Raw genomic sequence first — 121,896 nt, 5'->3', positions numbered from 1 at the left:
AGAGGCAGGGAAGGAGGGGAGTTTCACTGGCTCTTTGCCAGGCACCGGGATGAAAACAGGTAGGATTGAAAAAGAAAATTAAATTAAGTCCTAGGCCTGAAAATCTGACAACTTCTTAAAACTATCTTTTCTTTTACATCTGGATACATTTAGTAAAAAAGAAAAAAGAGCAAGAAAAGGCAAAGAATACAGCAGAAAGGCCTTTAGTAGCATCACTTGTTTGGGATGTACCTTTTGAAAGGGAAAAAATGCCAAACAAAGCAAATAAGTTTCTGTTGTTTTACCTGGTGCACTTTGCATTTACATATGAATTTCACTTTTGGGAATTACATGTTTTATTTTTTGAGCCAACCCCCTCCTCCTTTATGGCCTCCTCAAACAATTGTGTGTGGGATGAAGCTCAGGGATGTTGAGGTGCTCCCAGTCCTGCCCAGTGCCAGCCAGGCCAGTGTGCCCATGGCACAGGTCTGCTTGGTCACACAGTTCCTCACAGAAAATACAAAAGCTGCCTAACAACACAAGAAGGTACAACAGGGTCAGTTTATTATTATTTCACACTGGGGTTTAATATAAAAACATGAGGATCCTGCTCCTGCTTCCCATATCAGGGAAGAGGCCTTTGTTTCCAACCTGGATCTGTTTGACACGATATCCAGCAGGAAGGCAAAGCTGTTATCTCCAACGCTGGGATGAAAATGAGGAACGAGGGCTCTTTATCGCCTAATGAGGGAGAGACGAGATTGTCCATATGTTTCCCACACTTCCTCTGATTCAGATAATCTTTTACAGATTAACCAGAGGCTCCTCATTCTTTGCAAACAAAACAAAATGCTCCTGCCCCTGAAAACTTTTACAAAACAAAGATGTGATCAAAATTTGGAAAACTAATAAGAAGGATGGTGTTGGGTGATTGGTCAGACATTGCCAGCTTTAATGAGAAAGAATTAAAACTACTGAAATGTTTGGAACAGAAACCCCTTCAGCAGCACCATGACATGGGCTGGCCTTGCTGCATTTGTGAAGGAACTCATTATTTTAATAATTGCAGCCTAAGAAAAACCTCAGGCTTTGGACTCTTCGGGAATAATAACAAAGAAAAGGAAAAGAGCTGGGCAGTGTTGTCATCTGTCCCACCACCACTGCTCACCCTGCGCAGCCTGGGGCTGAGGACACATTTTAGCTCAGTTCAGAACCAGTTACACAAAGCAAACCATGGCCTGAGTAATGATGTGCCAACAAGTGTGTCAGTGAGCAGTATTTGCTGAGCAGTTTCACTCATTCATCAGAGCATGCAGACTCCCCCTGCTGCATGTCTGACTCCACAGGGGAGGCAGATGGGCCTTGCTCTCTGTTTATAGCCCGGGTAATCGTGTCAGATTAAATGGGGGTGTTTGCTAGCACACTGTGCCCGGCAGTGCCAGAGCTGTATCAAGAGAAAGGAGAAAATCTGTCATTTCAGGCATGATTTGCAGACCAGACCAGGGCCCCTCTCCATGGAGGCCTCTTTTCTGATAGAGGCCTTGAAGATGTTTGGTTTCTGCTGATACCAAACAGATAGCTGACACCCATGGGAAATTTTATCTGTTGTATCTCTCTGGGTGAAGTTTCTGGGTACCTTTCATCCTCATTGGGGATTTTACTCTGACCAGGCTGCTGATCCTCTGGAAAGCCCAGAGAAGAAACCGGGTGCCTGTGCTCTGCTTAGAAAAAGGCTTCAGGGTGGAAAGAGAGCCCTAGTCCAGAGTATCCCTATCCCTGCCAAAACATACAAAATTCTGTAACAGCAATGGATATTTCTCGGGTGACTATTCCAAATCCTAGTAAAATCAAATCAGCATATAATTTACTCTCTGTAATTGATTTTACTATTTATGAGTGATTGAAATCAGGAGTCAGGGTTTGTCTTTCTCAGTTGTTGTGGCAGCCTCAGCGAGGAAGCCGTGCAGACACAGAGACCTGCTCCCCACTCTGCTGCCGGTGCTGCGGCCGAGCTGGGGCTGTGCCAGGCCAGGACTGGCTGCTCCATGCCATGAGCCAGGCACTCATGGGAAGCTGTTCCCTGAACTCCTGGAATACCCCCTAGGTGGGATGGTGAATCCAGCAGCGCTCTGAGGCAGGGTAGAGCAGAGCAGGACACCGGTGGAGGAGCGGAAAGAAAGGACAGGAAATCCTGTGCAGGGCCGTGCTGGCTGCAGCGCCCCTCGGCAGCGCTTCCAGGCTGCTCAGCTGCGTGCTGCACCTCCAGCTGCACCTGCAGCATGGCCCCAGCGCGGGCAGCGCAGGGCGCAGGTCCCGCAGAGGCAGCTCCGCTCCTGGCATGGGGGCTGTGGGCAGGAGCCCTCCTGCTCCAGCTGCTGCGGGCACAGCTGGCACAGCCGAGAGGAGCCACCCGGCCTTTCCCTGCAGCACTGCCTACGCTGGGCTCTCGGCTGCATCCTGCACACCCCTTGCCCTGGCCATGCCCACCACGGGCTCTGCCAGGTGGGAGCCACTGCACGAGTGGCCAGTGAAGATGGGGCACTGTGGCGTTTTCCCCCTGGGCTGAGTGAGGGACATTTCCAGCCAGCTCTGAGTGCAGCAGAGCTTTGGGCAGAAGGGCTTCTGGCTTTGGAAGCCTGGGGATGGTGGTGGAGCAGAAATATCAAGAATGGCCTGGAAGTCCCCGGCCCGTGGGGCCAGGCGTGCTGTGCCGGCGGAGCGCTGGCCGTTATCTGCGGCTTGCAGCAGGAAGGAGCCCTGGGCACCGCCCAGCCATTGCCCCATTTCCAGCACCGTGGGCCCATGTCAGCGGCCCAGGCCCGCTTCCCCAGCAGCTGCCAGCGGGCAGATTAATGGGGCACAGGGAGACGTCTGCAACCGGCGCGCTTCGAGCGGCGTGTCCGTGTCCCTGCCCCGAGCTCCCGGCAGCGAGCTGCGCTGCAGCCGCCATGCAAAGCACTTCCTCTGCCGTGTCCTTTTTTACTAGCAGAAAGTAAGTTTTGCTTCCTTAAGAAAATATATGCAAAGCCCAGCCCGTGGTTACTGCTGCACGTAGGGCTCACTTCACCCCCTTGGCCCCACAGGTTTGGTAAGTGTCATTCTCTGGCCTGTCACCGCTCCCCCTCCCAGGCCAGCGCGCTGCGGTCGCGGAGAGCAGCATGTTGTAATTGGCCCGGTGGCAGCGGGGAGGCGGTGGCTGTGCCAGCAGCGCTGCTGGGCCCCGAGCACCCGCAGGAGCCCGGGAGGGAGCGAGCGCTGGCCCTGGCGCGGGGCCTCGCCAGCCCGCGGAGTGCAGCAGGACGGGGCGGCCGGCGGGACGGACGGTGAGTGGTTGGCAAAGCTGGACGGGTTTATTGTTGTCTTTCCTTGTGCTGCTTTCATGTATACGTCTCGCTGTCTCGAGGTAGTGAAGACTTGAATGATTTATTAGAGAAATGAACACTAAATGCAAGATGTTTTTATGGAAGGCATGAGCAGCAAAACTCTGTGGTTCTGGAGAGCTTTAAAAGTCACAGTCAGACCCACCATGGACACTCTGTGGCGCGTGCTGGGGGTCCACCGGGACCCCTGTGGTGTGGAGCTGCACCCTGAGTGAGCAGCAGCCTGCTTCCAGGGACACGCGGGACAAACGTGGCTCGGAGCCACTGCCATGGCGCCGGCGCGTGCATCTTCTCTTTCCTGCTGCTTCTACTAGTTTTATCTGTTCATCACCTGTGGTGCTTACTGTGCTGGAAAAGCTGAGAGAGGGGTTTTCACATGCTTGCAGGAGCCCTGTGAGCTGGTTTAACATCTGTTGTGTTCTGGCAGTAGAGGGGATACAGGGCTGGCGCGGCACTCCCGCCATGGCTGTGCTGCACTTTGGGTGCACTTCCAATGGGGCCGAGTGCTGCTCCTCCGCAGGGTCCTGCCAGCCCTGGGCGAGGCAGGCACGTGTCCATCCCTGGGCATCGCTCCTCAGCCCCGCTCTGGCACTGTTGGTTAAGTGCACGGGAGACTAATATGACATTAATCCTCTGAGAACAACCCTCAGGTTCCTGCCGTGAAATCCGCTGCTGCTGGTGAATGTCCCACCAGTTTTCCATGACTAAACATCCTGCTGGGTCACACAGCCAGGATCACACACTGAACACCCCGCTGGGTCACACAGCCAGGATCACACCCTGAACACCCCCTTCTGTCACACAGCCAGGATCACACACACTGAACACCCCGCTGGGTCACACAGCCAGGATCACACACTGAACCCCTGTTGGGTCACACAGCCAGGATCACACACTGAACACCCCGCTGGGTCACACAGCCAGGATCACACACACTGAACCCCTGTTGGGTCACACAGCCAGGATCACACACACTGAACACCCCGCTGGGTCACACAGCCAGGATCACACACTGAACCCCTGTTGGGTCACACAGCCAGGATCACACCCTGAACACCCCGCTGGGTCACACAGCCAGGATCACACACTGAACACCCCGCTGGGTCACACAGCCAGGATCACACACTGAACACCCCGCTGGGTCACACAGCCAGGATCACACACTGAACACCCCGCTGGGTCACACAGCCAGGATCACACACTGAACACCCCGCTGGGTCACACAGCCAGGATCACACACTGAACCCCTGTTGGGTCACACAGCCAGGATCACACACACTGGACACCCCGCTGGGTCACACAGCCAGGATCACACACTGAACACCCCGCTGGGTCACACAGCCAGGATCACACACTGAACCCCTGTTGGGTCACACAGCCAGGATCACACCCTGAACACCCCCTTCTGTCACACAGCCAGGATCACACACTGAACACCCTGCTGGGTCACACAGCCAGGATCACACCCTGAACACCCCGCTGGGTCACGCAGCAGCTGCTGGGCTGGGCACCCACACTGCTCCCGTGGGGCTGGGGGAGCAGCAGGCACTGCTGGAGGGGCTCCAGCATGAGCCACAGAGAGGGAAAGAAATCAACTTTGCACAAAGTGCAAAAGCTGTAATGTGTATCACAATTATTTGCTGGGAATTGCATTGTGAATTTTGCTCATTTATGTGCTTGTAGACTAGGAGAAATTATAAGTATTTTCTTGCTTTCAACAAAAACACTATCACATAGTAGTCGCAGGATGCTTTAGAATAAAAGGACAAACGATGTAAGGAACAAGTCCTAACTTTGTGTGCTATATTTACAGAAATGCACATGCAGATGAGATCATTGAAATGTTTTAATGTTTCTGGCCTGGCGGGAAGCGGTGGCTGCGTGTGCCGTGCAGCAGCCACGGGAGCGGGCTCCGGAAGAGCAGGGAGGCAGCAGGGCCTTCTGTGGCAGCAGCACTGGAGCTTGTGTCAGACCTTTTTGGGGAACTTGAGCTTCACCAGTGTTGCACAAATAAGGGCATCAGGAAGCAAACGGCTTCTCCCGGGTTGCAGTCGAGTTCAGTTCAGGTTTGAAGCACCTCTGGTGTCTGCCTTTAATAAAGGCTGGAGGAGGGATGGAAAATCAGACTATAGGTTGATTCAGTGACTGCTGTATTGCACCTATTTGGTGAGATAAAACAAAGACACAGGACATACTTGGCGCCCTGGTGGAGTTGCACTGTGGTTTCTGTCTGTGTGTGAGGCCAGGTATGGAGACCCTGTGGCACTCATGGGTGGGAGCCCTGCAGTGAGGAGGTGTTTTTGTCCTGCTCGAGGTGCAGCTCTGAAGAGGATGCCCACAGCCACCCCCATGTCAGGCTCTGGGACACACTGGTCCCAGTGCTGTGTCTGCTGCCTGCCGTGCTCAGAGGAAAGGGCAGACACCCTGGCACCATTTTCATAGGTCAGCCTCTCACCTCCACAGCACCAGGGCTGTACTGACTCAGCCAGCAGAGCTCCTCTTTCTTGCTCCAGTTGCAACACCACATAGGGACTATAAAACACAAAATATCTCTCAAAAACTTTCTCAGCACACAAGGTTTCTCTTTGTCCTTGAGTACTGATCTATGTCTTCTGGGCTGAGTGGTGCACAATGCTGTGTGCAATGACATATTCCTTTATTCTTGCTGTGAGACAATGAGTCTGTTGGAATCCCAGGTGGTGATGGTTATTGGCATTGCATGATGACCTGGGAGACCCCTGGGTCTGAGATTTCTTTATGATTTTCTCTTTACCCTGCCCTGCCTGGACATTTTGTTGTGACAGAGCTTGTGCCCGATATCCGTGCCCTAGGGTTTGATCCCCTGTAACCTGCATAAACTGCATGAATGCAGCGTGTTCACTTTATGGGATACAGAGAGAAATGCCATCACTGTGCCCAGGACACGGCTGCAGTCTTCCAGTGCCAAGACACTGTCCTACACCACTGTTTAAGCATTTGGGCAGGGAGGAGTTTGTATGGAATCTTTGTGACCAGAACAAGTGCTTTGAAAATGCCCAGGGCGGTGATGTCGGTTCTCAGGGAGGAAATGGCCCACGGGGCTCTTTGTGCTTGAACAGGAACAGGAAGAGCACAAAGGGCCCAGCACAATGTTCACAGCCCTTCGGGGCCGGGGCTGCCTGTCTGAGGGGACTCTGCACTGCACCACAGCGAGGCAGGTAAATACAAAACATGATGGGATACCAGCTGTCATGGATTTTGTTCGGATCCGGATCAAACGTCATTGAAACACAAGTGTAAGAACATGACATTTTTCTGGAAGAAAATGGAATGCTTCTTTGTCCTTTCAGTCTCCAGTTTCTAGGAAAAAGCCATCAGAGGTAATCAGCAGGTATCAGAAAGCTCTCCCAGCCAGTGAGGGGCCTGCACTCCCTCGGGCACGCGGCTCACCCGGATGCTCCCGAGCCTGGGCGGCTCTGAGCAGGGATGCTCACTAAACCCTTTCTGTTCCCAAAGTGCTGCCTGCCCTGTTGCAGGGCTGATTAGAGCACAAGAAAAGCAAAGTTAATTATATCCCCTTCAGGCTGTGTCATAGAACAAAAAGCCTCATGTAGGAAGGAGCTGGAGTTAGATCTCAAGACCAGGTAACAAAATCTGTCTCCCAAAGTCAAGTGAGGAATTATTCGTTATTACTTCATCTCACAAAACATAACCCTCTGCCTAGGTGTCTGTGTAAAAAGATGTTTACCTGACACGAGATAAACTCTGTCTCTTTCCTTGTCTCTTTTCAGTTTATGTCTTTCCTAAACCGTGGTTAGCACCACAGCGGTTTGAGGAGCCCCTTGCACATGGCTCTGGTGCGTGTCCTGGGACACACTGACACAGCCCCGGCTGATCGGGAGTGTCGTGTCTCCTTTTCTGCGCTCTGCTGTCAGTGTCACCCCCGACACCCGCCCCGTGGCACGGGCAGAGCCCGCCTGTTGCCTGTGCTGGGGCTGGCGGGGCAGCTGCTCTGGGGGTGCCGGGGAGCCCGCGGGCCTCTGAACCAGCCGCGCTGCCGAGGCTGCTCCGGCCGAGATGAGGGAAGAGCGGCAGCCGGGAGGGCAGCGGGGTCCTTCTAGCTGCTTTGGGAAGCAAATGTCTAGAGGATCGTGTCCCCAGGAGCGGCCTTAGGGGGTCTGCAGCCATCGCGTGGGGCGTTCCGCGGACACCGCCCCGGGCCGCGCTGCCGTCCCTCCCCCGGCCGCAGGCGGCGGGGCCGGGCACGTGTGCGGGCCCGGGCTCGGTGACTCATGAGGCGCCGGCCGCTCCGCCGCGGGGAGGATGAGGGAGGGCGGCCCCGGGGGAGGGCAGCCCGCCGCGCCGCCGCCCCGCTCCGCGCCTTCCCCTCGCTCCCGCCGTGCCCGGAGCGCGGAGGCCGCGCCGGGATTAGGTGAGCGCGGCCGGGCCGGGCCGGGCCGGGCCGGGCTCCCCGCGGGCCCGGGGCTGCCGGCGGGGCTGGGGCCGGGTGGCGCTTCCGGGCGGGGCGGGGGCGGCGGCGGAAGCGGGGCCGGGGCTGGCGCGGGGAGCCCGGGCCGCCGCTGCCTCCGCCCGCCGCGCCGGCGGCACCGTCAGCATGAGCCGCTGAGCCGGGCGGGCCGCGCCGGCAGGGCCCCGCCGGCAGGCCCGGGGTGAGTGCGGCGAGAGGCCCGCCCGGCGGCGGGGGGAGGCGGGCGGCGGCCCTGCCCGGCGGCTCCGGGGGAAGGGTGGGAGCTCGGCGGGCCGGGGACCGGGGCGCGGCCCTGGGGCAGCGCCCGGCGCGGGGCTCCCCGTGCGTGTCCCCGCCGGGAGCCCGGATCCCCGGCCGCGGGCGAGCGGCGGCTCCGCCGGGCCGGGCCGGGCCGTGGGCCGGGCTCGGCCGCGGGCCGGGGCTGCCGGGCCGGCTCGGCGCTGCCCGGGCGGGCGGCGGTGCCCGTGCGGGCCGGCTCCGCGGTGCGGTGCCCGAGGCGGGCGGCGCGGGCGGCAGCGCCCTGTGCGCGCTCTCCGCACGGCCTGGCCACCGGAGCTGCCGCGGTGCCGTGACGGAAAGAGAGCTTTTTCTTCTCTTTTTAGGGAAAGTTCTTGAATTCAGAACTTTGTTTTGCAGGTGCGAATAAGTCAGTTTGTTAAGACGGTATAGTGGAGGGGAAAAATGCAGGAATGTTTGTGTAAAGTGATTGTCATGGAAAAATATGCGATTGTTTCTTCTAGAAAGAAATTACTTCTTTTGGTGATTTTTTTTTGAGGTGGGGAATATATGCCGCAGAGCAAGGGAGAAGCAGGACACGGGTGACAGATATAGTAAAGTACAGGAGAGCAGGTTCAGGGAAGGGACGTAACGGGAAAGAGGGACAGGAGTAATGAATTGTTCTGGTGAATAACTTAACTGGGTTATGCCTTTTTTTGGCACTATGGAGAAAGGGTTCTAATGAAATGACAACGCGTTCCGAAGTGACAAGGAAATGATTTGCATAATGCATAATTAACCTGTGGCACTTGTTGCTGCAGGGGAAGTTTGGGGGCAGAGCTGAGGAGAGGTTGCAGGGTCCCCTCAGGCTGGCTGTGTGTGGCTGTGACCCTGAGCAGGCCCACTGGCACAGAACAGTATAATGGTAATGTAGAGTAGATAAAAGAGGAAGAATGAAAGGCTTGGCAGCCCCGTGCTCGCTGCAGTGGTGACAGGACTGCTGCATGTGGAAGGCTGGGCTGTGCCACTGCAGGAACCAGAGGTGTCGCGAGTCTCTCTGCTCTGGGCTGGAGGCAGGCACGGGGAATGGGCGGTTCAGGTGTACCCACAGCTGCCTCCAGCCTGGTCCCCCGGGCAGGTCTGACACCCCGAGGGGGATCGGTAATGCCCTCCTGCAGTCTGCCCTCCAGGGCTGCCTGGGGGCAGGTGAATGCCCCATTCCGTGGCCTTGGTGCCGTGTCCCAGCCGTGTCCCGCTGTATCCCTGCGTCAGGCGCTGCTCTCACACCCCTTGGAGCTGCCTGTGCTGGAGGCCTGGAGTATAACAGTGAAGTCCAGGAGATGGTGAAGGGTGCCAGCAAACAGCTGGAGCACACACTGGCCATTGGAAGGCTGCTGCCCCCAGGGCTGGGGTTTGGCTGCCCAGAGCAGATGGGCTGTAAAGGCCCTGTGGTTTCAGCCTCTCTGTCCAGGAGGGTTTCTGTGGCCACAGGAAGGTTTTTACATGTGTGGTGTAGATGAAGATCTGATGGCTGGCTCTGATTAAATTGTAGGCTTCCCTCTCTATTTTTATTTCCTTCAAGTACTTGTTTTGTTCTGCTGCTTCAGCATCAGTGGGGAGGTAGTAGTGACACAGGGATGCCTGTAATTAGAGGGATGAGCCTCAGCACCTCTCTATTCCTAAATAGGATGATTTCTGCTCAAGTTGATTCCTGCTCAGGAACTGGTGGATAATCTGCAGACATCATTTTCTGACACTGAGGAAGTCATGCGTGTTGGGTTGTAAAAGGCCTTGCGGTAACTCCCATTACTTTCAAAGGCTTAATAGGTGTTTTCCTTAGGCATATTTTCGATGGGAATGCTGTAAACAGCATGTTAGCTAAGGCCAGCTTGTTAAGGTGAAACTGCAGGAAAAGTTCAGATCCCATTCGTTATGATTTATGTTCATGCCAGGGATGATTTTTGCAACTCTGAGTTTATCAGCAAATTCCTGCTACTACTCCTGTCTGGAGGGAAGGGAGAGGGAGGATCTGGCAGAGTTCAATTGTTTCCCTGGGAATTGCTAACCTTCAGTGTGTCCTGCTGTGCCCAGCCCGACACAGGGGCTCTCCTTTCCCTTGCATGACTCGTGGTCTCCACTGTTTGTGTGCCTTAAGGATTAGAGCAGTTGCCTACGATTATTATTTTGTAATTTAATCTTATTAACAATTATATACCGTAAACTTAGTTTTCCAAGTTACGCAGCAAAGTAAACACATTTCTTTCCTCCTACCCATAGTTATTTACCAAAAGGATTAACATGTAAATATGTTTGAACGCTGTCCTCGGTGACATTTGGAGCCTGCTCTGCCGAGAATATGTGCAATTGCAATTCCGTTAGTGTCAAAGGGAGTTCCCAGCAATTAACAAGGAAAGAGAAGGGACTATTAAAACCATGTTGTAGTTGTGATGAAACTTCAGTACATCCTAAGATAAGAAAATACCGTAATAAGAAAATACAGCGAGCTGAAGGCTGTGTGTGGTTCCTGTGAGGATGCTGGAGCCCACTCTCCCTTCAGCAGTCTGCAGGGGCAATGTCCTAGTCAGTACTTTGCTCAGAGGAAAAAAACAGTGACAAATGTTGATTTACCCTGATCTGTGCATTCCAAACCAGCAGTAAGTTCTGCTATTCTGAAGATGCTCTGAAGTCTCTTCAACAGCTTCAGAGGCAGTGACAGGAGAGCGACAGCAGCACGCTGAGCTGGGGCAGGCTGACAGATACCAGGTTTCCTGTGCTATTGGGCAGTTTGGGGGCTGGGTTTGATGTGTGCTCAGGGTGAAATCCCACTATCTGTCAGAAGAATTGCTTTTCCTAAAGGATCCTAAAGGATTGATTAATTTTTTAAATGTCTACTTTCTGTCAACTCCTACCCTGTGAAATAGTCCATGCTTCAGATTATGTGAGTTTAATTGTTACAGAAGAATACTTTTATCCAAAATATCTTTATTTTAAGTAGCTGGGAAGAAAAAATGTTATAATCTATCCTCAGTAAAATCTAACTCACGTTCTCACAATTCAGCTTGATTAACCTTGAGTTTTTGAAGGTAAATTTGCTATTGGTACAAATTAGTAAGAGCAGCAGTGGTGTGTAAGGTGACAGTACTTCTGTCACAAGGGTGCAAAATCCTGCAGTTTGAGTTAATTTTAGCTTGAATATACAGGTTGTACAGGAAAACTGAGGCAGGCAGGCCTGAGGAAAATGCAGCTGGGCCTGAGTTTTGTGTAGCCAGATTATAACTCCCATAAGGCAAGTGCATGGCCAGCATTAGCCCAGCCTGAGGCATGGCCAGCTCAGCTTGTGTCTCTCTGTCCTTCCACAGCCCCACTGCCTCCTGGAGCTGCCCTGAGCTGAGCACTGTGATAAAATGTATGAATCCTGTGTGCTCATGGGACCTTTGCTGTGGGCAAATAGGCCAAATATTGTTTTCTCAGAAAAATATTTTGGTTCATAAATATGCAAAGTGTATATGAGTAGCTGAATGGAGTGAATTTCCTCAGAATAAAAAGCAGTGAGTGCTAGATAGATTGAGATATGTCCAGTCATTTGGTGCTTTGAGCAGAGCTGCACAGCCCTCCGTGGTTACCCTGGCTGGGCTCTGTTTATCAGCCCTTCTTGTGAATGTACAGGTGACATTTCCAGCGTGTGCAGGGTGTCCAGGTTTTCCTGTGGGAAGTGTACCTCGCTGTCCGCCCTGGGGCACGCTGCTCTTGTCAAAGGAATTTCTTTTCCCTTATGTAACTTGTTGGTGTTACATCCAGAGTCGGCTCTTGCAAAAGTGCGTCAGTCTTGCTTGCAGTGGCACAGAAAAAACTCAGCAGAGCGTGCACTGAATTCCCCCCTTATCTCTCTATAGCACATTTTATGTATCTTGTAGTGAGATGTTTTGTTTCTACAGTTTCAGACTTGGTGTTTCAGAAGATTAATAGACTTAGCAGCCCTGTTTGCTCAGCTTAGCAGCGATAACAATGTAATAAGTCATGAGACGGTCGCAGATCATCTGGCAAGGCGAAATATGCCTTGGACTTGAACTTGGAGCAGGTATTATTTGCAGAGAAAAGTGAAATGTTGAAAGCATTATAAATAGCGTGTCCTGACTTGGGTGGCTGTGGGTTCAGGTCTGCCTGCAGAGCCTGCCCAGGAGGCAGCCGATGGCATCTGCATTCCCCTGGGATGGGCCGGGGAGGGTGAGGGCAGCGTTTGTACCGTACATGGCTGGTATTTACTGCAGCACGTAGGGAGCCCTGGCTGGAGGAGCGGGGCTGGGCCCCGGGCTCCCAGATCCTCCTGCAGCAGCTCCGTGCATTCCTGCTGCGCCGCTGTCTCCCGCGCCCGCGAGCCCAACGCGGGCAGTGAGTAAGGACTTGGGAACCCGGAGCATTTTTGGGCTCTGGGCCCAATCCTGCTTCCAGAGAATTTAATTGGATTTTTTTCCTTCTAAAAAAGGGAGAGCAGTCAGGACTGCCCGGCTCAGTCCTGCGAGGCCCTCGGCGCTGCTGTGTGCGGTGTGTGAGGCCAGGCTGGCCGGGCAGGGATGGGCTGCGGGCAGCCGGAGCCCCCGTGGGATGCGCTCCCGAGGCTGCTGGAGCCGTGGCACTGCAGTGGCGTTATCTGCACTGCAGTGACAGGACCCAGCGCTCCAGGAGATCAGCTTTGCCTCTAAATGTGAGTGAACCGCTGTGGGAGCACGTGGAGTTCGCTGTGTCAGTGGGGTCTGCTCTGGGCCTTTGAAGCCCGCGGTGCCCGGGCTGCGGGCGCGCCGCACCAGGGACGTGTGTCAGGAGTTCCGAGCGGGTTGCCAGGCTGGAGGCGCAGCAGCAGGCCCGGGCTGAGGTGCGGGCTGTGCGCAGGCAGGGGCCGGGAGCTGCTGGCAGGGCTGCTGTGCAGGGCCACCCGCCCTTCTCTTCCTCGCCGCGCCCAGGGCCGCCCGCCCGTGCTGCCCGTGCCTCTGGCTGCCATGGAAGGAGGGTCCCGTCCATGCGGCAGCGCTTTCTGGGGAGAGAGAAACTCTCCGTTTTTTATTCTGTGACTGTCCGAAGCTTGGAATAAGATCCAAGCGAAAATGTTGATTCCAGTGAGGGGAGGAGTTTATTAGTGCTTGGGCAGCATTCTTGACTTTGTGTGGCCACCTCTGGTTTTCAGTGAAGTCCGGTGCTCTACCTGTAATTTTATAGGGCAGTCCTTCCACGCTCCAAACGTGTAGGCACAGCTTCAGTGGACTTTGAGTCTTCTTTCAAGCAGTGAAAAATCAAAGGTAGTCAGTCTGTGATCCTGATAATGTAATTATGTATTTTTCAGCTTTTTGATGTGTAGCAGTTAAAAATGTTGATTTGGGAGTGTGGGCGTTTGCTGGAGCTTTGCAGGCTGCTGGGAAGGAAGTCCCTGGGCAGATACCTTGTTTGCTGCTTATCAACATTTTATTGAGCTCCCGTATTTATGTGCAAATATATTCAATAAATAAATAAATCTTTAATGATGTGATTGTTGTTGTGAAAAGTAGACACAGCCCTGTTTACTACTTCTAATTAAATACAGCTAATGGTGGAACAGAAATACAAGCACTTGAACTTCTTTCACTCATTTTTCTGCATGACTAACAAAATTATTGCTTTGGATTTGGTTTGTTTTGTACAAATTTTGAGCATTCTGTCTTCAATCACCATTTTCATAAAAAGCTAGGTTTTCTTAAGTAATTTCAGAAGCTCTTTTCCAAATATCCCATGATTTTTGTGCAAGAGTAGAAATTTAAACTTTCATTATTGATATTTTAAAATGGCTTTTTTGGGCTAGGAGGGAAAATAAAGGAAAACAGTAATCTTTTGAGGTTTTTCCAAAATTCCTTCATTGCATTTCGTTTGGGTAGCTTGCCATGTTAATGAAAAGGGGGCACATTGAGGAGAACCCAGGCAGAGGATAGAGGGTTCTGTGTGATAAATACCGTGGGGCAGTGTCAGTGGCACCGCTGCTGTCACACACAGGGAGCAGCCCAGCTCAGGAGCCCCTTTGTGACTTTTGTGACTTGTCCCCTGCGTGGTGCAAGCTCTGCTGGCTGAGGCCGTGTGCAGCAGAGGCTTTTCTGAACAGGGGTGATAGAGGCTTATTTCCCATGGTTATTGTTGGCTGTGGACATGCCATGATTCAAAATGAACAAGCGTAACAATACACTAAAGCAAATTCTGATTAAAAACTTGTCTCAGAGATATTTTCCACTTCTTTCCTAAAATAAAAGTCATGCAGTTTTTATTACTTCTTTTTAATGCTAGTGACTAAATTGGAGCTTTTGCTTGGTATCTGAAGACACGTGTATTTGTTTAGTTTGCGTGAGATTGGTCACGATCCAAAATTAATCACATCAGTAAGTGTTTCTGTGCTGCTGAGCACTTTATATGTAGGGATAAAGTAACGGAAAACGTCTCCTAAACTGGTTTAGTTTTGCTGTGTATGGAAAAATAATTTTGTATTTAGTGTATAAGTCATCTCTGATACCTCAGATGGTGACGGAGCAGAGAGAATTAAAAATCCGATTCTCTGTGGTTTAGATTCTTGTGTAACTAATGAAATAGATTATATAGATTTGTTGTATTTTCTGAGATGTTGTACAAGTTTTTATTATCCTGGAAGGATGTGATTATAAACATAAATTAAATGTGAGGCCAGAATGAATCAAAGCATCAAAAGTGGTCTATTTTGGATCTGAGATTCCCTGAGAAACAGGCAGCTGTGAATGCAAATGCAGTCGGCTGTGTCTCCTGTCTCACAGCAGATGCTGGAGTGTTTTCCAGGGCTGTCCTTGCTGTGTGATTCATGTTGCAGACTGGAGTCAGGCAGTGTTGTCACTGCACTGGGCTGGCAGTGTGTCCCTGCTCCAGGTGTCCCCAGCGTGGCGGTGGTGGCAGAGGTGTGGGGCTGTGCTCCTTCCTCGGAGTGCTGTGCCTGGCTGCTTGGCCGTGCTGCAGAGCAGGGCGCTGGTTTGCTGCCTCAGCAGCAGTCCTCCAGTCCAAACTGGACTGCACCGAGGACTCTGCTGTCCCTCATTCCCATAAAATTTTCTGGTCCCTGGGGAGGAGCATGGGCTTGTCCTGCATTGCCATAGCTGGCCATGGCTGAGCTGAAGTGACCAGTTCTGTGAGCTGCTGCAAGCAGAACTGGGTGTAGGGAGTTCCTCATGAGCTGGACTCATGTCCCCTTTTGGTTGCCCTCAGGTCAGATGCGAGATGAAGCAATCCACGATTCCCATAACTGTGATGGGCCTGGCGGGGGCTGTGCCTGGAGTGCAGCAGGGTGTCCCCATGGGCTCGTGCCCCACTGTGCTCCATGTGTCCTCAAGGCCAGGAGAGCTGCTGGCACTGTCACCAGGAGCGGGATGGCACACCAGCGGGGAGCAGGTGACATGAATGGCCTGCTGTATTCCTGGTAGTTAGGTTCAGATTTAATTTTGCTGGTTAATTTGATGTGTGCAGGATATGGGGGCTGCATCCAGACTCCTGACTTGAAATTCTTGTCCTAACAAAGGGCTTGTCGGGCAAGACCAGTGTGTTCACAACAAATGTGAACAGGCAGGAGCTTTGAAATCTGGAGTTTTTGCTGTGGCTGAAGGTGGGAGGGGTGGCCCAGCCAGGGATGAGTTAGTGAGGCCAAGGGGAGGAGCTTCTTGTCTGGAGGAAGTGCTACTATTAATAAATTAATAAGTTAGTAGTGACCGTGTGTATGTCCTGATCCATCAGGTGCAGACTGCAGTGGTCTGTCAGGACTCCTTTTTCCCCCTGCTTTGTCCAGCTGTCTCTGGGGAAGGAAAAGCCAACCTGTGCACCAGGGCCACATGGTGGCTGCTTTAGGGAGGGAAGTGGAAAGCACTCTGTGAGTGGAAAGCTGAGCAGTACCGAGGTGCTGCTCTGTTTTCCCTTGCAGTACAGAACATGCTCAGGCACCAGACCCGTGGGAAGCCGGGGTTGGAGTCTGCTGCACCTCTCACCTGAGAGCTCCTCTGGGTCGCTTCTCCCTGAACCATCTGCACCAGCTGAATTTGGTGTCACAGGGAATCGGTTCCTTCCCTTGCTGAGTCATGGACATGGCTTTTTCTGTGGGGATTCTCATTATGGGTGATGCTAATCATCATGTTTTACATAAATTCATGCACTCATGTGCAGTTAGAAATCAGCTGTCACTGTGGACGGTTTCTGCCTTTTTGCTAGTGCTGCAGGTGCCTCCCGGCTTTGAATCTGGGCTGTGGGACTCATCCTGGGCTCTGCCGTGTGGCTGTTCCTGAGGACAGCACCCGGCACCGGCCCTGCTGAGGCAGGCGTGGCAGTGAGCTGGGAGTCACACCTGCATGTGGCAGGGCAGGCGTGGCAGTGAGCTGGGAGTCACACCTGCATGGGGCGGGGCAGGGCAGGGCAGGTGTGGCAGTGAGCTGGGAGTCACACCTGCATGGGGCAGGGCAGGGCAGGCGTGGCAGTGAGCTGGGAGTCACACCTGCATGGAGCAGGGCAGGCGTGGCAGTGAGCTGGGAGTCACACCTGCATGGAGCAGGGCAGGCGTGGCAGTGAGCTGGGAGTCACACCTGCATGGAGCAGAGCACGGCAGGCGTGGCAGTGAGCTGGGAGTCACACCTGCATGGAGCAGGGCAGGTTTGGCAGTGAGCTGGGAGTCACACCTGCATGGGGCAGGGCAGGGCAGGTGTGGCAGTGAGCTGGGAGTCACAACTGCAGAGCAGGGCAGGTGTGGCAGTGAGCTGGGAGTCACACCTGCATGGGGCAGGGCAGGGCAGGTGTGGCAGTGAGCTGGGAGTCACAACTGCAGAGCAGGGCAGGGCAGGCGTGGCAGTGAGCTGGGAGTCACACCTGCATTGAGCAGAGCAGGTGTGGCAGTGAGCTGGGAGTCACACCTGCATGGAGCAGGGCAGGGGTGGCAGTGAGCTGGGAGTCACACCTGCATGGAGCAGGGCAGGGGTGGCAGTGAGCTGGGAGTCACACCTGCAGAGCAGGGCAGGTGTGGCAGTGAGCTGGGAGTCACACCTGCATGGAGCAGGGCAGGTTTGGCAGTGAGCTGGGAGTCACACCTGCATGGGGCAGGGCAGGTTTGGCAGTGAGCTGGGAGTCACACCTGCATGGGGCAGGGCAGGGCAGGTGTGGCAGTGAGCTGGGAGTCACACCTGCAGAGCAGGGCAGGCGTGGCAGTGAGCTGGGAGTCACACCTGCATGGAGCAGGGCAGGGCAGGGGTGGCAGTGAGCTGGGAGTCACACCTGCATGGGGCAGGGCAGGGCAGGTGTGGCAGTGAGCTGGGAGTCACACCTGCAGAGCAGGGCAGGCGTGGCAGTGAGCTGGGAGTCACACCTGCATGGAGCAGGGCAGGCGTGGCAGTGAGCTGGGAGTCACACCTGCATGGAGCAGAGCAGGGCAGGGGTGGCAGTGAGCTGGGAGTCACACCTGCATGGAGCAGGGCAGGTGTGGCAGTGAGCTGGGAGTCACACCTGCATGGAGCAGGGCAGGCGTGGCAGTGAGCTGGGAGTCACACCTGCATGGGGCAGGGCAGGGCAGGGGTGGCAGTGAGCTGGGAGTCACACCTGCATGGAGCAGAGCAGGGCAGGGGTGGCAGTGAGCTGGGAGTCACACCTGCATGGAGCAGGGCAGGGCAGGTGTGGCAGTGAGCTGGGAGTCACACCTGCATGGAGCAGGGCAGGCGTGGCAGTGAGCTGGGAGTCACCTGCATGGAGCAGGGCAGGTTTGGCAGTGCTGTCCTGCACCCTGTGCTCCCTGGGGAGGGGCCGGGGCTGGGGGCCGGCTCCTGGGCTGGCCCCGCTGCCGGGGGTCATCTTGCTGCTCTCCTGCCTTGCTTGGCTTGTGTACATTTGTGATTAATCAAACAAAATGTGCAAGAGCTGGATTAATAAATAGCTTGTAGTTTTGGGAAGGGTGCATAGTTGATTTTTTATGACCTCTCAAATATCTTTGTATAGAAACAACATGTTTAAAATTACTATTAGAACAAAAAACCCCTGATTTTAATAAAGCAGGTTTTATTTTTCAGTTCAGTTTGTTACTTCTTGGAATTTTAATTTAAATTACTAGATTACTGTTATTTTTAAAGATAAACAACTTCTTTTTAGACTTGCTTGTCCAATGTCACTTCTTAATTGGTGGAATCCCCTATGCCAGGATAATAGAGAACTTCCCATTTCTAAAATACATTATGTGAATGTTATGCCAAAGGAATTACAGTGTATCTTTCTATTACCAGAAACAGTATTTGCAACTTCAGTGGTGGGTGGGGATGGATATGTAAATACTTTGTAATACATAAATTGATGAAAAGTGGATTAAAGGCAGAGTAATCCTTACCATTTTGTGTCCCTGGTGTAAAGTTGCAAGAACAGAATAACAGCTTGTGTGTGCTACCTCCTCCTCCAGAGCCAGGGACTGGCCTGTTCCTGTTCTTGCTCTTAAATACACATCCAGCTAATGCTGTCAAACTGTGGATGCTGTGTGTCCCTGAAGTCTCAAATTTTGTAACAGAGATTGATGTATACCCCAGGCTATTAAAGAAGAAATCAACAGGCATGTTTCTTGACTTTCATATTTTTAAAATTACAGCAAGAGCGGTTAATCCATAACCGTCTGCTCCTTAAAGGAAAGCGGGTTTATGGAATTTGCAGTGTAACTTTCTGACTTGAAAATAGCATTACTGTAATCTAAAGTAAGAGAGGATTGGGCTGTGGGATTTGTACGTCAGTGCCTGTGCGCTGCTGGTGGGAATCGTTCACAGTTTGGTTAGGGAAATCCTGGAGCAATACCTGATCTCTGCACGTGCTGGGGGCACATAGTGTACATCAGGTTCCCTCTCTCTTCATTATTTATCAAGTTCTCATGAACCCAGTACACTTGGGTGTCTTAAATTCAGATGGAATGTCACAGTTAGGTGGTTCTGCTAAAACAGTTTCAGAAACTGTGAAACAGGCTCAAGATAAAACCTTGTCTGATGGGGATGTGCCGGAGGAGCCACTGAAGTCAGTGGGAGGTTGCACCAGGCAAGTCTGTCAGAGCTAAAACAGTACAGAAAAAACCTTTAAAATACTAGTAGTGGTAGTAGTAGTACTAAAACTATGTATATCATGCAAAATATCTGGGTCAAGAAGGAGTGTTGGCAGATTTTTTATGAATCTGCTGTGGCGCTTAGTAGTTCAAAGCTAACATGTTGTAGTTTCACCAGGCTCCAAGCCCCAGGCTGCTGGGCTGGGGAGCTGTGAAATCAGCCCAGGGTACAGCACCCTGGCAGTCCTGCTCTAGAGCTGGCTGCTCTCTGCTCCTGTCTTTGCACTCCCATTTTTTCCTGAAATATACACAAGTACAAAATGGGAAGAGGAGTCACCTCACTTTTCCGTGCTGTCCTGTGGGAGCAGCGGGTGCAGCCCAGTGTGAGACAATTGGGTTCTTTAGCTGTAGTTTACTAAAGAGTATTTTCCTTTAACTAGTCCTATACTGTTATGTGACAATATGTTAATTAGCTCATTGTTTCAGCCTAATTTTGTGACAGTGCTATAATTATATCCCTCAATTGTGCCATGGAGTAATTGCTGTATCTCATCCAAATTTTATATTGGGATATGATATTAGTAAACTTTGAGTTTGGCAGAGGTGTTTTGAAAATACTGTAAGGAGTCAGTAATCTTGTGTTCCTTGATTTAAAAGACAGACACTTGGCAATTTCAGGCTTTGAGACTGCCCTGTCAGTGTAAATAGAATATTGATTTTATTCCATTTCCTATCTCATTAGAGTCATTGTCATGAGGATGAATTCACGTTGTGTAATTATCTGTTCTTGCTGACAGTTCTCATGTCATTGAGACATGTGTTTTCAGCTTCCACTTTCTCTAAGCACAAAAATAGCATTCTTCCCTGCCATCTTCTCCTTTAGTGTTGAGCTTTTTGCCTGCCCAGCTTTCTGTATCTTTCTTTGAGAGACGTGTGTGAACTAAGGTAGAGAAACCAGGGATGTCCAGCAAAACCAGTTACAGGAGAGTGAAAACAGTGCCTCTTAAGGTGCAATTCTCAGTGCAGGAGATGCCTTATTTCTGTGTCAAAGACTGTAATGAGGAGGAAAAATGCATCATTAATCTGTCTGTACATTTCTTTATAGCAATGAGGGTAAGAAGAAACAGGAGTCTCTTCTGTGTCAGATTCACTTTCTTGGACATTTCCAGATAACCTTTCCATTGATTTGTGAGGCTGTTTCTTAATCATTTTCATTGACCCAGCTCAGGAGACAACTAACCCTCCTAAGGAATGACTTCTCAGTGTTATTTCTCTCTTCTTTTCTTCTGAGAATCACTTTTTAATTTGCTTTCAATCCTCGTATCCTGATACTCAGTGAAGGCAAGATTCTGCTTTGGCCAAACCAATGTTGCAATATTCCCAAGACAAGAAGCAAATGCTTCCAAATTTCAAAAGGTGAACTTTAAAACCCACCTGTGGATCACAAGAATCTTTAGTACTGTTCTGATAGGTGGGGTGTAGAGACCCTCAACCCCTAAATCAGTTTTAATTAAATGAAAAAGTTCAGTCCTTTTCCTGTCCTGTCCCTAGGATCCCTAAACTCTGGATTTATTGCAGTCGTTCCCATCTTATCAGGGACAGCCCAAAGGAGAACCACGTGTATCAGCTGGGCTTTGCAGACAGTGTATCTTCTAGCACACAAAACCAACTGAGGACTCCTTAGTGACTGAGTATCACAAGAGAATTCCGAAGTGACGGGAAAACAGTTTATGCAGATAAAAAAGGATAATTCTGTGCTAACATCTTCCTTTATTTAGTGGAGATATTGAAGATAAACCTCTGGTCTGATGTTGGGCTTTATTTCTGTTCAAAGGCAATTTTTAAAGCTGACATTTCTGACTGTTTTCAGGTAGACAACAAACTATGACAAAACACTTTTTCTTCAAGTAACTGTTCATACAAAATACCCATCTAGTATTTCTTCATGTTCTGAATATTTACCTTTGAGGCATCAGCTCCTCAGAGTAATACTTGTCTTTTTGTGGCTGGCAGCCTGAAGAAGGAAGGGTGGAATTCAGGCTCAGTTGGTGCAGTCACAAGTGTGTCACTGACCTCAGCAGGAGCAGGATTTCCCTCCGAGTGGGTGATTGTCCAAACCCTAACAGAAAACTTACTACAAACCTGGGAGTAAAACATAGTCTGGGGAGACTTACCAGGAATCTTTCTCCTGTCAGTACATGTGAGCACAAAAGCTAGTTTTCATCTGCTTTCATTTTGGGTGCTGCCTTCATGCTCTCTTTCATTTCTTGTTAGGGGTGACTACTTGTGTAATGAAAGTGAAATACCATGTTTGGAAATGGTGGCCTTTAACTTGCATTGGCTTTAGTGTATAAAGTGCATCAATTTGCTGCTCTAACTCTTCTTGGTGTTTGGAAAAATCAATGCTTGGTATGGATTGGTTACCAAGCTGATGAACAGGAGAAAACCCTGCTTAGAGCTGTTCCACAGCTTTGTGACAGAGCCCTTCTTGCTGGCATTGGCAGCACCCTGTCCTGAGGACCTCAGAGGGAACAAATGCTCCTAACAGAGGAATACGAGTCATTTTGAGCAGTGCAGGAGTGATGGTGGGAGGATGCAGATCCAGCTCTTGTCTGCGGAGGACAAGTTTCAATGCACCTTGACTGCAGGCTGGGAGGTGTGTTTAGGCTTCCAGAGGTGCTCTGATGTGCTGGAATTCCTGCACGAGGCTACAGGGATGCCTGGTGGATCTGGTGGACCTGTTGGCACGTTCTCTGCTTGCAGATCTCTTGGTGCTGATCTGTCATGGCTGGGAATCACGGCACAAGTGCAAGTACCCAACTGGTTTGCCTGGACACTTGTTACAGAGCAAGTTTTCAAGACCTAAGAATTCAATATCCCAAGCACTGAGTAGTAGTGACTGCTGGTGCAGGATGACCCCAAACTTCAGAGTTTTAGGCACTTGAAGCAAATGAGTGTCTGTGTTTACCACACAGACTTAGTTGTTAACTTAGTTAACTTGTGCTTGCAAGTAATTATGTAGTTGTTTGTCTCTTGCTAGCAGGGATTAAAAGTGTGGCATGATTTCAAGTGTCCTGGCAAAGAACCCACGGTGCCTGTTGTAATCTCATTAGCTCCGTTAGGTGTGTTTTCCTTCCCCTGGAGTTGGTTGTTCTGATCACTGTGTCCCTAGAAAAAGACTGTGGCTTTTTCTCATCTGTTGGTTTGGATCCACACTGACAGCATCGCTTCCCAGGGTGTGACTCTGAGGCTGTCAGTGACCTGCAGTGGAGGTGGTGGGGAATAGGAAGATGGTGAACAGCATCTTCAGAAAGACGGGGATGGGAATAGCCTTCCCCTCAGCGCAGGCAGAGGATGATGCTCTTGGGGCTGCAGTGCTGGCAGAATCCCCGTCGTTGTTGGTGTCAGTGTGTCCCAGGCAGTGCCACGAGGGTCCCTCTGCTCCTCTGGGCTGAGATCCTCAGGTGGGGACAGGGCTGTAGTTCATTATGCTAGATTCGTATTTGCGGGTGGCACCAGGCTCCTGTGGCAGAGCCGGGCATCTGATCCGCGGTGTGAAGGGAACCGCTCCAGCCCAGCTCGGCGTCCGAGGGGGAAGGTTTGCCCTCCCTCCCGGGCGGTGCGCGGTGCGCTCCCGCAGCGCGGTGCCGGCGCAGGGCGCTCCTGCGGCCGCGCGGGCCCGGCTCGCTGTCCCCAGGGCTCTCGGTGTGCCCCGGTGCCGGTGGCCGTGTCCGAGGGGGCGGTCGGGCGCCGCCGGGGCCGAGCCGCTCCGCGGTCAGGGTGTCTCGGGTCTGTCCTCAGGCCGACGGCCGGTGCCGGTCCCGTTCGGGCCCCGCGTTCCGCACGCCGGTACCGCCGGGCCGCACCCGGGGAGCCGCGGCGGGCGGCCAGGCGGCGCCGGGCCCGGGCCGCTCGGAGGGCCGGCGGGCGCTGCCGGTGCGGTTCCCGGTGCGGTTCCCGGTGCCGTTCCCGGTGCCGTTCCCGGTGCGGTTCCCGGTGCCGGTCCGGGCCCGGTCCGCACGCCGGTACCGCCGGGCCGCGCGCGTCCCCCGCGGGCGCGCTCGGGGCAGCGCGGCGCGGCCGGCGTCTGACAGGCGCGACCTTTCATAAGACGGCCCCCGCCATTGGCTCCCTGCCCGGAGTGTCGCTGCAACGCTCGCCGCGATTGGCCCGCGGCGGTGCTGCCGCCCGGCCCCGCGCGGGGACGCGGCCCCGCCGCCCGCAGCCGTGAGTGCCCTGCGCGGGGCGGCGGCTCGCGGGGCGCCCGCGCCGCCCGCTCGTAACGTGTCTCTTCTCTCCACAGGTTGGTACTAAGAAGTGCCTTTCCTGACGTCGCTGCTGCTTGGGACCGCTTCTAGAGCAGCCGCTGCTTTTGCCTTGCTTGCTGCCAGCTAGACTGCGACGACAGCGCTCCGCCGCTGCCAGCCCCGCGCCCGCCGGGAGGAGGGTCCGGCGCTGCTCCCCCGCCGCCGCTGCACTGTGCACTAAAGGGTGCCCCGAAGGTCAGAGCTCTGCTGCCCGAAAGCCGAGGAGAGGAGGAGAAAAACCCCAGCCCAAACCCGGTGTCGGTCGTTGCTCTAAACTGCTGCATCTGTCTATGCCAAACTAATCGATCCCGATTGCACCGCAGAGCCCGCTGCGAGCCCGCTGCCTGGAGGCACCTGCCCGCCGCCGTCCCCGGGAGCAGCTCGGACCTGCTGCCGGAGCCGCCACGTTCCCATGCTTGCAGACGGGATGCTGAGCGCGCAGGGCTAGCCCCGGCCACGCTCCGCAGGTCCGGCCTGCCCCGACCGCTAACCGTGCCACGCTCTCAACTCTGTGACACAGCTCTTCCTGGGGATTGCAGCCACCCAGTTTTACTCGTACTTATTTTAAAATAGGGAGCGGGGGAAAAAAGTGTTCTGGAGGTGGCACTTCCATCGTTTCCAGTTTATCAGTTCAGCTACTCGTTTGCCCATTTTTATTGGAAATTTTAACTACCTGTAAAATCTAAAGATGGCTGTTAGTGTCACACCGATCCGGGACACAAAATGGCTAACGCTGGAAGTGTGTAGGGAGTTCCAAAGGGGGACTTGCTCACGACCAGACACGGAATGTAAATTTGCACACCCGTCGAAAAGCTGCCAAGTTGAAAACGGACGCGTAATCGCCTGCTTTGACTCATTGAAAGTGAGTAAATATTACATTATTTTCAAGGATATGTGGATAATGAAAGAAGCGGTTCTAGCCAGAGAAATCCTGCAGCCGAACAGGAGCAAGTGCTGGCTGCCAGCAGTGGGGTGTTTTGCTGCTTTTATTTTATTGATGCTTGTTGATTTATGTTGGTGCTTTCCTCAGGGGAAGGGGAAAGTTATAGGGAACGAAGGGAAAATACATCTGGCAGGGCTCAAATCCTCCGGTATGGTTACAGGGGCTCATTCTTCCCCTCCAAATTATTCCCTGCCTGTAGCTGGAATAAAGGGCACTTCACGTAGAAACAGCAAAGTCACTGTGAGGATTCTTTGTTTTTAATAGCACAAACCACGTAAGCAGTATGAGGATTTGTTTCCGTCTCGTAACTACCAGCGGGTTGTTGGTGTCTCTGGACAGCTGATGGTGAACCTTAGAAGAGTGTTTTCCTCCCTGGGTTACTCAGGTGTCTGTGAGCACCCTGCTTGCTTTCTGTGGTTGGCACTGGTGAGGTTATCCCATCTTTTTCCCAAGTGCACTTGCTCAAGGGAAGGACAGCACTTAGCAGAAGGCAAGGTGCCTCTGGACATGCAAGCACGGCAGGAGCAGAGAGGGTTTTCAGGAGGCACATTCCAGCTAGGCACCATAAATATAGGGCTGTTGTTTCACTATAGCTGTTGTGGCAGTGATAGGTGTTAAATGTGCAGGTCCCAGCTCCTTCCCTGGTGTTTCACGATTTAAATAACCTGACATGTAAAATACTCATGCCACACACACACAGTACAGAACCAATCCAGTGGAGTCATGAAAAAATCAAAACTTGGGGAGCAGAAATTTGTCTGTAAGTTTTTTCTACAGTGTGATTTTCTCTTCCTGGGCCCCGATCCCGGGAAGTGGAGCTGGCTGCTGGCACAGCCGTGCTCAGGAGGGAGCAGGAGCAGGAGCAGGAGCTGGAGCTGGAGCTGGAGCAGGAGCAGGAGCAGGAGCAGTTCCTCAGGCCGCGGCGCAGCGTGAATGGGGCAGGAAGTGCCTTACAGCAGGCGTGTAAATCCTCAGCATCCCAAGCTGCAAAATGTGTCCTGTCTGTGGTCAGGGCGCAGGGTGAAGCTTCACCGTGCTCTCAGGCCTGAAATGCCTGTCCCATCACCCCCAGTCATGGCTTAACTTTGCAGATACTGAAAGGATTTTTTTTTTGGTGTTGTTCAGTTTATTTTTTAATACAGCAATTACAATGCATGCAGGGTATTAATTTTAAAATGTGGAAATAAGGAGTTTTTATGCATTACCAATGTGCTGGAGGCAGGAGCAGAGCCAGGGCCACCAGTGCCAGCGGGGAGTCCCAGCCCTGCGGTGTCATCACGGGGACGCAGTGCCAGTGTGTGTCGGTGTGGCCATCAGTGGTGGCACAGTGTCACTGTGGGGATGGCGCTGCTGCCAGAGCACAGGCCTGGCCCCAGAGCCTCTGACCTGCTCCTGAGTGAGGGGCTGTGGCAGCCACGATGGGATTGCTGGTGCAGCAGCACCCGCAGTGTCCCCGGCTTGGTTTCCCAGCAACGTACGTCTGGCCCCGCGGCCTGACCCCGCTGGCCTTGTGCTTCTCAGCGCCAGGATCTGCCTGAAAGGCTGGAAACCAGCCACAGAGTGGACCGGACATGATGTCAGTGCTCACTGCAAGTGCCTTAAAGTCCCGGTTCTGGACGGGGATGCTGGTGGTGCTGGAGCCGGGTGGCAGCGTCAGCTGGTGTCTGTAAGAGGGGATGGAGCAGGACCTGGCCTGGTTTCCCGGCCCCGGCAGCGTGACTGGCCATTCTGCTGCCATCAGCAGGGCTCTTCGCTTCTTTTTTAATGCAGGAGCTGAGGCTGACCTTTGCCAAGCACTGCAAGGTCCGTGGGTAACGTTACGGCATTGCTGCGGCTCCTCGGAGGAGAGGAGCGTGCTGCTGCCCTGTGGAGTCAGCGCAGGGGCCGAGCTGGGAGCTGGGAAAGAATCTGCTGTTTAAAAATACACTGCTGACCAGAGCTGTTTACTTGTGCTCGTGCTGGAAGGTTTGCCAGTGGCTGGGCTGCTGTGTGCTGGAGAGGCTCCCGGGGATGGGGCCATCCCCCCGTGCAGCCGGGGCAGGATCCCGGCGTGGGCCCGGCGCCTGTGGCTGCCGGCGGCTCCCCAGCCCCCGGGCAGGGACGGGCAGTCAAGCGGCTGTACCATCTGAGAGAATGCCTTGGGTTAACAGCAAATATGCCCCCTTCGGGAATTCCCACTCCAGTCCCCATTGCTGAAGCCTTTGCTCAGTTTTGGTTTTGTTTCAGCTCTGTGTCAGTTTTGGTGTGTGCTGAGCTCAACCAGCACTAGTCAAAGAGGTACCTTGTCAGCAATATCCCAAACTTCGGATGTTCTGCAAAAGCAATTTAGGGAAGAGCTGCTACAGCTCTGTCTGGACCTTATAAGGTCAGTCGATACTTTAGTGCAGATTAAAAAAGATTTTTGGTTAGGACAATCAAAAGTAATTTTTAATTTTTCAGTAATTCAATATGGATGTAGTGTCCTTGTTCTTTACTAAAATAGCACTACACTGAAAATTTGACCTTAATGTTAAAATATTTGATTTCTTATTAATGTATATAATATTAGTATTAATTAGACAGCTATTCTTGCATTATCTCTTGAACATAAGACAGATACGTAGTCACTGAATTTTTCTCTACAAACTCCTGTATCTTGGCAGGAGCTGGGATGAGGTGACCTTTAAGGTCCCCCTGGCCCAGCCCGCTGTGTGCTGCTGTGATCTGTCACTCGTGTGCCTGAGGAGTGACTGCTTGTGGAGCTGACGTCAGGCAGGTGTGAGTGCTGCAGAGCTGCAGCCCTGGGCAGCACTTCTCGGAGCTGGAGATGGCCGGTGTGCTCTGCTATATTTAGAAGATAAACAGGCAGAGCAGATGCTCGCGGGGACCCTGTGCAGTGGCAGTGCCCTTCGCCTCTGGCCCGGGCCCAGGCGTCCTCTGCGGGCGCAGGACGGAGCACGGCGAGTGCGCAGCCGCCGCGCCCAGGCCCTGCCCGGCCGGGGGGAGGCACAAATGGATGCCAGAAGTGAAACTTGCAGCTTGGGGAAAGCACTTTTTTTTTTTTTTTTAAATTATTATTTCCCCTTCCTGTGAAACGAAGGCACAAACTCTGTGTAGGGCTAGAGCAGGTTCTCTGCTGTGCTGTGTGGGAGCAGTGGCGCTGTGCTCTGGGCACCGTCTCTGCTTGGGAAACGCAGAGCGAGCCCCGCTGGCCCTGCGAGCTGAGCGTGGGGAGCAGAGCGCAGCCAGGCCCGTGGCTGTGACCTCCGAGGTGCTGCAGGAGGTCGGGGACAGTCCCAGCGAGATGTTATCGTCCTGCTGCCTAATTAGTGCTAATGAAACCTGCAAGGCTGGCCTAGGGGAGCGCATGAATCAAGATGAACGTGTGTGGGATAATCTGGCCCTTAGATATTAGGAGGATAATTTTAAACCAAGAATGATTATGTAGTGTATTCAAATTATGCACTGGAGCGGCTGAGTCAGCTCCAGCTCTGGCTCTGCCTTGTTTAAATGCCGTAGGATTTTTTTCCTAAATTTGGATGCCTAAAAGCCTGTTAGACTGTCTACATCAAAAATAAGCTTGAGTTCCTAAATCAGGAAACTGGTTTGCAACAGAAATTTGATTTTTACCATAATTTTGAAATATTTTTCTTCTTTTTTTTTTTTTTTCTTGGAAAAATAAGCCTAAGTAGAATTCGTTTTTGAAATTACGTTAGCTTTGTCAGATGTTCCGATAGATGAGTCATCCGCGTTTCCTGAAAGCCGAGATAAAGATGTCTGAACAATGGGGAGATGGATGTCAAATGCAAATCCTGTGGGAGCTGCAGATGCGCTGAGGACGCCCCGTCACTGCTGCCAGGCCTGCCCTGGCTGGGGACAGTGACACCGTGGGAGGGGCAGGGCTGGGCACAGCCCACCCCGGCTCTCTGCGGGCAGGGGCTGCCGAGTGCCCAGAGCTGCTGCTGGCAGCTGCTCTGAGCTCCCCGTGCCAGGTGGGCACGGCTCACACCCCATGGTTTAGGGGGTGACACGAGTCACACCCCATGGTTTAGGGGGTGACACGGGTCACACCCCATGGTTTAGGGGGTGACACGAGTCACATCCCATGGTTTAGGGGGTGACACGAGTCACATCCCATGGTTTAGGGGATAAGGTGCTCTGCAGGCACTGCAGCTCCCAGGGCAGCTTTTGGTCTCTTGAGTTCTGCTCCCTCTGAGGCGGCTCCCTCGTGTTCAAGCTGGGTGTCCCAGTGAAGTGTAAAAGCTTTTTCCACTCTTTCTTCAACAGCTGGAAAGTCTTAAACTTCCACATTTCTCTGCTTTCTTTTAAATTCTAAGAAAAAGCCAGGAACCAGAAGTGTAAGTCACTTCAGTGATGATGTCTGAGGTTGAAGCTCTGATGTCTTGTGTCTGAGACCCACTAGCACTTGGTATGATAATATTTTATTTTCTGATGTAGAAGGGTTAATTTTTTTTAATAGAGCATCTGAACTCTGTAAAAGTGACTGCCACTTTTTACCAAGAAGGCTTAAAAATGTCCAGCAGTATTATTATTTTTATTGCTGAAATTGGTGAGCATCTTATTTCTTCTACCTCAGAGAGGTAATCGTTAGTTGTTCAAGTCTCTCTACTTTGTCACTGCTTAAAAAAATACTGATTTTTTGCCTTGTTGCTCCCCTTTGTGTGACACTTATCTAAGGGTGTAGAGTAAGAACCTTATTTCATTTAATACAAGGAAAGAAAATCCTGTAAGCCTATTGCACTAATCTTGTTGAGAATGGCAGATCACGGGTCCGATTCTTCTTTAATGAAGGCAAAAGAAGAAACCCAGAACACTAAGCAGGTAATTTTACCTGTGTGGTATCTGGCATCCCTGGAGCTGGGGGCAGTGACAGGACCCCGGGTGCAGAGGCGAGGTGGGGCTCAGGGCTGGGAGGCAGATGGACACATGGCTGATTCCAAGGAAGCTCGTAAAGCAGTAACCCTTGGCAAAAAATGAAAACATAAACAATGTTCAAATTCCTAAGGTCTGATTTGCCATTTCTCTCCTCTCCAGCCTGTGCGTCTGCCAGCAGGCTGAGCTCCAGAAGAGGAAGCAAAGGGAAAAGTGGCAAACATATCGGGAAAATGGGGCAATTGTTAGGCGGAGTGGCAAATAGTCCATTAGCAAACCAAACAATTGAAAGCACGTGTGTTCTCTGTGGGAAGATAGATGGTGTTTTGAAATCTTATCAGCTCTTTGGACAGAAGAGTTACAACTAACTACAGCCTTCGCAGCTCATTTTACAGCTTCAGCTCTGCCTCGGCAGAAAGAAATTAAGTAGAAATTAAAACATTGCACTGCAGCATTTGCGCTATCATTTTTTAAATCTGTGCATAATAGAAACCAGCGTGGGCTTCTATTACAGTCAGGAACTCTGCTGGGCATAGTCAAAATCAGTAAAATTCTGAGCTGGTTTGCAGGGAAGATGTAAAGAGGTGTAAAATCAGAAAACCTCATGTCAAGAGCATTCAGACATTTGTCCCAAGTCTTAACTGAGTGATCAGCAGCAGCATGTGAGGCCTGTCTCCTTCCCAGGATGACCCCAAGTGTCTGTTTTTCCAAATACAGATGCCTTGTTGCCAAGGCTTACTGAAATTTGTTGGAAGCAACAAATTACGTTCAAGACCAAATGATCACATCTGGTTTTTGACTTTGGAGAAATGCTGGTGTTTCTTTGTTGGGTCTGCAGAGCCTTGTTAGCCCAGCTGGATGTTATTTAGGAACTACTGCCCCGGGTGCTGCCTCGGGGTCTGTGCGTCCTGTCAGGAGCTGCTGCCCGTCCCATTCCTGGGAACGAGCCTCCTCTCCAGGTGAGCAGGGCCAGGCCACAGCCCTCCGAGGTGCTCAGGCCCAGAGCAGAGAGGGCCAGCACGGTCTGGTGTCAGTGCAGGGCTCCTCGCTGGAGCTCTGTGCTGGGCTGAGCTCCCAGGGGGGCTACGCTGCCCCTGCCCCATTCCTTGCCCCATTCCCTGCCCCATTCCTTGCCCCATTCCTTGCCCCATTCCCTGCCCCATTCCCTGCCCCATTCCCTGCCCCTGCCCCATTCCCTGCCCCATTCCCTGCCCCATTCCCTGCCCCATTCCCTGCCCCATTCCCTGCCCCATTCCCTGCCCCATTCCCTGCCCCATTCCCTGCCCCATTCCCTGCCCCATTCCTGCCCCATTCCTGCCCCATCCCTGCCCCATTCCCTGCCCCATTCCCTGCCCCATTCCCTGCCCCATTCCCTGCCCCATTCCCTGCCCCATTCCCTGCCCCATTCCCTGCCCATCCCTGCCCATCCCTGCCCCATTCCCTGCCCCATTCCCTGCCCCATTCCTGCCCCATTCCTGCCCCATCCCTGCCCCATCCCTGCCCCATCCCTGCCCCATCCCTGCCCCATTCCCTGCCCCATCCCTGCCCGCCTCAGCCTCGGGCGCTGGGGCTGCTCCTCCCCCAGGGCTGCACGGCACTCAGACCAGCCCCTGCAGGAAATAACAAGAGCTGCTTTACCCTGATCCAGAGGTCTGTCTTGTCCCCCATTTCACGGTGCTGCTAGGAGGATTACTGCTGTTGAAATGAGATTTAAGTTGACACTGAATTGTCGGGTCCTGAAACACGGGATTATGCAAGTAAGAAAACCTTCAGGTTCATGGTTGAATTTATTGAAATACTTATGACTTATCCTCTTCATTAGGAAACATCTCAGGATTTAACTGATATAGAACACATGCTGAGGTAGTTGAAAGCAAGTGCAATGTTTGATCAAATAAAGGAAAATACATGTGATGAAGTGGATTTTTAAAGAAGAAAAAGAAATCCAGTGTAGTGCTGCTGGAGGGCTTCACCCTGGCACTAGCAAGCTGCTTCCTCAGATTGCCCTTTTGTTATACTCCACTCACTGGATAAAATTATCAGCTCTCAGCCCTGGAGGTCCCAGAAGTTCTCTGTCTTTTCAGGGAGGGGGTGGTGGGCACGGTAGTGACGCTCCGATGGGAGGATGCTGATGCTTCTGAGGTTTGCTGGCAGGAGTGGCAGTGCGGGGGCAGGAGGGGGAAGGGGCCTGCTGGGGGAACAGGTTTGGATCCAGCTTCATCTCACAGCACTTCAAGTCCCGTCAAGTTCCTGGAAAGACTCTCTCCAGCTCCAGATTTCTCTGGACCATTCCTAACTTGGCAAAACAGTACAGAGAGTTAGCAAAAAGAGAGAGTGCTGTTTGAAAAGAGGAGCAGTTCTGGGAGGAAGCAAAGCTAGTTACTTTTTCTTGGTATGATTTCACTGGATTCACATGGGTTAATTCCAGGCTTAGATAGACACATAAATGGTTGTTCGATTGAGATTTAAATCTGAAAAGAGAGGAATTGCAAAGTATGAGAATTGTCCTTCATCGCTGCCCACCCTGCTGTGCTGGCTGCAAGGGGAGCCCAAGGGACCAGGAGGCAGCTGGCACAGAGGGGGAGCTGTGAGGATGTGGGAGGTGGGTGGCTCCAGGGCCACCTCTCTTGAGGGGACATACCTGTGGGGCCAGGAGGAGCAAACATTCCGTGAATCTGAGATGGAATGGGGCAGTTTGTGACTGGGGCGGGTCATGGGCAGGAGTCTGGGGTGACCCTGGGGACAGGGTCACTTGTGTGTGGGCATGCTGGAAAACCCTGCAGTCCAGGAGCAGCCAGCAAAGCCAGGGTAGCTGCAGGTGTAGTAGGTAACTACAGCTTTGCAGGCATAGAACTCCTTGTTTTCTGCCCTTTCTTTATCCTGGTGGGATTCAGTCTAAAAACCTGTACAGGTTCAGTGCTGGTATTCAATACTGGGTGAGGAGGATGTTGTGTTTTGTTAATTTGAGAGCATCTTTCCAGTCGTGTCTGGCTCAGGGAGAGGTTCTCACTCCCCAGGAGCCTGGCAGGTTTTTAGGTGTGCAGTAGGCACCACAAGAATGTCAGGAACAGCACAGTTTTTCTTAGTTTTTCTTTGTTCTGTTATGTAGGAACAAGAGTATGCACATTTAACTGAAGTCTTTGAGAAGAATAGGCAGAATGAAATGTTTTCTAGGTCCTTGGGGCTTGCTGTAAACTGACATTGGTGGAGCAGATACTGAGTGGAAAAGAAGGAGTACACTTGGCTGGGCTCTTTGTGCAGATTTCGGCTGTCAGCAGGCAGCAGCTCAGAGCGCATTGTGCCACCGGAGATGGCAAGCTGCAGCTGGACTGCTGCTGGTTCTGCTGTCCCTTCCCATTTTTTACAGTGCAGTCAGTGTTTAGAGCCAGCTGTAGATGGGAAATTGTGTCTGGAGTTCAGCTTGCTAGTTGTAGGGTGTGCTCAGAAAATCCTCTGCACTGACATACCATTGCTTCTCTGGTGCCCTGGTAAAGTCTTCCCTGCAGTGAGCTGAGTCAGGAGACAGCCTGGATGTCTGCAGTAACCAAATAAAAGTGCAGGTGAGCTGGGAAAGCCCCTGACTGGGCAAACTGAGGGGTTAAAGAGTTCATGCTCACTAAACATTCCTGAGAGGACAGGGAAGAGTCAGTTCTTTGTATCTACTAGTAGTTACTTACTCCTGTTGTTGGTTGAACGCTGGCTGCACCTCATGGAGCAGAGTGAGGTGCTTCCCTTGCTCAAGGCATGCAAGGGATGGAGGGAGGGATGATGTATGGTAGCTTTAATTCCAAGTATCTTAAAATGCAAAGCTCTTGTTGACAGTGGAGCACAAGGAATTGTTTCATAGGAAAAAAAAATGATTTAAATATTTCCAGGTGATAGTGGAGGGGTGTGGTGGGGTTGGTCAGTCCAGGGGAAGCTCATCAGGCTGGGCATTTGCTTCAGAGAAGTTGCAGTGTGTGGAGCTGCAGCTGGCAGAACAGACGTGCAGCACAGTGAGCTCACTGCCACCAGGAGCAGGGGTTGGGTTTTTTCTGTGGCTGCCCTGAAGAGGAGCAAACGGGGTTTTTTATGACAGTGATAACGTCTCTAACTAGATGAGAAGACAAGGCAGAAGAGAGAAAGAAATTAAAGGGAGGGACAGAAGAGAGACAGAAAGTTGAAGGGGTCAGATGCTGTTATACCTCCTGGCAGATAGCACAGGAGAGAGGGCTCTGTCAGAACTGTGTGAGCAGAAGGGAGGGGAGGGGGAAGCAAGAGTAAAGAACAAGACAGGGAGATCAGGCGATATCGGAGGATGTAGCGTGCAGACAGACTCCAAGATTACTTGACAAAATGTGTTTGTTTCCAGCTTCTGCCAGCTTTTTGCAACAGATCTTTTGCACCTAGTTCCAAACATGGTTACTGGTGTGATTAAATATATCAGAAGAGAAAAATTACATTTGCTTATGGATTTTTTTTTTTTTTTACTGTGGAGGAAAGCACACCTAGTTTTGCCTTGTTGGAATCCTTTAGCATTTGGCTTCATCAAGTACATCACTGAAAATCAGAAGGGAAGTGAGGTTTCCTGTTCATGTTTAGTCCATTGGCTGAAGACACTGCTAATGTTTGTAACAATGTAAAATATTTCTACACAGCATTTGTCACATGTTTATGATTTAGATGTTTCTGGTGATCTTAGATACCTAAGGGATTAGACACTAAAAAAGTAGCAACAGTGGAAGGTTGAAGTTACTTGTTATATTTGTCAACTGTTTTGCTCTGGGCCATGCACACAGTGTAGACTGTTTGTGTATGTATGTGGGCTCATTGTATATTACATATAATATATGTCTGTATGTATATGGCTCCTCCAGGTTTTTTTCAGGCTGTGTGTTTTGTGTGTTGTCTTGGGTTTGTATGCAAAAAGGAGCCTTCAGAAGCTGCAATACCTTTTGAGAATTAAGAAGCTACTTTATACTTAAAAAAATTAAAAATAGTAGTAGCTAAAAATACACTCGTATTTAATATTTAAAATTTGGAAAGCATTGCTGGATTTTATCATTGTCTAGAGTACAGCTATGGGTCAGTTGTCCAGCACCATCTGTAGTTGTCCCATTCTTTCCTCTCTGTTCTGTTTAAATGACAAATAATTAAGTGTTACTGAGTGACTGCTCAAGTTCTGTTTTGATCACCTGACAAATTACTTGGTTCAGCTTCTGCTCCTTCATGTTGTGTAGAAGCTGTCTGAGCCCTGGGAGCTGCAGCAGGCAGGGATTCCCAGTGGTGCTGGTGCTGCAGCAGCAGGCAGGGATTCCCGAGGCTGTGGGGCTGAGGCAGGCAGGGATTCAGGGATTCCCGAGGCTGTGGGGCTGAGGCAGGCAGGGATTCAGGGATTCCCGAGGCTGTGGGGCTGAGGCAGGCAGGGATTCCCGAGGCTGTGGGGCTGAGGCAGGCAGGGATTCCTGAGGCTGTGGGGCTGAGGCAGGCAGGGATTCCTGAGGCTGTGGGGCTGAGGCAGGCAGGGATTCCCACTGGCAGTGGTGCCATGGAAGAGCAGGATCAGCTGCTGGGAACAGCACGTCTCCAGGTCCCCTGGAATGCTGGGGTTCTGAGCTCTTAGGTGTAAAGGAGAGCAAAGCTGTCACCATGAGCTTGTTTCTTTGTAGGGACATTGCGGCATAGAAAGTTCTCATTTTCTATTTCACTACTTTGCTGTTTTACTACTTTTAGAGTGAGTTAGGTCTCGCATTAAAAAAAAGATCATGGAAAAGAGAGGAATTCAATATTTGTTTTATTTCCTTTTCATATGCAGAAATAAGTTGTTTCCTCTCATAGATCTAAGTGAAATATATTAAAAGAGAATTTAGGTTTTTGAAGAGTGAGCACCTGTAAGGCAACCCTGCAACTCAGCCCCGAGGCTGATGCTCTCATCTCTGGAGCTTTGATTCTGCCTCACACATGCTGAACTTGGGGAAAAAGTGCTTCTGCAATGAGATCATGGTAGGCCAGTCCTCCCTCTGAATGTTCCTGTTTGTTTCATCAGCTCTGTTGGCTCCCACACATGGAAAGTTTTTCATTTCCCACCAGCTATGTGGCTGCACGCTTGAAGTGAGAGCGTTTGAGTCTTCAGGTCGTGGACATGTGTTTGAGCTGACACACGCTCAGATAGTATCTGCAGAGGAGGCATTTCCTGCAGCTCAGCGTGTGCGCCCAGGGTGGTGACACTGCCAAAATGTCCTGCAATGACATCAAACTGCTGGGAGCAGAAACCACAGAGTGTGAGGGTGGAAAACACCTCCAAGATCACTGAGTCCAGGCTGTGCCCGATCCCCACCTTGTCACACAGCCCGGAGCACTGAGTGCCACGTGCAGTCATGCCTTGGACACCTCCAGGGCTGGGGGCTCCCTCCCCTCCCTGGGCAGCCCCTTCCAATGCCTGACCCCCCTTTCTGTAGAGAAATTCTTCCTGAAAATGCTGCTTCCTACAGAAAATCTGCATCTGTAAAACAAGGACTGCTCCTCTTTCCTTTTTATCCTTTTTGCCATTGGGTTGGGGTTTGGTGTCTCCCTCCTGGGTCCCCTCCTGCTGGGATGGGTCTGGGAGCCCAGCTTCCCTCTGCAGGAGCGGAGCGCTGCCGCCTGCACAGCTCTGCTTTGGGACAGGCCATGGCGCTTGTCAGTGCCCATGTGAGAATAAACCAAAGGGAGTTCTGACCGCAGAGCAGTGTTTGGCATGTTTTGTGATCATTTAACTTCAGAAAAATAAATCTGCCACCTGTGTTTCCCACCAGTGCGTGTGCACTGCCTGCTCTGCTCACGGCGGAGGCAGCGCAGCAGGGCAGGTGGAACTGCACCTCTGTGTTCCCGCATGCCCACGTGCTCTGCGAGGCCTTACAGACACTGAAAAACAGCTCCTGCTGTTCACGTGTTCCTTCTGCTCCTCTGCTCTCATTGTCACGTATTTCATAAGCTTTTCTGAGCGTTTTTCCTCTCAGTGTGTGACTGACAGAGTTGAGCTTTTCAAGACTTTTGCATCAAATATTCACTGTGCAGCCGCATTTCTCAGCACACAGAGGCTCTCACCTGGTCCCACTCTGTGTCAGTATTTGTTCTAACAAGGAGTTGCATTTTTAAAAGTAAAGCCTGTGCAGGGGCCTTAACAGAGAGAGGCTGGAGAGCTCCTGAGAGCAAGCAACGTTTCCTGGTAGCTGTAATTATATTTGCACTGCACTGGTGCGGACAGAGCAGATAGATACTGTCTTTATTTGCACACTGCCTTACAGTGGGTCTTTTGTTCTCTCATTTTACTGTCGTTTTGTTTCATGTGGAAAGTGAGCAAGGCCAAACCTCTGGGGTAGAAGGTAGCAGGGGTGCAGAGTGTGTGATTACAGCAGCGCTGCCTGTTAGAGATGCTTAAATGAGTGCACACATCCATCAGGCAGCTTTGTCTTTGCGAAATATTGATCTGCAATATCAATGTTAAGAGGTCTGGAAAGCACTTAGTGAGGGAAGTTATTCCTGACCTGTATGAGAAAAATCCTGTGACTGATACAGGGCCTGTTGAGCCCTCTGTCCTGCCTTCTCCCCTTAGTGCAGCGCAGAGCTGAGCAAGGAATTCAGCGTTGGTATGGGCTGAAACTTCCAGTTTGGATTGATGCTTCCACGTCCAGCGTTAACAATTATTGGATCATGTCATGGGTGTGTCAGTGGTGGAGCCGGACAGTGCCCCAAGGGCATGGGGGCTGGACACTGCCCGGTGCTGGTGGGGATGTGTCCATGGAATCTGGACACTGCCCGGTACTGGTGGGGATGTGTCCATGGAATCTGGACACTGCACTGCCCGGTGCTGGTGGGGATGTGTCCATGGGGGCTGGACACTGCCCAGTACTGGTGGGGATGTGTCCATGGGGGCTGGACACTGCCCGGTGCTGGTGGGGATGTGTCCATGGGGGCTGGACACTGCCCGGTGCTGGTGGGGATGTGTCCATGGAATCTGGACACTGCCCAGTACTGGTGGGGATGTGTCCATGGAATCTGGACACTGCCCAGTACTGGTGGGGATGTGTCCATGGGGGCTGGACACTGCCCGGTACTGGTGGGGATGTGTCCATGGAATCTGGACACTGCCCGGTACTGGTGGGGATGTGTCCATGGAATCTGGACACTGCACTGCCTGGTACTGGTGGGGATGGCAAGGCCCAGCCAACTCCCCAGATGAGAAATTCAGTAGAGTGCTCTGCGTGCTCCCTCTGTGCCTGTGCTGTGCTGGGCTTCCCTGCCCCCGGCTGGGGTGTCCTCTGCTCCTTGGTTTTCCATGGAGCTGTTAAGTGCTTCAGGGCTGGGCTTGGTTTGGTTTTTTTTAAAGGAACGTGACAAGTGTGTCCCAAAGGCGCAGTGGAAGCGGTGCTGCATGTGAGGCCGCAGTGCTGCTCCAGCAGGGCCTCCAGCCCTTCCTGCGCTCCCGCAGGAACTGCAAGGGTGTTTATTTGGTTAGGAAGCTTTTGCTGTGCCTCATCGCACACTTGCAAGGTAAAACAAACCTGGTGTGTCACCCTTTGTTTACCCACTACACTTTCCCTTTCCCACCCTTGCTAGCTTCAATTTGTTCTTTGTTAAGGACCTTTAACTCTCTGTTTGCCTTCTGATGCCAAATACATGAACATTTTGTGGTAGCATTTTTTTCACCCTGAAGTCTGGTTAACTTAGATTGATTCTCCCTGTAAGAATTTTTAAAATATAAACTTACTTTATACTTACCTCTGCTGCTGTACCCTTTCTTATTTATATCCTTTTCTTCCCTCATTTGCCTAAGAAGTAAGAAAACTGTTACTCAAGCTTGTCATCAGTTGGCCATGGTTTGGTGGCTTTCGTTATCTAGCTTCGAATTACTCCAGATTTATTTGTCTTTTCTCTTGCCTCTCTGGAGGATGTAAAATCTTGGGTTTGTGTTTTTCTAGTCCCTTTACTAACACCCAGTGCTGTTATCCCCTCATCAGTGATGGGGCAGACCATATTTCAGCAGTAATGGGTACTTTCTTGCCAGCCTCCTGAGGCTTTGCAGAGTGCCTCTATGATGGGAATACCAGCTGGCTTGAGAGCCCCCAGACCCACAGTAATTCCACACCAGCAGGTTCACCCGGGGCTCTTGTGGTGTTTGTCCACCCCAAGGTGAGCAGTCGGGGTGTTCCCAGTGCTGAGGAAGGCGGAGGAGGAGCTGGGTGTGAGGGTTAGCAGGTCACAGCTCCACGGGGCAGCCTGTGCAGGACCCTGCTGTGCTTGTGCAGGTTTAGTGCAGCAGGCACCCAGGACAGTCTCCTCTGGGCAGTGCAGTGCCCACGGCAGCGTGCCAGTGCCTGTGCCTGTCCTGTGCCAGTGCCTGTGCCAGTGCCTGTGCCTGTGCCTGTGCCTGTGCCAGTACCAATGCCTGTGCCAGTGCCTGTGCCTGTCCTGTGCCAGTGCCTGTGCCTGTCCTGTGCCAGTGCCTGTGCCAGTGCCAGTGCCAGTGCCTGTCCTGTGCCCGTGCCTGTGCCCGTGCCTGTGCCCGTGCCTGTCCCTGTGCCCGTGCCTGTGCCAGTGCCAGTGCCAGTGCCTGTGCCTGTCCCTGTGCCTGTCCCTGTGCCAGTGCCAGTGCCTGTGCCTGTCCCTGTGCCTGTCCCTGTGCCAGTGCCTGTGCCAGTGCCTGTGCCAGTGCCTGTGCCTGTCCCTGTGCCTGTCCCAGTGCCAGTGCCTGTTGCCTGTCCCTGTGCCTGTGCCAGTGCCTATGCCTGTCCCTGTGCCTGTCCCTGTGCCAGTGCCAGTGCCTGTTGCCTGTCCCTGTGCCAGTGCCTGTGCCAGTGCCAGTGCCTGTTGCCTGTCCCTGTGCCAGTGCCAGTGCCTGTGCCAGTGCCAGTGCCTGTTGCCTGGCCTGTGCCCTGTGCCCGTGCCCGTGCCTGTCCTGTGTCTGTCCTGTGCCCGTGCCCGTGCCCGTGCCTGTGCCCGTGCCTGTGCCCGTGCCTGTGCCCGTGCCTGTGCCCGTGCCTGTCCTGTGCCTGTCCTGTGCCTGTCCTGTGCCTGTGCTGTGCCTGTGCTGTGCCTGTGCTGGTGCCTGTCCTGTGCCAGTGCCCTGCCCTCCCGTCCGTGCCGGTGTTCGGCCGCCCCGCTCCCCTCTGCCGTGCTCGCACGCGCGTTTTTTAGTCCAGAAGTGACTAAGCTTCCTGTTATTCCACTCTGTCAGTTTTTCCCCAATCCTCCTGTCGTGTTGGGCAATATTTACTTGCCAGCAGCTTCCTCTGCCGCTGTCCCACTCCGCTCCGTCCTGTTCCCCCAGTCCTCTCACTTTGTTACTTGTGGCCCTCAGGGATGGTCACATTCACTCCGTTGCATTTACTTGTGCTAAAGCCAGGATTTCTGAAGAGCTGTGAACCCCAGGAGAGTGTTAACTGATGCTGCAGGAGTGCCCTGTGGACCGTGTTTGGTCTGTGGAGGGAGAGCTGTGCCTTGGTTCGCCGTGTGAAGCCCCCTGGCATGGGCGCAGCCAGGGCGGCATCGCGGCGTTGTCCTGAGCTATCCCTGCTGCTGGGTGTGTTCCTGTGTACAGAGGAGTTGTTCTGCCTCCTTGGAAACCACAGGCACACTTTGATTTAGCAGGGCTTTCCTTCAGATGATGGGAAATCGAAGGAGCTGCTCAGGAGAGGGTTTTCCCTCTGGAGCTCCAAAGGGCAGCCTGGAGGCATTGGCAAATGCCGTGCGGAGGTGGAGGGTGACTCTCCCTGGGTGCTGGGCACGGCTGGCAGGGTGGGGAGTGGCTGAAGGTGTCTCTCATGGACCCCCTGAGCCCAGGGACCTCTCCCAGCCCGCACTGAGCCCTCTGCACGTGGCGGGGTGGGCAGGTGGGGCAGGGACGTCCCCGGTGCAGCAGCCTGTAGGGCTCCTGCACCTGGTTCCACCACAGGCCTTCACTGGGACCAGTAGCAGCAAACAGCCACGGTGACCCAGTACTGCTGGTGTAAAAATAATACCTCAGGAGGAATAAACAAGCTATTTTTGTGTGTTAGGGGTGGCCATGCAGAGCTGACTCAGGGCCTTGCCTTGTGCTGCCACTGAGAGCTTATTCAGACATCCTGAGCATTTAGAGCAGCTTGAGGCACTTCCCTCGGTGCTGGGAGGGTGGGATGGTGCCAGGGGGGCCTGGAGGTGTCTGTGCCCCGGAGGGGCTGCTGGCTGCCAGGCACTGCTGCTGTGTCACACAGCAGGGGACATCCAAGCGCCAGGTCCTGAGCTCCCCAGCAACACGGGCGGGTCCTGCTGGAGCTGCTGCCAGCTCGGGTGGTGCTTGTGCCCAGGTACAATTAATTACATGGAATTTCAAGAAGAGGGGAGCGAAACCTTATCTGGAAGCAAGTAGGGACAGAGCTTGTAGGAAATGAATAGTGCCTGGCAGAGATTGGGTGTGAAAAGTGACACGTAAATGTCACAGCATGAAAAATAGTTTCTCATACGTAGAATTAAACCACTTGTGACCCCCAGGCTACAGCAGGGATGCGTATGCCAGGGAAAGAGCATATTTCTTTTATTTTTTAATGGCACTTTATCACTTTTTATTTTCTAATGGCAAGTATTAATTTTAATTGTTTTACTTTGCACGTGCTGAATTCTATCAATTACCAAATTCCAGGGCACTGTACCCATTAGGCTCCATTTTTAGTTTTTATGGTGGTGACACATGCAGAAACAAAGGCCAAGGCTAACAATTCTACCTACCTGATAATTATGGTAGGGAGTAAAAGGAGAAGAGCTGTGTTCAGTCTGTCTTGCGCATTTAAGGAAAGATGCAAGGCTAGTTTTCTGTCAGCCTAGTCTTATTTTTTAATGGTTGTTCTTTGATTTTCACTTCAAACCAGACAGTATGAACTTTAAAAAAAAATTCAAAATAACCAGGGCTACGTAATTGCTAGCCACCAGAAGGAAAGAGGAAAGGTGTGGGATAGGAGGGTCCCTGGGATGGGATGTGGTGGTCCCTGGCAGGGGCACACAGCAGTGCCCTTTGAGGGGGAGCTTGGCAGTGTCTCAGGGGGATGTGGTGGTGCCCTGGGAGGGCAGAGCGGTGCCTGGGCTGTTGCTGATCTGGGGGTGTCTTTGGGCACGAGGCTCCTGTGCTGCCCTCGTAGGGGAATGTGGCTGCTATAAATATTCAATAACTCCTCCTGAACTGCTGATTAAGGGGCTCCTTTCTGCCACTGGTCCTGGGAAGCTGCACTGACTGGTTTTAAAGGGGTGTTTTGTAGGAAATCACTGTCTTGTCAAAAGTTCCCTCTTGTGGAAAACAGGTGGAATTTTTTCTTAGAAGTTGTTAGAGATTCACTGGAGTTGGTTGGTTGGTTTTTTCTTTCAAAAGAAAAATTCTTCAACTTTATTTAGTTCCAAAAATTCTTGTTGGAAGGTGGCAGTGCTTTCTGCCTTACTCAAGTGCATTTGTGGGTTTGTCCTTTCAGTCACAGTGGGATTCTGGCTGAAAGAGGCATCCACTGGCATGGTGTGTCCTGTTACTGGAAGCTCTGAGTGGTTTTTGTCCCATTCCTGTGTGAACTTCTCTTGTTCTTTGGGTTTGCACAGCACTGGCTGGTTCCCCACACAGCTCCAGTCAGTGGCACCGTGGTGGTGACAGCCAGGAACTGTCACTGTCAAACCCATGTCATGCCATGCTACTCTAAGGGGCTCCATGTCCACTTTTAGCTGCTGGATGGACCTTAGTGTTCATATCAAGGTTCAGCCCTGTGTGCAAATTGATCTCTGGGCTAAGTGTTCTGTGGTGCAGCGACCTCAGACTGAGCTGCTGCAGAGCTCCAGTGCCGTGAGGGTGATGTGCACCCTGCCTCCTGCAGCAGCCTGGCCTGGGTGCCGAGTGTGCTGTATGGGACTCTCTTTTGTTTGATTACTGAGTGCACTGAATGGCCTTAATTTGGTTATCATGTAAGCAAACTGTACAGAAAGCCAGAAGTGTCACATTTTTGGTTGCCAGAGGCAGAATTTGGTGTCAGCTGCCAAAGGCAGCCTGTCTGTGGGTATGGCACCCACGCAAGTCTCCCTGCTGCTCTGAAAGGCTGTGGGTTCTGTAATACCCAGGAACCTGTGTCCCAGTCTGACAGCTCTTCCCATCGCCTCCGTAGCCACTGCTCTGGGTTATTTTGGCAGTGGTGGAGGTGTGTGGTAATTAAGTAGAAGGTTTGGATGTGGTCAAGCAGTACGTTTCCATCTTAGGCAGTTTATTGTGCTGTAAAATGTCTCTTGCACGTGTGCGGTCAGGGACCTGGAGCTGTTTGCATTCCTGAAAATCAGGTCACTTCTCCATACTCCTTTCAGGGATTTCACAGGATGCCCTGCAGCCCCTGGGTTTTCCAGCAGTGGGACACGCCAGGTTTGTTTTGCCAGGTGCCAGCCAGCCCTTACAGAACCACACGTGGCACGGAGCACACAGCTCCATGGAAGTTTTGGTGTGGCATTACTGAAAAACAGTCAAGATCATTTCTCGTGCTGCTTATTCAAACTTGTGATCCTTTGTACGCTCTGGGGGAAAGTTCCTCGTGCTGAGAAAGCAGCTGTTGGATTTCCAGATGCAAACAGCCCCTGCATCCCACAGTGCCATGAACATGCTCCGTACCTTGCACAGGTTCCTGTTGCTGTCCACCTGGGGAGGGTTCACTGTCTGCTTTCCACAGGCTAAGAAAAGGGGCATCTCGGAGCAGAGCCCAGGGGATTAATTTGAAATCATATCTCCAGGCTTTGGTATTGATCCCCAGAACAGTTCCCATTTGAGTGGCTGGCCTTGGTTTCAGGGAAATGTTTTATTTATCTGTAAGCATAGGTCTGGGCAAATGTCTTCTTTCAGGAGACATTCTTCTCTGTGAGGCTGGTGAGTCTGGTGAGGCCCTGGCACAGGTGCCCAGAGCAGCTGTGGCTGCCCCTGGATCCCTGGCAGTGCCCGAGGCTGGGTAGGACAAGGCTTAGAGCAGCCTGGGACAGTGGGAGGTGTCCCTGCATGGCAGAGATTGGAACTGGGTGATCTTTAAGGTCATGTTTGTGTGATGCTATGTAATTTCCCACTTAGAGCTTTTCCTCTCAGAGTGCTTTGTTTCACCTGTGCTCTGTTGTTAACTCAAATCCTCTTTTGAAATGAAGTTTAATAAACTTCCCAAATTTCAGTCAGAATTTATCATTTAACTTCATTTGAATAAAATAATATTTTAATAATTATTTTCCCCACTAATACTGGGGAATTAATTATTTTTCAGTCAGTAATATATTGGCCTGACAAACGTATTCTAATCATATTTAAATAGTGTTTAAAACAGCATGTCAAGATGCTGTACTTGCTAAAAACAAGGGAATAATACAACTAAAAGGAAAGCAAGAAAATAGGGAAAGGTATAATTCTTGTATAAACTCTGCCAATAAAAACCCCAAACACGTGGATGTGTTGGCATTTCAGGATGGGATTCCAGCAGTGATTTCCAGTGTCTGGGGTGTGGGGCTGCAGTTCTGAGCAATGCTTTTAGATCAGCCTCTCCCATAAAAATCCAGCCATAAAAACCGACAGCCATTGACCTTCAGCCTGTCGGAGGAGGCCGCTGGTGTGGCTGGGCAGCAGAGAACAATCCATGGACGTGACGTTGATTTCTGGTATTCAGCACTGCCCTCCACCGTGCCCGCGTGGCTGGCAGCGCCCGTGCTGCATGGGAGAACTGCAGCCCTGTCCTCAGCGCTGCACGGGAGCGCTGCAGCCCCGTCCTCAGCGCTGCACGGGAGCGCTGCAGCCCCGTCCTCAGCGCCGCAGCCCCGTCCTCAGCTCTGCACGGGAGCGCTGCAGCCCCGTCCTCAGCGCTGCACGGGAGCGCTGCAGCCCCGTCCTCAGCACCGCAGCCCCGTCCTCAGCTCTGCACGGGAGCGCTGCAGCCCCGTCCTCAGCGCCGCAGCCCCGTCCTCAGCGCTGCACGGGAGCGCTGCAGCCCTGTCCTCAGCGCTGCACGGGAGCACTGCAGCCCTGTCCTCAGCGCTGCACGGGAGCGCCGCAGCCCCGTCCTCAGCTCTGCACGGGAGCGCTGCAGCCCCGTCCTCAGCGCTGCACGGGAGCACCTCAGCCCCGTCCTCAGGGCTGCACGGGAGCGCTGCAGCCCCGTCCTCAGCTCTGCACGGGAGCGCTGCAGCCCCGTCCTCACGTCGCCTGCAGCCTCAGCCCTTGCAGCCAAGGCGTGGGGCAGGACCTCCTGAGACTGCTCTGTGCCATCGAGGTGAAGGGATTGCTGCTCTTGCCCCCTCTTCCTCCTGGTCCTTGTTTTGGAGCTCGTGTGCCCCATGTCCTTGTACACATCTGGAAGGGGTTGCTCTGTCTCTGCTGACATCCAGCTGCAGCTGGGGGATGTGAGCGCTTTCAGAAGAGCCATCCATGTGTCTTGTCTGATGGGGCGGGGGGATGCCAGGCTGGGGGCATCTCTGGGAGCTCTAGGCAGCCGTCAGGGGTGCCCAGGCTGGGGTCCCTGTGCAGTGGTGCCTGTGATGGGCTCAGTCCGAGCTCTGTGCAGAAGGACCAGCACAGTGGTGCTGCCTCACCCCTCTCCTGCTGCTTGCTTGCTTTGTCTGTTCCAGGCACATCTCTTGTGAAGGTTCTGTGTAGTGCTGTGTCGTGGCTGTGGAGTCACTGTGGGGATCACAGCTGTGAGCAGGAGTGGGGTCACAGGAACCCCGGTACCTGCTCAGCATCCGCTGAGCCTCTTGGTGCTGGGCACCACGGGAATCTGCACCAACAAATGTCCCGTGTGTTTTACTTGATCTGGTCGTGAAGTCGTTCATTCTCCTCCTCAATTGTGAGTTTTTATGCGCCTGAGTGAGGATCGTACGGATTACCAGAGATTGCTCTAAAAGGATTTGGCAGCGTTGGAAGTTGAAGGAGCAGCTGGAGCTCTCGCTGCGAGGAGCTCTTGGTTCCCAGTGCTGCTGTGACCCACGGGCCCCCTCGGGCTGGGGGGCTGCTCTTTCTGTACCCACCTGGACAATGGTAATTCCCTGGGGTACAGCACTGCCTGGGGGCACGTGGAGGGGTGAGGAAATGAAGTGTTGCTCAGTCTCAGGCTGCAGAGTCTGTGTGTCCTGGAAGTGTCAATATAAATACTGATGGACTGATACATATGTGTCTATTCAGACATATGTGTCTATACAGATACATATGTGTCTATACGTATGTCTTGTGTCTATACAGACATGGGGATATACTGACATTTGTAGTAATAGCAAGATCAGCCACAAATTGAATTGAATATTTATATAAATTTAAAAAAAACATGTAAATTTTTAAATACATAAATGTAAATAAAATTTATAAAAGTTAAAGAGTTTATATGAGTAGTTGTGTGTCTATATGTGGTTGATGCATTTGCTGATACTGTTACAAAATGAGAATTGGGGTCATTTGGGGGTATCCCAGCAGCCACCTTACCCAGGGTCAGAGGGGCTAGGACTGGACAGGTGCTCAGCTGACTTCACTATGGCTGTGAAGTGGCACAGGTGTAAATGTCCCCTTCTGCATCCCTGTCCCCATCCCCATCCTCATGCCACTGAGGCATTTGTGGCACTGGGGATCATTCTGTGCTTCCTGGGGCTGAGGAGGAGGAGGGACCCACAGACAGCACGAGCAGCAAGGAGGATTTTGCTGCTGAGCTGGTGTCTTTTCTTCTGTTTTGTGCTGGCAGTCTGCTTGCTCTGTTTGCTTTTTTCTTTCTGTTTTTAAATCCTGTTGTATTTCATGGCAGTAGGACAGCTCCCATAGGAGTGCTATTAGCTGTGCAAGCCAAATGATCCATTAGAGGGGTTGAGGCTTTTATGTACGAGAATCACACACAAAGACGTCATTAAGTGGTCACTTTGGTGTGTTTTCACATGAAAGGATTCACTTTAAAAAGTGTCTACAGAGTGCTGCCATCAGTATCCCTGTGCCACAGCAGCAGCCCTGGAGGGAGCTGAGGGGGCTTCACAGGGGGGATGCCCTCACACCCTTGCCCTGGAGATGTGTGTGTTCCCCCCGCCGGTGTTCTGCTTGCTCTGGGAGCTCTTTAGGGGTGTCCAGACCCAGAGCCCTGCGTGGCAGGCTGTGGGCTGTGAGCAGGGGGGCTGCAGGGTGGGTACTGCCCCCAGCTCGGGCTTCGGCCCTGGGCAGCATCTGGTTACTGGGAGCAGCCCCGGGGAGAGGCACCCACGGCAGCGGGCAGCGGCAGGGCCGGGCACGGTGTCCCCTCCTGCAGGGGTGTCCCCAAACAGGCACTGCAGCAGCCTGGGGTAGAGGCTGGGGACTCAGCCCTGCTGTGGCTGCCCTCAGAGGTGGCAGTCACTGACTTGGGGGCTGCAGCCTGCCTGCTGCAAGGCAGGCCCTGTAGTACATTAGGGAGGTTCCTCTGAATGTGGTAGGCAGTCTCAGCACAAAGTGCCTGCAAACAGTTTATTTTTAAAAAGGAAGCCATAGCTTACATGGAGTTAAATGTTTTCCTGTAAAACACATGGGCATCAGGATAAATAGTTTTACCATTTACAGGCAATAGTTGATGGTATGTAGCAGCCATCCTCCTGCTTGGTTTCAAGCGCGCCGGGTCAGGAGGAATTTGTGCTCCCTGACAGAGGGAGGTGTTTGTGTGTTTGTTTTGGATCAGAAGTGCTCGGTGTGTTCCAGCTGCTCTGTTGAGCTGTGGCTGCTGGTTCTGCAGCTTTGGCACCCTCAGCATGGGGAGCCAGCCCCAGGCAGAGCCCCCGGCTGGGGGAATGCTGGCAGAGCAGCAGCAGCTCCAGCAGCAGCTCTCAGTACCACAGCACCGCCAAAACAGCCGGAGGGGTCCGAGGCACTGGAGACTGTGTCAGTCATTCATCGCTGTTCAGTAGTGGTGGGGCAGGTGGCATGTGCAGCACCCACTGGAGTCTCTGTTGGCCACAAGATTTTTCTTTTATCTTTAGGAGGTAGCCTGCTAAATGTTAGAGGGTTGTAGGTCTGACCATGAATAGCTACTTAAAATTACAGAGTCACAGACTCGGTGAGTAAAGGAGCTGGCAGTCTCAGAAGGGAATCCCAAGAAAGCTTTTCTGTTATTAAATATGCAATCAGGTTGTTTTCTGGAAGATTATTATCAGAGAGCAAAAATTGCAGTTGTATTTAGTGTGGGATGTTAAAAGCAGGGTGTGCTGTGCTTCCCAGAAAACTGCTGTTGTGGGGAAGAGCCTGGTGGTGAAATGGGCACGCTCCTGTTCACCTGTGTGCAGGTCTGAAAAACCCAGGTGAGCTGTCAAGATCCAACACACCTGTCAGAGGATCCAAGTCTTCTAGAAATACCCTGTATTTTCAGAATGTAGAATTTTGGGAGGGATTTTTTCCAAGGCATGATTGGTCGTTTTCTTTTGTCTGAGTTTGCCGTGTGTTCTACAATTCTGTAAGTGTTCACACAAAGTGCTTTGTGGGGAGTAAAGCCATGGTGTGTAGCTGTGGATGCTTCTGCCCTGTGGGAAGGTGCCTGGGGACAGGTACATGATCCTGCTCCCCTGAAGGCAAGGTGAAAAATCCTCCCAGTCCAACTCCTGATCACCAGACCGTGCTGAGCCCTGTGCTGCTGTGATGAGGTGTCACAGGAGGCTGAACACAGCAAGGTCAGGCACATCCTGCTCCCGTCCAGAGTGGATGGCATTTCCTCATTTGTGACAATGAAAGTGAACTATACAGAGTAGGAAATAAATCTATGTATTAAACACCAAAAAAAGAAATGGAGAGGCAGCATGAGATTAAAAGATTTACTGCTGCAAGGAGAGCAAAGCAAATGTGTGCTTGCTGCCATGCTGGAAATAGTGAAAAGTTTGTGTGGCAGCTGCTGCAGACATGGTGCTGCCCGAGGGTCGGAGGGGCTGGCACTGAGCTGGGCATTGCCCATCTGAGCCCAGGGCTGGGGCAAAGCACCACGGAGAGGGACCCAGCTGACCCTGTGCCCTCACCCCGCTGGCCTGGAGGGGCCGGGGAGCCTCGGGAGCGTTTGTGCTGAGTTTTAGTCCAGCAGGATTGGGTTAATGCCCCTTTGTGCTGGAGCGGCCCATCAGGACATTGCAGCATCCACTGCCACCTCTGAATTTACTCACTTACAATGTTCCTTTTGTAATGATTGGAAGAGAGTTCAGAAGAGGTTCAGAGAGATGAAAATCTGCCTTGAACTGTGTTGACTGCAGTTAGCAGGCTGCAGTGACAGGGTACCTAGGAGCTGCTTGCTGCAGGGTCAAGGCATGAATGCTGCCCGTGTTCCAGAGAGGTCTGTGGCAGTGGCTTGCAGCCTGTGGTTTCCAGCTCCTGAGCGCTCTGTGGACCGTTTGTAAAGGTCCATGGAATAAAAGTGAGACAAGAAACCCTGTTCCCACACAGACAAGACTGCATGTCTTTAGGGAAATTCGCTAACATCTGTAAATTTAAAAACATTGAAGGTTAAAGGTGCCCTGGGCTCCAGAGCTACATGCAAACAAGGAGGATATAAGTGGTTTGATAGTAGCTGGTGGTAGCTGAGCATAAGCACAATTTACCTGGGGCTAAATAGTCTTTAACTCTGAGTAAATAGCTTTCCTTAAAGACCATTTCCTAGGTGGATAGAAATGCTGGTCTCAGTGGGGAAGCAGTGAGGCTCCTTGTTTCCTGGGAGCCAGAGGACATTGCATTAGATTACAGGAATGATTTTTTATGGCTTTAAAGCATTTGAGTGTACGAAGTACATTAAGTGGTTGGGGTGTACAACACGTACTGCCAGGCTTTGGATCTCATCCAGAGAGTTGTGGAGCAGCCTAAACCCCAGCACTGAAATGAGGACATTGGGTTTAATCTGGATTTCAGAATCAGGTTGATTAACTGCTCCTCTGATTCCAGCAAGGCATGTTGTAGTTCCATGTTACCCATTTAGCAGTAATTGTTACACTGTACTCATGCAAGATCTAATTTTCCAGGTATCTGGTAAATGTGTCTGCGGTCTGTTGTGTTTGCTTCAGCCCATGGCATAAGGAACAAAGATGCAACTTCTAATCCTGCTGTGCCCATTCTCTTCTCCAGGGTCGATGTTCAAGGGAAAACTGCAAATACCTTCACCCACCACCGCACTTGAAAACGCAGCTGGAGATCAATGGGCGCAATAACCTGATCCAGCAGAAGAACATGGCCATGCTGGCCCAGCAGATGCAGCTGGCCAATGCCATGATGCCCGGAGCCCCGCTGCAGCCCGTGGTACGTCACAGGGCTCCCCAGGAGCTGGGCTGCCTGCAGGGAGATCCCACAGAGGTCGGGAGTGGCAGAGGAATCAACTGTGCTGAAATGGCCCTCTGTGTCTTTGTGTTGCTGAGCTCTGCCTTGCCTGGACTAATATTTTTAATTAATTCCAGTAATCTTGGGTTAATTTAATTTATCTTCTGCAACATAATTCTCAAAGTTTGGAAAGCAAGTGATCTGCGTGAGATTCTCGTTTCCTTTGCAATATCATGTGCTCTAGGAAACTCCTGGCTTTGAGAAGATGCCCACGGGGTGTTTTCCTTTCACTCAAGGGAGCTTTCCCAGAGAACTGCATGCTGGAATTGAGCTTTGGTTTAGGGGGAGTTAGGCTCAGTGTGAGCCCATGGGGCAGCAGAGAGCTGGGGTGGCTGTGTGCCCTGCTGGGGCTGTGGGACAGGGGTGTCCCCTCTCAGACCTGTGCAGCACATCACAATGTACCTGTGAGCTTCAGAGCAATGCCAGCTGGCTCTGATAACATGCTGTTAGTCTGCAGGATATTTATATTGCTATAAAATAAGCACAGTAGAAAATAAATGGGGTAGTCTTATTTGCTGTACAGCGGACACACAGGTGTGTATTTGAGGGTATTGGGCTGAAATCAAACATCAGCATCTCTTAAGTTACACACTAACAGGCTGGTTCCATTTTAAAGTTCATTATTACATAGCTGATATCCCAGTAATGAAAAGTGCAGTTAATTAATAGTGTATTTAAGAGTAATATTTAATTTCCTGTAATATTTGCCAGGTTGTTTTTCATTCACATGGATGAAGAATCATTCATTACAGAAATTATACCCGTTTACACAACTCTTATTCTGTTTTCTCCAATAATACCTGCACGTTTTTGTTCGTTATTTCCAATGTCTCTTGCTTCCAGACAATTCAGTCATTTCCTCAGGAATACAGAAACCTGGGTTGTTCTCTGCTGTCTGCCTTCAATTGATATGAAACAGAGAAAGAGTTGTGTTAACTCTGTAGTTGTTTTTCCCTCTAAAAATTAGTTGGGGAAAAAACCTAAATGCCTTGAGTAACTGCTTTATTTAGATAGTGAAAGACAAACACTCCTGGCTGAATTTTATTTGGCAGTTACACTGCATTTGGGGGCAGCTATTTAATCCTTGCTGCAGTGTAGCAGCTCCGTGTTGGGTTTTCACAGCATTATTTGGGCTCTACACCCAATTATCTTCACACCCACAAGGGTACATCACTCTTTTCTGAAAACATGCAAACAAACAAAAGAAAATCTTTTTTGCATGTGCTCCTTCCTCCACTGGTTTAGTGTTTTAGCCTAACTAAAGCGTCTCCCTGATGCAGTGAGTGTCTGAGTCTCTGTTTCATATCTGCATGGCCCGCCTGTTGAATTCTGTAGCACAGAAGGATTGTGGCTGTGTGAAACCCCCGGAGCTCCTGAGCCTGCTCTCGCTGCACCAGGGTCAGAAAAGCTTTGCCTGTGCCTGAGGGCAGCTGTGGTTGATGCTTTGTCAGGGCTCTCAGATGCCTTTTCCCCAAGGGCCAGCGTTGTACCTGCTGTGGCCATGTCCCCCTGGTAGCCCCGGCCTCTCTGTGACCCCACAGAGGGTCTGTCATTCCTTGTGCCCTTGCTGGAGTGTGGATCCACCGGGAGTTCGCTCCAGGAGCTGCCACGTGCTGTGAGCATGCAGGAGGCTGGAGAACCACCAGAGCTGGTGGGGATGCCTGTCCTGTGCTCCTGCTCATGTGCAACAGCTGCATGGTGTTCCCCATGACCCACAAACACAACAAATGCTCCTTTCCAGCCAGCAGCAGGAACTCACCTCCTTCAGCCCCAGGGATGGCCAGAGAGTTGTCATGGTGCCAGCACGGCAAGCACAAGTGTTAAGTGTCTCTTTCTGTGTCTCCATTGCAGCCGATGTTTTCTGTTGCACCGAGCTTAGCCACCAACGCGTCAGCTGCCTTCAACCCCTACCTGGGGCCCGTGTCCCCGGGCCTGGTCCCCGCAGAGATCCTGCCCACGGCGCCCATGCTGGTGACAGGGAACCCCGGGGTGCCCGTGCCCGCCGCCGCCGCCGCCGCCGCCCAGAAGCTGATGAGGACAGACAGGCTGGAGGTAGGAGCTGGGTGCTGTAACTCGCTCTCACAACTGCTAGCATTTACTGGGTCTTCTAGATACCAAGTACTTTCCTTGTGAAAGCAAATAATGCAGGTTTCGCTTGGGCTGGTAACGTGGTATGTTTGTGATGGTAAGAACGAGGAGTGGCTGAGTGATTGTACTGTAAGTTCAGGCTGTCGCTCTGCTTCTGACCCTCCCTTGCAGAAAGAAATGGGAATATTTAGAATGATCATGGCAGCAGCAAGAGCGCCACGAAGCTGTTAGTGTGTGCCCAGAAGGCGTTAGTATGGTGGGGGCACAGGCACTGAGCGCTGGGCAGAGGTGCAGAGCTGCAGCTGCTGGGGTGCAGATGGCTCAGCCTCCCTGGCTTTGGGCACACGGTGCCCACGCTCCCTGCTGGCCTCCTGCACCTGGCTTATCACCCTCGCTGCAGCCCTGACAAGTGTCGGTGCTCCCGAGCTGCTGCTCTCCCTGCTCCGAATCTTTCTTATCTCAGAGGGCTGACAGTGTTTTCAGCACCTTATCGGTGCTGCTGCAGTGTGGGCGGGGAGCCAGGGACGTGCCACCAGCTGCTGTGAGCTCGGGGCACAGCCCGTGGGCACAGCCTGTGGGCACAGCCTGAGAGCACAGACTGAGAACATGGATCACAGCCTGAGAGCACAGACTGAGAGCACAGCCTGGGAACATGGATCACACCCTGGGAGCACAGCCTGAGAGCACAGCCTGAGAACATGGATCACAGCCTGAGAGCACAGCCTGAGAGCACAGCCTGAGAACATGGATCACAGCCTGAGAGCACAGACTGAGAGCACAGACTGAGAGCAGAGCCACAGGCACAGCCTGAGAACACAGATCTCAGCCCATGGGCACATGAAAGCAGGTGCTTGGCAGCCTGGTTGGGTCTGGTGGTGAAAAGGCAGCGATGGGGGAGACTGAGCAGCCAGGCTGCCCTGCTGTCACCCAGGTGTGTGCTGGACACAGCAGGGTGTGAGGGCACAAGGCCACTGTCTCCTGCACGGCTGCTGCTGGGCTCCCTTCTGGCAGCGGGTCTGGCCACTGAGCTCAGGGAGCACGCTGGGAGGAGCAAGAGGGATCTCTGTTTTATGCAGCCTACTGTATTTGTAAGTCTGTTCTTTCTGCCTGTGCATCTGCACTAGCAGGGATTAACTCTCCTTCCAAGGGAAATTAATTCCTTTTCCTTAGCTGCGTCCCTGACCTGTGAGCTGCTGCTCAGAGGGCTGAGCTGGGAGGAGTGTGGAGGGTCATCTGGCAGCCAGCGTTTCCTGCTGCTACTGTCACTATTCTCAGAGCTCACATCACTGCAGGTCACCCTCCTGTGGGATCACATCATTTCCCTTTTTAGAGATGTTTTCCCTGAGGGAAGCATTCCCCAAAGCACGCTCGGGTTGCAGGGCAGGCAGCCGTGCCGAGCTCTGAGCTGGCACACAGGTGGCTGGTTGGAATCACCCTGGGATGTTTTTCCCTTGAGGACTCTGTTTCATGATGGACACCTGCCAGAGGTGGATTAAAACCAAAATGCAATTAGGTAAATTCATAAATAAATCATAATGGATTTGGAAATGAGTATGGAGAGGAGGATGCCTATGTTGGGAACCCTTTGGGATGTGCTGCCAAGATCAGCTGCTGTGTTTGATTGTGCTTCTGGCTCTGCAGTGCCCATGGGTTGGTCAGGGTGGGACGTGAGGGCTCAAAACCATCCTGGTCATAAGCAGGATGTACCCACTGTCCCCAGGGAAGCAGGGGCCCCCCTTTGTGTGCCCCTCCAGGGCAGCCCTGGTGCTGTCTGCAGGCTGTGACCACTGTGCACAGGGAGCTGCTGATGGCTGGGACCTCAGCCTGCAGGATTTGGCCATCCAGACGCTGCATTCTCTTGATACTGCTCTTCAGGGAAGTGATGCACTGCTGAGCCAAGCTCCTCTGCATGAGAGGGAGATGCTAGAGTACTGCTCTCAGGGTCACAATACTGTTTTTCCCTTCTGCAAATCCAGTTTAAACAGTGAAACATGTAGGTGAGAACATAATTTACAAATGTTTTCCAGTACAGTCATCATCTGATCTGGAGTATCCAAATTTAGTATCCAGACATTAGACAAGCATGTCATCTTTATGAACACTGAGATATTTAAATGTAAGGCGACAGAAATGCAGAATGGATTTGGGAGATTCTGCATGATCTGGCTATTACCTCCCAGAGGAGCCAGCAGCGTCTACCTGCTTTTCCAGGGAGCTGCAGCTGTGGCATTGCCATTTGTTATGGCATGATCAGAGCTTTATAAGGCTCCACTCACTCTCCCTTGGAATGAACTGTCCTGGAGAAAAATAACCACAATGATGTTAGTATCTAATCTTGGAGTATGATTGGTTCTGCTTAGAATTTTAAATATTTATTTTCAAGAGTGAAGTACACTGACAGGAATTAAGTCAGCACATGTTCTGGCATACAGACCCAGGTTGTTCCCAAGCTGAAAGCTCTCAGTAGGCACACCTGGGGTTCTCAGGGATGCAGGCAGACTGTCGGGCAGCACTGTGTCTGCTGAATGAATGTGAGCCTTGGTAGGGTGGGTGGCTGCTACTAGCAGTGGGATTGCTGTCTTCTGGATTTCATGCCAACAGCAGGCAGGTGTTGGGTGTCCAGTGCTTTCAGCCACTCCTGTAAGGAATCTGCATCTCAGGATGGAAATGTCATGGCTTGAGGCTTCTCCACAGCTTTCCTCACACTCGTCCACTGCAGGAAATACCTTGAACAAATGTGGTTCCTCAGTGAATTAGAAAAGATGCAAGAAGGACAGGGAAGTGAGAAAGAAAGGAATTGCCTAACACTTTATCAAAACCAGCTGTTTCTGTTGGAATGCAATCATTTTCTGTTAGAAGTGTTCCAGAGTCAGGAATGACCACAGCCAAGCTGCTGTTTCTTGCTTGGTTCTTATATGCCATGTTTTGCCAGAAAGAAGCAATTTAGAAGTTCTTGGAGCTGGTCAGCTCTGGGTGATCAGGGCTGTTGTGCTGGCTGGCATGTGCCAGTGCAGGGGACTGGACCAGGGAAGGGATCTGGCTGCAGGATTACCTGGCAGGCCTTTCCCACCCAGGAATTTGCCTGAGCTGTTTCTGGCATGCTGCAGAATCTGTTCTGCTAGCCCTGAGCAAGAGGGCACAGGATGAGCAGGGGCTGTGGAGGGGCTGGGCCTGACTCGTGTGGCTCCAGTGCAAATACACCCCCAGACAAAGTGTCTGTCACCACGTGACAAAATCCTGTGAACAGGGTCATGCAGGAGTGACCCTGCACAAATGTTCTCACACCCAGCCTGGTCCTGGTCCTGCAGGGGGATGAGTTCATAACCACAGAGGATGGGTGGGTGGCCCTGGCAGTGGCACGAGGGTTAAAGGGCAGCCGGAGGACTGCTGTGAAGGGAAACCAAACCACCACCAAATCTGGGTTGTTGCAGGGATCAGAGACAAGGTCCTTGAGGAAATACTTATGATCCAAGCTCACAAGCACCCACCTTGAACAGGAAATTCCATCCACTAAAGGGTTTTATTTTTATGCAGCCCTGGTTGCTTTTGTCCCTTTGGTTCCTGTGGCCTTTGGAAAGTTGGAATGCTAAGTGTGTTTTGTTGGCAGTTTGGGGAGAGCCGGCGGTGACAGGAGCCCAGTCTGTCAGACACAGGGCTTGCAGCGTGGAGGGGAGGCCCGTGTTTGGCACACTGGTGACACAGTTGTGGCTGTGGGAGTGCTGGGGTGGCCGGGGCCTGGGGTCTGTGTGGGCTGGGGGCTGGCTGGAGCCCAGGGGACACCGCAGGGGCTGTCACCCAGGCAGCTGCAGTGTCTGAGCCCTCCAGCTCCATCTGGCTGCTGGCTGTGACAGCGGGAGCATCTGGCCGCTGCTGCTCCCACCTCCCGTGGCTGCCCGGGGTGCTGCCGGGCAGTGCGGGGGCTCTGCCACCACCGTGGGCTGGGGTCACTGTCTCCTGGCAGGCACCTGGATCCTGGGGCACATAGACACGGGGTGCCCACCTGGTGGGGCTCCCTGGGGGCGGCCACACACCTTAATGAGCACATCGAGCACAGCCAGGTCACAGTAGGGCATGGCCAAGCACCTTGGGGTGCTTGGGTGGTGCCCAAGAGCAGCCATGGCTCATTTCAGGAGACAGAAACAGCCACATGGGCAGCCACATGGGAGCCATAATGACACCTGCTGTGTGCTTGGCTCTGATCACGGTGGGGTTTCATGCTCCTTGACATCTGAGGTGGCTCTGGAGAAGGCAGTCTCTGCTGCCAGGTCCCTGAGCCCTCCATCCCACTGCAGTGCACTGCCTGGGCCCGGCCCCTTCCTCGTGGTGCTCTCGCAGGCTTTCAGAAAGCTTGTCTCTGCTCTGAGCCTTGCCTGCAACACCCATCTCCAGATCTAAGTGGCTTTCTTTTCCTGGTGTCACAGGTATGTCGAGAGTACCAGCGTGGGAACTGCAACAGGGGAGAGAACGACTGCCGCTTCGCCCACCCCGCCGACAGCGCCATGATCGACACCAACGACAACACCGTCACCGTCTGCATGGATTACATCAAAGGGAGGTGCTCCCGGGAAAAGTGCAAATATTTTCACCCTCCTGCACACCTGCAAGCCAAGATCAAGGCTGCCCAGTACCAGGTTAACCAAGCTGCAGCTGCCCAAGCAGCAGCGACTGCAGCTGCCATGGTGAGTGTGGGAACACTTCTGGACATAGCCGTACCCTGAGGAGAGGCAGTGGTGGAAGTGTGTTTGTCCTTGCTGAGGAGGGTGTGTGTGCCTGGGGACCCTGGTCACTGCATGGTGCAGTGAGCTTTCTCAGCATGTGGTGCCAGATCTGCTCTGTAGTAGTTCCAGACCATTGAGGTGTTTGACTAATTTTGCCTGCTGGTGTACAGAGTACCTGTGTGTACCTCTGCGTGCCCACGCGTGTGTGTCTGTACACGTGGGCTACTCATGTCTCTGGTTGGGCTGTCTGTCTGTGTGCAGTCAGGTGTGCATCTATCAGCTGCACAGCCAGGTAAATCCGTGTTTGGCTTCTGTGAGTCCGTGTTTGTAGAGGTGGAGTTTGAAGTGGATCTGACCGTGTTGCTGCTGTCCCCGTCCTGTGTCCCCGAGGGCTGGCGGTGGCTGTCCCGGGCGCTGGTGCAGGCCCGTAGCTGCAGCAGGCAGATTTGGGCCCACTGAGGAGCTGGTTTGGTGGCGAGGCGAGGGCAGCTCTGGGGGGCTGTGGTGGCAGGGGGTCCCGCTGCGCTGAGCCCGTGGGTGTGGGGAGCAGAGCGCAGTGGGGGCGGCAGGGCCGGCGTGGCAGCCCTGCCGCCCCGCTGCCTGCCCGGCGGGCCGTGCATGCCTAGTCTTGTTACCGTTGTACACGGCATCCGGTGATTTGTTTTTATTTGTTTTTTCTCACCTCCCCAAATGCACTGCTGCCCCCATGACGCACCTCTGCTTGCTGTTTATGTTAATGCGCTTGACCCCACTGGCCATTGCCATCATGTGCTCGCTGCCTGCTAATTAAGACTCAGTCGGCTGTCAAATCACTGAAGCGACCCCTCGAGGCAACCTTTGACCTGGTACTATGACCTTTCACCTTTTAGCTTGGCATGTAGCTGTATCTTAGAGTCGAGTTTGGGGTTAATGTGTAGACATGGAACGTCCCGGTTTCCCTCCCCGTGTCCCCGGCAAAGGGCGTGTGGGCGGCAGGGCCAGGCCGGGTGCCCCCCCGCCGCCTGCCGGCCCCTCCCCGTGCCCTCCCCTGCCCTCCTGTCCCCTGTCCCCTCCTGTCCCTCCCGGGTGCCGGCGCAGGGGTGTTGGCATGGCTTGGTGGCGCGGAGGCGGCCGGGCCGGCATGCGGCGCGCTCTGCATGCCCGGGCAGCGCTGGGGGACCGGGGTGTCACCGCGGCCGCGCCATCCGCTCCGGCGGTGACTATTAACATGGCTGTACGTGTGATCCTCATGGAGCTGGCGGTGCTGCTTGCCCCAGGGCCTCGCTCCGGCCCAGCCCCAGGCTTTCCCGTGGTGTGGTACTGATGCCGGTGCCCGCAGCGGCTGTCCCGCCGTCCCTGTGCCGCTCTAGTGGTAGGCAGAGAGTGCTCCCTGGAAAGCTGCTCCCTCGCCTTTTATTTGGTAGTTCAGTCTGCTATGGCGCTTGCTTGCTCATGGAGAAACATGGTGCTGCCTGGTTATTTTGCCTTCTACTGATTTTTCTTTTTTCCTTTTTCTCTCTCCTTTTCTCCTCCCTTGTTTCCTCTCTCCCTTCCATCCTCCTCCACACCCCACCCACCCCCTCCCTTTTTTTTTTTTTCTTTTTGTTACTGGACTTTATTTTTATACCCATCCACCATTCAGGGAATTCCTCAAGCTGTACTTCCCCCCTTACCAAAGAGGCCTGCGCTTGAAAAAACCAATGGTGCCACCGCAGTCTTTAACACTGGTATCTTCCAATACCAGCAAGCTCTTGCCAACATGCAATTACAGCAGCATACAGCCTTTCTCCCACCAGGTAAGTGCTTCACTGGCACCTTTCAGGGGAGGGAGAGGGGGACTTCTGGGCAAAGCACAGCAGCAGGCAGCTGTTGGTTGCTGGTGGCAAAGGCGGTGTGTGTGCTGGAGGCTGCGGGTGCCAGGCACAGGCAGCCCCTCCAGCCGTGGCACAGCAGTGCCCGTGGGCACAGGAGGGGCTGCCTGTGGGAACACTGCCTTCTCTCTGCTCCTTGCAGAAGCTGAGTGGGTGTTTTCCAGTCTAACACAAAATCAGCGTCATGCTCTGTCACCCCAAATCAGAATTTGAAATCTCCTTTCTCGTTCCTCTTTCCCTGGATTAACTGCTCTTCCTTCCACATCCCTCAGCTGTTGTGCTTGTTTCCATGTAAGACCCCTTGGCCTTGGCAGTGGTGGCTCTGAGTCACACACACAGGGGTTTTTTAATGAGGTTTTAATGAGGTGCAGTGATCCTAGGCGGCACAGGCAGTCTCACAGGCAGTGTCACAGGTGGAGAATCACAAACCTACACAAGAAGTCACAGTTTGGGCCATACCACTGGTGTCTCAGGGCTGGCCTTGAACTGAGTAAAGCCAAGTGCTTCTTCTCATCCAAGAGCTCTACACTTGTCCTGGTGTAACTGCTGAAGGGTTGATGCCTGTACTGTGTACCAAGCAGAAATCCCTTCTCAGGACTGGTGATGGGACGTGAAGTGCTTTGGTTCTGCTGATGGCACTGCATGAGAAATGATCTCCAGTATGTCCCAGGAGCTTCTGCCCTTAGTTACACAGCTGGGGTGGTTTGTTACACCTGAACCCACCCTAAAGCAGCACCATCATTCCAGGAGGTGTGCAGGGCCCAGCTGGTGGATCTGTACTCAAAAATGGGAAAGAGTCTGTGGGGACAGCCCTTCATAATGCAGACTGGGAAGGGGAAGAAATACAGCTAATCAGTTTTTACCCAAAAATTTAAAGGATTTTATCCTAAATATCTTCAGCAAGTATGTTTCCAGGAGATTAGTATAATGTCCTTTACTATTCTTGAGTGTGTCAGTAAATGTTGCAAAGCTTGCTGGAGTCAATAGCAAGATGGGTTGAGTAAGCTGCAGGTCAGATCCCTAGCCAACATACTGAAATCCATATAAAAATGCATCTGCAATCATAGACTCATGGAACCACAGAATGGTTTGGGTTGGGAAGGACCTTAAAGACCACCTCATTGCAGACCCTGTGCCATGGGGAACACTTTCCAATGGACCAGTTTGCTCACAGCCCCGTCCAGATAGACTCAGAATCCTTCCTATGAATGTTGAACAATTCACGGATCTCTTTTGGCACAGCATAACTACTGGAGTCTGTAAACTGCAGTTTTCCAGCTTGCATGAAAGCAGCGAGGGGCTGGATGGTTTCTGGAAATGCTGGAGCTGCCTCTGTATTTCCCCTTTGAACTCCTGAGCTGGGCTTGTGGTCTGTGTGTGCCAGACCGCGTTTGCCCCTCATCACAGACGGGTCTTTCCCATCGGCTCTTGACACACCTTACCTCAGCTCTTCCTCCAGAAGATCCACACTGAAACCTCCGGCAGCTTGGCACTGGTTCTTGAGCTTCATTAGACCTTTCCTGACCACTGAAGTTTAGTATATGTTACACACGAAAAGTAAGGGAGTTTTTAGCCTGAGCTATTATAAATTCTCTTTTTATATTTTTCAGATAGCAACAGTTTGAACTTTCCAGTAATCCAGTACTTTCCAAAAAGTTTGAAAAATGCCTTTGGCACCTTGCCCTTTTTAGTTTCTCCCGCTTCAAATGAGCTGGGATCAGTTCCTGTTTGGCACAGTCACCTGGAAGCAAAGTTTCTCCATGTGTCCTTACGAAACCACGGAGAGCACAGAGCGTGGGTGCCCCCCGCTCCAGGGCCACGGAGCAGGGCCAGGGCAGCTCAGTTGGATCTGAATTAAAGTGACATTTTTCAGGTTCAGGCAAGGTGTAAGTGTTCATTTGTGTTCCTAGTTGCTCCAGGCAGAGTATGCAGGAGGGCTGGAGGGCAGGACACCTGCAGAACCCACACAGGGTGGGTGTGCCCAGGGTTGTTTCCCTGTGGGCAGTCTGGGCAGGACCCTCCCCTCTGCGGGGCACAGCACTCCTCATGCTGTACTGATACTCACTGGAGTTCCAGAAAACCTCAGACACCTCTTCTGAGTTGTAAGGCATTGTTCTGGCTGCCTGTGTGCCAGGGATGTGAAGCACATCCAGGGAACATCCATGCCTGGGAGTGGACACTGCACTCCAGCACGCCTTAAGTGATTAAATGTTCTTCAGACATCCATATCATCTCTCTCAACTGAAGCTCCCTCTGTGCACAGCTCCCCTCTTGAGGTGTCCCCAAAACCTTGGCTGCTGGAAGCTGTCCCAGACAGGGGAGTTCAGGGGTGTTGCAAGAAAGAAGCAGGAACATTTGTGCTGTAGAGAGAAGGGGAATTAGTCTGCTGAGTCAGGAGGCTCTGCAGCCTGTGTTCACAGCCTGGTTTTGTCCCTGGTGCTGGCTGTCAGCTCGGGACACCTCTGAGACATGGGTGACCCCCCCACTGTGAATGTGCAGAGCTCCAGGTGCTCACACCTTTACCTGCTCCGTGTCCTGCAGCCCCTGGGAGCTGGCTGGGGAGTGCTCCTTGGGCAGCCCAGTGCCCTCCTGCCCCTGCCTGTGCCCGTCCTGTGCCCCAGCTCCCTGTCTCCTCAGGGGTACAGGTGCAGCTGTTCTGCCCCAGGTGTGTCCCCCAGGTGACCAGAGTGTCCTTGGGAAGTGAGAGCCTCCAGAGGAAGGGCTCGGGTTGGCAGGATGCTCCCAGGAGTTGATGTCGTGGTGCAGCTGCAAGGGGCAGGATTGCAGCTGGCAGCTGAACCCCAGAGCCAGCGAGGAAAGGCTCCAGCTCCCTCTGCCTCGTGTTAACCCACTGTGTATTTTCAATTACTATTGTTCAATTACTGCAGCTTCAGCACCAGAGACTCCCTTGTTCCTGGCTGGGACACAGTGCCCAGAGGCTTTCCTAAAGCACTTTCCTTCCTGGGGCTGCTGGGCCTGTGCAAACCCACTGCTCTTCCCAAAAACATCGGGGAGGGAAAGTTTCACACCACTGCTCACCTCCACGGGAGTGCTTGTGCTGTCTGGAGTGCTGGTTTTAATTAGGCTGTAGTAGATTGGGCAGAAAAAGTAGACTGAGGGGAATAATACAAGGGAGAAAAGAGAAAAAAATTTAGAGCAACAGTAAACCTAGAATACTCATAAAATAGCATCACATTCATAGCTTCAATGTTCTGCAGAAATAATCTGGTTGTGAAGTTATGGTCAGTTACGTCAGAACATCCTCAAATTAAAATTCTGCCTTGTGCCAAACAGCCAAGGAACATTGAAAGTGCACATTCATTATTCATGTGTTCTTATTAGTCAGTCAAAGCTTCTGAAGTCAAGCTGAATATTAAGATCATAGCAAAAATTATTTTTATTACTGATAAGAGGGTCATATAGCATAATTTCTGAGTTTGGGCGTTATGCCACCCTAGCAAGCGTTCTACTTTCTGCCTCATGTTCATTTGCTTAAATTCCCTTTCAAAAACTGTGTGCACTGGTCATAATGTTAATGATGATCGTTCAGGCTGAAATTTGGAGCTTCTAACTGAAAAGCTTTACAGGGATGTTTCAGGGCCATTGTAAATACCCAGCTCCTGCGTGGCCTGTAGTAAATCCCCATCCTGTGCATGGGGTGGAGAACATTGCAGCAGCTCTGGTGGAGGGTGCTCAGCCCTGTGAACGGGGCACTTCTGCAGAGCCACAGCTCACAGCTTCTTCTCTGGAACCCCAGTAATGCCACTGAGAGCCCTCAAGAGGGACCAAGAAAGCAGTTTTGATTATTGTTTGTACTTTTTAGCCAAATACTGCTCCATTTTTTAATCTTGCAAGAGACCCCATTGGCTTCAGCCATGATTTGTGCCTGGGGAGGGCAGGAGAGGCACCCTTCCTTTACCCTTTCTTTGGGAATGTTCTCAGTCTCTTCCATGAGACAGAGGAGTAATTAGGAAACAAGATGATGTCCTTGCCTTTGCTGCCTCACAGACAGAGCAGTGACAGAGAATAACCTTGGTCCCAGCAGTAATTAAACTGATTCTTCCCTGCACAGTTAAATGCTCCTGAGGCAGTGCATCCCCTGCAGTGCTTGGCACGGCTGGAGCCATTCCCTGTCCCCAGCAGTCACGGGATGTCACAAAGGCAGCATTTCCTGGCAGCCTGCTAGGATGAGTTTCCATTTCAACTGCAATCTCACTCCCAGATTTCAGAGTTTATTTCAGTTTCTGCTGTGTCAATCATCACTAACAGTTAATAAATGTTATTTGTTAAATTAAAAAGTAAATAATTTATTAAAAATGGATATTCTGGAAGATCAGTGTATGTTTAACATCTTGGAAGCAGAAATACAAGATTGTGAGATCACTCTGGTGGAAGGCATTTTGCTGTGTAATGTAAAAAGAATTGCTAACTTGAGGAGAGGAGAGGAGAGGAGAGGAGAGGAGAGGAGAGGAGAGGAGAGGAGAGGAGAGGAGAGGAGAGGAGAGGAGAGGAGAGGAGAGGAGAGGAGAGGAGAGGAGAGGAGAGGAGAGGAGAGGAGAGGAGAGGAGAGGAGAGGAGAGGAGAGGAGAGGAGAGGAGAGGAGAGGAGAGGAGAGGAGAGGAGAGGAGAGGAGAGGAGAGGAGAGGAGAGGAGAGGAGAGGAGAGGAGAGGAGAGGAGAGGAGAGGAGAGGAGAGGAGAGGAGAGGAGAGGAGAGGAGAGGAGAGGAGAGGAGAGGAGAGGAGAGGAGGCCTCTGTCAGCTCCCACTGTCCGTCTGCCTGGACAGGTCCCGCTGACCTCGCACTGAGGACCGCAGGCAGGGTGAGTTTGAAGTATCTCTTTTGATCTGAGAAGAGCAGGGAAGGGACCATGACAAGGCTTGTGTGAAAAGGCAGGAAGGTTTCAGGAGCTGTGAGTTAGGGCTGAGGAAGGTTTCCTGGCGGTGCTGCGGGGCCAGCAGGTCCCAGCACAGCTCCATCCGCTGCCCTGCCCTGAGGCTCGTTCTAACGGATCACTGCTGTTGTATGGTTTGATTGTGCTGACAGTTACATGCCACTGTGCCCATAATAACAATTTTTCTTCTTTGTTCAAATGAAATTTCTAATTACACGTGTGATGGGTTGTTTTAATTCTTTTCCCTTTCCAAATCCACCTTCCTGTTGCAATGCATGATGAGCAGGCTCAATATTGTGCATGACACCCGCTACAAGTGTTGGTAGGTGCCAGCTTTGTTTCTTGATTATCTTAAACCTGTGGTGCAGCTCACAGACCCTCAAAATCCACTGCTAGATTTAATGTACAGCCCTCGTGCCAGTCCATCTCCCCGAGCCTCCTGCACTAACACCTGTCAATTAAATGTGATCGTTTTATTTAATTGACATGGACACGTAGAAGTTAATTTTGTACAGCGTTTTTTAATTGCACATTGTTCCTTGGTGGATTTTGACTGGACTATGAGTTCCAGTGTTTAGAAACTATCTTGTGTTAACTAAAGATTGTATCTTACCATAGCCACATAGCTGCATTCTGTCCTTCTACGAGATTAATTTCTGTTAGCAGTAAATATTTGGGTTGAATTTTTAAAAGGCAAAAATTTGTAAATATAAGGGCATTGAAAAAAACTCTCCTGTTGTTTTTCATATTGAAATGGTTAAGCTTGTTTGTGTGGATTTCCTTGATTTGATGGTAACAAGCGTTTTCCCCTTTTTTTCTCTCCCCCTCCCTGCGGAATGCTGCCCTGCTTTGCGCTGCGGTTGCATGTCACGCTGCAATGGTGCCTGGGCTGTCTGTGGTGAACATGCTCGATGGCCCTCCCACGTGTCGCTCTGGTCCCATACTGCTACACTCTTCTGTATGTTTGCTTATTTGATTTTCCTTCCGAAAGTTCCCATGGTGCACGGTGCTACGCCAGCCACTGTGTCTGCAGCAACAACATCTGCCACAAGTGTTCCCTTCGCTGCAACAGCCACAGCCAACCAGGTTTGCTAATTTACAGCTTTGTTCCTTACAGACAACTCGAAATTGGTGCTTTAATGAGCATGGGGGTTTGGATCTGACCTCTTGTTGGCCTACACATTCTCTCAGAGAGCTGCGGCACGGCTTAATCAGCCCTGAGCCGTGCTCCAAAGGTGCTGCAGTTCCAGTGCTGGTGGGAAAAATAATTGACGGTAGAATTTCTGACTCAGTCTTGACATTTATGGGCCATGCTGCTTATTTCTGCTCTCAGGGATGCAAAGAGCAAGGGATGATACACAAACCCATGATTTATTTCCGTTTCTGTGGAGCCAACAGCTCCTTTCAGTGCAGAACTCAGGAAAAGCCAGGGGAGCCTTTGTGCAGAGGGGTTGCAGGTTCTTACAGTCTGAGTTTAGCAGTCCAGACATGTTCTGACTCTCCTCTTCCAAGTGTAAAACAAAACCCTGTGAGCATGGGCCACACAGAAACTTCCTTGAAACTTTTGTTCCAGCCTAGTGATTCTCTTTGGAATGGCCCATTGCTTTAAACAGCTCAGTTAAGAAAATGCCCATTAGAGTCTGGGTTTGTTTCTCAATAGCCACCCCAGTCATTGCCTGTTTGGGTGTATTTCAGGAATATGAGAGTAATGCTTCACCACGTAAGTGATTAGGAGTCCTCCCAGGAAAGCCAGAACCAATGCTCTAAAGATGAGTCCCTGGGCCAGAGGAGTGGCTGGAGCTGCACCTGAGCACAGCACACTGTCAGAAGGGCAGATTTCTGTACAACAACTGGCTGAAAGTGCAACAATAAAAACATTTTAAAGAGCCTCCTGTTCCTCTTCTAAAAGCAAATTATTTTTTGGGATTTACTGGGCAGTTAGCTGTCCCTGCCATGGAGCCACCAGTCCTGGTCTGATATGCAGGACTTGCTTCCAGCTCAGTGGGATCACGTGTGTGCCCCTTAGAAAAGGGAGCTCCGGGTCCTCCTCAGCGTTGTGCAGGTGTGGTCCTGTGTGTGGGACGAGCTGTGCAGGTAAATGTCATTGTCAGGGCAGCTTCCCTGGGGCACTCAGCCCCTGCCTCAGGACAGGTGACTCCTCAGGACACCCAGGGCTGCAGGTGACCCCCAGGGCCTTCGGCTCTGAGCCTTTGCACCTTCACCTGCTGAGCACCATTTTGTGCTGCCCCAGCTGTACGTCCCTCGTTAACCTGTCTGCTTCCTCATCTCTCAAAATTACAATTCCCAAATGGCATATTGCAGTGACACCTAGGCCTACACGTCCCAAGCCTCCAAAGGGACCTGGATATTGCAGAATTCCAAAAACAACCCAGATTAGTCTGCCCAGCAGCTAGCACATTCTTCTCTTGAGAAATGTTTGCTGAATGAACAGCTCACTTTAAATTTGGCCTAAAAAATTGTGTTTTGAAAAGCTAGTTCATAGGCAGGGCTACCTCTGCATATGTGCCAGCTCAGCAAGCAACCTCCTGTATGCCCAAAGTCTCTTGCTATTGCAGTTTATTGCACCAGACAGTTCATTTCAGTGTGTCTGTGTATCCTGTGCATGTCCTGAGGGTTGTGAGGACAAGACAAGCCACGGAAAAAGCCACTATTTTAAAATCATCTCTCTGTTAGTAACCGTGCACTTCCCAGGTAGATCACAGGGAAAACCTGCTGCTGTAGAATCTGGTCATTTCATGCCTTTCCTCCCCAGAGCCTCATAACACACTTAGTGCAGTTCTGCAGCCAAACCTCCATATATACATATATAGCCATATATAGCCATATATGTATATGCCATGTGAGCAATGCTGAAGGTATTTAATGCCCCTGATGCCGTGTGCCTGCATGCCAAAGGCTCAAGGTCTGGCCCTTCACCTTCCCGGGCTGGTGTTGGAGCTCCTTGGTGCGTTCGCCAGCCCTGCCCCTGGTGCTGCTCCAGTCGGGTGCCACAGCCTGCCCTGCAGCAGCAGGAAAACATGGTATGAGAAGCTTCATTCTGCTCCAAGCCCATTTCTGTGGAGTTGGCAATGCTGTGACGTGGGAGCTGCCAGGGAGGAGAGGGCACACGGGTGGAGAGACAACAGCAGGACCTGCCATTGAGTTAGCTGAGAAGAAACCCCCCGTTCTCTGTCTGGGCACATTCACAGGCCAGCCTTGGTGCCCGTCAGGAAAAAGGGTCTTTCCAAGTGCCACAGCCCTTTGGGACTGTGCAAATCCACGCTGTGTCCCAGGCCCCAGCCCCAGCCCTGTGGCTGGGCACATCTGCTGCCCCTGGGCGCTGCGGGGCCGCCGTGGCCCAGGGTGCAGCGTCACCGGCTAGTGGCACTGCTGGCAGCTGGCTCCCAGAGTGATCCTGGCTGGTTACACGGGAGACTGAGCTGCAGGGGAGCCACGAGCTCAGCCCTGCGTGCAGGGGTGCTCTGGGAGTGTTCCTGCATGGGGAGGCTGTGCCTGCCACTGCCCTGCCGTGCCGCAGCTGCCGTGGGCAGGGCACAGCTCTTCTCAGCTGGGGATTTTCACCAGCCACGAAAATCAGGGCATCGTAGGTTTGGCATTCAAAACCCAGGACAGTGACAGCAGTGAACACTTCACAAAATCACACTGAAACAAGGCCACTGTAGAATTCATCACCTGAGACACTGAAAGCACAGAATTTTGTGTAGGCCAACAAAAAGGGCTATTTTCAATTACTGCACTGCATGACTTGTAGAAGTTAACTTCTCCCATTTCCTGAACAACCAATAATACTTATTTATATTTGTCCAGTAGTACTTAACCCAGTGTTTTCCAGTTGTAAGTTGCTATTGTAGCACTTCAGTTGACTTTAATTTACAGTTACGATATAAAACCCACCAACTCCCAGCTGATCCTCCCTTTCCCAGACTGATGTTCTGTACAAATGCTGTGCCTCTGGGTGGCTCACTGCACGTGTCACTCACTGTTTACATTTCTTACCTGTAGATACCCATAATATCTGCCGAACATCTGACTAGCCACAAGTATGTTACACAGATGTAGACATTTGGTCATCAAACAGTAAGTTGTGTTGTTGCTGTATTTTTTCTTACTCTTGCATGTGTAATTTGTTGCTGTAAGGGACAGAATGTTTTTGTTTTCTTTCTAAGAAAGGCAGAGGCTCTGACGTCCCTGAGGGGTCATTCCTCTCTGAGGGGTCTCCTGTGGGTGCCAGTGGCCACATCATGTGTTAGTCTGTACATGCCCACCCAAAAAAATCAGGGTTCACCAAGGTTTATGTTCTCTCTGTGGTGGCCTCAGCACTGGCCTGAGCTGAGGGGCAGACTGGGGGGAAAGATAGTTCCATCAGGTTGTCTTCAGAAAGAACAGCTTCTAAATCTTAACATTTGGAATCCCAGCATTTCCTGGGTTTGGAAGCTCATAATTCTCCTGTTGTGAGATTCCAGCCCCGCAGCCATCCTGTCCCAGGATGGCTCCTCCTTTGTGTTACCTTCCTCTCCCCTGTGCTCAATTTCTGCCGTGTTTTTACTGAATTCCTTGGCCATAATGGGATTGTTTCTGAGGGTGAGGATTGGCCCTTTGGCCACAGTGGGTTTGTAACCCCAGCTGTTCCTTTCAGCTGAGGAAAGGCATTGTCAGACTGCTGAGGGATGCGGGGAGGGTGGATGGCCAGGGGCAGGATGGGTGGAATGCCTGGGGTGGGATGGGAGGGGGTTCCTGCGGGGACACAGCCCTGTGCCATGGCAGGCTGGGGCTGGCGTGGTGTGACACAGCCCTGTGCCATGGCAGGCTGGGGCTGGCGTGGTGTGACACAGCCCTGTGCCATGGCAGGCTGGGGCTGGCGTGGTGTGACACGAGTGCTGGCAGTGCCAAGAACGCCCTGTGCTCTTCCCTCCCCAGATGGTGTTGGAGGCGAAGAGGCCGGATTGGGAGGGCAGAGGCCGAGCTCCTAGCCATAGTGTATGTAAATACTGTCCAGCAGCACGGGAACCCCTCAGCAGTGACATCACACATTGCATGTTAACGAGACGAGGCGAGGCCGTGGGACTCCACTGACACTGTTGCCTATCTCCTGTGTACATTGAATTGGTATTTGTGCTGAGGTGATGTTGTTGTCCGAGCCCGCAGCACCGCCCGCCCCTCCCGCTGCGCAGCCGGGGGGGCCGGCGCTGCTGCGGCCACAGTTACTATGTATTGGTACGTCTGTAGACCAAGATATAATTTTTTAAAGTAAGTTTATTTCTTTCAAGGTTTACAAATAACAAAGGTGCACCTTGTATTTAAAATTGCCATTATAGACGAGAGCGTGCATGCACAGTAATTTTTGTTTAAGAGTAATATTTTTAATGTAATAGATTGTAAGAAATGAGAAGAGAGGAATCTGACAGAGATGAATGTGCCAAGCAAAACCACAACTGTGTATATTTTAAAGCACATCAATGGCTTTAAGTACCACGTTGTTAAGGATTCTCATGAAGTGCCATAGACTGTACATCCATCAGAGTATTATTTCCGCAGTGTTATTTTCAGAACCACGTTTTCACTGACTCGATGAGTACTGATCAGTCGAAGGGCACCGTTCTGTTTCAAACCAAAGCTGTCTCAGAAATGGCCGATTGCTCCTCAGCCGGCGGGCAGCACCAGAGATGCTCCAGCTGTGCAGAACCTGATGGACAATGTTATCTACCACGCTCCCGAGGCGTTGTGTGTCACATTTATGCACATTTGCTGTGTAAGGCGAGCTGCAAAAGGGAAAAGCCATTTCTGAGACACAGTAACAAATGTTTGAGGAACTTCTTTTGCTCTATTTATAGCCTCTGTCGCCAGTCACAAGGACTATAAATGTTTTGCAGAGATGGGTTTCACTTTAATTCATCAAGTCCCGCGTCCGCGGTGACTCTAAACAAAGACGCAGAAGCACTGACAGCAGATGCATGACAAACCAAAATAGGACAAATGAAACGTTAATTAGTGTAGAAATTGGGTGGGTTAATACTCGGGTGAGTTTTATATGTGATTTTTTTTGTTCAGATTAACTGCTTATAGCCTTAGAAAGCCTTTACAAAATAAAAACAAACAAATAGATGTGCATTCAAGTTTTAAGAATGGATTCATCCAAAGGAATTCCTTTTTGTGGTTTGGATGTTGCAGCCAGTAAAGGATATTTTTGCTCTGTTCAGCCAGGGGCTGCCTGGGGCCAGGCCCCGGGCGGGCAGGAGGGAGAGGCGCGGGTTCGGTTGTAGAACTCGCCGTACTCCGAGTTTACCGCGAGTTTTTATGCTTGAGAGAGATGCTTTATAGATAAGAATGATGTGTTGATTTTCCTGATTGTACTGTACATCTATTAAAGCCTTAGATTATTACATTACGGGTTAAAACCCATACCAATGTAATTTCAATCGTGTTAAGAAAGTATAGGTGACTTCACATGTTATTGTAGTGACTTACCATAGAAAATTTACTTATTTTTTTTCTTGTTAAAAGTGTAGTTTTTATTTCTTACATTTATTAGCTCATTTTCATTTTCTATTACCAGTTGATACCATTTCAGTTCATAGAGTTTTGTTTTATTAGAGTTTACTGATGACTTTTTCAAAATACAAAAAAAAAAAAAAGTAGTTTTCTTCATAACATACTCAGTTTGGAATCTACATGTAGTGTCTTATGAGTATTCGTATTATTGTTAACTAAATGATTTCTATTTTACTGATCTAATATGACAATGTAAGAATGTCAGTCATTGTTAGTTCTTGTCTAGTTTTCATTAAAAGAACAAAGATCTTTTATATGGATATCTTATAATTATATAATCATTGCTAAGTAAGAAGTTAAGTTGTTGCTATGGCAACAATCCTGGCAGACAATTGAGTAATATTTTGATGATTTATTTTGTTTGTAATTAGTTATTATGAGAAAAAAAATCTAGTTCCTAGATATTAGAATAAAATTTATTTTCTACTGTATCCATTTCAAATGTTAAAATATTGTTTAAATATTTTTTGAAATCCCTGAATATCAGGCCTTGTTATAAATAAGCTGCATAATCAATAGATCAAGGGACTTTTTGTTGATAATCCAAATACTCAAAGTTTACGTAACAAGAATTTTAGTGTGTGTGTGCAAACTCTTGAGGGTTGATTATGCTGCAGTTGGGACGTCGAGAGCGAAGGTTGACTTTTTGCACTTCTGTATATAGTCAAAAAAGAGAGAAACCTGTATAATAGTAAGATCTTATTTTGAATAAAAATGTCTATAATTACAAGGAGTTTTGTTAAGGCTAAATAAAATGACAGGCTGAACAAAATTGCTTGCAAAAGTGGCACAGAGTTAGCACTCCATCCCCCTTCCAAAAAGTTGCTTTGCTTTATGTGGACAGCTTGTAGTTTGCCAGGATTTTTTCAGCTGGAAAGATCTGCCATCCTTCCGAGATCTCATGACTGACAGAAGCTCCACTGGGTCAAATCTGCCTGAAAATCATTAAGAAAAAAAAAAAGGAAAAAAAAAAAAAAAAGAAAAAAAAAGCAGGTACTTCAGCCCATCCAGGGAATCATGGCTCAGATATTCCGTACATTATTCAAAATCTACTGCATGTTTAAAGTATCAAAATATATTAAAGATATATGCTATTCAAACCAGTTTCTGACAATTTCAGTGGTTTCTTGTTCACAAAAAAAGATTCTTCAAAACAAATACCGACGTTCACAGAGTTCAACCATGGACAGGCAAACGGAACAGCACCCGTAGCTGTAGGGTCGGGGATTTTTTTCTTGCTGTAGTGGTCCTGTTCTTTTAGCAGGTGAAAACCAGCCTGGGAGCTCCTCCCTTTTCCTGGGAGCGTTGCAGGAGCCTGGAGATGCTGAGGCTGCCAGGGCGGGAGCAGCGTGGGGGCTCTGAGCAGCGGCAGCAGCGCTGCAGCCCCCGCCCCACCTGCCCCAAGGACGGGCGCCTCGGGTTTGCTCCTGCGTAACCACAGACTTACTTTGGCTTGTAGTTGCTCCAGTTACGTACTCTGTCCTGGGCTGCAGTTTGGGTTTATGCTTATTTTATTATTACTGCTATAGTTGACCTTGCTGTATGGAAAAAATAAAGTGAAATTGCCCTAATAAAAGTTCTCTTTCTTAATTGTCTTTTCCTCTACCAGGTTAAAAGTGGCTCCACTGGGTTTTGTAGGTTTGAACGTGTCTGAGCACTTGTGGGACTGCCCACAGTTTATTTGGGCCTTTATTTATTTCATTTATTTATTTATACTGGTGCTTTTCTGCACCGGCACGTTCCATCCACAGGACGTTTATTAAAATGCCACCTGTTCAGGATATTCCTTTAGATCCAAGGGTAAATACAAAGCACCAGGATGCTCTGGGTCAGCCTCAGCTGTCGTTACCCTCCTGTGGCAACACTGCTGAGATTCAGGGACACACTGGGACCCCTACCCCTCCCTCTGCAGGGAACGGGGCACAGGGAGTGAGGGGAGTGGGAATGGGACACAGGGAATGAGGGGAGTGGGAATGGGGCACAGGGAATGAGGGGAGTGGGAATGGGGCACAGGGAATGAGGGGAGTGGGAATGGGACACAGGGAATGAGGGGAGTGGGAACAGGGCACAGGGAATGAGGGCACAGGGAATGAGGGGAGTGGGAATGGAGCACAGGGAATGAGGGGAGCGGGAACGGGGACACAGGGAATGGGGGCACAGGGAATGAGGGGAGTGGGAATGGAGCACAGGGAATGAGGGGAGTGGGGAATGGGGCACGGAATGAGGGGAGTGGGAATGGGGGCACAGGGAATGAGGGGAGTGGGAATGGGGGCACAGGGAATTCAGAGTGAAGGGAATAAAGGGAGCATGGAACTGGGGGTGGCAAAAAATGGGGAGCAGAAACCTGGAGGTGCAGGGAATGGGGCAGCAGGGAATAAAGAACTGGGAGGGAGGTGCAGGGAAAGGGGCAGCAGGGAATAAAGAACTGGGAGGGAGGTGCAGGGAAAGGGGCAGCAGGGAGCAGGGTGCAGCCAGGCAGTGGCTGACATTAGAGGGAGCCCTGTTGCCACGTGTTGCAGTTCCTCCGTCGGTTTCCCACAAATCACTGATAATCAAACTTTTTGATCACAACACCACAGCTTTAATTGATAAAAGGAAACACCACAGGGCAGTTTTTTTCCGGGGGGATTCCGGGTGTCTCCTGTGACCCCCCAGGATGCACTGGCCTTTGCCAGCCAGCACCATTTCCCAGCTCAGCACCCCTGGACACCCCATTCCTGCCGGCCCAGCACCCACTCCCCTGCGCTCCCTTTGCCCCCGTGCTCGGGGTGACACCAGCATTTCATTTATCCCCACATTTGGCTGCTGAGGGAAAACAACGTGTCCAGCAGCGCTCAGAAGTGGCAAAGCCAAGGCAGCTCCGTTTTCCTGTGGCGCAGGGATGGCGATCACCCCGCTCTGGTCCCGGCTGTGGGTGGCACGGGGCCCTGGTGCTGGCACAGCCCTGGCACAGGGAGAGGCGCTGGTCGGGCTCAGCCCTGCCCAGGGCAGTGCCCGGGACACGCCGCAGTGTCTGCCGTAGGCAAAGGGGGAAATGAGCCCAGTGTCGCTTACCAGCTCTGCCAGCTGCTGCTGGCTCCAGCTCCTCAGTTCGTGGTTTTGGTGCAAAAAGGAAAATGATGTGAACAGATCGTTACTGCATGAAACCCAGCTCTGAACATCTGTGCTGAAGTGAAACTTCATCCTAAAATAGATGCACAGAGAGGGAAGAGGAGCAGCTCACAGGAGAGCTGGAGGGAATTCACAAAATCCAACTGGCCCCATACAATTTTTGGGGGGTCCCTGAGCCCGTGTCAGCATTCCCTCTGGAGGGTCACTGCTGCCCGCCTGTGCTGACCTCTCCCCACAGCCGGTGTCAGTCACTTGGTGCCTGTTCCCCAAACGCCTCCATGCTGTTTGGAGGATGTCTCTGCACTGAGGTGCACACTCTGGGTTTATCCACGTTATTTTCCTTTGGAGGAACCTCCTGTGACCAGGTGCTGCAAACAGGGACAGGTGTTGGCCTGGCAGTGCTGGACACCCTCTGTAGTGACCCTGCTGAGCTGTTCCCGTTCCTGTGAGCCCCCAGCCACCCCCAGGCCCCTTCCTGGCCGTGGCTGTGTCACCAGGGCGGGCTGGGGCTGGAGGCTGCTGCTGGTTGGGGCAGCCCTGGCGTTTGGTGCCTGGCCAGGACTCGGGTGCCAAACCCAGCCCTGCACCCTCGGAATTCCCTCGCAGTGGTTCAGGCCAGGGCTCAGGCCAGAGCCGAGCCTGCTCTGCGAATTCCCTGCCAGAGTGAGGGCTGGGTCCCCCAGGGTCGCTCCTGGCTGCCCCGGGGTATCCCTGTCATGGTGCAGCCCCTCGCTGCAGAGGGAGCGTGCCGGGTCTGTGCCTTCTGACTCACCAGCAGGTGCATTGAGCAATCTCCTGTTTCCCAATCTGTTTTCTTACTCTGGAATTCAGTCATCACGTTGCTTTCAGGGCAGCAAAAACGCAATCCAGCTGCGAGTTCACACACGCGGCTCCGCTGCTCGGCAGAATCCCCCGTTCTTCATCAAAGGAAGGCAGGGCTGAGTCCAGTGCCCACGGCTGAGCCCGCGGGGCTGCTGCCGCCTCCCCCGGGTCCCATCCAGCCTCCCCCGGGTCCCATCCCGCCTCCCCCGGGTCCCACCCTGCCTCCCCCGGGTCCCACCCTGCCTCCCTCGGGTCCCATCCAGCCTCCCCCGGGTCCCGTCCCGCCTCCCCCGGGCCCTGCAGCCCTGAGTCGCTCGCAGGGTGAGCAGAGCAGCTGGGGGCCGTGACTGGGGCAGCTCGGGCCGAGCGCTGCCACCCTCCCGTGGGGATGTGGGGATGGGATGGGACAGGACGGGACGGGATAGGGCCGGCCTCACGCTCTGAGGTGCCCGAACATGCAGGTGCAAGGCAAGAACCCTCGGGCAGCACCAGTGTTAGAAGCTGCCAGAACCCTGCTCTGTGTTCCACGTGCCCCTCCCGTGTCATTCCACATTCACCGCTGGGCCTTTCCTGTTTCCTGGATATTTCCCGGCATTTTGCATTTCTCCCTGCCGCAGCGCCTTGCAGTGCTCCCCTCCCTGGTACCTGCCAGCCCCATCCCGGGCAGTGCCCAGCAGGGCAGGGTCCCTCCAGCCTGCAGCAGCCGGGGGAAGGGACATCCCACACCGCAGGGAGGGGACATCCTTCCAGCCCCTTCCTCCTTGTGATTTCTTCCCTCCTTGTTCTCCCCCCACAGCCCTGGGCGATAGTTTGTGATGCTGCAGTTTGAAGGTTCCCACTCATAACAGATGGGCAACATTTTCTTGTACTTGATTTGTAAATCCTTTCCCGGTGCAGTGGATATTAATGATTACACAAACCCAACTGCTGCTCTCCGAGTGGCACCAGCTCAGACGCCTGCAGGCCAGGAGGAGCCGGGGAGGGACCTGGCAGCCTGTCCCGTGGGCTGTGACGGTACTCTCGGGCACTCAGAATTTTGTATTAATTTTTTAAACCCTCCCAGCCCCCCTTCTGAGCCGAAGTCTCATTCTGGGGAGAGATCTGTTAATCCCAGCACACGATTTCTCGCAGCCTTGCTCCGACGCAGCTTTCAATGGGAACAGGAAGAAACGTGTCAGCGGCTTCGTGTCTCTTCTTGCCTGGGGAGCGGGTCCCGAGCCAAGCCGGGAAGGCTTTGGCAGAGCTGCCCCGCGCGTCCCGGCGCCGCTCCCGGCTCCTCGGGATGCTGCCGGAGCCCGGGCCCGCGGCTGCGGGGACACGTGGAGCCCCACGCGCGGCTGTGCCGTGCCGGAGCTGAGTCAGCCCCGCTCTGCGCTCCGGAGGAGGCCCAGCTGTCTCCTCCCGGGCGTGCAGCGGCTCCGGCCCCCGTGCGCGGTGCCTGCCCCCGCATGCGGGTGTCCCTGCGGAACGGGGTGTGCCGGGGGCCCGGGCCACTGCGGGGGGCTGCGGCTGCCGGGGTGCCTCGGTGGGCGCTGCGTTCCGCCTCTCCCCAGGAGGAGGAGGAGAGCAGCATTAAAACCACAGCGGGGCTGGTGCTTTGTCCTGCGCCTTTGCACGTTGGGGCTTCTCGTGCCTCCTCTCGGCCCGGGCCTGCCCCGCGCCGGGCCGGGGAGCTCCGGGGCGGGGGTGAGGGAGGGGCGGCAGTGCCGGAGCTGCTGGAGCTGCTGGAGCTGCCGCAGCCCCGCTCGGGCACCGCTCGCTGCCGCTCCCGTCCCCCCGAGCCTGCAGGGAGGGGATCGGGAGCAGCTGCGGCGCGGGCGCGGAGCCAGCGGGGCGCTCCGCACGGTTCCCCACGCAGTTCCCCGGGTGCCGCCGGTCCCGTAATGCCTGAGCCCTTCTGTGGGCATCACCCGGCCAGGTGTTGCTTCTGCAGGCAGGTTGTTGTCTCGGCACGTTTGTGCAGGGTTAAAAAAATGGAGATCAGAAAATGCACATCTGTGCACTCCTGAGCTTTGGAAGTGGATGGAGAACACCACAGCATAGTACAGTTCATTAAAAATATAATTCTGATGCACTGTAATTAAAAAAAAAAAAAAAAAGTTTGCAAACCACGTGTGGGTTTGCTTTAATTGAATGTTCACTGTCAGACTCCTGCTGGGTTCCAGAGGCCGTGAGAGCGAGCGGGTCTGTTCAGTGGCTGAGGAGCTGCCCTGAGGGGCAGCGAGGGTGCGGGGGGTGCGCTGGGGCTGCACTCCGGGGCTGCAGGGGGTGCAGGATTGGTGCTGGGGCTGCAGTCCGGGGCTGCAGGGGGTGCAGGATTGGTGCTGGAGCTGCAGGGTGTGCTGGGGGTGCAGTCCGGGGCTGCAGGGTGTGCAGGGTGTGCTGGGGCTCACACCGGCTGCAGTCCGGGGGGAGGAGCAGAGCAGCAGATTTGCTGCACCTGCAGGCAGCTGAGGAAGTTAACTTGAAAAAACCCGCCAAACCAACCAACCATCCCAAGGAGAGCCCGGGCCGGCCGGGGCTGCCCGTGCCGGGGTCCCGCGGGGCCGGGCCGGGGCTCTGCCGGGGCCGTGGGGCAGCACCGAGCGCGGCTGCCACGGGAGATGCTCCGCAGCCCCCGGCGCTCCTGCAGCCGCATTCCTGGGGCGTGCTCGGCATTGCACCGGGGCAGAAATTGCTGCGATAACGCAAAAATGTGCGATGCTTTATCAGCGGAGGAACCAGAAGCACCTGGCCGGCCGTGCTGGGCTGGGCCGCTGGGGGCAGGCTGTGAGGGGAGGGTGGGGACAGCCCCTCTGTGGGACAGCCCAGGACAGCCCCAGCCTGCTGGCAGTGCCTCTGAGTCCGCACGGGTTCTTCCCCAGCCGGGCTGAACCCCAGGTTTGCCAGTACTTATCAGTAGCAGGGGAGCAAATGGCAATGAGAGAGGAAAAATCCTGTCACTCACTCTGCAAAACTGCACGGAACGGGAACTATTTTAAGAAAGAGGAGGAAAAAAAAAAAAGTAAACTTTCAAAGGTCTTTTAAAACCAGGGTTAAACAAGGAAAGACTTGGAGATGAGAATTAAAGGACTCAGATAAGCTTTGTTGAGGAGAGGTTTTCTTCCCTGTTAGTTTTGCTTATGGGTTTATGTCAGTTTTACGGAGCTGTACAGTATAATTTATCCAGTCTCTCCTATTTATGGGTACATTTCAGAGTAGAATGTTGTTAGCAGCTTGAAGCACTGCCACGCTCCAGCACTTTGGGTTTAACACTACTCAATGTGAAAAAAAATTAATATTGCGACTCAAAATACTGAATAGCAACTATGAATGTAAAAACTTCGCAGCTCCCTTCAAAACATGTCAGAATCGCCCAGGGAAGAGGAATACTGGTGTGCTCGGTTGGGGCAGCAGCTCTGGCTGTGCCGGGCCAGGGCTGCCGGGTTTGCAGGGCAGAGCCCGGGTGTGTCCCGGACACTCCGAGCCCCTCCCGCGGACAGCGGGTCCCTCCCGGGGACAGCGGGTCCCTCCCAGGGACAGCGGGACCCCCTCGGGTCCCTCCCGAGGGCCCGTTCGGGTGTCTCTGGCTGTTTGTCCTTCCCAGCAGACTCGGGGGCACGGCTGGAAAACCCCAGCCCCCGGTGACTCTGGGGCTCGGTGTCTTTTTTAAACATCCGCTGCTTTTCCATGGCTGAGAACTGTTCCCCAGAGCCGCAGGAAGCGACAACCTTTAAAAAAATGTGTGACCTTCCAGCAGGAATGAGTTTCCTGGGAGCTGGCTCTGCCCAGGACACAGCACTCATCTCCCAGCTGCTGCCCCAGCGCTGAGCACGGGCTGGGTTCCTTCAGTGCACCACAGGAATCCGTACAATACTCCAGTGCATCTAAGAATCCATTAATGATTAAGCAGGCCGGTATCTGGGGGAAGTATGATAACTCAGCCTGGGAGAAGAACTCTGCCTGCAAAGCTGTTTGTGTGGAACAGCTGTTGGTGCAGAGCAGCCCGTGTGGAGGGAAGGAAATTTATAAATAAAAAAGTTACAAATTGTCAACAAAGGCTTTGGCACGAATGGCCAAAAGTTCAGATAAAAGGGGAGCTATTCGGGATCACTTTTCTCAGGCCTTGAAAACCATTTGGGAATTTCCGGGAATAAGGATTGCTTGACCAACCTGCAGACCCCCGAGAGATCCCAGCCCCGTGTGAGGGTTGGGGTGCCCCAGGCTCTCCCCTCCTGGGCCTGCCCCTGCCCACAGCCATCCCCACACCTCGGCCTGTGGGGCAGGGGCAGGGGCAGGGCCCGGCCATGCCCTCCCTGCCCCTCCAGGCACAGGGTCCTGCCGGGCCGGGCCAGGACAGCGCAGCAGCAGCTCCTGCCCTGCTCCCTGAGGCTCTGAACCCCGGCAGCCTGGGGAGCTCGGGGTGCACGGGCCCCTCTCTGCCCACCCACTGGTGTGGGGCTCCCAGAGGAGCAGTGAAAGGGCGCGGAGGGGCTCGGCCCGGGGGGTCAGTCCGGGCATGGCAGGGGGTTCACAGCTCAAGCCTCAGTTCTGCCCTCACCGAGGGATGGGCACCTGCAGGCCGGGCTGCCAGATCTGTGAGGATGCAATCTTCTCTTTAAGTAATAAAACCACGTACCTAAATCCCAAACCAAACAAAACACCACCCCGGACTGTTGCCATTGAACTCCTTCTCCTGGGATGACAGGGAAAGAGCAAAGAGCTCAGTAAAGGCTCTGGTTCTGCCCAACCCCCGACTTCGTTCAGGCTGGGAGGGGGGAGATTTTCCCTCTGCAGCAGGGACTGGCTGTGAATCCGAGCCAGGTCAGGCTCGTGTGGATAACGAGGGGCAGCTTCCAGCCTCAGCTGCTCCTCACCCAGCGGAGCAGCTCGGGATCCTGGAGGTGCTGAGGGGACAGGGAAGGGCTCCTTGGTGGACTCAGCAGTGAGCTGAGCAGTGAGCTGGGCCTCTGGGCTCTGTTTGCTGTCTGTGCCTGGAGCTTGGCTCATTCAGGCACCCTCGGGTCCTGTCCCGAGCTGGTGCTGCTCCCTGGGCAGGGCCCTGCCAGGAATCTGTTCTGATTCCATGTGCAAGTCATCCACTGAATTTTGGGGGAATGGGGCAGTGTGGGGGTCCCAAGTGGTTTTTTTGTACCAGTTAGGATAGGAAACAGAGGCTGCCCCCCTGCCCGCCCGTGCTCCTCCAGCTCCGGGGGAGGAACCCCCGCCCGGCGTTTGTGGCCGGGCTGCGGCAGAGCAGGAGGCTCCAGATAGAGCCAGACCCGTTTCCTGCCCGCTGCCACTCTCCGGATGCTCTGGTGGGGAGGGAGCACAGGGGAGGCTCTGTCGGTCTCAAAATATCTCAGCAGAGTTGAGTCCTGTCCTCCCATCCTGCCACTCACCCCCACCAGCACCAGCAGCAAGGGCACCCCGGCAGAAAACCCGAAGGATTGGGCTGCACTCGCCCTGGGGCAGCCAAGGAGGGTTTGAACGAGCTGACAAGGTTGTTTCCTTATTGTCAAACCGGACTTCTGAGGATTTTTCCTCCTCTGCTTCTTTGTGACTCCTCCTGCTGCTCCTGTCCGAGGAGGGAGGAGCATCCCGCTCTGCCCGAGTGCCCCACCACGGGACCCCCAGATGAGCCTTGGGGTCACAAACAATCTCGGTTTTCAAGTTCCAGACTCCTGCCACAGTCGATTCAGCTCTTCACAGTCCTCCCCCATTTTAGGTGTCCAGGAGTTTCCCCAGGGTGGTTAATTTGGACCATCCTCGTTTGCTCACTAGGAAGCCGACGCAGGGCCCCGAGGGGATTTGCTCCCTGCGAAGGGCCCGGCTCCCCTCTGGAATCCTGCGCTCCCTCCAGCATCCCCGCCCCCGCTCGGATTGCAGCAGCCTCCATGGCCCACCCCGCTGGAACGAGTTCTGCTTCCAAGTGAATCACGCTAACAAATTCACCATGTGGGAGCGAAAGGATTATTTTTGCTTCTGTCACGGATGCTGGCAAAGTGACCCCTGCTCCTCCCACTCGTGCAGCACAGCCCGAGGCGGTGAGACCCCCCTGCCCCGGGACCCCGGCTGGGGGAGCCGCCCTGCCCTGCCCTGCCCTGCCCTGCCCTGCCCTGCCCTGCCGAGGCTCTCAGGCCCCTGCCCGGGGGGAGCTCCCTTTTCTCTGCACCTCGCTGTGTTTGCCCCCTGAGGCACCTTCCTGCAGCGGCAGGGGCAGCAGGAATCCCAACAGCAGCACCTTCCCGACCCCGCTGCTGCAATTCTGCTGCTCTGAAAGAAACTTGGGCAGGGAAGAGGCAGAGCTGCCAGGTGCTGGCAGGAGTCCTGTGCTGTGCCCTTCTGCAACAAACACATTGCCATGTGAATGATTTGGGTTAAAACTCAGCTTTTTCTTAATTTGCCGTAGCAAAAAGAACCGGCTCCAAATAGATCTTTGTTTTGATTCAACTCTTAAATGGTTTCTCCAAGAAAAAACCCAAATCAACAAACAAACAAACAAAGCCACCCCCACAGCTCCTCCTGCCTGGGATGGAGAAGCGTGTAGTGGTTTGTTTTCATAGGAAAGTCAGCCTTTGTGGGGAGCATGATTCAAACGTGCAGGGCTGTGACTTGGGTGAGTTTCCAGAGTGTAGCAATGGTTTTGCAACCTGTGTGTGATTTCTGCTGAGCTGTGTGACAAGAAGTGGCCGGGCTGCGGTGGCCCCGGCAGGGAGGGCTGTGTGGGGTTTGCCAAGGCCCTGCCCCTGGCCAGAGCTCCTCAGAGCAGGGGCTGCCTGTGCCTGGGGATGGGCACACTGTGAGCTGAAGCTCATCACTGCTTGGAGAGAAAGGCCTGCAGCTACCTCGGAAATATTCCCCTCATATTCCATGGGAAGCCATTCTGGGGATGGCGCGAGCGGGTCCCAGAGGCGCTGCCCTGGGGTTTGTGTGGAGGGTGTTGTGTGCCAGGGCCCCTGGCAGCCGTGGGTGCCACAGGTGCTGTCCCTGTCCTGCAGCAGGGCGTGCTGCTGGTGGGGCCAGCTGGGCCAGCACAGCCTGTGCCGGGGCCCGGGGGTCTCTGGGCAGGCCCGGGGGTCTCTGGGCAGGCCCTGGGCGTGCTGACCCTGCCCCCGGCCCAGGACTGGTTCCGTGTGCTGGGAAAGCATCCTGGGCCCAGGGCTCAGTGTCCCTCCCATCCCCGCTCACCCCGAGCACTTCTCTGCCGCTCCCTGCAGTTCCCGGGATGCTGCTGCTGCTCCTGCCCTGGCTGCCCTGCAGAGGCCCAGCACAGCCCGAGTGTCCCTGGCACAGCCTGAGTGTCCCCTGACAGCCCGTGTGTCCCTGCACAGCCCGAGTGTCCCTGCACAGCCCGTGTGTCCCTGCACAGCCCGAGTGTCTCAGGACAGCCCGAGTGTCCCCAGCACAGCCCGAGTGTCCCTGCACAGCCCGTGTGTCCCTGCACAGCCCGAGTGTCTCAGGACAGCCCGAGTGTCCCCAGCACAGCCCGAGTGTCCCTGCACAGCCCATGTGTCTCAGGACAGCCCGTGTGTCCCAGAACAGCCCGAGTGTCCCCAGCACAGCCCGAGTGTCCCCTGACAGCCCGAGTGTCCCAGAACAGCCCGTGTGTCCCAGCACAGCCCGAGTGTCCCTGCACAGCCCGTGTGTCCCAGAACAGCCCGAGTGTCCCTGGCACAGCCTGAGTGTCCCCTGACAGCCCATGTGTATCCAGGACAGCCCGTGTGTCCTAGAACAGCCTGTGTGACCCCAGGACAGCCCAAGTCTCCCCTGACAGCCCGAGTGTCCCCTGACAGCTCAAGTGTCCCCAGGACAGCCCGAGTGTCCCCTGACAGCCCGTGTGTCCCAGAACAGCCCGTGTGTCCCAGGACAGCCCGTGTGTCCCTGGCACAGCCCGAGTGTCCCCTGACAGCCTGAGTGTCCCCTGACAACCCGAGTGTCCCTGTCACAGCCTGGTGAGGCGGGAGCCGCAGCTCTTCAGCCCTTGGGACGGCAGCGCTGAGGGAAGGGAGGGAGGGCGCTCCCACCTGGAAAACACCTTCTCTGCCCTCCTCCGCTGAAAACCATCCCACTGTGAGCATTAATACTTTTTCTGCAGCTCTAGGAAATAAAATAATAGGTTGCACATTCAAACCAGCTGCTCATTTATTTTTTCAACTGCCTCTGAAAAATGCCTGTAATTAGGAAAAATCTATAACAAGAAGTACAAACAAATCAATGTCTTTCATTAGCCACAAAGAGTCGGCACTCTGCCTTCACTGGGGCTTTATTAAATTAGAATAATGAAGCAGAAGCCAGAGAAAGCAAAACAAGAGCTTTGGAAAGGGCTGAAAATACACAGATGTCAGGTTAGAAACACGTTTCAAATGTAAGTGTGAAGCTGTAAACACATTTGCTTGTGCTGCTCTGATGCCTCCTCTGCAAGGTTATGGGAACCTAAAAGAATTTATATTTATATTTATATTTATATTTATATTTATATTTATATTTATATTTATATTTGTATTTGTATTCATATTTATTCTATTTATATTGATTTCTCCTCCTATTTCCCATAGAAGGTATTTAATCTCCTCTGCCAAAAGGCTTTTCAGGTGCAGGATGGTGTCAGGATGTGCGTCGGGAGCTGGGATGGGTGAGGAGGGGGAGGACACCCCGGGCTGAGGGGAGGGCCCCAGGACGTGCCCGTGTCACCCTGCAGTGAGTGCCCCAGGCCCTCCCGGGTGTGATTCCCCCAGGACCGGGCTTTGCTGGCTCTGGGGCAGCTCCTCCCCCGTGCCCGGCTCTGGCCTTGCTCTGAGCAGGGCTGGAGCCCGGGCCAGCCTGGCCCCCGAGGCAGCCCTCCCAAGAAATGTTTGTTTTGTGGCTTTAGCACTGCCTGATGACACCACAAAACCCCCAAACCCAGGATAATTGAATATTCATCTCCTGCGAATTCTATTAATTCTGCGTTTCTTGTTCGCAAGAGAAAACAATTGCTGAATTTCATTTCAAACCCCAAAGTCAATAACCACAAGCCTGTCATTTCTCTGTGCTTTCACGGAGAGAGGATTCGCTGCCTGCTCCGTGATCACTGCTAGAACAGCACATTTATGTGTGCATGTCTCTGCTAAAGCCCATTTGCTCTGAGTGGCCCAGTTAACACCACTAGAGAATCCTTTACCCCGGTTTTAAACAGACTTTTAAAACCCTGGAATCATTTAAACAGGAAAATATAAATAAAATTATGTGGTTTGGTGCACATTAGTGTTCCCCCCATGCCAAAGGCTCTGCATTTTTTTTAAACAGCCCCTAATGAGATGTGCTTTAATATTAGTCAGTGCCAAAAATTAACTTAAAAATCAGGTTTTATCCACTGGAGAAAGCACAGAAAAGGGATGAAGTTTAAACACGTGGCATTGGGACCTGGCGTGCAGGGCAGGCTTGGGGAAGCTGCTTGTCAGGGGGCTGTGGAAAGCAGGTTTTGTTTCCTGCAGTGTGATGGAAGGCTCCGTGCCTGACCTTTCCTCCTGCCCCTTATCCTCCCATCAGTGTTCGCCAGACACGACATTTCCTCATGGAGGAGCAGCTGCTGCTTTGGAAATCAGGCACTGGGTACCACTGCCACAGGCAGCTCCTGTGGCCAGGGCTGCTGGGGAGGGGTCACAGGGGGCCACCACCCCCAGGCACGGGGCAGCCACGGGGCAGGGGGAGCCCCACCAGCCACGGCTCTGGAGGGCAGAGCAGGACAGGCACACCCCACTGTGTCCAGAAAGGGCCCTGGTAATTACACCTGTCAGTTTACACAGAATTAGTTCACTGAACCGCCAGATTTTGACTGCAGAGATGTGATCTCATTACGTGGTCAGTGAGCTGGGCAGGATGATCCCATCCTCATTACTCCACAGCAGCTCTAAGCCCTGGCTGTGGCTGCACTCCTCGGCTGCAGCAGGCCAAGGGGATTTGGCAGGGTTCCCGAGGCAGCTCCCTTGGCCAAACAGAAGAAGCCTCATTAGCACCTGTTCCAGGGAGGTATTTATTTCCATTAGGACGGCGAGAAGTGTGCCTTGCTGCCAGGCACAGCTCAAACACCGCGGGACACAAAGCCCTGCTCCCCTCTCCTCGGTGCTCATCACTCACACGGAACCAGCTGAGCAAACCAGACTGGCTGAGAACGAGCAGGGTGGGGCTGTGCCCCCTCTCGGTGTCACTGCTGGCACCCGGGCAAGCCCCAGGGATGGGGCTGGGACAGTCAGCATGGCCTGACCCTGGAAACCACAGGACCCCAGACTGCTTGGAGGGACCTCACAGCCCACCCAGGGCCAACCCTGCCATGGCAGGGACACCTCCCACTGTCCCAGGCTGCTCCAGCCCCACTGTCCAACCTGGCCCTGGGCACTGCCAGGGGACCGGGGCAGCCACAGCTGCTCTGGGAATTCCATCCCAGCCCCTCCCCACCCTCCCAGGGAACAATTCCTGCCCAGTCTCCCATCCAGCCCTGCCCTCTGGCAGTGGGAGCCATTCCCTGTGTCCTGTCCCTCCAGCCCTTGTCCCAGCCCCTCTCCAGCTCTCCTGGAGCCCCCTTAGGCCCTGTAAGGGGCTCTGAAGTCTCCCTTCTCCAGGTGAGCACCCCCAGCTCTCCCAGCCTGGCTCCAGAGGGGCTCCAGCCCTGGAGCATCTTCGTGGTCTCCTCTGGGTTTGCTCCAGCAGCCCCACGTCCTCTCTGTGTTGGAGGCCCCAGGGGTGGATGCAGCACTGCAGGTGGGGTTGCTGCTGCAGAGGTGTCACGTCCTGCTCCTCCTGCCTGTGCTCATTTTTGGGGCTAAATTAGAATTTTGGGCTAAATTCCTGCCTAGCCTGTCCATCGGGCTTCTCACCAGAGCAGGGTAAACCATCCCAATCTACAGTTTGCAATGGAGGTGTGAGGCATGGGGGAATCAGACTGCCAGGGGAAAGCCAGTGAGCTCTGTGCCAGGGCGCTGCTTCTGGGCATGAGGGAGGAGTTTCTCTTAAGAAACCCCCAGGACTCAGAGTGGTTTGGTGTTGATCCTTATCAGAACCATACCTGCACTTCTGGGAGTGCAGCTCTTTTACCTGCCCCATTTATAATTGATTTTACTTCATTTAGAAATTAAAGCAGCAAAGAGAAACTCACAGAGGAGGTTTTTCCTTCCCACCCCCAGTTTGCTGTGGTTCTAAGTCAGTGCTGATCTTGCCCCCCCCCCACTAAATACAAGACATTAAAATCAATCATTAATAGCTTTAAAAGGTTGTACAGCAACAACCAGACTCACATTTGAACATTAACAGATGCATTTTTCCTTAACAGTAGGTTCTTTTAGTTAAATTCTAGAGGTTATAAAAAGGATTATCTATGCCAGTCATTTTTTTTCCAGTACATTTTTAGACTGGGCTCATGGAATAAGCTCCTGAAGCTCCAAATTGAAAAGACAAAGGTTAATCCCTTAAGAGCTGGATAAACAATCACTCATTAGGAGATGGAAAGCATTAGCACAGGGCGAGCAGAGGCTGAAGGGCAGGAGGGGAAGCTGTGCCTGCAGCGGGCCCTGGCCCCAGCTGGTGTGGGGTGCCAGGTCCTGCTGCCACAGGGGGGTCCTGCTGCCGCAGCAGGGTGCAGAGCCGTGACTCAGCCCAAAACCCAGAGGGGTTTATTTGTGTTTGGAATTTCAGTGGGGAGGAGGGAACGTGGGGACAGAGGGGCCTCTGCAGCAGGGCCACCCCCAGCACTGCGGAGCTGCACTTGTGCAGCCCCAGCCAAAGCTGCAGCTCCAGAGGCTGCCCCGTGTGCTGGAAACGGCCTTGGTGAGGGGCGCCAGGGGCTCCGCTTGGGAAAGGGCTGAGCTGCTTTTCTTGTCCTGCAGGATCAGCTGTAGGGGGTTTCACTGAGGTACTGACGTGTGTCTGTGTTTGTTCCTTGGCATCGCCTCCTCCCTCACATCTCTGGGAGCTGCTGGGTTTCACCTCCGGCTGCCGTGTGCGGACAGAAGAGTCCCCGGGGCCGGGCTGGAGGCGCACACGGGCACGGAGGGCTCTGAGACAGGAGAGCCCGCATCAGCCCGGGGGCAGCACCCAAGCACCGGGAGATGCGGCCGGGAGGGACAGGGCAGGAGCCAGCGCCGGTAACGAGGGGTGAGCGTGCCCAACAGAGCTCCGGGGGAAGGAGGGCACAGCGGCTGGGGAGAGAAAGCTGCGGGATAATGAGGGACAGAACAATAGCTGGGAAAGGGATAAAGAGATCTGGCTGTGGAGATAGCAGAGCAGAGGTGTTGCTCAAGGTGCTCCCACCCCCATCTGCTTCAAACCTGTTGGAAGAGAGCTCACAAAAAGGGGCTTTTAATGCTTAGTTTAAACTCCTGACACTTCTTTGTCATTATTGCATTTTCAGATATTCCAAAAATAAAATAAAAGCGAGAATTGGCATCAGGCTAAAAATCCAGGATTCATTGTGTGGCAGCACTAAACGGAACAATTTGATTTCCATTTCCCTGACTGGCATTCTCGAGACCATTCCTTCCCCTAATTAGACCCTTCAGGCAGGAATGGGAGGGAGGGCAGTTCGCAAAGGGCAGCTGATGTGAGGAACAGGCAGGGCTGGTGCTCCGGGCAGGAAGGGCACGGGCACCACACCCTGCAGCTGCAGGGTGTCACTGCTGCCTCAGGAGTGCCCTGCCCATCGGCTGGGGCAGGGCTTTGGTCACAGCACCTCGGAGGCAGCGCCACGTTCATTCCCCCTGTGCATTAAGGTAGCACATTCTTAACTGAAATATTTAATTTTGTCTCCCCTGATATGCGATCTTCAGTGTTTCTGACCTGTTTGTCTCCTTGGCCATTTGAGGAAATTGTATAATGTGAGTATTAATGCGCTATCAAACCGCCTCAGCAGAATTGTCTTTCTTGGCCAGGAGCTGAACAAAAGAGCTTTTCTACTGAGAATAGCAATTTCAGTTTAAAATGGTAACGTAGGGAGAAGGTAAGATTGCTCCCTGCTGTAATTAGAACAAGTTTTCCAGGATCCTGTGTTATCTTTAGACTCTGGAAGTGTAGTTGCTCTACCAGGATTAATAAGTCACCTCCCTTAACTCCAATTACTGCGGTGCTGTGCTGCTATCACAAACCATTTGCATATTCTGGAATACAGGAGGGACTCCAGAACAGCTCCATTATCCTTGTTGGTTTATAATATCACTAAGGGAATAGGGAGAAGCAGACACGTGGAGTGTTCAGCCCTCGGGGGCTGTGAGATCCCCGCGGGGCACTCGGGCTGCTGCCACCCCCGTGCCCGACGCCACCTCAGCTGGCAGTGCTGAGAGCAGAGCTGTCACCTCTCCCAGCCACGGCTGGGCCACGCTGCCTCCCAAAGCCCACACCCTGTTGGGACTCGGGCTCCCCGGGGCACACACGAGGCTCTGTGAGATCCAGTTAATCAGCCCAGGAACAGCTTTTGTTTTCAAGACAGCAAAATGTCAGCTCAGACTAAAAATGCGGAGAGGAGCCGGCTGCTCTTGGGCTGGAGGGGAGGGAGCTGCTCCTCAGGCCGCAGCAGGCACTGGGGAGTGTCCTGGAGGGCTGGAGCACAGCATGGTTCTGTCACCCCCTGAACTGTGGGGTGACAGTCCCCAGGGACAGCAACTGCCACTCTGCAAGGACAGGCCAGAAACACCGTCAGAGCCTGGAGTCACAGCACCACAGAGTCATTCAGGCTGGAAGAGCTCTCCAAGAGCATCGAGCCCCCCACACTGGCAGTGCCACCACGTACTCAGGTTCTCCAGTGCCACATCCAAGGGCTTTTGAACCCCTCCGGGACGGGGACTCCCCCACTGCCCTGGGCAGTGGTGCTGGGGCTGGACAGTTTTGATGAAAAAATTTTCCCACTATTCAGCCCCAGGTCCTGCCTGCCACAGACGCGTCTGGTTGTTCTCGTCAGCTCCTGAGCTGCCATTTCCCCATTTGCCATTTTCCTCGGGTTTGCTTTCCAAGGAAAGGCCAAGAGCCGGGGCAGCAGGATCTGCACGAACCCAGAGCTGCCCCTGAGCAGCTCCTGTGGGGCCAGGGGGTCCCGGGGCTGGTGCAGAGCCTGCCAGAAACCTGCCCTTCACAAGGGGAAAAGGGAATATGGCCTTGCAAGGGGACTATAGTAAAGTATTTTATACTCTGCAGGCAGAAGTATTTTAAAATAAAATAAATTGTATTTTGGGCTCCCTGTGGAAAGCCTGTAGGGTGTATAAATGACTTCTGGGAAGAGATGCTGTCTTCTGTGACACGTGAAAAAGGAATAAAAGAAGCTTCAGAGACCGAAGAAAGAAAACAAGGTGGTAAAGTGTTGTTTGACCTAAAGAGTTTCCCAAGGTGAAGGCGAATGAAGCTCTCCAGAAGCCAATGAATAGGTAGGTCACAAGGCAATTGAGGTAAGATGTGAAACAGGCATTTTTGCAGCAGGTAAGGTGTCCTGTGGTGGGCAGCTGAGAGCAGCTCCTTCTCCAGGATCTGTGCTCACCCTCCGAGCTCTGTGCTCAGTCTGCAGTCCCTGGGCTCACGTGTCCTTTCCAGCAGCACTCCTGAGTGAGGTGCAGGGTGCCTGAAATCCCCTCTGTGTTTGTGTGTGTACACATTTTCCCTCTCCACGAGCAGGCCTTGTGAGGAGCACTCACACAAGGGTCCTTTCCCTCAGCCTGCACCTGCTTTGGGCCCCTTGCTGGTCCCAGCACACCCTGAATGCATCTGAGTCCTCCCGACAGCCAGCACCAACAGGTCGGAACAGCTGGATCCAGGAGCAGCCTGTTCCCTTCACACTCCCCCACACCACAACAGCTCAGCACTAATTGGACTGGCTGGGAATTTCCATTCCTGAACACTTTCATTCCTTGTTAGGGATGTATCCTGCGTTTGGGTTAAATCAGCTGTTAACGGAACAAAACATTCGGTTTAATGGAAATCAGTGGTATAAAATCCCAGATTTTGCAGAAAGTGCATTAAGAGGCAGAGCTGGAAGGAATTCAGCTCCAGCTCTACCAGACAGAAACCGAGTCAGCTCCAGGCATATGCTGGAGCGATGGAGGGAAAGGTGCTAATGCAACATGCTTCACGTTGTGCTCCAAAATAAGAACAGCTCGGCATGGCAAGCAGGAAGGCACTCGTTTTCTGGCTGTGGAAGAAGACGTGGAACAGTGGGGCTGAGAAAAAATCTGCCTCGCTCTTTACTCATGCGTTTGGACCTTTTGCAGCTGAAGCACTGCAGCCAGAATGTGCAGGCTGCTGCACCCAGGGTGGGAGATCTCCTACCCAGGGCGGGCAGGCTCAGAGGGGCCACGCTGAGTGCAGGCTGCCCATGAGGGCAGGGCTGGGCTGCCTGGACAGCACAGGCTGCTCGGGTCCAGAGATGGCCCATGGGACACAGCCAGGCAGGGAGGCAGCTTGGTGCCTGTGATCAGTGTCAGCCACCATCACAACCAGTCTGCTCAGCCACCTGCCCTTCCAAAGAGCCACGGAAAATGAGAGGACACTCAGAAAAAGGTTACAAGGATGAGTCAGGTATCTTGGAAAATTCTGCCCTGGAACAGAAGACTAAATAAATTGTAGTCTCAGACCAGATTATAAATCTGAGCTTGGAGTGTTTAGTAACAGATCAAGAGGGAGCAGAGCTGAGGGATGGGAAGGATGGATCTGGTACAGAGCACTGCTGCCTTCAGGCATTTCCACTTGTGTACTCATCCTTCAGCACGCACACTGGTACCTCAGGAATGTCCTGCCAGTCCAGCTGTCACCTCTCCAGCAGCCACGAATTCCCCAGGGGTGTCTCTGCAGCGTCAGCGTTCCCCCTGAGGTCGGTGTGACCCGCAGGTGCCCGGGCAAGCACAGCACACAGAACATCCTCCAGGCAGGGCAGGGTCCTCCCGGCAAGGGATCATCCCGGCAGGGCATTCTCCAGGCAGGGCATCCTCCCCCGGCAGAGCCCCCTCCTGCTCCCGGCTGCTGCTCCCGGCTCTCTCCGGCAGCGCTGGCAGCACCGCAGCTCCCCAGGGCCGCTCCCCGAGCCCGGCCGTGCCCGCACCTCAGCCTGGCTGCGGCCCCACACAAAGCCCAGGGATGCCTCCTTCCCCGGCAGCGATGAGCTCCCGGAATTGCTGCTCCAGCCCTTTGTCTTTCCAGTTTGGATTTACAGCGCTGCTAAGGTAACCGAGGGAAACAGGCTGGAGTTCAAAGTGCATATTTACTGATGCTTGTCGGCACGGCTTCGGCGTGACTCAAAATTTGCTCAAGACAGGAAACTCAAGGAAGCTGCCACGAGAAGCTGCAGTGAGCAGTGGCACAGAGAAGGCATTAGTGAAACGGCTCCTACCGAGGGACAGAGAAACTGAAAGGTTTCTCCTCTACTAATAGTATCGGTTTGCACATTTTATTACTTTTTTACACAATAATCCAAGTCCTTCATTAAAATAAATTCTGCTTTGGGCCACGCAGCTGATTCTCAGAGAAGGAAGACGGCTTTTCCCTACGCTGGCGTGGTAGGCTCGATATCATTGTACTGCATTTGCCATGTGTCTGCCTCGTGGGTTGGGTGTTTGCTTTCCTGGGAATATGAAGACTCAAGATTCATTTTTTCAGTGCTCTCAAATCCTAGAGGGCACCACAGAACAGCTCTGCAAACCTGGCTCGCTGTACAACATGGGTTTTACAGGTGTTACTCTTCTTGTCTGCTTCTCTTTCCTTTCTCTTCACATTCATTTTGTATTAAGATTTAAAAGAATCTTAAAGTACTGAATAAGCACTGCTTAGTGGATGAATACAGAAGGAAATACACCCTAACATACAAGAAGGAAAGGTATTATATTTACAAGACTGAAGCTGTTGCTTTGACGCTGTAGCTTGTTGCCCCAAAAGTGAAGCCAGGCGGGCGACTCCATCTGCAGCCACTTGCATATTCCCACAGGGGTACAATATGCAGCTGATTTCCCAATTAAGCTTTCCCAGCAAAGAAGTTTTATAATTTAAACAGACTCAAAAGTTTGAGAAATGGATACATATTCATGAAGGACTAATAACACTCTGTCTAGAACACAGCTTTGAGCTGAGAGCAGCTCTGACTGGCTCACGTCTCACCCACCATACTTAGAGAAAATGGGAACGAGGAAGAAATGGCTGAAACCAGCAGATTGTGTTTTGCCAAGACAATAAATAATAACCATATTCTGACTCAAGTGCCAAATGTATAGCGCTTAATTAGAGGTCAGTAGAGCATATTTCTGCTCAGCTGTTCCATTTACAGCAATTAACATGCTCGTGTCACTCTAAACTGGGTTGCAGAGCAGATTTCAAAGGGTTGAGAGGAAGAATCAGGGAAGGGCTGTTGCACCTCTGGCAGCAGCTCGGGAGCAGCACCCTTGGCACCCACCCACGGGCAAAGAGGTGGGACAGAGAGGTCCCAGCCCTGGTGCAGCACCGCCCTGCCCCACCCTTCTGAGGGCTGAGGGGACCCTGCCCCATCTCCGTAAGGGCTGAGGGGACCCTGCCTCGGGCCAGCGTTCCCTGCCCCGCCTGCCCGGGCAGCTCGGGCGGTGACACCGTCAGACCGCGGTGGCCGTGCCCGGGCTCCGCCGCCGCCCCCTCCCCGGGGCGGGAGCCCTCCGAGCGCGGTGTGGCGGTGCCCGGGCAGGGGCAGTGCCGGTGCCGGTGCCGGTGCCGTCCCCGCGGAGCGGCCCCGGTGCCGGCGGGCGCGGCAGCACCGCCCGAGCGGGGGCGGGCGGGGGGCGGGCGCGCCGGGGCCGAGCCGCGCCTCGTCCCGCCCGGTCAGTCCGGCGGGGCCGGCGCTCCGTGCCCGCCGAGGGGCCGCGCTCCGCGGCGCTGCCGCCGCCAGGGCCCGTCCCGCCGCCCCCGGCCCTGCCCGGCCATGGGCGCCGGGGCAGCCGCGGCCGGGACGCCGCCCCCCGCGGGCGGGCGCTGCCGGCGGCGCGGAGCGGCGAGCGCGGGCTGAGACGACGACGACGAGAAGGAGGAGGAGGCAGGTGGGGCGGCCCCGCGCTCCTGCAGCCGGGCTGGGGTGCGGCGGGGCCGGGGCGGCGGCGGCGGAGGGAGCCGGGCGGGCGGCGGGACGGGGCGGCAGCGGCGGCGGCGGCGATCGCCGAGGGGCGCGGGCGGATCGAGCGCTCCCTGCCCCCCTTCGGCCCCGTTCCCGCCCCCCCCGTTTGGCCCCGCCGCCCTGTCCCTGTCCATGTCTTGTCCCTGTCCCTGTCAATGTCCTGTCCCTGTCCCCGTCCCCGTCCCCACCGGCCAGCCCGCCGCGGCGGCGGCGTGCGCGGCTCCCCGAGAGCGGGGCGGGGAACGGAGCGGGGCCCGGCACCGCCGCTTGGAAACCTCCGAGGAAAAGCAGGGCAGGGCTCACCTTCCAGCTGGGTTTCCTTTGCTCTCCTGTTTTTCTAGATGCGTTACTGTGCCTGTGGAGACTTCGTTGCTTCGCCTCAGCCCTATGTGACTCTGGGGGAAGGATCATGACCGAAGTCCTTCTCTCTGCTGCTCTGAACGGAACTGAACCCAACCTGTTATCCGGCTGGTCCGCGGGGAACGTCACCACCAAGTGCTCCCTGACCAAAACCGGCTTCCAGTTCTATTACCTGCCCACCGTCTACATTCTGGTCTTCATCACCGGGTTTTTGGGCAACAGTGTGGCTATCTGGATGTTTGTCTTCCACATGAGGCCTTGGAGCGGCATCTCGGTTTACATGTTCAACTTGGCACTGGCCGATTTCCTGTATGTCCTGACTCTGCCCGCCCTCATCTTTTACTACTTCAACAAAACGGACTGGATCTTCGGAGATATCATGTGCAAGCTGCAGAGGTTCATCTTCCACGTGAACCTGTACGGCAGCATCCTGTTCCTGATGTGCATCAGCGTGCACAGGTACACGGGAGTGGTGCACCCCCTGAAGTCCCTGGGGAGGCTGAAGAAGAAGAACGCGGTGTACATCAGCAGCCTGGTCTGGGTGCTCGTGGTGGGTGCCATTTCTCCCATTCTCTTCTACTCGAGAACAGGGATAAGGAAAAACAAAACCACGACGTGCTACGACACAACGGCCGATGATTACCTGAGAAGCTATTTCATTTACAGCATGTGCACCACGGTGCTGATGTTCTGCATCCCCTTCATAGTGATTCTTGGTTGCTATGGGCTCATCGTGAAAGCTTTGATTTACAAAGATTTGGACAATTCTCCTCTCAGGAGAAAATCGATTTACCTGGTCATTATTGTGTTGACGGTCTTTGCAGTGTCTTACCTTCCCTTCCATGTGATGAAGACCTTAAATCTAAGGGCCAGGGTGGATTTCCAGACCCCGGATATGTGTGCCTTCAATGATAAGGTTTATGCCACGTACCAAGTGACGAGGGGCCTGGCCAGCCTCAACAGCTGCGTCGACCCCATCCTTTACTTCCTGGCAGGTGACACCTTCCGAAGGCGGCTTTCCAGGGCCACCAGGAAATCATCCAGAAGGAGCGAACACAATGTGCAGTCCAAAAGTGAGGAAATGACTCTCAATATTTTAACAGAGTATAAACAGAACGGAGACACCAGTTTGTGAACAAATGCAGGAGATTTGGGAACAGTTTGGAAAAAATCCTCCGCTTTGAGGCAGTAGGAGACTGAAGGGCTTACAAGTGTGTGAGGAAAATCTACCAGTCTCAAATTGTTTTTAGTTAAAGCCTCATTTTCTGGTCTTAGGAAAAGCTTAACAAAGTCAGTGGAAGAATTTTAATGGAAAATAATGTGTCAAAATCCAGCTTTCCTTCAGTAGTTTCATTTAATTCTGACTTGTGTCAGATGAAGTAAAATGAAGTAAATCCCCTAAAGGAGGAGAGCAATCAAGTGCATCTGGTTTAATGACTTAGTCTCCCACATTTGAAAATGTTCTCAGTCAGCCTGTCTTTAGAAATAGGAAATAAAAATAAGAGCAGTGTCTTGTTTTCTGAGGCTCAGTCACAGACCAGGCTTTCTGCTCTGTCGCTGTTGTACGCAAGGATCTAAATCAGAGTCATGATGCAGTTGTCATTTTCAGTTCTGTTATTTTTTCATCTACTTCTAGTGCTGATACCTACTTGATAGTCTGGTGGCATTTATGGTTCAGTCCTCTTTCAGTGCCGGTGTTCTAGTCGAGGTAGGCTTTGCTGGTGTGTGCATGGTCGTGCTTTGGGGTTGCGGTGGTTGTTGGCAGCAGGCCTGGCCCCGGGCGCCCAGGGCTGGAGGTGTCCCCGGCGCTGCGGGCACTGCCGGGCGCGGGGCTGTGCCTCGGCGGCTCCGTGCTGTCCCCGTGCCCAGGGCAGCGGTGCCGGCCCAGGGACAGGCCCGGCGTGGCCTGGCTGGCCGGGGAGCGCCGGCAGAGCCGCCCGGCCTGAGGCCGCTGGCATGGGCTGGCACTGGCCGGCGTGGGCCGGCATGGGCTGGCAATGGCTGGCACCGGCTGGCAATGGCTGGCAATGGGCCGGCATGGGCTGGCACCGGCTGGCAATGGGCCGGCATGGGCTGGCAATGACTGGCAATGGGCCGGCATGGGCTGGCAATGGCTGTCACAGCGCTGGCACCGCGCTGGCACCGCGCTGGCATGGGCCAGCATGGGCTGGCACCAGCTGGCACCAGGGCCTGGTGCGGCGCCGGAGGCGGCAGCGCTGGCACAGGGGGAACTCGTGCCCCCCGTACCTGCCCTTGGTGCCCTTGGCGGCTCAGCTCCTGCAGGCTCTACAGACAGCACAGGAGCCGTGTCCCAGGAACAGTGACTGTTAAAATGGATGATATAAATGGATGATGTACGTATTATATATTATATAGGTAGAACAGTAATTGGGGGGAATTAATTTTTTTGTACTTTGACAAACAGATTGCTGTATTAACAAGATGTTGCAATATACTACAGGCTAAATCCGGCCCTTTACTACAGATCTTCTCCAAATGGGGAACGGTTCATCCAAAATTAGCCAAACTGCAACATTGTGTAACACAAGAGCCAGTGATCAGGCACAGATGAAATTCTACTTGGGCAGTCTCACTCGTTTCTCATATTTTTAATAAATGTATTTGAAAATATTTTGTGCTAAAAGCGGTATAAAAGCATGCTCTGGATTATGAATTAAGTGTACAGAATTAAGTTCGATGTAATCCTAAGGGTGATTTTTAACAGATCTTTGTTCTTCTGATCTGCATCATAAGAGTAAAATATTTATATTTTACTTACCAATTTCCAGTGATTGGTTACAAATGAGAGTAGCTCTAGTTGTTTTTTGACAACATTGTTAAGCAGCTTCTGTTCACATGTATGGCTTCCTCTGCAGAGTCCCTATTTATTGAACTTATTTATTAGAATGCTAAATGTAAAGTTTGTAAAGTGTGGTTCTCTGTGGTCATATTCAGAATTGGGCATTAATGGAAAATTGAAGAGCATGTTTCAATCACTGTAATACTGTGTCTTCTAACAGAACATCTTTATAATAAACTCAATTCCACCCTGACTATTCACTGCTGATATGTAACCTAGTGATAAATTAAACTACTGATATATAGCCTAGAGGTAAATGAAACTCCAGCTTAGGAAGCCTCTTAGAGCAACGTGGAGAGCTCATTTAGCCCTATGAAAAATGTAGAGGTAGTGAAGAAATCTCAAGCAAGGGTCAATTGCTAATTAATCCTGACTGACAAAGCCTGTGGAACAGCACAGACTATTTATATAGCACAGAAAGAGCCTGATTCACAATAAATTACTTCTCCTATTATGTGATTATTTGAGGCTTCATTCAGCTGAGGCACGTCTTGTTTGGAATGGCAGAAAAATTACACGGAGAGGGAGCATAAAAATAGGATATTCTTTGACTCTGCTGCTCTGTGTTGAAGAGCCTGTTCTTTCCCAAACATTTTGTGGTCAGTTAGGAAATAAAACGTTCCACTAATGGATGTTTGACAGGGTCCCGAGCAGCCCCGGCAGGAGGCAGAGCCCCGCGGGGCGGGGTTGGTGCAGCTCCCGCAGCCCGTCCGTGCCGGGGCTGGGCTTGGGCTCCGGCGCTGCCGGGGTGCGAGGGGCAGAGCCGTGTGAGGGGCAGAGCCGTGTGAGGGGCAGAGCCGTGTGAGGGGCAGAGCCGTGTGAGGGGCAGAGCCGTGTGAGGGGGCCGGAGGGAGCGGGGTGCGAGGGCAGAGCCGTGTCCGGCCGGAGGGAGCGGGGTGCGAGGGCAGAGCCGTGTGAGGGGGCCGGAGGGAGCGGGCCGGGGGATCCAGCCGGTCACGGCCGCGTCTGCTCGGGCACGGCACTGCCCAAGGGGCGCTGTCCCTGTCCCTGCCCCGCAGGGCTCTGTCCCTGTCCCTGCCCCGCAGGGCGCTGGCACCGCCCGGCAGCCCCCGCAGCCCCCGCAGCTCCCCCGGCCGCCCCGAGCGGGCCGTGAGCCGCGGTTCACGCCCGGCTCGATGTGCAGCTCGCAGCTCTGCGCCCTGTGTGACTCCCAGCTGCACACCCCGGGCTGCCACAGCCGGGCTGAGGCCCGCTGGGGCCGGGGCTGAGCCTCCTGCAGAGCTCCCGCTCGCTGTCGGAGCCTTGCTGTGCTTGGACGGGGTGGTTGGAGCCATTGCAAAATCCCACCAAGTTCCTGCCTGCTCCCACACGCCCTTTTTACCTGGAACACGCCAGAACCAGCGCTGGGTGTCCCACCTGAGAGAGTGCTGGGCACCCAGCAGGTCTCCAGGCAGAGGGAGGGCTGGGCCATGAGCACCTGGGGAGCTTCGAGAGTCTGACACCAAACCGATCCTTTTATGATGTACCTGCGGAGGGCAATGAGCCCAGGGTGATCCCTGTGATTATCCATAAACCTCAGAGGTGGGTGTAGCTGAAGAGGCCTTTCCCTGAGCCACTCACCTGGAGTTTCTAATCCATCCAATATGCGAAGAGAATGCAACTGCAACTCCGGCCTGTGGGCTGGTAATTAATAATCAGTGACAACGGTGGGTTGTGATTACTAGGGACAAGATTCAGCTGATTATCTCACTACTGTGACCACCAGAAGTTCCTCCTTCCCTCACGCTGTGCAATCTTTGACTAGCAAATGAGATTAAACCTGTTGTGGTCATGTTTGTAACCTATTTCCCGCTGGGTATGTTTGGGAATCACCTAACTACAAATCATTTTCTTAAGACACCACAAAGTTCGAAGTAAACAGTTATTTAGAGATTAATGTTTGCCAGACCCATGCCAGCACCGATTCTCCTTCATGAGCTGTATTTGCTTCCTGCACCTCATGGGTTGATGCTTTTTCCTATTTATGCCCAATAACTCTTACATGTCTTTAACACAGCCTGGAGTCAGCATGAAACCCACACGTGAACAGCTGTCAGTTTGAACATTTGCGTAACACTGGACTTTTTGTTTTAATCCACTTCGTGTAACACCAGATTGCTGAACTCCTGAGCAGGGTGGGGAACGGGCAGCCCCTGTTTTTGGCAGCAGGGTGCCCTGGGTGTGCTGCTGAGCCCGGCCCTGCCTGGAAGGGGCTGGGGGAGCTGCAGGGCTGCTCTGGTGGCTGCAGCCCCTGTGCCAGTGCTGTGGAGCTATGCCAGTACTGCAGAGCTGTGCCAGTGCTGCAGAGCTGTGCCAGAGCTGTGCCAGAGCTGTGCCAGTACTGCAGAGCTGTGCCAGTGCTGCAGAGCTGTGCCAGAGCTGTGCCAGAGCTGTGCCAGAGCTGTGCCAGTACTGCAGAGCTGTGCCAGAGCTGTGCCAGAGCTGTGCCAGAGCTGTGCCAGAGCTGTGCCAGTGCTGCAGAGCTGTGCCAGAGCTGTGCCAGAGCTGTGCCAGAGCTGTGCCAGTGCTGCAGAGCTGTGCCAGAGCTGTGCCAGAGCTGTGCCAGAGCTGTGCCAGTACTGCAGAGCTGTGCCAGAGCTGTGCCAGAGCTGTGCCAGAGCTGTGCCAGAGCTGTGCCAGTGCTGCAGAGCTGTGCCAGAGCTGTGCCAGAGCTGTGCCAGAGCTGTGCCAGTGCTGCAGAGCTGTGCCAGAGCTGTGCCAGTACTGCAGAGCTGTGCCAGAGCTGTGCCAGAGCTGTGCCAGAGCTGTGCCAGTGCTGCAGAGCTGTGCCAGAGCTGTGCCAGAGCTGTGCCAGTACTGCAGAGCTGTGCCAGCACTGCTGAGCTGTGCCAGAGCTGTGCCAGATCTGTGCCAGTGCTGCAGAGCTGTGCCAGAGCTGTGCTAGTGCTGCCCTCTGCCCCTGCAGCCCCAGGGACACGCCCAGGTTTGGCTCCTCGGAGAGGCCCCGAGCCAAGTCCCAGCCTGGGCTCTGTGAGCCCGGGAGGGGTCACGGGGAGCTCCCCTGGCCTTGCTGTCAGGTCAGGAAGGACACGGGGCTCCAGGCACTCCCGGAGCCTGACTCCATGGGCACAGCACTCTCAAATATGCTGAAGGCACAGGGCTTATTACTTGGCACGTGGCTGTGAATTACTGTGTGTTCCAAGGGCTTATGTGGAAATGCTTATTTTCCTGGTGAGCCGTGATTTTAATATTGTTAAGTTCAACTTTTTTGTAAACGCTACTGAACTCTGACTGCAACATCTGCAGGGACAATGCTACCTTTTATTTACACTCAGGTTATGTAGCTGCTTGAATTAAAGAGCAAAAAATCCTCTTATTTGTCTATAATTTTAATGAACAAAACTATATTTCTGTTCGAAGTTGCAACTATTTTTAGTGGCAGCAGAAGTGCGGCCCCAGCGTTGCTGGCGCTGCACCACCACACCGAGCTCGTGTTGGAGCCGCCCCAGTAACATTATGAAACACTCCTTCTGCCTTTTGTGTTGCTAATTCATGCTTCCAGGAGGTTCTTCCGGCAGTGATATGTCTTTAAAAATAGGTGATAAAAGGCTTGCAAAATATACGCAATTTAAAACCTTGAGAGAAACAGGCAGACCAAATGAGAATCAGAATAAGTGAATAAAGGAGTGATGCTTGGCCTTCAGAGACAAAGGAGATGTGGGGACAGAACAAGGGGATGTCCTTAGGCTGAGGGAAGGTGCCGGTGTGCGGCACCGGGAGGACCGAGCGGTGCTGGCCGGGTTGGTATCCCCTGGGGCACACAGCCCAGGCAGTGCTCCCCGGAACGGGGCTACCCCTCTGTGGGTGACCACGGCCCGCCACAGCACCAGCACAGTGTCCCGCAGCCCCGGGGCAAACTGGAAATCCTGAATGAGAACCTGGCAGAGCCTCCCAGCGGGACACCGAGGGGCTGCTGCCTGCCCGTGGGAGCGCCCTGGCATCCCTAAATGATCATCGGAAAATCTGCTCGTTTAAAGTGCTGGAAACACCACTTACCCTTCCTGGCATTCCCCTACAGCCTCGGAAGAGCAGAGCTGTTTGTGTTAATAATTCATAGAAGCCTGCTCCCTTCAGTGTACGGCTCCTCCATGCAGCAGCACCGCGATCTGCCCCACACCCTCCTCCCTGCTGGGGCAATGACCTGGGATGGACCAAAACCCTTCAAACCCTGCTGCTCCCAGGGACCTTCCCCAGCAGGGCGAGAGCCTCACACTGGTTCTACCCTTAATCAAAGCAGTCCCGACTTTTATGATGAGGGTGGCACAATCCTGGCACAGGTTTCTCAGGAGGCTGTGGCTGCCCCTCCCCGGGCAGTGCTCAAGGCCAGGTTGGTTCCTGGTGGGTGGCAGGGCTGTGCCCCGTGCTGTGCTGGCATTCAGGCAGGTACTGACAGAGATTTCCCTGTGGGAGCCGGGTGCTTGGTCACAAATGCACTTCCTTCCACTGTAAATAACGGCCTTTGGGGGGAACTGCTTTTTCTCCAACACGGTGCTGAGAAGTGACCCAGCCATGGAGCCAGGGCTGGCCCAGGGGCGAGTGTCAGGTACTGGGGGCAGTCAGAGGAGCTGTGCAGAGGCACCCAGCCTTGGAGTCACCCAAACAGACCCAAGGGACTGGCAGGGGAGGGGAAGGGATGCTCCTGCATGCAGCCAAGTACCCCAAATGCACACGGCAGAGGCTTGGGGCACAGCCCTGGGACCAACGGATGAGGATTTGCTCACTTGATCTCTCTGGAACCCAGCTGTGAGAAGTTCTTGGGCATTATGACACAGTTTTTGTATCAAATATTGTGTTATTACTAATTTCAGAATTAAAGAGTACTTTTAAGACTCCGCAGAAGTTAAATTCTTAGCAGACTGTTGTGTTTTAATATCCTCAGTAGAAACACCAGAGTAGTTCAGTCATACATTGGAGATAATAAAGCTTTGCATTGTAGAGGGCAAATTATTTATTTGTTTGGTATTACTGGCCCATCCCCATCCCTGCTGTGGGCTCTGTACAGGGCCCCAGGACCCAGCTGAGTGCAGCAGGGTGGGTTCCACCTCTGCCTGCTCCCCTTGGCTGCAGTTGGGCCAATCCAACAGGACAAAGGGCCTGGCAGGGGTTTGTGGCAGTTTCCAAGGCAGGGACAGCCAACAGGCCAGAGGGGAGCAGGTCCCGGCTGCCCGAGCTCCCTGCAGCTCCCCTCCTCCTCAGCAATGTGTCAGGACACGTTTGGCACAAGTAAAAAGTTGTTGTTTAACATTCTTGTGTATTTGTGAGCGGTGGCAGTGATGCTTCCTGTAAAACAGAGCTGCGAGCGTGGCAAAGCTGTTTGATGTTACAGCCTTATTTAAACAGCATTTAGATAGTAAAAGCAGTCATTCCCCTCATCCCCACATACCAGCCACCCATTTAAATTCCTCCTCATGCTCTTGCACAAAGACTAATTTTGGCAGGAGGCTGACTTGCCCTAGATTTTTAAAAGACTACTTGTTTTAAAACAAAGTCCATTGGGGAAGGGAGAGAGCTGGGAGAGGATTGCTTCCTCCCCCTGCCCTCCCCAGTCTCATCACCTCTACCACCCCCATCCCATCACCTCTGGTCACCCCCATCCCTTCACCCCCCACTCCATCACCTCCTGGCCCTGGAGGGTGCAGTGTCCTCCTCCTCCTCCTCCTCCTCTGCCATGGAGGGGTTCCTGGCCCCTAGGAGGGTGATGGAGGGGAGCTTGAGCACAGAGCAGGAGAAGCCAAGGGAAGATTGAAAATCTGTCATTCACCTTGACATTGACACACTAAAAATAAAGTTAAACACTTTTAAAAACGAGTTATGCCAATATTCAGATATTACTTGAGGGTCTCGACTCAGAATAAAGCTCTGGGTTTTCAAGCCAGCCCTCGCTACCATCAGAACAGCTTTTCACCAAGATATTTCCTTGTTTTGGAGTTGTTTCCTCTCCTTCAGAGTCTGGGCAAAGTGTCACTTGATTGAGACAACTGAAAACAGAGAAAATCAGAAGAAACCTGACCCCCAGGTGTCCTGTAGAAGGCAGAGTGAGCAGGTCCAGAGAGCCCCACAGAGGCAAATCAACAGCCACACACTCACGGGGAGCAGATGGAGGAGCTGACTTGTCTCTTTGGCTGTGATTCAACCAAAGTGTTTTCTACCCTTCCCTTTCTGCATGGGGATAAATCTGCAAAGGAAAACATTTCAGGGTGCTGTGTGCTGGCAGGGCTGGTGCCACCGCAGCGGGATCCAGCACTGCCACAGCCCCTCACGTTCCTCACTGAGCGCTCTGAAAGCTGCTTTGGCTCCAGGGTCACCAACAGGCTGCTAAAACCACGGAGGTTGAATTCCAGTGAGTCCCATTCCCCAGTAAATGGCTGTATAAGCAGCTGCCCTTAGTGCAGGTACCTAGGGAAGCAGACCTGAATTTTTGTCTGAATTTAGCAGCTCTCTGTAGCACGCCAGGCCACGGTGACATCCAGGAATGTCTCCACAGAGGGAGTGTCCTTAGAGCCCTGTGGGGACTCCTGGGTGCCCTACCCTCTGCAGGGATGGAGCTGGGCTGTGGCAGCACTCACCCCTGGGCTGCCAGCTGCAGTCCCCCCGGCCAGGCTGGGCTCAGCCAGGGACAAGGGACAGGGCAGGGCTGCTGCCACCGCCACAGAGGCTCCGGCTCGGCGTCACGGCCCCGAGCCTTCACCACCGGTGCTGGCCACGGGCTCTGCTCGTGTAAGCTCTAACTGATACTGGAAGGGATGACTCAGCCCTAAGTATAGTTACCTGCACCCAAAATAGAGCCCAGCCCTGCAGCAGCTCGGGGCTCTGGGTGCAGGTCAGCCAGGAGCGTCTCCCACACCACTGGGAGCCGGCGGTGTGACACAGGGTGGCACCACGGGTGGCCCTGGCTTTCCACCTGCCTTTACCCTCAGCCTGGGAGGGGATTCCAAAGCAAAGCCTCAGACATTAATCCCCTCTATTGAATGTACAGAAACACAAATTTCAGTTGCTCTTTTCTTGATCAGTTCACACTGACCAGAGCTCATGAGCAGGATCAATTTACACATCTAAAAATACACCATCAGCTACACACAGATGGATCTGAGGGGGGGGGGGTGTGTGTAACTATGTGCATGTGCACGTCCCTAGAACTCTCAGACACACTCATAATTTACACAAATTCCTGACACTTTCCTGTAAAAGATGGGGAGGCAGAAAACACAATGCCCTGGCAGTGCACAAATGGGGCGTTGTCCCTTGCCCTGGAGGCCCTGTACCCATCAGACTCAGGAGCAGGTCCAGAAGCATCGGTAAGTTCACACTGGAGGGAAACCTCCAGAAGGAAAGAGGAGCCAGAGCCCCCACTCTGCCCCACTGTCCTCGACAGCATCCGACGCCAAGAGCTGAGGGGCTGCACTCTGGGCCTTGCTTTTCCTCTTAGGCTGATTTGTTTAAAATAGCAGACAGAAGAATTTTCCTCTCAGACTAAGATAAACTGCAGTTAACTAATGACAGGATGTGCACAGCAAACCTCGGGAGCAATCTGCACATTGTGAAACTCTCCCAGACCTCACTGGTGGAGCTGTGCCTTGCAGCTGCACCCAGCACTGCCTGCTGCAGCAATGCCTGCACAGAGCCAGGCTGAGCACCGTGCTGTGACCAGCCCTGCAGCAGCACCTGCAACCACACACCAGGCTGAGCATCTGCAGTGCACAGGGGGCAGGAGCAGAGCCTGCCACGGGAGACTTGCCGGGCCTGGAGGTTCCCAGGTGGATTTTGGAGCCAGGGTGCTTCCAGCAGCAGCCACAGCTCCCTCTTCCTGCACCGTGGATGTGAGGCTGGCTGCAGCTCTGCACCCCCTGGGCTGGGCAGGGCTGTGTGCCCCAGGACCACCCGTGGAACAGGGACACGCCGGGCTGGGCCCCGCCAGAGGCTTCTGCTCTTCTTTCCCAGTATCATTGTACAGGTATAAACATCCATGGAGTCATTGGAAATGAGTCATATTTCAGTGCCATCTAATTGTTAGATACTGTAGATGGTATTTGTCAGCTCGTGCTGTGAACAGTTATTTTACATAACACCTGGAAAGGTGTGTCAGGCTCCAGCAGTTTCCAAGGTCTCTGCTTTGAAAGGGATTAAAGTGTGGTGCTCCTTTCCATCAGCTCCAAACCTGTAGAGCTGCTGACATGTTGTATCCAGTTGAATGTGGTGCTTTTTTGGGCAGGCAGCAGTGACACCTCTGAGAGGGTGTGAGGCTCTGGCACTGCCATCCTCCTCTGCAGGATGCCCTGAGCCTGGCTGGGGACTCCCTGCCTCTCCTGAGGGTCACCAAAGCCACCACAAGTGTTTCAGTCTCTCTGCTCACTGTTGTATCTGGGCCTCGGTGCCTTTAGGATCTGCTTCTCCTGGGCTCAGGGGACAGTGCCATCAGGACAGAAGGGTGGCAAGGAACGGTGGGGCTACCCCAAAGCACAGGGAAGAGTGGAGCAGCAAGCACTGAGTCAGAAGCACCAACTCCATCAGTCTCTGTGAAAGCCACTTAACTGGGGTATAAACTTTCCCTGACTAATCCAATACATTTGTCTTGGTGCCAAGTGACCATTACAGGAGCACGATCCAAACCCACATTAGCCCATGCTAAGTGTGGGTCCCAGGGGTGCCAGGGCCCAGCTCCAGCCAGTGTGAGCTGCAGCTCCGGCACAGCAGCTCGAGGTGCACACAGCAGGTTCATCCCGAGGGAGCAGGGACTCTCCTCGTCCCCAGCAGCCCCAGGGCGATGCCACAAGGCCTGATGTGGGCAGGCAGCACTGCCCTGGTCCCGACCCCGGGGCACCAGCACAGCCCAATTCTCCTGCGCCAGCAGGGATGCCCTTGATGGCTCCTGTGCTGCAGGAGGCCACGGAGGCTTTGGACAAAGCCCTGCACAGCCCTGGAAAAGGAGCAGAGGAGCCGAGGAGGGGACATGAGGGGTGCCGAGCGCCCCGGGGCAGTGTCCGGGCTGTCCCTGCCTGTTCCTGGCTGGCAGCCGGTGCTGCCCTCGGCCCTTCCCCGCACGGCTCCAGCCCCACGCCAGCCCGGCCGGGAGCTCCTCCGCAGTCCCAGAGGGAGCCGAGGGCGGTGCGGGAGCTCCTCCGCAGTCCCAGAGGGAGCCGAGGGCGGTGCGGGAGCTCCTCCGCAGTCCCAGAGGGACTCCCTTAGCAGCACTCCCGGTCCAGCCTCCCTTCCCAAGCCCGAACCCCGCTGCCGGCGCTGCTCCTGGGCTGTCCTTAGCCGCTGCTCGCTCTCCGAACGCCTGGGTTAAGGGGTGTAAGGTGTCGCGGGAGCCCCTCCGGCACGGGCACTGCTCAGGCCCAGCAGCGCTGGCAGGAGCTGCAGCAGCTGTGCCCGTCTCTCCTCGCTGGCACCACCGGTGCCACCGCTTCCCTGGCACGCAGCGCGCTCCGGCCAGGAAAAGCAGGATTCTCCAGGAAAAGCAGGATTCTCCAGGAAAAGCAGGATTCTCCTCACTGGGAGAGCCGCAGTGTCCGAGGCACTCGGAGGCAGAGTGCGGGGGAGCCGGAGCTCCCTCTGCAGCTCCAGAACACCCATCCCTCCCGAGGGCCCGGCATTCCGGCTCTCGGGAGCCTGAGCACAGCCAGAAACACAGCGGGACTGCCCTGGAAAACACCAAGGCGCGGTTGTCCCGCGGTCACGGCCATTGGCTCTGAGGCTCATCGTGGCAAGGGTGTAGGAACACTGATACAAGTGTGAGCTCCCTTTTCAAAGCCACTTAAAATACTTAAAAAAAAAAATAGCCAAAACACCAAACAAGTCCTAAAGGTATTTTTTTTAGCAGGATTCACAGAAGCAGAGCTGATGAAATGCAAGCCACTGTCTTTCCATCTACTTAATTAGAAACAGGACACTGCAGGAAATTATCATACTACTTAATTTCAGTAAAAAGCTTTTCAATAAAAAGATTAAACATGTCTCTAATGTGTGAAGATATGAGCAGATTATAATTATTATTGACCTCACCTCATCAGCAGTATTTAATTGATGTCAGGGTCTTTGTCTGGCTGTGCAAGTTAATCAGCATCCCTGGGCCTCCAAAGACCACATTTATACCTCCCAAGGAAAGAGGAACCTTGCTGGGTTTATTTCTCTCTTGGTTTTTTTTCTCCCTTGCCTGCCACATTCTCTGAGCTGCTGCATCTCAGCTCTGCTGGGCATTCCCTGCCTGTGGCTTGAAATCCAGCCCTGAAAGAGCTGCTCCTGCACCTCCTTCCCAGGCACCCGCATGCTTTTTCTGGAAATGTGATTCCACACTTTGGGAGAGAGCTGTTCCCGAGTGCCTGTGGGCTCTAGCAGGAGCTGCACGGGCCCTGGCAGAGCCTCTCTGGGTCGGTCCTGGGTGCTGCTGCCCCCAGCCCTGCACACAGCCAGGGGCTGGCACCAGCCTGGTGCTTTCCTAGAGATATCCAGGGGTTAGAAGTACTGCAGGAGCCAGGAATGCACGTGGAAGGGCTGGAGCAGCGCGGGAGGGGGCGGGTGCCGCTCCATTGCAATATCCATATTTATCTGCAGGTTTATTTAAATATCAGGGTGGTTTTTTCCCCTGCTGGCCACCGAGGAGCTGCTGCAGTGTGCAGGCTGCTCCCAGAGCGGTGCTGCAGCTGAAGGACAGGGTCCGTGATGGGATCCAGGGCGGGCAGCACACAGAGGCTCCAGACCTCAGCAAGGAATAACGATGGGCAAACTTCCCTCAAATGACACAGATTGCCTGTTTATACCACAATCAAACAGACCAGGACACATCCCTTTTGGCACTGATGTGCCTTTACCATAAAACCTGTTCTGGAGAAGCCCCAAACAGAGCAGTGGAACATTTGCCTTGGCCGTGAGCAGGGACCTCAGCTCTGATGGACCCCCCAGTGCTGGGGGACACCCCAAGACATTGGATACTGCCTTGGGGTCCCCATGTACATCCCAGGTGCATTGGGGATGTCTGGCAGAGTTTGGGAAGGACAATGTGTCCCTCTACATCCCCCTCCCACTGCTGACACAGCTTTGGAGGCAGCACCCCAGGGTAATTCCACAGTGAGGTCAGGTTTCCAAGGTTTTCTAAAATTACAAAGCAACTTCTCCATGGTGTCTTTCACGGTGTTAAGCTGATTAGTACAATTTAAAAAGGAAAAAAAAAGTAGCTTAATTTTATATCTTAGCAAAGCTTCTTTGACAAACGCGTTGAGGATAAGAATCCCTCTTCCCACAGGAGCTGAAACCATTAGGGCAGATTTGCTGCTAGAGCCAGTTCCCTACAACCACTGTGTGTTCTGCACTTGCTATTTATAAAAACTCAGGGAAAATATGTCAGAGCTGTAAGGAGCTGAGGCAAGGAGATGTCAAAGTAGTTCTGTGTCACCTTCACAGACACAAACCCACTGCTGGTTTAGGCAATCCCCCTTAGCACAACTGAAGGGTTTGTGTCTCTCCTGCTTAGAAACTTCCTGGATTTTGCTGGTCCCCAGCTGGACTCCATGAGAAGCAGCAGGTCTGCCAGGAAAACTCCTGGGCTGGAATCAAACCTTGGTGCTGGATTTCATGTGCCACGAGCAGCCCCCTGCAGCCCCCGGGAAGGGCTGGGCGTGGTGCTGGCAGCCCCCAGCCCTTCCCAAGCACTGCCATTCCTGACCCCTGCTCTCCTCACGCTTCAGAGCCCGGCACAGAGGGGCTGTGAGCTGGGGGCTGGCGGGGGCTGTGGGCACCAGCTCCCGTGGCAGCAGAGGGAACAAACCCTGGGAGTGTGGGGCTCACACGATGTGGCAGAAAGGTGTGTCCGGGCCAGCGGGAGGTGGCACAGGGGAAGATTTGTCTGCAGGCACAGACCCTGCACTGTGCAGGCAGGACGAGCTCCCCAAACGAGGTGGGTGGAGCGGGGCTGAGAAAGGAGTCGTGATGTTTGGGAAGTGCAAATGAGAGCTCCAGCAGCACACTCAGCAAACAGCCGTCGATGTGAAAGGAAATCCACTGGGATGGAGCAGGGTAAATGTCACATTCTCCAAGAACCTTGGCAGGGTAAGGGAGAGGCTCTGGTATCATGGACTGTCACGTGTGTCAGTAATAAGAAGTCACATTAAAATCATGAGGTAGTTTATTTTTGGAAGGATGATGTACTGCTCCTCCTGATCATAACAATTTCCTAATCCCACTACAAGAATGATGGTCTTATGATGTGAGCTCCTAAATCATGTATCACAGATCAATTTACAAATACACGACAAAGCATTGTTTGGTGTGGAGGGGTTTTATTCCCTGTGGGAATGGTGATGCATCCCTTGGCTTCCAGAGCCTCAGGTACTGCGAGTGCCTGCTGCCTCAGCCCACCACTCACAGATGCTTGGCAACAGCTGGGCTTGTTGTTTCTGATGGGCCCCTGCCTTCCAAAGCTGATCTGTCTTTTGCAGAGAGGGAGTTGTGGGAACAACAGGTTCTTCTGCAAGTGTCACTTGCACTCTCGCTCCCCTCAGAATCTCAGGAGCAGCCCAGGAACTGCGTTGGGCAGTTTGGGGCAGCACTGTCTCCTTCAAAGTGTGGCCAGAGAATGACACGTGCCACTATTCCATGGAGCTGGTCTCATCCTGACTCAGATTGTCACTGTGTTTAGCACAGCAGAGGGGTGTGTTCTCTTTCTACAGCCACTGCAGCCAAACACCCCATGGGGAGATATCCTGGCACTGGAGACCTGGCTAAATCCCCAGGATCAACCCCTCACTGAAACATCCTGGAATGGGGTGGGTCCTGGAGGGGTGTGAAAGCCCCTGACAAACTTCCCAAAGAGAGGTAATTGCTGTGAAACCAGTTTCAGAGGTTCACCCCCTTTATGGGAAGCATAACCACGTGCAAAGCCTGGGAAGGAGCTCTCCCTCTGCTTCCCCTCCTGAGCAGCCCTGGTGGGGCCTGCAGGGCTGGCACGGGCACAGGGCTGGCACAGGGACGAGGGGCTCAGAGGGATGGGCACAGCTGAGGGGAGTCTGTCCCTGGCAGGGGCTGCAAATGTCCTGTGCTGCAGGGCAGCCAGCCCCGGCTCACTGGGGACACGCTGGCTCTGTGTGGGGCAGGGCAGGGGCTCCAGCAGAGCCAGCACTGGATATCACCGGTATCTACCAGGAACAAGAAATAATAATTTAAATAGAAATAAAATATTATTGCTAATAATTTTTCTGCAAAGCAGCCTTTCTGTTCCTCTGCGTTTCCCCAAAGGATGGACCCAAGCTGCCGCTATCTCCATGGTGACTGTGCAGGCTCCCGGGGTGCCAGGGTGGCACCGGGGTGGCACCGGGCTGGCACCGGGCTGGCACCGGGGCTGGCCGGGCTCCCGGCACCGGGCAGGGCCCGAAAGGGTCCCGTGGGAGGGTGGGGGTCCCTTCCCAGGGGCTGCCCTGCAGAGCCCCAGCCCCAGCACGGCTCAGTGCCGGCCCAGATGTGCATGGCAGAGGTGGCTTTGGCCTGGGTGGTGGCACTTGGCGGTGGGTGCCACACCAACACTGCCCTGCCCTGGCTGACCACGGCTGCGGCCCCTCCTGCGCGCCCAGAGCCGTTCAGGAGAGCTGCAGCCTCATTTATACCTATTTTTGAGTTGGTGGTTTTGTCTCTGCACTGGCTAAATATAAAAGCCTTTAGCGTGCGGTGAGTAACGCTTGGCCAAGAGCCACGGCGAGGAGGCAGCGCCGGGCCCCCAGGGCTGCACACGTGGAGTGCGGGAGAAAAATCCGCCAGCGCCCAAAGTGCTGCTTGTCACAGCCAGGACAGACACGGGGAGCGAGGGCTGCGCCAGGGGACGCGGGAACGGAGCGGGACAGCCCCGGACGGCTCCGGGTGTCCGCAGGGGCAGGGCAGGGCCGTGCGGGGAGCTGCGGGTGCGGGTGGCTCTGCGGGACCCTGGCACCTGCCGGGCTGCTGGCTCAGCGCTGTGCTGGCAGCTGCCGTGTCCCCGCGGCTCTGCTGCCCCTCGCCCCCTCCCACTGCTTCCCAGTGTCCCATCCGAGTGCCCTCCCCCTCTCCGTGGAGCCAGGACAGCCCCGGGGTGTCACCCATGGGGACAGACCCCGGGGGTGTCTCGGGCTCAGGACAGGGGCACGGTAAAAGACACAAACCCCGCTCTGCCCTGGCCGGCTTCCTGCCATTTATGGTGAAATTCTCAGAATGTTGGAATTAAATGCCATCGGCTTCTGGGATCGGGAAAGAACCCCCAGTTTTTGGAGATCCTGGTTTCGTTTTGAGGAGACCCGGCTGCTCCCGTCCCGCGGGACGCGTGGAGGTGTCCCAGGGGAGGTGGGATCACTTTCCGAGGGTTTTACCCCAAAGCACCGCGCGGCACAGCCCCGCACAGGGCCCGGCAGCGCCAGAGGGCGCCCGCGGCGTCCGCAGCTCCTCCCGCCGGGAACGCGGGGAGGCGGCCGGAGGGAGAGGGAGAGGGAGAGGGAGAGGGAGAGGGAGAGGGAGAGGGAGAGGGAGAGGGAGAGGGAGAGGGAGAGGGAGAGGGAGAGGGAGAGGGAGAGGGAGAGGGAGAGATGGGAGAGGGAGAGAGAGGGATGGGAGAGGGATAGAGCTGGATAGGAGCGGGACGGAGAGGGAGGGAGGGAGGGAGGGAGAGGGAGGGAGGGATGGGAGCAGGCAGGAATGGAATTCGGGGTTGCTCCTGGGGCGTGGGATGCTCCTGGGGGCCCACGCACGGCGGGACAGGGACAGTGGGGCTGGGGACAGAGAAGTGGGTCCGGTCAGAGCGTGACCCTGTCCCTGTCATCACCTTCTGTGCTGCCTGAGCCCCCCACCACGTGTGGGAGGTATCAGGAGAAAAGAAGGTTCCAGTGCCTTTAGAGCCCCCTCCAGGAGAGCTGGAGAGGGACTGGGGACAAGGCATGGAGGGACAGGGCACAGGGAATGGCTTCCACTGCCACAGGCAGGGATGGATGGGAGACTGGGAAGGAATTCCTGGCTGGCAGGGTGGGCAGGCCCTGGCACAGGTGCCCAGAGCAGCTGTGGCTGCCCCTGGATCCCTGGCAGTGCCCAAGGCCAGGCCAGACAGGGCTTGGAGCAGCCTGGGACAGTGGGAGGTGTCCCTGCCCATGGCAGGGGATGGGACTGGATGAACTTTAAGGCCCCTTACAACACAAACCAGCCTGGGATTCAGATATTCCTTGGATTTCAATGTCTCTTCTGCCTCAGTACCTCGAGGATTTGTTGCTGGTTCAAACGTGGTTCCTCCCCTCCTGGCCCAGGATGTGATTCCTCACATCTTGCACAAGATGAGCAGGGCTGATGAGCCCCTGCCCACCAGGGTGGGGCTGTTCAGTGCCTTATCTCTGCAATAAGGAGCACGAGACACTGAGCTCTGTCCCTTCCAACAATCGCTGGCCTTATCACTTCTGCTGGGCTACCCCGGGACCCTGCTCTGCACTTCTGCTTGCTGTAGACTGTAAAGTGACACTCAAGGAATCCAGACCCAGGAGAGATCACAGAGGGTTTCCAGTTTGACCTCCATGCTGTAAACTGCAGCACTTCTGCAGTGCATCCCTGCTGACCTGCAGCAGCTCCTGCAGGGAAAAGCTCTCTGGTCTCACTAACCCAGGAGGGGCAGGAGGCTCCTCCAGTGGTCAGGAAACTGTTCTGTGCTGGGTTATCTTGGCTGGCCAAATTTGTCCCTCTCGGTCACTCTGGAGCTCCAGCCTGCTGTCACTGTGTCCTAACTCTCCTGTCTGACAGGTCAGGCAGGCCTGAAGCCTCTCACCTTCTCCTTATAGGTGTGAGCTGTAATCTAATTACTGTAATGATCTTCTGTCAAACCCAGCAGGTTAAGCTCTTTAGTTCAGGGTGTTGAATGCTGTTTAAAACCAGACCCTCATTTTTGATTCCCTGACTACCAGTTCTGAGTGAGGAGCAGCAGCTTGTTGGTGGGGTCTTGTTCTTTTCATTTTTAAATATAACTGAATCTCAAACCCATTCCAGACTCAAGTTAAAGGCAGATATTTTATAACACAAACAAAAATACACTCATGGCATTGCTGTGCTAAAAATGTTGAGAGGCTGCACGTAGGCTGTTTGTGCTGCCCTGCCAGAGAGCACCACAGCAGCCCCCTCTCGCTGAGGGTCCATGCACGGGCAGCCAGGGGCTGCACCCGGGATCCTTTTGGGTCCCTTCCAGCTCAGGAGCTCCACAATTCCATGGTGTCTCTGGAGCTAACACAGCTTTTTGTGCTCAGCAGCAGCACAGGGGAATTGAATCAATTAGTGCCACGATAGGTGGCTCTGGAACCTTTATGCATTTGGAGGAAATAATCTGCATTTATTCCTTGCTCAAGAAAGTAATGCTGCCTCTGGCTGGCTTTCCTAATGATTTTTTTTTCTGTTTGGTTCTGTGCTAATGAACAAAGCTCTGGCTCTCGGCGCTGGCAGAACCTGGCCCGCCCATTTATCTCTCCTGTAGCAGCCAAATGGCATTTGCTGTCTCGAGCAGGAAACGAGCAATTAAAAGGCAACAGGAGGTTATTTTTTTATTTCTCTCTCTCCCCCCAGAATAATAAACATCTCCAAGTGAATGTGCCGTGTGCGTCGATTACTTGGACAATTTGGTGTGAGGCAAATTGTTCTTAAATAGGATGGCAATAAATGTGTCTGTTACAATTTGAAAAATCCCATTAGTTTTTCAAAATAATTTGCTTTATATCTCTTGCAGAGCACAGGGTAAGCAAAAACCCTTTAAACTAATCAATAAGAAGCAAAATAAATTAATTTTCCCAGACTGCTTCAACATGAAGGGATACAACAGTGCAAATGTGTGCAGTGTATGGTTCAGGCAGGCTAGAGCTGACAACTGTTATTACAGTGTTCATCACATTCACTCCAGCCTGTTCAAAATTCCTGTCAAAAGCACTTAGGTGAAGAGACTGAACTTACTTGGCTTGGAAAGGGCAGTGGCATAGTGGAGACCACATGCAATAAAATGTCACGGTCTTGGCAGCACCTCTGGAAGGGCAGGGGCTTGATCTCGGAAGCAAACTTCAAGAAGAGAGGCACAGCCCAAATAACAGCTCTGCTGCATCGTGTTATCTTGCCTGGCACATGGTTTGGGGCTGGTGCAGATCCCTGGCTCCAAGGGCTGCTCCTGCTGCTGCCTTCAGGAGCTCCCTGTGCCCGGCTGAGGGTCCTGGCCCTGGGGTGCCACAGGGCAGCCCTGGGCAGAGCCATCCCTGGGCAGGGCCATCCCTGGGCAGAGCCATCCCTGGGCAGGGCCATCCCCCAGGGCATCCTTGGGCCATCCCACAGGGCAGCCCTGCCCTGGCACAGCCTGGCTCAGGGAGACAGAAGTGCCAGGGCTTGCCCCAGCAGCAGCTTTGGTGTCCGTGTGTGCAAAGGGCCTCAGGGCCCTGGTGCCACTGCTGCCCGGTGTCCCCAGCCCAGTGACGGCTCTGGCAGCACCTCTGGGCACTGCAGGGCTGTGTGAGACGTGTCTGAGGGGCACGCACCCACCTGGGGCAAAGGCACAGAAAGAGAACCAGGTCTGAGGAAGAAATAACCCTTGTACCCTGATGGACACGGCTTCGGCCTTGAGAGCCCAACTTCATCGTGGATCCGTGCACAAATTCCCAGTGGAAAATCAGGTTTTAGTGCAGAAGCTTCGTCCCATGATGGTATCAAATGCAAACCCCTGGGCTCATCCCTGCTGGCTCTGGCACCCCAGGGAGCATCGGGCAGAGCTGTCACTGAGGCCAGAGCCCCTGCCCAGAGCTGCTGCTGGGTGTGGGTGGGCAGTGGGGTCTGCAGGGCCCAGGGTACAAACCCTTGGCTGCTCCTGGCCGTGTCCCACTCCTCAGGGCACGGGCAGCACACCTTGGGCTGTCCAAAGATGGGCAGGGGAGAAATCCTTCCCTGGGAGGGGGTGAGGCTCTGGCATGGGTTGCCCAGAGAAGCTGTGGCTGCCCCATCCCTGCTGTTGGAAAGCATGAGCATAAGCACTAACAAAAAAGAGATTAATCATATCTAATAGATCATTGTTAAAAACTATGTGAATAAAATTACAACTTTTCACAGAGCAAGTTACTCAAATACAATACTGAAATGCCAGTTCAAGCATTAATTAATGGATATTCGTGGTATCCAACCAAGCAAACTGCTTTTCAGCTGGGTTCCAGACAGCAGCTCTGTTGTTTCTGTTTCGGCTGCAATCTAAAATCTCCCCCTCTCTCATTTGTGTCCCCAACCAGAGCGGTTCCCCTGCTCCACGGAGCTGCAGCCTCACCACAGGGAGGGAGGGCAAGAAAGCCTGTCAAACAGGATTATTCACAAAAACCCCCAGCTAAGTGGATTTAAAATTGCAACCTGTCACTGCCTTCTGCAAGTCATTTGGGAAGAGCTGGAAACCGGAATAACAATTTTATCAGGAACAGAAAACCTAAGAAAGAAAGAAAAAGAGGATTTGTGGGAGGAGGCAGCCAGCCTGGCTGTGGGCTGAGCTGTGGGTGGTGGGCTCAGGTCACAGAATCCCTGGGAAATAAGGTGGGGGGGAATGATGCCTGTAATTCCCAGGGTAGAATAGCAAAACTGTAGAGAATGCAGAATTTTAGATGTATTTTTAATGTGGAATAGTTGTATTCTGTTAAAGAGAGAAGTATGTATAGCATGTATTACATATAAAACCACAATCTATATTTATATATTTAAATATATATTCAGAATTTGTGTATATAAATATTCAGTACCACAGTTTATATTTTTATATACATATAGATATATGTGACTCCCTTAAACTCAGTTGTTCCTGTGCCAGGAGGAAGAGTGATGCTTCCTTCCCTGCTGTCTCCTTCCTTTGCACCCCAAAGATCACCTGCAGGCAGGTACAAGAAGTAACCAGCTGAAGACAAACACAGTTTAATTCTGTGTTCAGCTCCCTCCACAGCGTCTCACAGTCCGAACCCTGCAGTGCTGTTCCGGGAGCAGAGGGCAGAGCTGGGTCAGGAGTTCTGCCCCGTGCGGGGCCGTGGCTGCTGAGCACTGTCCCCACTGTCCCTTAGGGGGCTCGCCCAGGCTGTGCATGGCTGAAATCTTGTTAAATACCAAATCCCCCGAATGCTGTGGAGCAGGAGACCCGCGGGCTGCCAGGGCAGGGCAGGGGCAGGGGCAGGGGCAGGGGCAGGAGGAGGGGCAGGGGCAGGGGCAGGGGCAGGGGCAGGGGCAGGGGCAGGGGCAGGAGCAGGAGGAGGAGCAGGGGCAGGAGCAGGAGCAGGAGCAGGAGCAGGAGCAGGAGCAGGAGCAGGAGCAGGAGGGGGAGCAGGGAAGCTTTGTCCCTGCTCCCCTGGAAAGGCTCTATTCAGTGGGGAGAGCCGGCAGGGACAGCCCGAGCCGGGTCGGGGACCAGGGCACACCCAGAGCAAAGCGCGGCGCCCCGGGCCGGGTGTGCCCGGACCCAGGGCACCCCGGGGTCAGATCAGCTCCGGACCGTCCTGACCCGGGGACCAGCCCCGGACCAGCCCCGAGCCCAGCTCCTCCGGCAGTTCGGGGTCTGGTGTTCGCCAGCAGCGCCCAGAGGGCGCAGGGCTGTGGCGCTGTGGCTCTGCAGAGGGGCTGGCAGCCGGGACGAGCTCAGAGCTCTCTGCTCAGTTTGAAGATGTAGGAGCAGCACAAACAGCGGGGGCTGCTGGTCCTCCTGGACCTGCTCCCACCCTTGGAGCCCCTCCGGGCCCTCTGGTGCTGGGAGAGGCTTTCACTCACACAGGGATGTCCGAGCAGCTCCCTCGGTGCTCTGAGGGAGCTCCAGGGGATCTGCCCCAGGGAGGCATGAAACAGCAGAGGTCATAGCAAATAACCAGTACCAGTACCAATGGGTCTGGTTTTACATCCTTCTGAGTGAGATTTCGTGGATTTTGTCCAAAACAAGGGACAAGGAGAGCTTGTTCTGTTAGTGTGTGTATTGCAATCACTTTCTCCATGAGCTCAAAGTGTCACCTTCTGGTGACAAACACCCAGAGCATTGTCGCCAAGTTGCAAGATACTCAGCAGAGAAAAAAAGGCAATTTATTGAAGCTTTTATCTATTTGAGTATTAACAATACTTCATAAAATTATAGCAGAAAGAAATTTTCTGCTGTTCAAAATTTCTGCATGGGTCAGTTTTAGACAGTATCAATGATTTCATCCCAATTTCCCATTTTTCATTGGTAATTGCTGTGCTAAGATTATACTCCACAATGGTCCTCCAGTATTAGGCCCTAAGAAATCTGGTATCATCACAAGTAGAAAAGCAAACCCAGAAGTGATAAGCACTATCTCACTCTGATGAAATGTCAGAAATAATTACTATGACAGTTTGGATCTGGCAGGATTCAAATGGTCTGGCTGTATCCCACAGATACAGCCTCTGGGCTGGCTTGGGGGAGGATCAGCTCTGGGGCAGGATCAGCTCTGGGGCAGGATCAATTCTGGGACAGGATCAGCTCTGGGACAGGATCAGTTCTGGGACAGGAATCCTGCAGCTCCCAGGACAAGATCAGCTCTAGGACAGGACCAGGTCTCGGGTTTTACTGCTCAGCTCAAAGTGGTCACTTCCACTCCCTGATTGTGCTCTGGGCACAGTGGACAGTATCCCCTCTGTCCTCTGAAACATTCCTTTGTCATTAATCGAATTCAGCTGGATGCCTCAGCTGCTCCCTTACATTCTCATCCATGAACTATGAAGCATAAGTGGTTATCTGCTGAATTAAGTAGTTCAACTAAAAGAATTCCATATATTGTTTCCAGTCAATGGGCATTATGAATAGATTTTATGTAAAATTACTGGGAATGCATAAGCCATTTTGCCTAATGTTATGGAATTTCTTCTCCCAAACCCTGTGTGAAATGTAATTCATGTTCAGTTACTGACAACTGAATCATACTCAGCATTCATATATAGAGCTTTATATATGCAAACTGCAATAAAACATTAATTAAGCAATAGATTTCCTAATGCTGAGAAAGTGTACTCACACCAGGCTCGGTGAGTTAAATGTTTAAATACTGTCAATGCTTAAATACTATTTACAGAATTTCATTGTGCTGTGAGCTCAGTTATTGGCAGGGCTGTAACAGTCAGTGGCTTCTCCATACGGTAAGTAGGAGTAGGAACGGTGGCTTGGTCTTTATCTACACCAAACTTTACTTTGAAGTTGTACTTCTGCTACCAGTATGCTATTTTAAAAGCAAAGTAGCTGTAGTAAGAACACAAGCTGTCTGTTGGCAGACTCCTGGTACAGCTACAATACAGAGGCAACACTGCCGTTTATCGAGGTTTTTAATGTCCCAGCCGACTTTTTGTCCTTTTTCCCAGTCAGTGCCTCCAAAGGCACAGAGGTCCATCAGTGCTGGACACCTCTCAGGATGTGAGTGCCCGTGGCCGTGTCCCAGCCCTGGCAGGTCCAGCTGCCTCCCCTGAGCTTTGGAGCTCAGCGCTCTCCGGGTGGCAGGACAGACACCCCGTGCGGTCTGAGTCCTGGGGTTTGCTGGGCTGCTACTGATTCATTCTGTTCACTGGTCAGGAAAACGGTGAGATTTGGCTGCAGCTGCCCTGAGTCAGCACCACACCTTGTAAAATGTGCCAGCTCAGCCGTGTGTCCCACTGCCCCCACCCCTGGGGTGGCAGGAAGGGCCCGGGTGCCACTCAGGAGTGACTCAGGCTCCGGGGTGTTTATAGCTGCAGGTACTGGCACCGCTGTGAACCCGACCTGAGCACATCCCACCCCCGGCCCTGCGTGCCAAGCCTTCCCCTGCCAGCTGGGAACCAGGAGCAGACAGCCCCTTCCCCAAGGGACAGGGACCCTCCCTGCCCAGCCCCAAGCCTCTTCACGGGACAGTCTGTCCTCAGGAACACTAACAGGGGTTTGAAATCATTGTTTGAGCAATGACAGTGCAGACTGAGCTCACGACACAGAGAACTGACACTTTCCTTCCAGATCCCAGGAACCACGAGATCCCAAACCTCGTCCAAACACTTCTCCAGGCAGTGCAGACCCCAGACTCTTCTTGCTTTAGCTGCCCTGCACTACAGTGCTTTGATTTAAATAATCAACACTAAAATGACTTTTTAATTGATTAGTCACTGCAGCCATGAGTGTCACAGAGTTTACTTTCTTGGTCCATGAATGTATTTGTTTATATTTGCAGAAGGATTCAATCTGATGTAAACTATGAAATATGTTGTTTACTGAACAAAGACAGGTTCCAAGGCACTTGTTAACACTGAAATTGAACCCGACCCTTAGATATCTATTTGCATTAGTCAGTCACCTCAGAGCCCACAAACCTGGCTGAACACTACAGCGCTTCATCAAATAGTCTGGGAAAGCACCTAGAAGATAAAGAACCTGTTTAAAAACTTCTGGTGTGTCAATAGTTTGCCATGAAACTGGAAGACATACCAGAGCTTTGTCTATGGTTTGTATTTATATTAGTGCCTTGAAAACCAGAGTGTAAACCCAAAATTTGCTGATGCTATCAAGTTTGCTGTCAGCACTCTGGAGAACAGAATTAGAATTTTCAGTGCTTTTGATAAACTGGTTTTTGACAGACATTTGTGCCTGGATGCCATCTGTGACGGTGCATCGGAGTTTTAACCTTGGTTCACCATCACCCAGAAAGGATCTGCTGGCAGGGGAAGCAGCCTACAGGCTTTGCTGCTGGGGAAAACCAGGCAAAATCCCTTCAAGGAGGAAAACTGAAACTCTGACCATCCTGACATTTTGTCTGCTGACAGTGTTAAAATGCCACATCTGCCTCAGTGATACTGAGAGAGCCTCAAAGTTCATCTCTGCTTGAGCAGCCAAGAATGAAATGAAGCATTAGCAGCATTCATTGGAACAGGCCCTAGGATCAGGGATCTTGTTGGCTGTTTGCAAGTGGGACAAACAAGTTGAACTCAACTCTGTCCTGGGAAATCTGCTTACTGTAAATAAACAAACTTGTGTTTTCTCCCCCAGTTACCATGGACCAGCTCCTGATTCCACACTGATCTGCCTCCACTCAGCCACTATTGCCAGGTCAGCTCCATCCACTGCAGGACCTGAGTCTGCTGCAGGTCCCTCAGCCTTGTGAAGTGATGGCCCACAAACAGAATCAATTCGTGTCTGAAGTCATTTTCATCCTGTTTTTCTGGTACATGACAAGACAATGCTTCTGCCAGGACAGGACTGGCTTGGTGTGTTTTGCTGGGAGCAGTTCGGTGCCACCAGTGGAGATCACAACACTGGTGGACAGCAGCGTCCTCTTAATGGAACTATTTATGACAAAATAAAGTACACAGGAATGGAAATGCATCTCCATTCAGGGGGTGTTAATGTTCCACACTCACTGATGCAGCAGTGGACTGTGGCTTGCAGAGAGGCCCCCAGGAACCCGAGCAGAGGGTTCCACGCGGAGCCCGCAGGGACACAGCCCCTGGGGAGCCGGCCGTGTCCTGACAGGCTGTGACAATAACCAGCCCTCTTACAAATCCTCCAGGGGCTCGTGGTCACATCAGCATTCCTGACTGCCCTGCCTGACAGTATCGAACACGGCTCACAGATCAAGCGGTATCAGCATCACCGAGCCTTATCTGTGATTGTCAGACTCAGTGATAGCCTGAGTGTGCCCTGCCCGGGGCTGGCTCTGCTGATCTGCACCCCCACGTGTTGCAAGACTCACTTTGCTCCCACGCTCACCTTGATGTGGCCCAGCAGTGCAAGGCCTGGAGGGTGACACAGTCCTTAGGCTGGTGACACAATCAGTGGCCAGTCACAATGATCCCTTCAGCCTTGAGCAGCCAGAAACAGCAGCAGTCCTTGTCACACAATCAGAAAACACGACTTTGTGTTAAAGGATTGCAAGAGACTTGGAGCCTATTGAGGCTGCAAACTACTGTCAACAGACTGAGCCTAACACGGGTCTCAGAAAATCCTTATCTCCTTCGTTGATATGTTTACCCCCAAATTACTTTAAAATGCTCAGACACAATCAATATTTACACCTGAATGCCTTCAAGGACCCAAGGCAGAGGAACTCTGCTGGTTACTGCAGGAGCTATTCAGTGCACCATATACAGCACAGCCCATGTCTCAGAGCTGAAATTCCCAAAATCTGCTCTTTGGTATCCTTCTCAGCTGACTGAGGAGTGGGAAATTCCCCAGACCTCGCTACCTACCACCAGCCCCAAGCAGAGCTGTACGCCAAGCCCAGACCAAAGGCAGATTGGCACAGTGATTCCTCATGGAGGGAAAGTCCCTCATCTCGTGACCCTCGTGCTGCCTCTTTGGGACCTCTGGAACTCTCCCATTCCATCCCCAGAGAGCCCAGCTGGAAGCACTCCTTCCACCCTGTCCTGAAAGAAGACCCTGTCAGTAAAACTCTTTGCTCCTGGTCAGGAGACTGAGGAATTAAATCCAAGAGTGAAAAGTCCACATGGTAATTATCTGCAGTATCTGAGCACTCCCAGCAGCAGAGGGAAGGCTGCAATGTGACACAGTGCCACGGGGCAGTGAAGAAAAGGCATTTTTCTACAGAAGGGCTTTTGCTGCAGACAGGAAGTTTGCTTTTTGCATTAGTCACCAGTTTCACTCCAGGTTGATTACACCAGTTTCATTACCATACAATAGCACCGTTTCCATGCAAGTGCTATCAAGATTACATTTATGGTTCCAAAAGTTGTTTCACCACACCTACACAAACCTGAGTGCTGCACACAGGAACAGAGAGGGGCTCTCCCTGTTCCCTGTGCTTACCCAAACCCCACAGACTTTCAGGTAAACTGCTCCCGGGGTAAATAGAAGGGAGTAGACAAACAAATAAAGAACACAGAAAGAGACCTGGACTTTGACAATTATGCATATTTTGAATATAAACATCACGTCTAGGAGTGGGATATAAGCATGCCATGGAACACAGTCTTTATAAAGAAACATACAATGGCATTATGACACCAATTCAAGGGAAACATCTGATAAGTTCTGGCAGCAAGGCTACTTTAGCAATAGTGAAAAGATCTCTGGCAAGACTTTTGATGGAAATAATGAACTTTTTTTCCTCTGTGTGTCATTTTTTTTCTTTCTTTTTTATTTTCTATATTTTATTTACACCCACCACCACCTGTGATTATTTCCTGAAAAAACCCAAAGTTTGGTATTTTGCATTTGGGGATCTTTTGGCAGAGGAAAGTCCCCGTGGGCCTTCACTTCCCTGAGATAGGACAGGGGTGCCTGCACAGCCCAGCTCCTGCTCAGGAGTGAAACGTTCCTGGGGCTGAGGCAGGGCAGCAACCAGCTCAGGGCAGTGCCACAGGTGGGCACAGCCCTGCCCTGGGTCACTGCAGCCTGGGACACAGCCCTGCCCTGGGTCACTGCAGCCTGGGACACAGCACAGCCTGGGACACAGCCCTGCCCTGGGTCACTGCAGCCTGGGACACAGCACAGCCTGGGACACAGCCCTGCCCTGGGTCACTGCAGCCTGGGACACAGCACAGCCCTGGGTCACTGCAGCCTGTGACACCAGCACTGCCCTGGGTCACTGCAGTCTGTGACACAGCACAGCCCTGGGTCACTGCAGCCTGGGACACCAGCACTGCCCTGGGTCACTGCAGTCTGTGACACAGCACAGCCCTGGGTCACTGCAGTCTGGGACACAGCCCTGCCCAGGGACACAGCACAGCCCTGGGTCACCGCAGTCTGTGACACCGGGGTGTTTCTGTCCCCCTGTCTGGGGCTGCCACAGAATTTCCCTTACAGTGAAACCTGGCCGTGGAATTCCCCTGGCTGACTGTCTCGTTTTACTCCCTGTGAGCACACCCTGATTCTGGAATGAGAATTGTGAATGCCATTGCCTTAAGATAAACACACATTAGGCAGTCTTGCTGCAGATATGTATTCACAGATGGAATTATGAAGAATTACCCAAGGTGCAGATAAGTTAAAAATTATATTTAAATGCCGTTGGATGCCAGGTTATTTTTGTCATCTCCTCCTTCCTCAACCCCTCCAAAGCAACCTAAATCATCCTGCTGCCAAACCCAAATTAAAGACTTCTTTGTATACAAATGCACTAAAAACTAATTAAGGCCTCAAAATCTTGCTCAATTTCATACATTCAAAATGAGTAAACATTGAAAAATTTCTCCAGAATTGTTCAATGCCAGAAAACATTTGGTGCAATTCTGTTCTTTGAACTCTGAGATGATTTAATCTTAGTTTCCCTTGGTAATTATTCTGCCTTTACCTTTAGGTTTACTATTAATGTCACATACTGACAGCATGGGAGTGACAGAACAGCAACTCTTCCCCAAATGACTTTGACTCTCCTCAGTTTAACTGTTTTATATTGGTTTGTGAGCCAGCTAAGTGAGTTAATCTTAAGTGAGTGGTATGTCTGTTATACCCAGGGAACATTGCCATCTTAGGAATGAAATGATGTGCAGCATCCTTAGCCCGTGACTTCCCTTGGGATTTTCTCAGCAGCAGTGCTGAGAAATTAAAATACAACACTTAGTGTAATTTGTAGGTTTAAAATTCAATTATCACCCTGCCTAGCTGGTACCTGGCAGAGCACTATGATCTCAGAAGTCTCTTTCACAGTCACAAGAACTTCCCACGTATTAATAAACCTTATTTCAGCGTGGAGTCACTAACAGGGCAGAGAAACTCAGAAAGGCAAGCAGCTCTTTCTGCCCAAGAGCTGCAGCTTCAGATTTCAGACATTCTCTCACCTAACTCTGAACACGTTTTCAGCACCTTTTTTGCGCAGAGCTCTGCCTTTCCCAGACTGTAGCTCAGTTTCACTTACAGAGCTTGGGCCTTCCGAGGTGCAGCAGCAAGCGCTGTGCAGAAACACAAAGGGCTCCCAGCCCACCCTCTCCTCACAGCACTCCCTGCTTCTCAGGGAGAGGAATTCTCTGTAAAATCTCTTTCTAACTAAGCTCAGTGGGACTCGCTGGGGTCCCAGGAGGTGACACATCCCTCTGTTGACACTGACCCCACAGCTCTGAGGATGGCTGTGCAG

The 121,896-nt window shown here is 53.1% G+C and overlaps 2 protein-coding genes and 1 long non-coding RNA gene across 20 annotated transcripts; 2 read left to right on the top strand and 1 right to left on the bottom strand.

Moving 5' to 3' along the window:
• The first annotated feature begins 2,953 nt into the window (after positions 1 to 2,953).
• Positions 2,954 to 71,249, top strand: MBNL1 (muscleblind like splicing regulator 1). Of its 17 annotated transcripts, XR_010081599.1 has the most exons (12): positions 7,590 to 7,770; positions 23,412 to 24,277; positions 49,293 to 49,463; positions 51,393 to 51,593; positions 56,051 to 56,308; positions 57,139 to 57,192; positions 57,969 to 58,122; positions 63,376 to 63,411; positions 64,081 to 64,175; positions 64,785 to 66,130; positions 67,113 to 67,187; positions 68,028 to 71,249. XR_010081599.1 is itself a non-coding variant. In XM_063408524.1 (11 exons), exons 2-10 carry the CDS (start codon positions 24,104 to 24,106, stop codon positions 67,167 to 67,169), a joined length of 1,200 nt encoding a protein of 399 aa, XP_063264594.1. In that variant the 5' UTR covers positions 3,282 to 3,302; positions 23,412 to 24,103; the 3' UTR covers positions 67,170 to 67,187; positions 68,028 to 71,249. The 17 variants fall into 17 exon arrangements, 15 of the variants coding, with proteins under 15 accessions (XP_063264605.1, XP_063264601.1, XP_063264594.1 ...); XM_063408524.1 differs by lacking the exons at positions 7,590 to 7,770; positions 64,785 to 66,130 and adding an exon at positions 3,282 to 3,302; XM_063408521.1 differs by lacking the exon at positions 64,785 to 66,130.
• Positions 71,250 to 71,918: 669 nt separating this feature from the next.
• Positions 71,919 to 73,773, bottom strand: LOC134556301 (uncharacterized). Its single transcript, XR_010081644.1, has 3 exons — positions 73,543 to 73,773; positions 72,714 to 72,843; positions 71,919 to 72,603 (listed from the first exon to the last, which is right to left on the bottom strand). It is a non-coding gene; the product is annotated as an uncharacterized LOC134556301 (long non-coding RNA).
• A 17,596-nt stretch (positions 73,774 to 91,369) lies between these two features.
• P2RY1 (purinergic receptor P2Y1) lies at positions 91,370 to 94,025 on the top strand. 2 transcript variants are annotated; one of them, XM_063408514.1, is made up of 2 exons: positions 91,370 to 91,566; positions 91,986 to 94,025. In XM_063408514.1, exon 2 carries the CDS (start codon positions 92,054 to 92,056, stop codon positions 93,137 to 93,139), a length of 1,086 nt encoding a protein of 361 aa, XP_063264584.1. In that variant the 5' UTR covers positions 91,370 to 91,566; positions 91,986 to 92,053; the 3' UTR covers positions 93,140 to 94,025. The 2 variants fall into 2 exon arrangements, with proteins under 2 accessions (XP_063264584.1, XP_063264583.1); XM_063408513.1 differs by having other exon boundaries at positions 91,370 to 91,570; positions 91,986 to 94,024.
• Positions 94,026 to 121,896: the final 27,871 nt, after the last annotated feature.

Source organism: Prinia subflava, chromosome 11 (assembly GCF_021018805.1).
Source record: "Prinia subflava isolate CZ2003 ecotype Zambia chromosome 11, Cam_Psub_1.2, whole genome shotgun sequence".
NCBI classification, from domain to species: domain Eukaryota; kingdom Metazoa; phylum Chordata; class Aves; order Passeriformes; family Cisticolidae; genus Prinia; species Prinia subflava.
Note: the sequence above shows the minus strand (reverse complement) of the source record. Positions and strands in the feature narration are given on the sequence as shown.

Coding starts and splice junctions, on each gene's coding strand:
- P2RY1 (XM_063408514.1), top strand. CDS start 92,054: ATGACCGAAGTCCTTCTCTCTGCTGCTCTGAACGGAACTGAACCCAAC.
- MBNL1 (XM_063408524.1), top strand. CDS start 24,104: ATGGCTGTTAGTGTCACACCGATCCGGGACACAAAATGGCTAACGCTG. Junction 56,309..57,138: donor CAGCGACTGCAGCTGCCATG/GTGAGTGTGGGA, acceptor CTGCTAATTAAG/ACTCAGTCGGCTGTCAAATC. Junction 63,412..64,080: donor GACACCCGCTACAAGTGTTG/GTAGGTGCCAGC, acceptor TCCTTCCGAAAG/TTCCCATGGTGCACGGTGCT.